The 138805-nt window shown below is 57.0% G+C and overlaps 3 protein-coding genes across 3 annotated transcripts in view; 2 read left to right on the forward strand and 1 right to left on the reverse strand.

Annotated features, from left to right (window-relative positions):
* Positions 1-3718: 3718 nt before the first annotated feature.
* ZC3H3 (zinc finger CCCH-type containing 3) lies at positions 3719-83511 on the forward strand. Its single transcript, XM_012752886.3, has 12 exons — positions 3719-4023; positions 5478-6795; positions 8116-8312; positions 35923-36073; positions 61401-61588; positions 67124-67166; positions 67241-67399; positions 67478-67547; positions 69943-70074; positions 80127-80311; positions 80852-81219; positions 82967-83511. The coding sequence occupies exons 1-12, from the start codon at positions 3936-3938 to the stop codon at positions 82996-82998; spliced, it is 2931 nt and encodes a 976-aa protein (XP_012608340.2). The 5' UTR covers positions 3719-3935; the 3' UTR covers positions 82999-83511.
* A 7521-nt stretch (positions 83512-91032) lies between these two features.
* Positions 91033-93725, forward strand: MAFA (MAF bZIP transcription factor A). Its single transcript, XM_012752916.2, has one exon. The coding sequence runs from the start codon at positions 91317-91319 to the stop codon at positions 92361-92363; it is 1047 nt and encodes a 348-aa protein (XP_012608370.1). The 5' UTR covers positions 91033-91316; the 3' UTR covers positions 92364-93725.
* Positions 93726-129784: 36059 nt separating this feature from the next.
* The window catches only part of RHPN1 (rhophilin Rho GTPase binding protein 1), a 15829-nt gene continuing 6808 nt past the window's right edge, over positions 129785-138805 (reverse strand). The window contains exons 2-15 of the mRNA XM_012752901.3: positions 137376-137491; positions 136520-136648; positions 136240-136315; positions 135368-135445; positions 134840-134964; positions 134592-134758; positions 134206-134399; positions 133639-133795; positions 133446-133559; positions 132834-133028; positions 132335-132411; positions 131960-132106; positions 131715-131876; positions 129785-131273 (exon numbers count right to left, since the gene is read on the reverse strand). Of these exons, the coding sequence (XP_012608355.2) occupies positions 131034-131273; positions 131715-131876; positions 131960-132106; positions 132335-132411; positions 132834-133028; positions 133446-133559; positions 133639-133795; positions 134206-134399; positions 134592-134758; positions 134840-134964; positions 135368-135445; positions 136240-136315; positions 136520-136648; positions 137376-137491 (1977 nt within the window). The 3' untranslated portion in view covers positions 129785-131033. The remainder of the gene's footprint in view (positions 131274-131714; positions 131877-131959; positions 132107-132334; positions 132412-132833; positions 133029-133445; positions 133560-133638; positions 133796-134205; positions 134400-134591; positions 134759-134839; positions 134965-135367; positions 135446-136239; positions 136316-136519; positions 136649-137375; positions 137492-138805) is intronic.

The raw sequence follows: 138805 nt of genomic DNA on the forward strand, positions 1-138805 counted from the left end.
AGCAAGCCCAGATCACTGGGGGAGAGATGGCCATGAAATGCTTGGCCCAGAATGTGCAGCAAATTGCCCTTCAGAAAGGCTACGCCAGCGTCCAAGGCAAGTAGTGTAAGCAAGATTCTACTCCCCTTGCTAGCACTGAAGGTAGATTGTTTTCATCTTTGCTCACTTGACAGGCATCGAAGTTTTAAGTGCAACCAGCAAGATCAGTTTTAGCAAGTTAACTCTGAGTGCTCACATCCCATTTATAGTTTCCCAACCCGGGGAGACAGAGCCACAAACCCTGCCCCGTCTCAGCAAGTGGCTGGGCCTCTCCTACCACCCCAGTACTACAAAATTGGAGAATGCACCTATTACAAAAGAGAATAGGCTTTACTGCTAAACCCAGTAATCCAGCAGTTTTTTTGTTTGTTTTTGAGACAGAGTTTCACTTTGTTGCCCAGGCTAGAATGAGTGCCATGGTGTCAGCCTAGCTCACAGCAACCTCAAACTCCTGGGCTCTAGTGATCCTACTGCCTCAGCCTCCCAAGTAGCTGGGACTATAGGCACCACCATGCCCGGCTGATTTTTTCTATATATATTAGTTGGCCAATTAATTTCTTTCTATTTATAGTAGAGATGAGGTCTTACTCTTGCTCAGGCTGGTTTCGAACTCCTGACCTTGAGCAATCCGCCCACCTTGGCCTCCCAGAGTGCTAGGATTACAGGCGTGAGCCACCGCGCCCGGCCAATCCAGCAGTTTTTGTTGTATAACAAATCATCCCAGAATTTAGTGGCTTAAAGCAACATCCACTGATTTGTCCATAATTATGGGAGTTGGTAATTTAGGCTGAGCTCAGCTGAGGTGGCTCATCTCTGCTCTGCTGGGTATCCTCTGGGTTCACTGACTAAATTTATGGTCAGCTTCCAATCAATGGCCTCACACGTTTGGCAGATTACTGCTTGTCAGGGAGGGTCAGTGGTGTTAAACTGGGTGTCTTAGCCTGGGCTGCTATAACAGATCATCATAGAATGAGCAGCTTAGGCAACAAATATTTCTCATAGTTCTGGAGGCTGAAAGTCCCAGATCAGGGTGCCAGCATGGTTGGGTTCTCAGTGAGGGTCCACTTCCTGGTTTACAGATATCCACCTTTTTTTTTTTTTTTTTTTTTTTTTTTTTTTTTTTTTTGAGACAGAGTCTCGCTTTGTTGTCCAGGCTAGAGTGAGTGCCATGGCGTCAGCCTAGCTCACAGCAACCTCAAACTCCTGGGCTTGAGTGATCCTTCTGCCTCAGCCTCCCGAGTAGCTGGGACTACAGGCATGCGCCACCATGCCCGGCTAATTTTATATATATATATATCAGTTGGCCAATTAATTTCTTTCTATTTATAGTAGAGACGGGGGTCTCGCTCTTGCTCAGGCTGGTTTTGAACTCCTGACCTTGAGCAATCCGCCCGCCTCGGCCTCCCAAGAGCTAGGATTACAGGCATGAGCCACAGCGCCCGGCCAGATATCCACCTTTTTGCTGTGTCCTCACATAGTGGAGAAAAAGAGAGCTCGCTCTCTGGCCTTATAGGGCACTAGTTCCATTCATGAGGGCTCACCTTCATGACCTAATCACCTCTCAAAGACCCCACTCCCTAACACCATCACTTTGGAGGTTAGGATCTCAACATATGAATGTGGAGCAGGGAACAAATCATTCAGTCTGTAGCATTGGGAATGTGCCAATCGTCCTCCAGCAGGCCAGCCCTGGCTCATACACAGGTGGTGGTCACAGGAGTCTTAAGGGAAGCAAAGACAGGTCTAGTACAATGCATAAGTGCTTTTCAAGGCTCCTGGTGGGAAATTCCATCCCACTTGTTCTTGGAGATGTCCCCTCCCTTCCCCTGTGAATTGGGCCAAGGCCTAAAGATTTTACAGTGTCCAGGTATTGGGGCAGGGTCCATGGTCACCCTTGAGCCACTTACAGGCCTGTCCCCTGGCCACTCCCTGGGGTGCCTCTGGCTGCCTTGTGGAGAATTCCTGGAAGGAGAGAGGCAGAAACTCCAGCTAAAGGTTCAGATAGGATTGGCACTGGGGGAGGAAGATAGATAGGACTGGGTGAAACTTGGAATGGGGTCAGTACAGGAGCTGGGGGCAAAGAGGGCTTTGGATAGAGTTCACCTCTCCCCAAAGTCTTCTGGGCTGGGAGGGATTCCTAGCTGGGGCTCTGCCCCACAAGCAATTTTCAGTCTGAGTCAGCCTGTTCTATTGCCTGGCCTTCCCAGCCTCCACTTGTCCTGCTCTGGGAGCTGGCCCTCTCCAGACTGGCATGCCCTTCACCACCACCACCATCAGAGGAGAAGCCCTTGCAGTGCCTGTCGTTTATATGAAGTGGAATAACACTAGCCACTTGGGGTGGGGTTCAGGTGCTGACCCCAGAGGGAGACAGAGGCAGGCTGGGAGCCATGTCCTTCACTGCATGAGCAGATGCTTCTTCAGAGGCATAATGCATGTGAATCCTTTCACCATTGTTGTCATACACTTTACTTCTACATGTTATAAACCCCAATACCATTTTTTTTTTTTTGAGACACAGTCTCACTTTGTTGCCCAGGCTAGAGTGAATGCTGTGGCGTCAGCCTAGCTCACAGCAACCTCAATCTCCTGGACTCAAGCAATCCTCCTGCCTCAGCCTCCCAAATAGCTGGGACTATAGGCATGTGCCACCATGCCCGGCTAATTTTTTTTCTATATATATTAGTTGGCCAATTAATTTCTTTCTATTTATAGTAGAGACGGGGTCTCGCTCTTGCTCAGGCTGGTTTCAAACTCCTGACCTTAAGTAATCTGCCCGCCTCGGCCTTTGAGAGTGCTAGGACTATAGGTGTGAGCCACCGCGCCCGGCCCCCAATACCATTTTTTAAAAAAATTTGAGACAGGGTCTTGCTCTGCTGCCTGGACTAGAGTGCAGTGGTGTCATCATAGCTCACAGTAACCTCAAACTCCTGGGCTCAAGTGATCCTCCTGCCTCAGCCTCCTAAGTAGCTGGTACTACAGGCCGCACCTGGCTAATTTTTTCTATTTTTAATAAAGATGGGGTCTAGCTTTTGCTCAGCCTGGTCTCGAACTCCTGAGCTCAAGCAATCCTCCCGCCTCAGCCTCCCAGAGTGCTACGATTACAGGTGTGAGCTACCACAATCGGCCACCCCATTTTGTTTATCCACTCATCCACTGATGGACACTCAAGTTGTTTCCACCTTTGGCTATCGTGAATATGGCAATGACCATGGTTATATATGTTTCAGTCCTTGATTTCCATTCTTATGGATCATATAGTACTTTTACTTTTAACTTTCCGAGGAACCTTCATAGTTTTCTGTACTGCTGCACTATCTACATTCCCACCAACGGTGCACAAGAGTTTCCACAAGTTTCCGCTGACAAACCACAATCTGTTATGTTTCCACAAACTCAACCTGTCTATCCCGGGAACCTTGTTCTCCGACTGTTTTCTTCTCCTCTGGCCACAAAAAGAACGTTAAGAGAGACTCCTGGATCAAGAGTATTAACTGGCCCTTCTCCTGCTCGGCCTGCCCCATGGAGTTCCCAGCGCGTAATTCGAGGCAGAGACTGTGAAGGAACCGCAGTACCGGCTGGGAGGGGCCCAGATGCTGGCCCCGCGCCCAGTACCACTGGGGCACACAAGCCCTGGGAGCCGCCCAGTCCTCCTCACCAGGACCTGATCACTTCCCGGCGCTCCCCATCACTTCCCGGCGCTCTTCAGTGACGTCTACACCCCTCGCTCTGAGCGTGCGTGGCCCCGCCTTCCCGCAGGCGTTGCCGCGGTGACGGCGGCTTCCTGGTGTGTCCGGCCGCCACCAGGGCCGGCCGCCGAGCGCAGTCTCGGTTCTCCCCAGCGGCTCCGGGGTTTCGGCTCCGCCCCGCCCCGCCCGCAGGGAGACGGTCGCGCAGCGATGACGTCGCGGGGGCCTAGCCGGGCGTCGCGGACTCCGGAGATGGAGGAAAAGGAGCAATTACGGCGGCAGATCCGCCTCCTGCAGGGTGGGTCGGGCTAGGGGCCAGGGTGCGCGTCCCCTTGTTTACCCTCACCTCGCGGCGGGCCCCGCCCCCCTCCCCGAAGGGCGTAGCTATCTGCCCCTGGCCTTCTGACAGTCGGCTGGGGTTGGGCCCCCAAGGGGCTTGCAGGCCGGCTTGAATGTGTCCCCTACCCGGCCTTCGTTGGGGGAAGGCTGCTGGCCCTCCTGGGGCTGCGGCGGTGGAGGTGGGGCCGTCGCTTAGTAACCGGCGAGTGGCGCCCCCCCCCAGGCGGTCGCGTACCCCGGCGCCTATCCTCGCTCCCCGCGCCTGGCGGCGGGGCGCAAGACTGGCCTCCTGCTCCAGCGCCCCAAAGCCGGCTACAGCGCGCGCGTTTCTCCCCGACGCCAAGTTTTGATTCTCTTTCTCTCCCTACGTTACACTTCCTTGGCATTCCAGGTCCAGACTCCCCAGGCCTCAGTTTCCATACTTAAAAAAATTTTAAAGCCAAGTTGGTCTTTCTAAACGTAAAAAAAAAAAAATCCACTTTGCTTTGCTTTTATTCTCATGAGAAGATGTAAGGATTTGGAAGGTGTGTGTGGAGGAGAGGGTAGGCTGCCTTCCACTTTGGGCCACTTCTTGGGCTTCCATTACACTTGCCCTAAGGTTTTCCAGGTCTGGACATAGGTTTCTGTGCGTTGAGGGGGAGGATATGTGGTGGGAGGAGTGTTGATAACTGGGAGGCTGGCTGTTGATTGGCTGGTTAAGTCCTAGAGCATCCTTGGTTGTTCCAGCTCATGCCTTGTGTTCCTGCCCTCCTGCACTAGGACAGCTATGTAGGGGCTTATTTGGAAAGTCCTTGTGGTTATGTCAGTCCCCTACATTAGGACTCCAGCCCATCAGTTCTCTCCCCTTCTGTAGGGAGAATGGCCTGCCATCTAGCAGGTCAATGCCCTATGTTCCTAGTATTTTTTTTTCCTCATGTCCAGCACCAAGTGGCCAGGTGTGTCAGTTCTGTTACACCTCGTGGAGATTTTTAGGTGCAGTCCTAATAATCCCTCTGTGAGCAAGCCAGAGGGCCTCTGTGGCTAACTTGTTCCCTCTGGTCCAATCATTACAGCATGGTCTCTTCATATTGAGTGATGCTTTCCTTCAAAGGATAGTGGACCCAGTAGAATGGCAAATAGAGCCTGTTCTGCCACAGGGGTACTTTTTCTGGATGAGCAGGCAGAAGAAGTATTGAAGTAGAACTGAGGGGAATGGGCTCATGGAAGCTACAGGCTGAGGGGACTTGGGCTGAACTATCAGTGGTTCCCAAGTAATGGGGGCTATCCCTCCTGAAACTGGCAGAGGCTCAGGAGTGAGATGGGGCCTGGGACTGGGAGCATCTTGCCAGCTGATGCCTATCCAGGGTAGTCATGATTATTGGTGATTTTACTCACACCCTCTGGTTAACTGAACCTATGATTCTGTCTTCTCAGGTCTCATTGATGACTACAAAAACCTCCATGGCAATGCCCCTGCCCCGGGTACCTCAGCTGCTTCCCGGTGGCAGCCACCTCCTTACCAGAGTGGCAGGACCTTCAGTGTCCGCTATGCCCGTCCAAGCCGGAGGGGCTTCTCCTCACACCAGGGGCCTGCATGGCGCAAGAAATACTCTCTCGTGAATCGGCCCCCAGGGTCCTCAGACCCACCCGGTGACCATGCTGTGCAACTCCCTGTTGGGGCTGGGAGCAGCCAGAGTCCAGACACCCAGCAGTATGTTCTTGAGAGACAGGTCCAGCTCAGTCCAGATCAGAACATGGTCATCAAAATTAAACCACCACCTAAGTCTGGCAATGCCAGTGCTTCAGGGGCCCAGCGGGGTTCTTTGGAAGAATATGAGGGCAATCCTTGGAATGGCCAAAGACCACAGGAAGGCGAGGGTGACCCTCCTGTCAGGCAGCTACAGCCCTTGAGGCCAGGAAGAGCCAGGGGTAACTGCAGTGCAGAGGACCCCCTTCTGGTCTGCCAGAAGGAGCCCGGCAAGCCCAGGGTGGTGAAGTCTGTGGGCAGTGCGGGTGACAGCCCCCTGGAGCCCCGACGGACAGTCAGTGAGAGTGCGATTGCTGTCAAGAAGTGCTTCCCCTCTTCTGTCCTGCCACCACGCTCCAGCATGGCCCTGAGCCGGAAGGTGGGCCCTCATTCTGCGACCAGCTGTGCTACACAGCTCCTTGGGGAGGGGAGAGTGAATGCCAGCCACCCAGATCAGCCAGCTCCCTCTGGCTCGGTGGTAAGCCCAGCCAGACCTGCCTCAGGACCCAGGCAGGCCCGGGAGTCTGCACTGCTTATGTCCTGTAGAGCCAACAAGTTCCGGAAAAACAACTACAAATGGGTGGCCGCCTCAGCAAAGAGCCCTCGGGGTGCTCGGAGGGCCCTCAGCCCCAGAGCAGCTGCAGAGAACGTGTGCGGGGACCCCTTTGGTACAGCAGACAAGATGGAGAAGCCACAGCTTAGAGCTGAACCAGAGGCCAAGCCCAGGAAGCCGGCCACATCCTCCAAGCCAGGGCCGGCCCCCAGCAAGTATAAGTGGAAAGCCTCCAGTCCCTCAGCCTCGTCCTCTTCTTCCTTCCGTTGGCAGTCAGAGGCTGGTAGCAAGGACCATATGTCCCAGCTCTCCCCAGTCCTCTCCAGGTCCCCCCCAGGGGACAAACCAGCAGTGGGATCTAGCAGCTTGAAACCTCTCTTTGGTGAGAGCTCACTCTCAGCTTACAAAGTGAGGAGCCGCACCAAAATCATCCGGAGGCGGGGAAGTACCAGGTAGGAGTCTCCACCTGCTGCCACCACAGCATCCTGTCTGGGCAGGTCCAGGCAGGGCTGGGGACAGTAAGAACCTCATGTCACCTGAGCTGTGGAATTATGAGCAGTTGGGGATCTTTGAGCCTGTGTTCCCTTCTTGATCTGTGTCTACAGGCCCTGTGTCTGGGCTTGGAAGTGGACTGGGCACTGCTTGGGGGTGTATGGTCTTTCTTACTCTGCCCTGGGCTCAGGGCTTTGGGCTCCAGGAGGCCTTGCCTTTGGTGGGTGCTCTCATTGGGCCCAGGCTGGGGGTTGCTCTAATTGGGCTGCAGCAGTCAGGCCCAGGTGTGGGCTGGTGGGCTATAGCTTCCTAGGCTCTCCCAGCTTTGGGCTCTGGACACCTTTGTAGAGTGCTGAGGCTGCAGATAGCCTTTGCCTCCAGAGGGAGCAGATTGGTATTACATTCCAGCTGCCCCCTTGGTGGCCAGGTGACCAAGCCAAGTCATTACCTTGAATGCACATCACTTTCCTAGCCACCCCACCCCCCGAAATTATGACGAGACCCTAAGATGCTGTCATAGCCCAGAGTGCTTGGCCTGGGGTCAGGGACTTCATCAGGGCAGCAGGTAACAGTGGGGATGGTGGCTGACAGAGGGCTTGCCTTTGTCATCAGACACGGTGGCATATGCCATTGTGGAAGGAACTTCCTTGCGAATGCCCCTCAGGGAGTTCTTCCTGAGGTCTGGCCTTGGTCTTTGGCTCTGGGTAAGCTCATTCCCTCTGGTTCTGGTCACCCAGACAGGTGCTGTCTTGAATTATGTGGGCTTCCCCCTGCATGCCTACCTGTTTCTGGGTGGAGGCTTTGCTCTAAACCATGCTGGTGGCTTCCTCTGTTCCAGGAAGTGTGGAGGGGAACCTGGAGAAGCTGCCCCTCTTACGGAGAGGGCTGGGGAAGCCCATGTAGGGCTGGTGGCAGCCCTTCATTGGGGTCATTGTCCTTCTCTGTCACCGCCTCCCCTGGTCCCATGTGGGTCCTCATCTGGCCTGGGGAGCTGGGAGGTGGGCACACTGGGCAGGGGTCAGGGGCCAAGGCCCCTCCTGCTCTCCCTGGGGAGAGGCAGCCTGCCTTAGTGCCAGGGTCTTCTGGGATTGTGGATCTGGAAGGAAGGGAGCAGAGCAGCAGTTAGTTGGCTGTGTCTGATGGGGAAGGCAGGGCCTCAGAAAGAGCTCAGCCTGCCCCTGGGGCTGTTCCCACACCTGTTGGGATGTGGGTAAGGAAGGGTGGGTGGGCAGAACCACCTGGGGAGCCTGTTGGGAGCTGCCTGCATTTTGTCTCCACAGCCTTCCTGGGGACAAGAAGAGCAGCCCCTCACCTGCCACCACTGTCAAGAGCCACCTTAGCCTCCGGCGGAAACAAGCCCTCCGGGGGAAGAGCAGCCCTGTTCTGAAGAAGGCCCCCACCAAGGGCCTGGTGCAGGTCACCAGGCACCGGCTATGCCGCCTGCCACCAAGCCGGGCCCACCTCCCTACCAAGGAAGGTATGTCCAGGAGGAGGGGCTGGGCATGGAGCTGGGCAGAAGCTGTGGGTCACACCCCCTTTGGAGCCCCACGTGCCCCTCCAGCACATTGTGCTGTCAGAGGGCCTTGGCCCCAGAGGGCTCTGACTGGCAGACAGTGGGTGGTAGGCTGGTGGGCAGAGTAGAGGGTCCAGGCTGATGTGCCCTGCAGTCTAGGTGGTGGACATGCTGCTGGGCAGGTGAGTAGTGCCCTTTTCTGTGCATCCCTTGGTGTGGACCCAGCTGCATCTCTCCTGATGGAGGAGAGGGCAGTGGCCACTCAGACCAGAGGGGTGGTGGAGGCCCTGGCTTGTGCTGGTCTGGGAGGGTTCAGCATCATTCACTTTCTGAGTCACATGTGCTTTATGAGCAGCTGAAAAGAACTGTCTGATCTATAGCCATGGCACTCTGAATATACCCAATCTTGTATGAAAAAAACTGGTCTGAGCCCCTGAGAGCCCCTCGTGGTGGCCTGGGTGGGCCCCAGCTTGCAGGTTGTGGAGCATGGCCCCTTTGAGGACCACCCTGCCCCCGTTGTGAGGTCATGGCTCCAGGACACACTGCAGAAGCTGTCTGCAGGCTGGAGTGTTCTTGGGGATCTTTGGTGAACTATCTGGAGCCCTTGGGGATGGTGCTCACCCGAGACAACATCACATGTTGGCGTGGGGAGCCAGGATTTGTCTGGGTGCATTTGGTCCCGTGGCTCTCCTTTGAGCATTTGGGACACATGAGGGTGGTTGGATTCCCCAGCTCCTGTGTGAGACAGCTGAAGAAGATGGGGTGTTTGGGGAAGAGCTTGGCCCTGGGCAGTGGTGCTTGTCACCACGGCTCTGTGTGGCAGTTGGTGTCTCCAGCAGAGGGCACTGTCCCTGGCTGTCTAGGAAGGCTTTGAGGAGATTCCAGAAGAGTGGTGCTGAGCAGAGCGGAGAGCTGGTGTGAGGGCTGCCATGGGAGGGCCGGGCTCAGATGGAGTTTGAAGGGGGCCATGCAGCTGGGGGTTGGGGCCTGGGAGACATGAGCAAGTGTGGCTGCGGGCATGGGCTGGCAGGCCGTCCTGAGTTGGCTGGCACTTGCTGCATGCCAGGGCAAGTGTGGACTTCATCCTGGGTGATGAGGTAGGAGCAGAACCTGATGCGGTCTTTAGTGGCTGCATTGAGGTAGCTGGGTGGGGTTTGGGCTACAGGACTGACTGGGAGTAGGGGAGGGCTGGACAATGGGCAGCTGCTCCATGGCCAGTTGGGGAAAAGGGGTTGGGGGGCCTCCAGCTTTGATCCCCCAGGACAGGGGTCCTCAAACTTTTTAAACGGGACCAGTTCACTGTCCCGAAGACCGTTGGAGGGCCGTTGAAGAATGTGGCGCACATTCCACACATACGCACTGTGGGGCTGGGCCGAGTCGGCTGCTAAGCAGGACAGGCAGCGGTGGCAAAAACACCAGCGGGCCAGATAAATGTCCTCGGTGGGCCGCAGTTTGAGGACCCTTGCCCCAGGAGGTGGAGGGCCTGCAGACTTTACAGCCAGGCTAGGTGAGAGGAAGGGCTGCATGGGGTCCTTACCAGGAGTTACCGTCTGCAGGGGCAGCCCTGTCTGCTTGTGTTGGACTGGCCTGTTCCTTCTTGAGACCTCAAGCAGAGAGTGTGCAGGCTGGGATGCCAGAGGCTGCCTCCTGCTGATGTGGGCCCATGTAGCACTGCCCCCTACCCCCAGGGAGCAGCCAGGCAGAGAGTTGTGTGGATTCAGAAGTTACCAGCTCCATCTGCCAAGCAGTGGGTGGCTCAGGGGCTGCCTCAGTATGCTGAGCACCTTTGTGCCCAGTGGTGTGCTAGCCCCAGGGACACAGCAGTGGGAGGATAATTATGCTGGAGACTCCAGCTGGAGATCCACTGGGCCACCTGAGTACTCGTAAACAGCTGGCAAGATCTTCCAGGTGGTGTGAGCGTTCTGAGGAATAGGAAGCAGGGTAGCACAGGCAAGCTGCAGGGAGGGTGCTCAGCATTGGCCAGGCAGTTGGGAAGACTTCTCTGAGGAGGGGACCCAAGCCAGGGGAGGACCAAAGAGCTCTGCAGGCTCAGGGTGGAGGTGGGTATGAACTTAATGTATTCCAGGAACAGAAGGAAGCCCGAGGGGCTGGTGCACCACCCAGGAGTGCAGGGTAGAGGGAAGGAAGCCAGTGGGGGAGGGGACCAGATCAAGAGGAAGGGTCTTAGTCACAGTAAGGAAAGGGGGCTTGGTTCTGGTTACATTGGGAAGCCAGGGAGAGCCAGAAGAGGGACCTGGGATTTGCGTCACTGTACTCAGGGATATGTGGTAGTAGTGTCAGGGGCCTCGGGTGTCCAGCTGGTTTGGAACAGGCAATGAGTCAGGAGTCTGTGGATGCCAGGCCAAGGAGGGGGTCCTTCTCCTCTCATTGGAGGAGGGGCAGAGAGCCCATGGAAGATATATGCTAAGCGGTGAGCTGCTCAGCCTGCGTCCTGGTATGGCCACTCAGGCAGATAGCTCCAGAGACAGCCATGGCAGCACCCCAAGCAGGCAGAGATGGCTGTGTTGGGCAGGCTGCAGCAGGTGATCAGCCTGGCCAGGGTGTGTGCTGCAGGGATTGGGTGAGGACAGGCATCCTGGGCTGGGCCCAATGGATCCTGGGTGGCCCCTGGAAGTTGGTGTGTGGCTTCCCCAGACTCCTTCCTGCAAGGCCTGCCATCTCCCTCCCTGCCTGCCCAAGAACTGAGACCTGCCTGTCCTGAGCCCCACCAGGGCTTCCTTGGTCCCTGGGCAGGAAAGACCTCTCTGGGTGGCCTCCACCACACCTTCTTCCATTTAATGGTATAGATGCTTTGGTGAGTTAATGAGCCCTTCCGGCACTTTCCTTGGCCCTTACTAGGCGGCCAAGGGCTCCAGTGGCTGGGGGTCTTGCCATCTTGTCAAGATGGTGCTTTCTGGCTTCCAGGAAGGTGTGGTTGCTGGACAGGAGGGCCTCCCATGGGTGGGATCAGGGTTGAGGCCGCCCCTTCATCTGGGCCAAAGTCTTCTCTTTCCCCATTTCTCTCCCAGCAAGTGCTTAGCTCAGCTCCTGGTCTCCTCTTTGAGGAGGCAGCAGTGTCCAGGGAGGGACCTGACCATCTATATGGGCTTCTGGGCCAGGGACAAGGGGAGAAGCTTCCGGAAATGCCTGTGGCTGTGGCCAGCAGAGGGCGTGCCTGCACCTTCTATCCCTTCAGTGTGCCTTTTTTTGGGTAATTGATCGCCTAATTTCCTCTTTATGTGAAAGAAAGCAGATATCAAGTAATTTGCAGCAATAACCTGCTAATGCTGGGCCAGTATCGAAACTCCCCTGTTCATTTCAAGTGGCAGATAAAACGCTAATACATAATTATCCTTGCAAATTGGATTGTTTTAAATAACCAAAAGGCTACGGCCAGGAGAAAGCGATCCCATCTCCCTTGAGTTACTATTGCAGCGTAATTGCTGCGTTCAATCAATTTCCTTGGCATTAGAAATTCCATCACAATCAACATTAAGCTTTATTCATTGTGATGGCTAAGAGCCGGGCCATTTCTCCTCTTTTTCTTAACTGGCAAAATTAATCAGGGAAAAGATTTTAAACATTTACCCGTGCGAAAGAGGTCAGCCCTGCCACTATATTGCTCAGCAGATAAGGGGGCTAATAAAAAGAAAATTGAATTACTAATGATCACCAGGAACAGAGTATATAAAACCTGGCAATCGCCAGTTCAGGAAAAGGGAGAATCAATTTTCTTGGGACAAGGTGTGCTCATTTTTTATTTTGGCGCATATTATCAGCAATTTAATTTGAGAGCGCATAAACAGGAGGAAACAGTTAGGGAATAATGAGCCCAGAGGTGTAAAGTGCTGCAGGATATATGCTGTACACAATTTATTTGGCACAACAGATAATCGCTTTAATTGAATTCAAAACTGCATTGTTCAGCAGGCTAGTGGCCGCTGAGGACTGAGAGTGTTAGGGAGGTTCCCACCTGACTCCTTCATGTCTCCCTCCCCTCCCTGCCACCCCTGGCCCTCCTCAGAGTTCTCTGAGCCTGCAGGTGGTTGGGCCTGGAGTCAGACTTTGACTAGGAGTTGGGTAGGGGGCTCCTGGAGTCTTCCCCTCTGCTGTCACTGTGCCCCTCACCTCCCATCTCTTCTCTCCCTTTACTCCTGGGGATGAGTCTGTTGGCAGCTGTGGGATTGAGATAAGAGACACTCCCCAAAAGGACCCTGAGGGCCTGGGGAAGCAGAAGGTGCTGGGAGCTGCAGCAGAGACCTGACCTGATCTGTCTCCAGTGGGCTAATGCTAGAAAAGGCACTTAGGCAGAAGAGAGGAAAACCTTTTGGGATCTCAAAAATGATGTCCACTTTGCCACCCATGTAATCACCTCAGTCAGTGATCACACTGTGGCTGACAGCCACTCATGGTGGGACCCTTACTCTGGTGTGGGGGGAAGTGGGAACCTGGAGGTTCAGGGCCACCTCCTCTGGCTGTCCATCGCTGTGGCTCAGCTGCCCTGAAGTGACCACTTGAGGCTGCTCAGCCTGGCTGGCCATGTGCAGAGGCGGTGCTTGGGTAGGTACCCAGCCTGTAGGTACCCAGGCCAGATCGGGAGGGAGGGCCCTCTCTCCCACCTATCACACTGTGCCTCTGGTCGGGGAGCTTCTTGCTGGCAGTAAGTCACAGGATTTCTACCTGCCACTTGGATACATTTGCTGCTGTGTGCCAAGGAAGGGCAGGGTGGGCAGAGGTATCCTTATCTCCCTGAAGTCTGCTGGGGTAGGAGGGGGCCCCTGCTTCCTCCATCCAGGATGGTGGACACTGGCAAGGTGATAGTCTACCCTCTTTCCCTCCACTACCTGCTTTTAGCCCAGGGCCCTGCCCAGGAAGTGGCAGTCTTCCTGGATGAGTTGCCAGCGTGAGGCCTGGGCAGGGCTGGGGTGTTCCCCCAGGCATACCTGTGGTGGATAGGAAAGGTCTGGCTTCCACAGTGGTCTCATGTGTGGACAGCTGGTGGCTGTGACCTGCAGGCTGCGCAGGCTTTTAAGTGAGCAGGGCCACCCTGCCCTGGGTGAGTCTGTGGGGACTGAGATGTCCATTCTCCAAGTCCTGGGCCCTTCACTGCCCACTGGGTAGCTGTCTCATCCTTCCCCAGCCCTAGAATGGGACCTATGCGGGCTGGGGGCCCCTCAGGTACACCCAGAGTGCCTCTGGGCACTGGGTTCTACCTGTAGCTCCAGCCAACCTAAAGGCAGCCTCCCCAGAGTCCTGGCTGGCTCCTCCAGGCCCTGGCGGGGGTCTGTCTCTGACTGCAGGGGCGTGGAAGTGGTGCTCAGGCCTCTCTGTCCTGCTGGGTCTCTCAGGCTTGAGTAAGGCGTGGCTCCTCACAGCCTTGGGGGAGGGCAGTTTACCCACACCGGCACTGGAGTCCGTGGCTTTGGACACTCATATGGCTCTCAGTGAACAGGTACTAGCTTGGGAACGTGCTGGCCCCTCCTGGATCCTTTAAAGCAGCCTCATTTCTCCTTGTTCTCTAAAGTCGTATGGGTTCCTGATGCACGGGGAGTCCCACCGCCCCTGCCCAGGTCCGCATTCTCATGGCCTGCTCCTTCTCCAGTGTGCCTTCCTTTGCACGTACTGTTCCTCCACCGGATCGCTCTTCCCTCACATGTCTATGGCATGTCCACTTAGTCACAGTGTCTGCTAGGTTCCCTGTGGCCTTGTCAGCCCATCTCCTCTGAGATGCCCCTGCTGCTGGGCTATCTCCTCCTCCTGCCTCATTTTCCATATCGCGTGAATTGCTTGTTGTCCATGCTGCCCGTTAGGAAAGTGCTACAGGCGAGTGCTCTGTCCTGCTCACAGCTTCCCCTCAACGCCATGTGCACATGAGCTGCTTGGGTCTCTGCAGCTCCTGATGTGGGGTGAGATGCTCACCCAGAAAACAGGATTGAAGAAGAAAGGAGGGCTTCAGTCCATCACAGGAGCCCCATAAGAGCAGGAGATGGGCAGGACGGCTGCCCTCACAGGGACTGGGAATGCTGGGGTGGCATCACCTTCACCTGTCAGGAGAGAAGCCGCAGGGTGCTCTGATAATGCTGCTCCTGGCCCTATGAGGTGTGGAGGTGGGAAGGGGCCAGCAGCAGCATGTCCAGGAGGTTCAGTGGGCAAAAGGAGCAGAGCATCAGCACCAGCCTCACACCTTGACCTCCACACGGAGAGTGGATCACTCATGCTCAATGAGGGCATTTGGGACACTGAGGAGCAGAGGGGTCACCAGCAGTGAGTGGCCACCGGGTAGTTGTCTATATGACCCACCCGAGCTTTAACCTCCTGTGCTGGGCTGCCAGAAGGGTCCTCTGAGCTGGGTAGTCGCCCTGGGAGGCTGGCTGATTATTGGAACGTAGAGTGTTGTTGGTGCCAGACTTGCTGCACAGAGCCTCAGGAGCAGAGGCCTTGCCGTGAGGGTGTCTGCCACCGCTTGGCCCAGGCACATGTGCTGGCCCAACAGCCTCTCAGCAGTGCTGGCCAGTTTCCTGTCCTGAGTTGAGTAGGCATGGGCCCTGGTGTTATGGGTAAGCAGGAGAGCTGCAATCTGGAACCCAGGGTGCCTCTTCCCGCCCCCACGCCCCCATGCAAGGATACGTGGCTGTTCCCGCCCAGACCCAGCTGAGGAGCAGATTTGGTGGGAAGAGTACCTGGGGCCCCCAAGGTGCCAGCTCAGGGTGGGTGGTCAGGAAGAGAGGGCTTGCTGCATTTCACCAGGTGAGCGCATTAAGGCCAGAGAAGCTGGGTGACCCTTTGATGGCCTTAGTGCTAGTGACAGGCTGAGTGCCCTGTCTTTTGCCACTGGTGCTGGGAAGCAGCCCTGCATCTTGTGCTCACGTCCTGGACATTTGATGAGACACCAGGGAGCATCGTCGTTATGAGGCCAGGCTCAGTGCTGGCATTGCCTCTCCTGGAGATTTGGGCCCCCTGTGTTCTTGTTGTGGCATTTATTTCCCTATGTATAAACGGGACTAAGGGTTGTTTCTCCTTGGGGGGCACTGTTTGGATTAAGGGAGTGGACCTGTAGGTGCTTCCGCCTGGCCTGGTAGTTCTTCTGTGCTGTGCTGGTGGCCAGCATTGCCCATCTGGGAGGCCCTACCCATTGCCTCTGGGGTCTGCGATCCATCATTGCTCACTGATGTGCAGCTGGGCTGTTCGATTTTCTTATGGCAAACCCCATGAAAGGGTGTGAGAGCAGTTAAATCTGGAGTCCTGCTTTCATAAGGGAAAAAGAAAGTGCTGAATTAGTCTCTGGGAAAGGCAGCCACAGCGATCCTTGAATCTTGCATAAATTATCAGGCACGCCGGAGGCCTCCAATTTTACGTTTGTCGTGGCTGTGCTAATTAATTATTCCACAAGAATTGGCATGGGAGTCCATGTAGGCCATGGTGGTGTTCTCGAGGTGATGCAGGCTGCAAAGCCGAAGACCTGGGCTTGCCCAGCCCAACTCCTGGCCCAGGAAGGGTGGCGTTGTCAGGATGGCTGGAACCCGTGTCTTGAAGTAGGCTGTGGGTCCTCAGGCTGGACACAGCTTGGATGCTCCTTTGTTGAATGGGTCAAGGCAGTCCTCTTGTCACTGTCTTCCCAGCTGCCCAGCACAGACCAGAGCCGGCCGTCCTGGACACTGGGCTCACAGCGGGGCAGCCATAAGGAGGGCAGGAGGCAAAGCACGTTTGCTGAGCGACTACTGCTGCAGACACCACTCTTGTTGAGTCCACTCCACAGAGGAGGAGACTGAGGATTGGGAGAGTACGTGCCTGTCCAGGCCCAGCCTGCTGGGAGCCACAGGACTGGGCTTCTGGAGCCCTGTTCCTTCCCTTGAACTGGGAAGGAAGGGCAGCAGTCTGCACCCCAGAATGGGACTCTGTGCTATCTTGGTGTGGATTTGAACCATGGTGGCCTGTGGGGCTCTTCAGGCCCCACATACCTCCAGTGGGTGTGCCAACCTGCTGGGCTCTATGCCAACTGCAGGCAGATGCCACTGAAGTGGGCCAGTCTCTGCCAGAGGATAGGATTTGGGTTGTGTGATAGACAGACTCCAGACGAAGGGAGGTAGTCCAGGAGAGGCCTGGAAGCGGTGGGCACAGGCACCTCCTGTCCCGAGCCTGCCCACTTCTCTCATCCTTGGTAAGCATCTGGTGCAGCTGATGCCCCTGGCTGCTGCGTCTGCATCCTGAGTGACAGTCCCAGCAGGCCTCCTGGTAGTGTCCCCGGTTGGCAGAGGTACAGGGGCCAGGACACAGGGTCCCTGAGTGCCTGCTTCAGTGTGGGAGCCCCTGACACTGGGCAGGCCCTGACACTGGGCAGCCCTACAGGAGCCTCACACTGCTGGCCCGTCCCTCAGCTGTGCTCAGGGGCCCGGGCGTCCTTAGTTAATGGCTAGTTGCCTCTGTATGATGGAGCAGGTGACAGCCCTCTGCTGAGAGACTCTGGGGTGTGTGCCTGGCTGTGGGAGGGCTGGGAGCCCTGGAGAGGAGGCTGCCTCCTCTCTGCCACTGCCCCATGAGTTCCTGTGCTGCTCCTTTGGGCCCTGGCCCTTCTGTATGCAAAGGCCTTGCTCCGTTTGCTGCCTGCCACTTCCCATGGCACTTGGGGCTGGACAAGTTTTCCCTGTAGGCCTGGCAGACCAGGCTGGGGGATCCAGCTGACCCCTGTATACTTCCTGTTCTGAACATTTCACATGACTAGGAGTGCGGACAGAATGCTGGGTGCCAGGCAGCCTGGGGCCACTGATCAGTGACTTTGCCTTCTCCTCAGAGCCACAAGCTATTGGTGCTCAGGGACATGAGCCCTACCAAGCAAACACTGGGAGCTTCCTGGCCTGGGAGGTTGTTCTCGTGATAGTCCTGAGCATTCCAGGTGAATTCTTTTCCTCTGAAGACAGCTGGGCAGAGGAGAAAGAACAGCCGGCTGGTGGGGACGTTGTGTTCCAGGGCAGGGCAGGCTTCCTCCTGCACCCTTGCCAGGGACTGCCTCTTCTGGGGAGTTGCTGTGTGGCAGCAGGGCCTGGCCTAGTCCCGTTGAGTCCAGGACACTAATGGAAGGGGTGTTGGGGTCCCCTCAGAATCCTCCTGCAGGCTCCAGGGCTCAGCGTGGCAGACAGGAATGTGGGGGCCAGGAGGTGCCTGCAGATGACTCTAGAGAGGGCAGTAGTTGAGGTGGGGAGGCCTGTCCCTCTGCTCTGGTGGGCTCAGCTTGCATGAGGAGCTGCTCAGAGAAGTCTCTCAGGTTGGATCTTGGGTGTTCCAGCCCTGTGGGGAAGAGCAGGGTAAGGCCGTTTGGCTGTGGAGCCCAGTTCTGCCATTGCCCCTGAGGGGTATGCACAGAGAGGACCCCCCCCTACCCTCTACATGCTCAGGGCCTATCCCTGTGCTTGGATAGTGGGCCCGGGGCTTAGCGAGGATGGGGTGTGCAACTGTGCTTGGGCCAGGCACTGTTTGAAAAGGAACTCAGGGAACATGTTCTTAGGAGTTCTCCTTTTTAGCCTGAGTGTCCTGACTCCTTTCGTTTTTAAAGGGAAAATGTGCCTGGGTACGGTTGGTTGTCTGGTTCTGGCTCAGGCCACTTCCCCAGCCCTGTTCCACGCAGCTGTGTTGTCACCTTGGCTTGTGCAGCACAGAGGAAGGGTCTGGGTGTCAGAGCTAGGGTGGTGCTTAGAGGAAGGGGCTGCAGAACCACACTACCTTTCCGTGCCAGGTCCCTCTGGGTTTCACTGGGAATGGGGATTGGTTGGGGTGACAGTACCCAAAGGGGAAGCTGGCTGGGGCAGGAGATGAGAGGGGCTCCTGTTCAGGGTCCCAGCTGCCAGATAAGCCAGTCAGCCTGAGCACCCAAGTAAGGGCTAAGCAGGACCAGAGGGTTGACCTTTGATCATCAGACTCTCTTTTTTCTAAAATATGCAATTTAAGGTTATAAATTTCTCTCTGAGTGTAGCTTTAGCTGTATTTTGTAAGTTAGTTATTTTTGTTTTCCCCCAAAATATTTTGTAATTTTCATTGCAGTTTTTTTTTTTTTGAGACAGGGTCTCACTTTGTTGCCCAGGCTAGAGTGAGTGCCGTGGTGTCAGCCTAGCTCACAGCAACCTCAAACTCCTGGGCTCAAGCAGTCCTCCTGCCTCAGCCTCCCGAGTAGCTGGGACTACAGGCATGCGCCACCATACCCGGCTAATTTTTTCTATATATATTAGTTGGCCAATTAATTTCTTTCTATTTATAGTAGAGACAGGGTCTTGCTCTTGCTCAGGCTGGTTTCGAACTCCTGACCTCGAGCAATCCGCCTGCCTCGGCCTCCCAGAGTGCTAGGATTACAGGCGTGAGCCACCGCGCCCGGCCTTCATTGCAGTTTTTTTCTTTGACCCCTGGGTTATTTAGAAGAGCATTGGCTTAATTTCCAAACATATGAGAATTTTGAAGTTATTTTTAATTATTTATTTCTAGCTTAATTCCACTGTTTAGGCACTTTATGATTTCAGTACTTTGAAGTTTGCTTAGATTTGTTATATGGCTTAGCTTATGGTCAGTTTTGGTAAATCTTTCGTGTGCATTTGAAAAGAATGTGATTTCCAGTTGTTGGGTGTAGGGTGCTATAGAGGAAATTATATTCACCATATTGTTTAAATCTTCTGTGTACTTACTGATTTTTGGTGGGGAGGGAGTCTATTTTTTCCACAGTTACTTATAGAGAAGTATGTTCAAATCTTCCACTGTGCTTGTGAATTTGTTCATTTCTCTAGTTTTCAATTTGGCAAAAAATATTTCAAGATCACTTTACTGGGTGCAAACCAATTAACAATTGTTATATTATATCTCCCTGGTGGATTTTTACCTTTAATTAAAATAAATAAATAAAATTTAAATTGTCTTTATTTATTTATTTGTTTATTTTAGAGACAAGGTCTCACTCTAGTCACCCAGGCTGGAGAGCAGTGGCACAATCATAGCTTACTGCAGCCTTGAACTCCTGGACTCAAGTGATCCTCTTACCTCCACCTCCCAGGTAGCTAGGGCTACAGGTGTGTGCCAAACACACCTGGCTGATCTTTAAATATTTTTGTAGAGATGAAATCTTGCTATGTTGCTCAGACTGGTCTTAAACTCCTGGCCTCAAGCAATCTTCCCTCCGTGGGCCCTCCCAAAGTACTAGTATTGCAGACATGAGCTCCTATGCAGGGGCGTATTTTTATTTGAACTTTAATTTCTGAAGAGTGTTTTTGCTGAGTAAAGAATTTCAGGCAGTTATTTTCTTTCTGCTCCTTGAAGATGTCATTCCATTGCCTTCTGATGTCAGCAGTTGCTACTGAGAAATCAGTTGTTATTCTTTGGAAGATAATATGTCTTTCTTCCCCCTCTGGTTGCTATTAAGATTTTTCTGTTTTGGGGTTTGTTTTTTTTTTTAGCAATTTTGCTATGATGCATTTTATTTATCTTGCCTAGGATTTGCATAATCATATTTCCTGAATCTGTATCTTTTTTTTTTTTTTTGAGACAGTCTCACTCTGTTGCCCAGGCTAGAGTACTGTGGCATCAGCCTAGTCCACAGCAACTCAAACTCCTGGGCTCAAGCAATCCTGCCTTAGACTCCCCAGTAGCTGGGACTACAGGCATGTGCCACCATGCCCAGCTAATGTTTTCTATGTATTTTTAGTTGATCAATTTATTTCTTTCTATTTTTAGTAGAGATGGGGTCTCGCTCTTGTTTAGGCTGGTTTCGAACTTATGACCTTGAGCGATCCTCCCACCTCAGCCTCCCAGAGTGCTAGGATTATAGGTGTGAGCCACCACATCCATTCTGAATCTGTATCTTGATGGTTTTCATCAATTTTAGAAAATTATCAGCCAGAATATCTTTAAATATTGCTTCTGCAGCATTGTCACCTCTCCTTCTGGGATCTTGGCTATATGTCTATCAAAGCTTTTCACCATATTGTATATGTTTTACATATTCTTTACTTTCTATAATTCTTTTCTCTCCATGCTTAAATCTGTATATTTTCTTCTAACTTATTTTCTGGTTCATTCTCTATTCAGCTTTGTATAATCTTCTAGTTTATTTATTTTCTATTCAGCTTTGTATAATTTGCTAATAAACCCATCATTGAGGTTATAATTTTTGAACTCCTGACCTTGAACTATCCTCCCATCTCGGCCTCCCAGAGTGCTAGGATTACAGGCGTGAGCCACTGCGCCTGGCCTGAGGTTGTAATTTTAGTTATTGTTTTTTAAATTCTAAAATTTCCATTTGTCTTTCTAAATAGTTTCTAGGTCTCTGCCAAAATTTATAATGTTTTTTTTTTTTTTTTTTTTTTTTTTTACTGAAACTATGGTGCTCAAAAATTTATAATGTTTTAAACCCTTGAACACAGTAGTCATTTTTTAAAAGTCTATATCTGCAAAAAAAACCCCACATATTAATCCTTTTTTTTAAGTCGACTCAATTATCTTGTCAATTCGTTTTTTTGGAGTTTTTTTCCTCTAGTTTTGGGTCAGATCTGATTTGCTTATCTCTCTGGTTATTATATATTAAGTGGCAGATATTGTATATGAAGAGTTTTGAGATACTTTGCAACTAGATGATGTCATCTTCATCCAGACAGGGGAGACAGGGCCTGCAGCTGTGTGGGGAACGTGTTTCCAGAGTGACAATTCCCAGCAGGCTGCCTGGGGACCTGGCCTGAGCACAACCTCTTGGGCCCGTGGGTGGTGTCCTGCCCAGAGAATGGCTGGGTGGGCTTAGCTGGCTTGTGGCCCCGTGTGCCCCGGGTGGCTTGTGGGGAACTCAGGGGACTTGTTCTTGTAGGTCCTAAAGGGCCACACTGGGCACAAGGCTCCCTCAGCAGCCTCTGGTTCTGCCTCTGGGGCTATCTATGCCGTATAGGCCAGCCTGGCAGAGTGAGGTCTGTGCCAGGGTGTGGTCGGAGCTTGGCCAAAAGCCCTGTGTCTCATGGCCCACTTTCCCACCCAAGGGATGGGTATGCTGGAATACCTTGCTCATGCTGTCCATGATTGGTGGGAGAGGAAGGGCTTTCTGAGTGTCCTGGTGACCTGTGTATGGACAGGCAGCTCGCTGACCTGTGGCCTCTGACAAGTTTCTAGGGCATAGTGGTGAGAGGGCTACTTGGTGGACAGGGTCCTTTGGGGCAGCTTCTGGACAGTGACTTTTCTCCTCCAGACTTCTCTCTGCTCTAGCCTCAGGCCCTGGGAGAGGCCTTGGGCTGCCATGCCCAGTCAGGATGCAGAGTCTGCCTTAGCCAAGCTGAGCAAGCCTGCGGTGGAGTGTAGGGCAGTAGAGGCTGGGGCTGGGGGGTGGCAGCTGCAGCTGGCCACTTCTGAGTGAGGAACCTCTGGCATGTGGACCCAGCCCAGGGAGGTGGGTTGCTGAGTGGGGTTGAGTGACAGCTGGGGTGGCAGTGCTGGCAGACCCCTCAGGGAATCTCAGGGAGAGCCTGATTTTGGAATGGGCACAGGGCAGTGGTGCTTAGGGCTATTCGAGGGAGTGAGATGTGGTTTCTAGACAAGAACAGACTGTCATGGGGATGCCCCTCCTGGCCCGGGACGTTGGGGCCTGCCTGGTTGTAAAGAGGGCTCTGTGGGTGCTGAGTGATCTGGGAAAGGGTGGGGAGGATTGGCCATATGCCCATTCTCCCCCACGGGTGTGGGAGGACAGGCCAGGGTGGGTCTCAGGCCTCTTTAGTAGCTCACTCCTGGCTCTTGCAGCCCGGGGTGGGCTAGTACTGCTGTCAGCCCAGCAGCCAGAGGAAGAGCTGGGTCCCCCTCTAGCGCCCAAGGCCCTACTGTGCTTACTGCCTGGGCACCTTCTGGCTGGTGGTGCCCTCACTTAGAGTGTCTCTTCCCTAGGGCTGAGTTCCTTTGGCTGGTCTTCCTGGTGACTGCAGCCCCCTGGTCTCTCTCTTCTTGGAGGCATGTTGATGTGGATGGAGCCCCTCAGGATGGGCCCCAAGGATAGGCCTCCCCTCTGGGCTCCAAGCTTCCATTTCTGTGCTCTGGGGTTCCTCACCTGAGGTCTGTGGGCACAGCTGTTTTAAAAAGGACCAGGCTGTGTGTCTCTCTTCAGCTGTCAGAGCTTCTGGACAGGTCGTGGGGATCCAGAGAAGGAGCCTGTGTCCACTGTGACCTTCTGCTCCATGGTCCTCCTATTTTCCTCTTGTGTCCACAGAGAAGGTAGCGGCTCTCTAGGACGATTAATGATGACTCCTCTGCCGTCAGGGGCACCGGCTCCCAGCAGGAGGCCCCTTAACCAGCTCCTGAGGAGCCATGCCAGGCTGAGCCCTGGTGGGAGGCTGGAGCTGCCCCGGTGTCGCCCTGCCTAGCTCAGGCTACTTGAGGCTCACAGCCTTCCAATTTCAAGATTTGGTTGAAATGCACAGAATAGATGAGATTTGTGTAGGAAATCCATAAATTGTGGTTCTCATATCAGAGCAGTTTCTGATGATTAAGTGTCCAGTTATTTGTTGGTTTTCTTAAGTGTCTGTCCCCAGCCCTGACGGGAAGGAGCCCTAGCCTTGGAGGCTCCAGGCCTTCCTGGCCTTGGAGTCAAGCCCCAAGCTTCCTTCTGGTGCCCTTGATCAAGGGGTCCACACTGAGGCCACCTGTGGTCCACAGGCTTGCTGGCTGGTCGGTGCAGTGTTGGCACAAGGAGTCCAGCTCAGGCAGGCTGGAAGGCCACCTTGCTAGGGGAGTCTTGTGGGTGGGCGTAAGCTACTGCTCTATCATTGCTTCCTATTCCCCTGGGGGGCTGGACAGCAGGGCCACGCAGCCACTAGTGCAGAGAGCACAGCTCACTCCCCTTCGCCCCAAGGGGTTGCCCCTGTGGAGGTGTCAAGTGTGCCTGGAACTCAAGGGCCAGTCTTCTCTTCTGGGCCTGGTGGATAGGCTGCTGCCGGTCCCTGGATTCACCTTTGCTCTGTGGCCTGTTGTGTCTCTTCACAGCACATTCCGACCCACACAGATCCATGATGGAATCCTGGCAGCTTTGTGCTGATCGCCCTCCCCTCATCTGTTAAGTGGTGGGTTGGGGCAGCCAGTGGAGAATATGTTCCTGGTGGTGCCAAGTGGGACAGTGGCCACTTCCCTGGAGCCCAGTTGGCTAAGCAGGCTTTGGGAACAGCTGGGGCTGCCCCCGCAGCTAGCAGACAGGGCCTGCCTGAGCAGGGCAGGGCAAGACTCGGAATTCTGAACTGTGGCCTCCCTCAGCCCTGTGAGCTCACCAGGCGGGTGCCTGTGGGATGGCCGCAGGTGGTCCTGAGGTAGTTCTTCATCTCTAAGTAGGAAAGGGGGAGAGTCTTCATGAGTCTCTCATGAGCGGGAGAGTCTTCAGTGGCCACCCTCCCCACTGGGTCTTCTACCAGGATGTCTGTGAAAGGTGAAAGTCCTTGAAATTACCTTCCAGACACCACTGGGAAAGACATGAGCTGTAGGGGCGCAGCAGGGAGTTCTCTGAAGCTGTCCCGTGTGGGATGTGTGCCTGGTTCTGAGCCACTGGCACTGCAAGCAGGCTCCCTCACATTGTATGTCTGCCTTTCCCTCAGCCCCCGGGGGCCCAGAGTGGATGTGGGCTGTTGTGTGTAGCAGGCTGGGTGGTTGGCCCGGTTACTGCCCACCAGCATGTTCCTCCGAGAAGCAGAGGCTCCATCTGGGCTATCACTGCCCACTCCACTGTCAGCACCCTGGACTCTAAGGATGAGGGTCCTGTCTCCAGCACCTTTGTGGCTGGTGACCTGGAGGAGGCTCAAGTCCAGTGACTGCTCAGTTGCTGGGGACAGGGCTCTTGCTGAAATCAAAGGGCAATACCTTTTTAATGAGCCAAAGAAAATAGGCCTTTAGTCAGAGAGAGCCACCTGTGCCATGCAGCGCTTGCCATCCCTAGCAGGTACTATGCATGGCATGTTTAAAGGCCTGTTATGAGTGTTAGTGACTGCTGCAGCCATCCAGGTTCTGCCAAGAGCGGGGATGTGACGTTCTATTTCAGGAGTAAACTTAGACCCCAAGGGAAGGCCAGCCAAGGGCTAGGTGGGAGTGGGGGGGGCACTGCAGTGCTGGGCCCTACACTTAAAGTGGGGCTTGAGGCCTCTCACATGGCCAGCAGTGAATGACCACAGACTCTTGTTTGGGCAGGCACCTCCTTTCCAGCCTGAGTCCCTTCATAGAGACCACTTCAGGGGGGTTTCAGGTTTCCAGACACCCCAGCAGAAAGAACTCTCCCCATGAATCTCATCAACTGACACTGGTTTGGCCCCCTTTCAATATGGGGGTCCCTTTGTGGCCAGGAGCTGGAGCCATAGCAGGGCATAACAGGAAATCTCTTGCTCCCATTCCAGTGAGAGAGATACATGACATCCCCAAAAGATGCACTGTGCTCAGCCTGCCATCTTCCTGGGGATCCTTTCTGGGGGATGCAGGCCCCTAGAGCCCCAGAAAGGTACAGGCCAGGAAGCTGCTCACTCCACCTTAGCAGGCATTGGTAGAGATGTGCGTCCTGGCCTCACTGCCTCCTGGCCTGGCCACTTTGGGATGTGAGAATAAAGTGAGGCAGTGAGGGAGGGTTCTTGGGTAGGACTGGCTTCCCAGGAAGTCTTTATACTCTTCACCATCAATAAGGCTGTTCCAGCTCTGGTGGGGTGGGCAGTGCCTCTGTGGGGTTGCATGTGTGGCTTGTTCCTGGGCCCTTTGAAAACAAACAATAGATGCTGTCCAGTTGCAGGAGGTATGCAGCTGCTGCAACCAGCCTTAGCTTCCTGCCCATGTACAGCCAGTCCCTTTGGCCCACTAGGAGCTCCCCAGAGGGCGGACACAGCTGGGGGCAGGGCCTTTGGTGGTCCCATTGTGCCAGGTGGGGCATGAGAACTTCTGAGGAGCTCTTGAGGCATGGGGGGGGGGAGGGTCCCACTGAGTGGAGAGTGGGGTCAGTCCCTGCAGACCCTGAGGCTCCATGTGCCCCATGCACGGCCTGGGTCTCGGTGCACTCAATGGCCCTGTGACTCAGGGCCAACACTCCCCTCTGTGTCTCAGCTTCCTTGCCAAGAAAAGGGAACAATAGTGGACAGATTGTTGTTAGGTACTTGAGTCAGTGTATTGTCCAGAGGCTGACACCTTGAGAGCATGCCACCTCCCCTGCCACCATTCCCCACCATAGTGGCCACACTCCTGATGTGCTCTGTAGCCCTGCCACAGCACTGAGCCTGGCTGAGGATCGAGTCTACCATTCCTCTCATGTGTGACACACCAAGGCTTTAGGCAGCATCCAGGCTGGAGGGCCCCTGCAGGCCAGGAGCTGTGAGTCAGAGCAGAGAGACCTATCCCAGATGCCCTTGGGGCCTGAGGCCAGACAGGGCAGAGGGTGAGCAGCCTCATTCCTAGGCTCACAGGCTGCACTTAAGGGGAGTTCACCAAGCATGTGTCCTGGGCCTTACTCCCTTTTTCTGTGAAGCAGGGTCACAGGGGGCAGGGGACATGAGGTTGGGTGCATACCTGGCCAAGCACATCTAGCAGGGCCCATGTATAGCTACCATGTGCTGCAGTCTGCACAGCCCAGGGCCTGGGCCATGTGTTTGGGCTTGTCCTAGGGGTGTAGGCCCTGCCAGCCCAGCTTCCTCCTATTCCCATGCGCCCCATAGGCATATACTCACATGGTAGCCTCCCTTTGCTGCCCACTGCACTGTCCCCTCCAACCTGTGGAGGCAGCAGGCCTCCTCAGGCAGCCTTCCTAGAGTGTGCTGGCCCCCGAAAGCCTGCTCTTCACCCTTCTGCTCTAGTGGGCAGCACTGGCTTCCCCTTCCCTCCTCTGATTCTGGGGCTGGGGAGAGCAGTGGTTAAGAGGGGAGGAGGAAGACCCACCCTTCATAATCTATAGCAACTGTCACGGAGCAAACTACTCCCATTTCATACAGACGGGTCAGGTGTCGGCGTGCGATCGATGGCTCTCGCACAATAATTACAGGAACTAGCGGCTTGTGTTGCTTGAGTGACTTTAAGAAGAGTAGGGTCTCAATCTTCCCTCTAATAGGGCTCTGACAGTTGAGGCGGCGGCAGCTTCGGTGCTGCTGTGTCTCGGGCTAGCGCTGTTGTCATTAAACACCAGGTAGTGTGGAACAACAGAGAACACGGATCCTGCGCAGGGGGACAGGGTGGCTGACAGCTGTTATTTGTCATCACTGAGTTGCCCAAACTCCTCAGACTGTACTGCAGCCGGCTGCTTAGTGTGACTTATGGCCTTGCCTGGGGCTGCCGTTGTGATTTGGTAATCCATAAATGTTTGTCAAAGATGGATCCCTGATTTCAACGGTGCTGCACGGAAGGCTGATGACAAGCCCGCTGCAGGCTGAGGGGCAGGGGCCAGGGCAGGAAAGCCAGAGGTCATCCCCCAGCAGGCAATCACTCCCCCACAACCACCTATCCACCTGGAGGTGCTGGGTGGTTGCAGCTTCCAGCTCCCCAGAACAGCTCCAAGGTCTGCCTGGTAATGACACCAATGGGGGCATTTCTCTCCTGGGGTCTGGGGGTTAGCATGTTCATGTGTGTGTGTTTGAACATTCGTGTCTACTGTCCCCTGCGCTCATTCTGACTGGGAGCCAGAAGACCTGCCCCTATGGCTGCCCATAGAGCTTCCATGCTGACAAGGCTTGAGGCAGGTGTTTCTGCTGATGTGGGATTCCAGCAGGGTTTCTAGCCACCAGTGAGTCTACCATCTGCACTCCACTGTGCTGAGAAGCCTGCCACTGTTCCCAAGGGGCCTGCTGGACGTGCTGCCCTCTGGTGGCCCCCAGGTACAGAGCCAGCTTGTTCGAGGGTGCCTAGCAGAGCCTCTGGCTGCCCTCTCACCAGACACAAGGGCTCCTGCCGTATGTTTGAGGTGCTGAGAACCATCAAGCCCAAGAAAAGTGAAGTGATTTATTAGCTCATAAAAATTCATACTTTGTGACTCCAGTCATCGCACATCTGAGCTTGTTAGAATGCAGTCCTTGGCAGCTCCTGCCGTGCCAGCGTGGGGGCGGGGCATCACCAGCCACCCCCTGCCTTTGCTGCCATCCTGGCTCATTTAGAGAAATGGAGGGGCCCCTGGAAGCACAACTATTCATGGGGGAGGGTGCGTGGGCAGGGGGCTTTGTTATAATGAGACGGCTGTGTCCTTGTGGGTGGGAGCAGGAGGGCCCAGTGACATCACCTGCATGCTCCCTGCACCTGTGGGGCCTGCCAGCACCAGCTCAGTGCCAGGGCACTGAGTATGGGTACCCCTGGAGCTGGCTTCAGGTGGGCAGTGTACCTGTGTGCAAGCACAGGCAGGGGTCTGCCCACACAGATAGTGGAGGTGTGGGCATAGGTGGAAGTCTGTAGGTACAGGTGGAGGTACAGGTGCAGGTGGAGATGCAGACACAGGTGGAGGTGCAGGCACAGCAGCTACAGGCATAGGTGGAAGTGGGCAGATGCAGGTGGAGGTGCAGGCTCTGCAGGCATAGGTGGAGGGGGCAGATTAAGGTGGAGGCGCAGGCACAGGAACTGCAGTCACAGGGGGAGGTGAGCAGACGCAGGTGGAAGTGCAGGCACAGGTGGAGGTCTGCGGGCACAAGTGGAGGTGCAGGTGAAGGTGGGCAGGTGTGTTTCCGACAATCTTCATGGGTAGAGTGTTGAGTGCTTCTGCAGGTGTTTCTAGGCTGGTGACAGTGGAAGTAGAGCCCTCTTTCATCCCTCCTGAGGGGCCCTTGGCAAAGGCTCCTCAGCCCATCACCTACCTGGCCCAGCTGGGCATAGTGGGCAGGCTATGCTCCTCTAGGCCTCAGCCACCTTCCCATCTGTGGGCTGAGGGGCTGACGTGCCCTTCATCTCTGCCATGCAGCTGGCATTGTGGGTTCTGTGTGGAGCACTGGAGGGAAATAGAGCTTCTTCCTTCTTGTGCTGGGGAACGTTCTACCTGAGCTGGCCAGAGCCAGCAGGAGCAGCCCTCCCTGGATCCTCTTCCAAATGGGTGAGGGGCCTGGGGAGAGGCTGAGCCTCCCATGGTGCCCACTTTGATTCCGCTTCTCCACGAAACTACAGGTCCCCACAGCTTGCCATTGCTGCCTGCAGCAATCCAAGTGTCATGCATGAGCAGCCTGGGTCGCCGTGCTCATCAGGACTAATCACCACAGCTCCTTGCTGCACCCCACAGGCCCTGCTGTGTAGCCATTGGCAGCCATGATGGAGGCTGGGAGGTAGGAGGTGGTGCAAGCACATTCCAGCCCACTGTTCTTGGTGTCTGGGAAAGAAAGGCAGTCAGGAACTGCCCAGCGTGGGGGTCAGGGAGCAGAAAACCAGAGACTGGGCTTCTGGATGGGGCGGGGTGGCCCCACAGAAGGCCTGCACCCCAGGCCCAAGGACTGACCGTATTGCCTGGGAACACAGTGGTGGGAACTGGTAAGTCTGGAGCAGTGGTGACCAGGGTGGGTCCCTTGAGTTCCCCATGGTCCAGGGGAGGGGGAGTGTGTCTGCAGGATGGCATAGCATGGTCCTGGCCCACACCTCATCTCACAGGAGCAGATGCCAAGTACTGCAATTGATCCCGAGACTGAGCCTGGCTGCAAACAGCCGAGCGAGCTGGAGGGGACTGAGGAGGCCAGAGCGATGAGGCAGACTAATGGCGAAGGAGCCCTTCTTGCTCCTTCCCTTCTTCACCTGATGTCAGTAGTACCTAGGCCATTGGTGCTGTACACAGCTTTCCCCAGGCACACGCCCAGGCAGTGAGTGCAGGGGCTTCCAGGCTGTGTTGCATTGGAGCTGCTCTCCCTGAGTGCAAGGCCAGTGAGCCTAACCCTAGTGCCACACAGCCTGGCTCAGCACAGGATCAGAAGGCCTGAGGGGAGCCAGGGTGTGGAATCTTGGAGTTGTGAGGTGAGCAGCCTGGCCATGTCCTTGCATGGGAGCTGCCTGGAGAGCTGGCAGCTCAGCCACCAGAGCAGGAGGTGATTACCTGTGGTGCATGTGCTTGTGCATGTGTGCACACACCTGTGAGCGTGCATGTCTGCCTGTGCATGGGGGGGGGGGGACAGGCAAACTGAGGGTCCTGCCAGGAGAGCAGTCTCCTGTGGCCCCCATTATGGCCCACAAGGGCCACAGCCCCCCTTCCTCCTGGTGCCTCCTGTGGATCGCTCCTGGGGTCTTCCTGCCCCTCCTTGGAGGCCATAGCCCTTTTCACACCCAAATGCAGCCCCAGCCTCACCACCTGCAAGACCTGGTACACGGCAAGTGCTGGGGGTTAGTCCAAGGCTGTCAGGGTAGTGTCAGGGTAGGGTGGGGGTCAGCCACCCTACAGACTACTTGGCCTGGGTGTACTCAGAAATTACCCTGATGGAGCGGCTCTTGCTACACAGGGTGTCATGCTTGTGCTGAGCAGAGCCTCTCCTGCTCCAGGACCAGCACTTTGCCTGTGCCACCCCCAACGAGAGACAGAATCCTTTGATGCTGCTTCTGGCCTGGCTGCAGTCGTGGGCACTGCTCCCATCAGGCCCGGGAGCTCTGCAGACAGCTCAGATGTATGTCACGGTTTGAAACATGAGATGAGAGCAGAGGCCTCTCAGAATTGTATGCCGCACGTTCTGTTTCGGTTTTCATGTCCATTTTTTCAAGAGTGCAATTCAGCAGTTGTTGGGGAAGAGGCTGCCTGACAGGGTTCTGCGTGGGCTGGCGCTACGTGGTGCTCACTCAGTGGAGACGGTCCTGAGCATTTTCCTGCACATTCGCCTGGTATTCAGTGTGCAGCCCATCTGCACGGTCTTGGGGCAGGGCGGTTGGGAAGAGCCCTTCGGATACTTGCTGTCTGCAGCAGGGAGATTGGGCTCCTGGGCCGACCAGGCAGGCAGTTGGACGGAGTGGCTAGAAGGCTGAGGGGTAAGGAAGGGTTGTGGCTGGTTCTGAGCTGAGGGTGCTAGGAGCCCCTCCCCAGCTCACACTCTGGGCCTGCTAAGGGTCTGCCAGAGGCCTGAGCTCAGGCTCTTCCTTGCTCCCTCCCACTGTCTGGACTGGGCCCTCCCCCTGCTCCTCCCTGCTGTCTGGCCTTTGCCCCTCCCCCTGCTCCTTCCTGCTGTCTGGCCTTTGCCCCTCAGCACTGTCTTTGCTTGACTGGGAGGGAGATTGAGAAGGACAGGATGGTGTGCCCACAGGAGGTGGCCTTTGAGCTGCTGAGGGACTAGCGTGGCACAGAGGCTGGGGTATATGTCAGTGTGGGTGTGAGTGTGGCGCCTGCCACAAGGCAGTGCGGGGTTGGCCCAGGCCCCAGCTCCTGGCTCCCTCAGCTGCCCCCTACAGCTCCCTGCAGTGCTAGGGCACCCCTGCCTAGAGCTATCCTGTTTCTTGCAGCCTTCCCCAGTACTGGACCTGTGTCCCTGCCATCTCCTCTATCCAGGTCCTACCTCCTTCCAGCCAGGCTCAGTCACTCCTAGAGGATGCTTCCAGGGTCTCGCCTGCCTCATGTACCTCACTGCACCACTGAGTACTTTCTATTGTAATCACAGCTGTAATTAGGCAATTAATTACGAGAAGTTTGCTCTCCTGGGAGAAGGTGTCGCCTCGTCCCTGGCGCCCTCTTGCGGCCATGGGGATGGAGGCACAGTCATGGGAGCTGGCAGTAGGGTGGTAGGATGGAGGGAGGCCTTGCCAGTGCGGTCAGCAGCCAGGTGGGTAGGAGGAGGGGAAGGGGGCCAGTACCTTTCCCAGTGGACCAAGGTGGACTTGAGCCTCTAGGGACTTGCACAGGGCCTCCTGCCCTCCCTCCAGGTGGTGTCCACTTGCCTAACAGGGGCCCAGCAGCCCTGCAGGGAGGTACTGTCGCCTGTCCATGCCAGTGGAGGGGCCAGACTGGAGCCTGCTGCCTGTCCCCCTCCCTGCTGCTGTGCTCAGGACTGCCCTTCCCAGTGCCGTGGGCTCCAGCACCAGAGACCTGGGCTGGTACAGAGTTGGCACCTCCTCAAAAAAGTGCAGTAAGACTGGGGGAAAAAAGACCTTTAGGAGCACTGACACTAGAAAAGTGAGCTTGGATGTGTAAAAACTGCCTTTATTTGGGGGCTCTGTGAGCTGGCCAGAGGCTGCCTATACCAGAGCCTCAGGTGGGAGTGTCCCCAGGGTGCTCTCAGGTGGGGGCACCTATGCCTGCCAGTGTTGGGGCGTGGGAGGCCTGAGGGAGGCAGGTGTTGGGGAGCGGGTGCTGGGAAGGGAGGCTGGTCCACAGGGCAGAGGAACAGAGATCTGTGTGGCTTCTGAAAGTGCCAAGACACAGTGGCCTTGGGCCATCTTCAGCCAATGAAGGGCACAGTTTGGACATATCGAAGAAATGTCAGGGCAGCTGTTGATAAAAAGCAGATTAGGCGATATACGGAGAAAGTCAAATCATGCTGCATTACGGACAGAAAGCCTGGCAGGATAGAATGCCCACAGCCTGCAGCTGGCCCACAGCTGGTTTCCCCAAGACTGGCCACACCCGCCGCAACACTGCAGCAGCCTGAGCCGTTCCTGCCTGCTCCCTTTGCATGCAGTGTGAGGGTGTCCCAGGCCTGTCTTGTGGGCTGGGCCACTCCCTTGGGCCTCTCCTGTCAGGAACTTGGCTTGGTTTCTAGGATGTTTGTCAGGCGGATTGTATTCTCCCTTCATGCAGCCATGCCCCATCCTGTTACACTGGCATGGGTGTCTTTTGTAGCTGATTCTGGCAAATTCCATGCTCAGGTACCAGTCTCTGGCCTCCTGCCTAGCTGTCCCCAACTACCAGCTGGGGTGAAGGGCCCAAGGAAGCTTGGGGAAAGGGTTTCTAGAACCAGAGTACGTTCTCAAGGGCCAGAGCCTAGCTGGGAGGTTTTGCTGTCTTTGTGCTATGCCTCAGCCTGGAGGCTTGCTGCTTTCTGCGTGTCTCTGTAGCCCACTGCTGGTAAGGCTGGGGGCTGGTGGACATTGGCCTGGGACATGGTCCCTCTGGTCCCTCAGAGGCCCTGGGACTCTATCCTTGTTGATGGGGCAAGGCCTGCTTCAGTATGTCATCCAGGACTTCTCTGGTGGAGCTGGGAGCTAGACAGACAGCTGGATGGCTGCCCAGGACACTTACCTGGGCCCCACTGGGCTGGATGGTGGAATGGCAGGAGCAGCCTTATCTTTCCTGATTGGCAGCCGTAAGGCAGTCTTTGTACAAAGTAGTTCTAGTTTCATCTTCTTACTCATTAACCAATTGTGAAATTAGCAACTCATTTTCTTCCTAGTTATTTCCCTTTGAAGTTCCATAAAAATCTGAACTCTCTCTCAACTCCTGCTCCACAATAAAACAGAGTGAGAGCTGTGACCTCTGCCTGATCGGTTCTGCCATCTGTGGTGGAATCGTCCGATGAAGGGAAACCAGGGTGAGCCAGGCTCTGCAGGCAGAGCAGCTCCTGCTGTGGTGGGGGCTGCTGGGCCCGGCCTCTCTGGCCTCGTGGCTGCCCTCCTGACTGTATGCAGGGGTATGTGATACTCAGTACACGGCAGGGCTCTGGGGGTGGCTGAGGGCGCGGGCTCTGAGCAAGAGCTCCAGCCGTGCTGATTGATGGGCTCATAGCCCATTCACATATGATGCCAGCAGTTTTTTGTAGTTTGTCTTCCATTGCGGTAGTAAAGTTTTTAATTAGGAAAGCTAATGAGATCGATTAGTCATTAGAAGTGACCTCTGGATGGCGGGCGGAGAGGGTGTGTGTGTGGGGCTGATAACACGGCCAGGGCATCGCAGGCAATAAAGGCACGAGGGGCTTGATTTGAGCGAAGCGTGCCATGGGGAATACATCATGCAGAGAAAAAAAATTACAACCCCGGGAGTCTGTAATGAAGGGAATTAAACCAACATCCTATCTAAATAACATGATTATCTACACAAAACCCCTCAGCCAGCAAGGAGGAGTGGGAGTCAAGGCCTGTGTCCTCCGGGAGGAGGGTGGGCCCTTGAGGTTGGCCACAGAGCAGTGTCATGCAGCCCCATGCCCTCCCCATCTCTGCACACACTGGGAAGCAGGGACCCTTCCTCCCTCCCACCCTGACTTTCTGGGTCTCTGTGTGCCAGACAGTCTTAGCAGACCTTGCTCCTGCTCACATTCTGGGACCCAGCCCAGAATGTGTCCCCCACCACCCGTCTGTCCAACTGTGTGCCTGTCAATGCACTGAGTGCATCTGAACTGCCCATCCAGGAAAGTCAGGGACTGTGAGTGGCCTTCGGGCCAGGCTGTGGGGGGCACAGCCCCACCATGGGGACAGGACTTGAGCTAGAGCCTGGCTTGGGCACTCACCACACCCTCCCCTCTGTGAGCCACTTAAAGAGTCCCCTCCCGCTCAGGGACCATAGGGAGTGGGGAGAAGCTGTCGAGGTGCTGTGCGCAGGAAGTGCCCACCCACCGGAGTGGGCAGTGAGGAGTGCTGACCTTCTAAAAGGGCATCTACTTCATTACCTTGTGTGATCAGGAGTGATAATTGGGCACTAATAGGTAAAAGGTAGTAACTTAATGAAGAGATTTGACTTAATGTGTTAATACTGATACTCACTGACAGATGGGAAGGAGGGGCTAGATCTGACGGGGCCAGAAGTGAGCCAGCCGAGGCCTCTGTGTCACCTGGTGCTCTGGGCTGGGGTGGGCACATGGCAGCCCAAGCCCTGGCACTGAGGCCATGTTCTGGTGGGTACCCTGCCTGTCCAGACGCACTTCCAAGGTGGACAGGAGCAGGCTGGCAGCCAGCGCTCTTGTTAGGCACAAGCAGGGAGCTGGTTTTGGAGGCCATGAAGTCAGCTCGGAGTTATTGATGAGGAATTCCTGTGTTGGAACAAGCTATTGTTGATGTTCGTTGGTCTCTCCTTGCTTATGAAACCTTAACAATTCACTTCAATGTTTATTTATTAGTACCTACCATATGCCAGGCTCTGCCCTGGCTTCCAGGCATGTTGGGTAGGTGGGGTGCTCAGAGTGCAAGACCCCTTTACTTTGGTTACTCAGCAGGAAACAGGGTACTTCATATCTGTTTCCCTGAGCTCCTATATTCTCCTCAGCCCTCCTAAGCTGCTGCCCTCAGAGGCTCCAAGAGAGACTGGGAGGGGACCAGGTGGTTGGGGTGCTGGAAGGTATGGGGAACTAACTGGGGTGGTCCTGGCCTCACCTGGATGTTGCTGTGGCCTCCCCTCGCAGGTGGCTGCTGCAGGTCCCTGCCTTCAGTCCCAGGGACTGGAGGTGGCCCTCGTGCTCACCACTCCCGGAGTCTTCTGGCCCCACCGTCCACCCTGTTGAGGGCCGGCAGCATGGCAGCCCTCTGGTGTGGGCTTTGGGGGCCTCTCAGGAGGGCTCTGACCCCGTTTTGGGTCCAGGTGCCCTTGACCTGCCCACACGTGGGCTGATGGTTGCCCTGGTAGAGGCTGCAGCCCCAACTGTGGGTAGAGGGACACCTGAGGGAAGGGCTCTTTGCTGACTTCTGAATTAGGTGGTGCAGTTGGCCTCCCTGAGGTCTCTGCAGCGGCTCCCTAGGGTGTTTTCAGTGGGCTGGGCGAGGCTGCAAGGAAGTTGGCCAGGGCACGGCCTCAGGAGGGGCCTGGGCTATGGGAAGTCTGTTGGGTTTAGGGCTCTGGAAGAGCGCTTTCAGGATTAGTAAGAGTTGCCAGTCCTGTATAGAGAGCAGAGGGGGCTAGGAAGGTGCTTCCTGGAGTCTAGGGGCAGGCTGGGGTCCTGGGTTGTGGGGGAAGCTGGGCACAGCCTGGAAGGGTGCCAAGGCCACCTGGTGGGGTTGGGCTGGATGGAGGTCTCCTGTTTGGAGCCCTGCGCCCATGGCCTTGAGGGGTGCAGCTGTGAGGGACGGGTGCCTACGTCCAGTGCTGTGTTAGCTTTAATTATTTGAGCAGTTAGAGCTGTACATTATGAAAGCCAGGCAATTAGAAGCATTCCTTGAAGCTATGGAGAAATTGCCAGCTATCAAGTAGAAGGGAACTCAGGCAAAACAGATCCCTGTTAATTGCATGAAACGTTCAGCAAAAAAAAAAAAAAAAAAACGCTGTTGTGTATATCACCCGCAAAATATTGCAAAAACAGAGGGATTAAATATATAAATCTGTCAGGGCATGGCGGTAGGGAGGTGCCCCGGAGAAAGAGGGGAGCTTTCCAGACCCTGTGTGTGGCGGGGGCACAGGGCAGGAGCTCCCAGGAGTCCGTAGGGTTCCTGTGCGGACACTTGCCGCAGCCCATCAGCTGGGCCCTGGCTGGCTTGGCACCTGCTTCCCCTGTGGGCAGTCACGCAGCATCCCTGGTCCCCTACTGCACAGCACAGCTGTGAGGACATGCAGGGCCCACCTCTCTGGAGAACTCACTGGCCAGCTCCTGAAGCCTTGGCTGCCAGGCATCCTGGCACGTTAGTGTGCCAAATGGGGTGGGGGCTGGATCCAGCTTGATGGAAAGTCCTCCAGCCTCAGAGTGGGTGGTGGGATAGGCAGTTTTGAGTGCAACCTCTGGCCCCTGGGGCCTCTCTGCCCCTGGCCTGGCCCACCTTTGCTGACCCCTGCCTGTGCCCTGGGTTTTCTCTGCAGCATCCAGCCTGTACACCCTGCGGACTCCACCCACCGGCAAGGTGATCAAGACCCGCTACCGCATTGTCAAGAAGACCCCGGCTTCTCTCAGCACCCCACCCTTCCCCTTGTCTCTGCCCTCCTGGAGGGCCCGGCGGCTCCCACTGTCCAGGTAGGAGGACCTTGTCCAGGCTCCCACAGGCCTGGGGACTGGGCTGTTTGGGCACCAAGAGCTGTAGGTGGGAGCCTGTGGGCTTTGGGAACTGTGCTCACCCTGGGAACTGCTTGGTGTACAGCTCATAGGCTGGGAAACAGCCTAATTTTGCTGTTTGTTTAGCAATTTCTACACCAGATATACAGCCAACCTATGTGTACCACATGCACTCGAAGGCATACATACACGCCACACTCTTTTGCCCACATGTCCTCTGCAGTTATTAGCAAGCCCGCTAGCTGCTGGGGCTTCACGTGCTATGGAAATAGCCACTACCCAGACATGAGGAGCTGACGAGCTGCCCCTGGGTGTCTTGCAGGGAGAAACTTCTGGGGAGAGAGGCCAAGCCCTGAGCAGCCTGCCTGGGAACTGTCAAGGGCATGAGGAGGGCTCCTCCTCACCCTTCCCTAAGCTACCTGCCCCTGGGCTGGCCTGCACCATGCTCTGGCCTTGCTCCAGCCTGCTGTGCCTGAGACCAGGCGAGGTAGAAGCAGCTCTATCTAGAGGAGCAGCCTGTACCTGCCTTCCTGCGGGCCTCTCTGGGGGCCCCTTGCCACCTGCTGAGTTGAGGTTGCTCAGCCTCTGATCTCAGGAGGCCGGGCTGTGAGGGGCATGGTCCTTCCTTTGCTGAGGTAGGAGTATCCTGTCTCTAGGCTGGGATGGGGGCAAATAGGAAGCACGTAGTGGCAGACCGCTTTCCTCTGTCTCCTGGCCCTGCCACGGTTGCCTGCCTATTGGGAATGATGTGGGTTAGAGGCTAGGTCAGGGCCATAGGGCAGAGCAGTCGTAGTCCAGTTGCCCAGTGGGTCCCTGCTGTTGCCCAGAGGTTTCCATGCCTGAGGCAACCCCAGGGGACCCTCTGGCTCTGGGGCCTGTGGCAGGTAAGCCAGATGATTGTCCAGGCCTCTGCCCTCCTCCCTTACTGCTAGGCTGCTCTGAGCATGGCCTTCCTGCCAACTTTACTAGAGGCAATAGCTGGAAGTATATTTTAAATTAATTTTATTGCACTTTTTGTAATATTTTTGTTTTAAATAGATTTATAAGCATCTTGGGGGCTATTTCTACAAATTTATGAAGATAATTTTTATTCTCTCGATAAGGTTAAATTTATACCTGCTATTTCCATATTAATTCACAGTGCTAAGTGGATCTAATTTTCTTCCGTTGCTCTATCTAGTGAGCATGGCCTTTCCTAATGCAATTTCCCCCTCACTAAATCACTGTGGTTGGGAGTCATGATCGAGCTAAATTAACTTAAATTAATTTACTTAATAAGCGCCCCAGATCATCGTGAATGAGGCGCAGATTTATTGATTCTCTACCCTGCTCCCCGACTAGGTAGATGCTCCCCCATGTTGAGGCCCCACTCCCAGGGCATGGCTAGGGTTGGGGACACTCTTCTCAGGGTTGTGCCCAGCAGGGCCTCTCCCTTTGGGTTCCGAGGGCCAAAGAGGCCCCAGATGTGGGTCCAGCTGGTCTGGGTTCTGAGGCTGGGCCGTCAGGGGTCTCTGATGGGATCACTAAGCAGAAGCAGGTACCCAGGCCCTGGAGCAAGGACTCCCAGAACAGGGTGGTGGCCTGGGGCAGCCCTGAGGCCTGAGGGAACAGCCACCTTGCACCTTCAGCCAGCATGTGGAGTGGTGTCCTATTGACACCAAGTGGCTGAGCACAGACAGGTTGGCTGTGCTGTTCTGTCTATGTTTCCTGCTCCTCAAGGATGGAGCTTCGGCCCCTGCCCTGCAGGGAGCAGCCCCGGCACAGGGCCAGACCACAAGCATGGGTCGGCAGCAGGTGGGGAGGGCACTGCACCTTGACAGGAGCTGTAATTCAGCCACCCCTGAGGGTCCTGGCTTTGCTTGGTAGCCATGGGCCCCAGGCCTGGGCACCCTTCCTGCGTATGGAGGCCAGGCCCACTCCAGGATGGACGTGGTAACCAAGGGGTGTGTGAGGGGCCCTTCTGTTTCTTGACCACCTCAGCCCAATCCTTTCCAGGCAGTTGGAATCCTTGAGGGCTTGACCCGTGGGCTAGGGGATAGGAAGTAGAGGTGGGGGAAGGGAGGGTGCTGAGCTGAGGGGCACTGGATTTAGGAGGCCCTGGGAAGAGTGGTGCCAGTGGTTAGACCTCCCTTGCCCAAGGTCACCCATGCCCTGTGTGGCTGCCTTTTCAGCAGAGTAGCCGCCAGCCAGCTGCTCAGCCCACTATCAGCTGCACGCACCTGGACTCAGGCTTGTTGAGACAGCAGAAAGGGCCAGTCTCCCAGGTCAGCGTCTGACCTGGTGCCTGCCTGTGTGCCACCTGTGGGGCTCCATCAGTCGGGGTGCCTGCATGTGGCTGGCAGGCTCACCTGGCTGTGGCCTGGTCCTCAGGCTCTTTAGCTCTCCCTAGGCAGAGGGAGGGGTTGGACAGGCTGTCCTGCCAGGTGGCTGGCCCGAGCCTGGGACCTAGGCCCTCTCCCTGGGCCCCCAGCTCTGTGCCCTGCCTGGGAGGGAAGAGGCCCTGGGATGGACTGGGAGGCAGGCCGGCCCCAGCAGCCCTTAACACCTCAGTGGGCAGAGGTAGGGGCTCAGGCACCCACCTGGGACATGAGGTGGGGTAAGTATTGGTGTGGGTGCCTCTTGCCCAGCCTTTGCAGCCACACTCAATGTGACTAGAGATTTGATCACCTCAGAGAGGGAGTTGTGTGAGAGGATGGAGGGTTGCCGTACCTGGGAAGCCCCAGCAGGCTGGGTGACCCTGGCAGCCTCTTCCCACTCAGAACCTTGGCCTCTCGTTCTGTCGTTGAAGCAGAATCTGTTCCTTCCAAGGGCGATACTGGGCCTGCTCCATGCATAGCATGGGGCAATGAACCAAACGAAACAGCCTCTGCGCTGGGAGCAGAGAAAGCAAGTCCAAGACAGAGGCAGCTGTGGGCAGAGGCCTGGGAGAGGGCAGTGGGCCAGAAGACTCAGGCAGCTCCGAGTGTTGAGGGGAGGTCCTGGGGGTCTGAGCGGGCTCTCCGACTGCCTAGAACATCCTGAGTATGGTGTGCTCGGGCCTGGGCTCAGCATGGCCGCACCTGACAGCTAGCTGCCTGGGTACAGCCCTAACCTCTTGACGCTGGGGGTGTGGGTACGGTCTACAGGCTCGATGCTGGAGGTGGGTACAGGACGGGGTGCACCTTAAGGGGCCTGCACTTGCAACGACTGAGGAGGGCAGGGCGCCTGCCAGCCCCGTACTAAGAGGAGTGGGGATGGGAAACAGGGACCAGTCTGGCGCCTGAGACCTAGGCGGGGGGCCTCCAGGAGAGCCCCCTTCTGCTGTTGACTCAGCCCTGGTCCTTGCCCAGGGCCTCCCTCCTGCAGCTCTCGCCCCACTACCTGCCTTGGTCACTTTCAGGTACCATCCCCCTCCTGCCAGCGGCTCACAGGCATCTGCCTGCTCTCTCTCTGAGCTGGGTGAGGCAGGGCTCCTCTGCCCATTCAATGCATGTGTGGCATATGGCTGGGCCTCCATAATCCAGAGGAGGCCTGGGAGGAGGCCCTGCTCCTGGCCAACCATCCATTGCCCTAGGACCCCATTGTGGCTCCTCGCTGCTTTGCTGGGAAGGCCGGAGGTCCCTGGCACCCTGACTTTTTGGCAGTGGCATCTGTTCTGGGGAGAGGGGGGAGTACAGGTTAATTAGGCCTGTTCCGCTTTCTGGGAAGCTCCGGAAACTTGCTCTGGAAACTCATTTTCTCTAGCCCATAGATAGATAGTACCAGGGCCTAAGATGGCCACAATGTGGCCACTGCTGCAGTCATTGTCCTGAGCCATGCTTCTGTCCCCAGCAGTGACTTTGTTCTCTTTCTCTCTCCTGAGTTAAGTGGAAACTCACCCTCAGCCGGTGGTCAGGCTTGGCCCGTGTGGGAAGCTGGAAGGCATCAGGGCCCTTTTGACAGCCTCATTCTTGGTTGGGGACCCGGTGTCTCCTGCCTGTCACAAGCTCTCTCTGGGCCTGGATGTGGAGGCCATGGGTGAGGAGAGTCCATTGGAAGTCCGCCAGTGGCCTCAGGCTCTCTTGGCCAGACAACACTTGTCCTTGCCCAGACAGGGGTTGGAGGCCTTTGAGCACCAGCTCTCGGGACCTTTGAGCAGCAGCTCTCGGGTCTTTCTTTTGGGTGCCAGCCACAGTCTCTGAGGACACGTTTGCCCATTGAGGCCATAGGCTGGACAAGGCCACTTGCTGCCATGGCCAGGAGAGCAGGGGTGGGGAGTGGGAGGACAGCAGCCCTTTTCGGGAGAGAGGGCAGCATGATGGGCAGCAGGCAGGACAGGACTCTTGCTCTTGAAAGGCAGCATCCATGGTGCCATCCCTGTACTGCTGGTCAGTGGCCACATTGCCCTGGCCTGCCGACGCCTGGTGTGGTGCTGCCTGGGTGCAGGGGCGGGTGCTGGTGGGGCCCATGCTGGCTGTGTGCTATCTAGCCCCAGGGGCTGCAGTGTGGGATCGGGCTGCTCTGCTGAACATGTTGCCAGTCTCCTGCCTGGGGAAGTAGACAGGACTGGGCTGCCACTCAGGCCCAGTGCCCCTGGGAATCCCCTGCACAGGCTGTCTTGCCATGGGGGGCCCACACCACTGCCATCCTGGAGCTAGTGGGGGCTTCGGCCCAGGGGCTCAGAGGGCCTCCAGCACCAGCCCAGGGGCTCAGAGGGCCTCCCTATGGGCCCAGGGTTCTGGGGTGCAGGGGCAGCAGGTCAGCAGAGGGTCTGAGGAGCGGTGTCCAAGGCCTGAGCCTCACATTGAGTGAGGATTTAATTTTTTTATTGTTCTAAGATTTGTGGATTTGCCTGTGTCCTCGCTGGTTTCCAGCAAGTTCATTAATCTGAACTGAAGCTGAAATGTGACTTATATCCCTAAACTGCCTGTCACTTTTTTCCTCTTTTCAAATTCGTTTGACATGAAAGTGCGAAATAAACAGAAGCTGCTGTGCTTAAGCAGATGAATCGGAGGCTTTTCCATCCCGACTACAAATGGTCCTGTCACAGGGCTGCTGCTTGCTGGGCTGCCTTATTTTATTTTATTTTGTGTCTGTGCGGTAAATCTTAAGTAATCTCTGTGCAGTTTTGACGAGGTTTAGGCCAAGGTTTTGAAGGGCTATGAAACGCTTCTCCAAAGTGACGTCTCATTAAAGAGGAATCAGCCTGGGGATGGAAGACATCCTCCCCGTGGTTCCCATGCGCTCCCCTTGCCCAGAGCCGAGTGTCTCCTTAATGAGCAGTTATGCCCATGCAGCCCCCGAGCCACTGTGCCACCCTGCTCTACCTCCTGCCTGCTGTCTGGTTTGGGGACTGCTCTTGTCGGTTCAGGCTGCCATGACAAAGTACCTCAGACAGGGCAGCTTAAACAGAAGTTTATTTTCTCACAGTTCTGGAGACTTAAGTTTGAGATCAGGGTACCAGCAAACTGGGTGTCTGGTGAGGGCCCTCTGCCTGGTTTAGAGAGAGGGAGAGAGGGAGGGGGAGGGGGAGGAGAGAGGGAGGGGAGAGAGAGAGGAGAGAGAGAGAGAGAGAACTGGTATCTCTTCTTATCAGGGTGCTAATCCCATCATGAGGGCCACCCCAGGACTCCATCTAACCCTTAATCACCTCCCATAAACCCCACCTCTTGGTACTGTCCCATTGGGGGTTACAGAATGAGTTCACCCTGATTTCCTCTAATTTCCTCAGTCTTGCTTGTCCTTCCACCAGGAGAAGACCCTTGCCAGACTCCAGAACCGTGACCCAAATAAACTTATTTTCTTTATAAATTACCCAGTCGGTTGTTATGGCAACAGAGAATGGACTAAGACATCAGACCTTGCTCTGCCTCTGGTGATGGTGTTGGAAAAGCCCTGCCAACCCTAATCCCACTCAGCTTGGCCTGAGGCTGGCAGGGGACAGGCCCACACACCAATGGGGCTTTGGCATGCAGGGTCAGTGTTAGGTGTCGAGTGGGCAAAGGCCCATCCGTAGCACTTTCCTCCAGGGATAAGGAAGCAGGCAGGCAAAGAAGCCAAGAGTTTCATGGGTGGCTGCTGCTGGGACACACTGATACCTACCCATCATGGGTGTTCATGGTGGGGCTCAGAGAAGAGCCCTCTAATGCAGGGGCCTGTGTGAGGGGCAAGATGGAATGGTCAGCATGGGCCACATGGTACAGGGCCTTGCCATGGGCCTGGGGAAGGGTCTGGAATGTCTGCTGAGAAGATGAAGGCCAGGCAGGTGGGAAGGGGGACCAACCAACCCTGCTGGATAGGTGGGGTGTGGGGGACATCAGGACAGGGGCTGTAACCAGGGAGGAGCAGGCCTGCTGAGGTAGCAGCACTGCTGTGGGCTCCTCAAGCACCTGGGCTGTGACAGCTTCGTGCATCTTCAGGGCATATTCCCAGGCATCCACCTGCTTCCTGCCTTCTGTCTGTTGAGGCAGGTGAGACCAGAGGGCGAGAGTGCCAAAGCCCCATTGCCTGCGGAGAGCTGAGCTGTACATTGAGCAGCTCATACAAACAACCTCAAGAGGCCCCAAGGCCAAGAACAGCTCTGAATGCCTGTGAAAATGCTTAAGAATAATGGAATTGTCAGTTTTGATTTTGGTTAATGGACTAGCTGAGTTTTGAATTGATTGTATTAAAAACAAGAGGGAGATGTTCCGGCTGCCTTTGTGTTGCTGGCTGGGTGCTGGTCCAGGATGCGCCTTCAGGTCCAGCTTGCTGTGGCCTGGACACTCTGTCCATGGTGGCCTGGCCTAGGCTGTCTGGCATTCTGCCCTGAGTGCTGCTGCTGTGGGGTGAGAGTAGGTGGCGGTTCTGCCTGGCTTGCTGCCCCTGTGTTTGTCCTGAGTGGGGCTCTCCTCGCACTGTGGCTTGTATGGTGTGTGGCTGCTCAGGCTTCATGTGTGCAACTCCCACCCCCAAGGCCAGTACCACTTTCCAGGAACCCTGCAGAGGACTGAAGCTGGCCGTTCCCAAGGACGAGGCTGGCCCTGAATGGCCTCCCAGCCCATAGGCTGGCCTTGGATGACCAGTGTGAGACCTAGGAGCCCGTGGAGTGGTCCTACACTTGGCAGTGCCGGCCTGTAGTGATGGCTCTGGGCCAGCTGCTGCTGTGGGCCTGGCCGGCCAGTAGGTGAACATCTGTGTCTAGGCTTGACCTGGCCACAGGCTGCCCAGGGCCATGCTGACCGCAGCACAGCACCTGTGCTCTGCCCGGCCCAGGCCTAGTCAGGCCTCAGCCTGCATATGGCTATAGGCAGGTCCAAAAGACCACAGCAGCTGGGTCTGGGTAGGAGTGGCTGGCCCAGGTGATCCCAGGCTCCCCACTTCTCAGGGTATGTCACCAGGCTGGGGCAGGGGCTATCTCAGCAAGTCTCCCTGTCCTGGCTGTTCCTGCACCCCTGAGAGGGAGGAGGGAGGCACTTTATGATTTCTGGGCTCACTCACCTCCCCGCTCCTAATGAGTTTTTTGCATTTATGTATTTATTTTTGATATACTTTTCTACTTGGAGAAAAGTTGCAAAAATAGCACACAGAACTCCTTTCCCTAAACTTATCAGTTATTTACATTTCATCTCATTAGCTATATTATTTTCTCTGCTTCTGTACGAGCTTTTGGATGGAAGTTGGAGCTTTTGTGCCCCTCAAGCAGGATACTTTGGGGCTGTCTCTTGTGATGCTGATATGTTTGGAGGGCTGAGGTAGGTGTTTTGAACAGTGCCCGCCATGGGGCTTATCTCATGTCTACTTGGGATGAGATTTGGATTTGCTGTCTGGGCAAGAAGCTCGGGCTGCCTGGCCCAGCGGCGTTAGCTGGTTTCTCTGTGGGGCAGATTACTTCGAGTGATTGTGGAGGAGCTAGGTGAGGACTAGGCAAGCACCCTATTTCTTATGGAAGCTTCACCCACTTGTTCTAGATCCTGCAATGATGCCCCAGGCCCTTCTTTCTTTTGCATCGGTTGGTGGGTTTCCAGTAAGCAGCGTTTTCCTCTGACCCCTGTTGCTTTATATATTTGTTTATTTACTTGAAATGATGTGGACTCAGGATTCTCATTCCATTTGATAGGTTAGCATCTATTACACTGTTACTTAGTTTGGTTCTTTGTTTGTTTGTTTGTTTGTTTGTTTTTGGAGGCAGGGTCTCTGTCGCCCAGGCTGGAGTGTAGTGGCATCATCACAGTTCACTGCAGCCTCCAACTCCTAGGCTCCAACAGTCCTCCTGCCTTAGCCTCCCGAGTTGCTAGGACTACAGGTACCACCACGCTCAGCTAATTAAAACAATTTTTTTGAGATGCCTCACTATGTTGCCCAGGCTGGTCTTGAACTCCTGGGCTGAGGCAATCCTCCCACCTCAGCCTCTCAGAATACTGAGATTACAGGAGGAGCTACGGCACCCGGCTCTGGCCTGGATCCTTTCAACATGGGCCCCCGATTTCCTGGGCAGTTTCTCACTTTCTATACAAGGAGATGCTCCAGGCTCACCTTGAACTTTCCCTCTCGCAGCTCTGGAGCCAGCCTTTTCTCTACAGAATCCTGGCTCCTTGTGCAGTGTCTCTTGGCCTGGTCTCTGCAGTGCACAGGACCCTCTCGTCTCCCCTGAGGGCCCCCCAAGTCATGTGGCCCTGAGCATCAGTAGTGCTGAGGTCCTGGCCTGGGGGTACCACAGTAACAAATACATGTGTCTCTGTCATGGACTCCTCTGTCAAGATACGGAATACTTCCACACCCTGGAGCGCTCTGGAATGCTCCTTCCCAGGCTGGGCGTCTGTCCTCTGAGGTGGCCACTGTTCTGATTTTTTTCACTGAAAATGAGCTTTCTTGTTCTAGAACATCCTTTAAGTGGAGTCAGACGTTCTGTTTCCTGCCGCCCGCTTGCTCAGCAGTAAGCCTGATTCTTGCTCATGTTGCAGGTCCCTGTTGCCAGGCAGTGTTCCCTTATTTCTCTTGATGGGCAGGTGAACTGTTTCCAGTTTAGGGTAATTATGAGTAAAGGCTGCTAAACATTCTTGTACGACTCTTCACATAGACCTGCTTGTACATTTTCCTTCAGAGTAGAATTGCTGGGATGTGGGGAAGAAGTATGTTTAACTTTATATGAAGCCACCAAACCTCTCCCAAGTGGCTGGACCCTTTCTGTTCCCATTATACTTGGTGTTATCTTCTTTTTAATTTTCACATTCTCAGTGTGTGGGGGCATCTTGCTATGGTTTTAATTTGCATTTCCCTGATGACCAATGATGAACACTAATTCATGGGCCAATTTAAGGCCATTTATTGTCTTCGTTAGTGAAAGATCTGTTCAAGTCTTTTTTTTTTTTTTTTTTTTTTTTTGACAAGAGTATCACCTCAAATCTGTTCAAGTCTTTTGCCCAGTTTTTAAATTAGTGGTTTGTCTTTTTATTCTTGAGCTATGGCATGTGCTTAATGTTTTTAAGCCTCTGCGCCGTCTTCCTTCTCCTGCTGAGTCAGCATCACCTGTTGGCATGAGGGCTTTGTTTCTCACCCAGGATCTAATGGTGGGTGCAGGGGAATTCTGGCTCTCTGAGGGGCTTGCGTTCCTGTGGCTTCCACCCCCTGCTTGTGTCTGCCTGTGACAGTACCCCACAGCCATCAGCTTCTGTGTGCAGCATCCCTCTGGGGCCACCACTTCCCTCGTTCCGACTCTCACTTAGCTCTGATCTCGGCCGGCATCACTGCGCTCTGAAGCCCTGGCCATTATAGGCTTTCTGAGGGCCTTGCAATTCAGGGGCCGTTTGCTGGAGCCTGTGTTCTGTATCCTGGCACACGTTAGTCCCTCTCCTGCCCTGGGCTCAGAAACTGGTGAGACATTCAGGGCTACCACCTGCATTTCTGGATCTCCTCATTCATGCTCCAGCTGATGCTCTGGAATTTGAGAAAACAGGTGAAGAAATCAAAGTAGGAAGTTTGGCCTGAGAGTATCAGAGAGTGTCTCTGCTGGAGGTGGGCCCAGTTCACTTGGAGAGGGAGGGGCTCTCCTAGAGCTTGTGCCAGTCATGGTCAGCCTGCAGGCAGGGGTCTCAGGCCCTCCCTGGCTTTGGGGAAGGCCTGTGGAGATGGCCCCAAAGCTCGCCTTCCTGCCTGCCCCCTCAAGCTTCCCACATGGTGCTGAGGCAGGTCTCCTCCAGCAGGTTTTTTAGAATTTTATTTTATGAGAAGAGGCGGTTACGGCTCCCCAAGTGCCGTAAAAGTTAATGTGATGGCCTCCCTGTGCCTGTGCTCATTTTTATAATTTTTTATTTTATGAAACAGGACAGGGAGCTTAGTGACTTATTACTATTCATTTCGTTTCAATGCAGTAAATATTGATTCAGTTGGGGGTTTTCAATTTAAACCACTCGGCGATTATATAAAATATTACTGGCCTCTGAAATTATGCTTACCGATCCCTTCGGCTGCTCATTAAGGAAGGAGTGCAATTTTTAGATCCCTTTGCCTTCATCATTCTAATAAATGGGCTGAGATACGTTTTTGCACGGAAGGTGCCACAGAAGCTGCTAGCAGGGGCTTGACAGCATGGATGCAACTCTTAATTTGGAAGTCGTTTCAAAGCGCGCCATGGTTATTTATTTATTTCTGTTTGTCTGAGGCAGGCAAGCCTTTCAGCGCTCGCTCCTCTGCAGTGCCCGTGGCGGCTGGGCTGAGCCAGTGTCCTCCCGAGCCGAGCCAGAACGCCTGCTGCCCACTGTGAGTGGGGGCCTGATGCTCCCACTGCCTGCCTCGGTGGTTTCTCGAAGGGAGAGGGAGGAGAGCCAGTCCTGCTGGGACTTCAGCTGGCCCTGCGGCACTGAGGCTGGGATGTTCCTGAGGTGTCCTCTGATTCTCCAGGACTTTGTCTGGAAGAAGGGAGGGGGACTTTTTCCTGGAGATTTTAGAACCCAACCCTTGCTGACAGGTGTGGCAGGGCCAGGCAGGGATGCAGGACTTAGAGGAGGAAGCCCCATTAGGAAGTGCACACTGTCAAGCACTGCACCTGGGTGCAAGGGGCATCGGCCTCTCAGGAGCCAGGCCTCTGAGTCCAGGTCTGTGGATTGCTCAGTCTCTGTCCTCACCTGGGTGGGCAGCACCTGGTGGCCCTGTGGCCAGCACTGCTGAGGGTCGGGACCAGCATGCCTGACACTCAGGACCCAGAGCCCCTGGAGGCCCATGTGGTGGCCCTGTGCTCCCAGGCGGGGCAAAGCCAGAGCTGCCCTCTCTTCAGCCTCCTGGCCTAAGTGGGGCACAGAGCGGGGTACAAGTGACAGGTTCATCCTCTGCAGGGTCACGCCATGCCCCCTGTGACAGTTGGCCCCCAATGCACTGTCTGTGCTATTGTTCCTCAGTGGGCTGTGGAGACTATTGGGGAGGGTTCAGAAAGCACAGTGATAGAGTTCTTGTGGCAGGACCTTGTGAGGGGCAGCAGGGCCATGGGCACAAGCGAGGGGGGTAGGTAGGTGGGGGTGAGGAGGGGCCCTGCATGGGGATGGTGCTAGGGACTTTGTGGGAGGAAAGAAGGGGAAGGCCCTGGACTCCTGTGCTGGACCAGCCCTGGGCTGTGTCCCCTCTGTGTGGTGCTGTCTGTAGGCAGCCAGTGATGTGGCAGGCAGTGGGGCAGTTGAGGCTGCACATGTTCCTCCTCCCAGCCCTGGGCTCTGCTGCCACATCCCTCCACTCTGCAGCACAGCCCTCTGCCTCCCCCAACCCCAGCAGGTCAGCTCTGGCCCAGTCCACCCTTGCCACACGTGGACAGCCCTGCTGGGCAAGGGGAGTGGTAGAGGAATGAGAATTGAGGAGAGGGGTCTTTTTTGTCCCCACTGTGACATCTGTATGGCTAAATGATGTCTAAGTGCCACCTAAGTGCCATGGCTGGCTGCCACTGCCAGCCCCACTCCTGAGCCCTTGTATAAAACACTGAGCCTTGGTCCCTGGGGCTGAGAGGGCTTCTTTACTCTCAGGCGGGCTTGTGTGCAGCTGAGGCCCTGCCTATTGGCCTTCAGGGGTCAGGGGGTGAATCTTACCCTGTCCCTGCTGTGGGGATACAGTAGGGCCCTGGTAAGATGCTGCTGTGGCCATAGCAGGACCCAGGCCTTTTGTGGGCCAGCAGTAGTGCCACGGGGCACAGCTATGCAGAGTATTTGGTGACAAATCTGGAGGGACCTTCCTTCAGTTTGCCCAGGGACCGTTGGGGACGAGGATGCAGAATCCATCAGGTTTCTCCTGTGGAATCCATGGAAATCGCCCTCAGCCTGGGGGTGAGCCCCCTGTACCCAGGCCCTCCCTCGATCGGCCAGCACGTGGGTACATGTGTCTCACGCATGTATCTCAGTTGGTTCCTCGGGCTCTGTGGGGAAGGGGCAAGTGTGGCTGTTCCTGAAAAGGAGCAGAGGAAACTGAAAATACCACCCTGACAGGAAGAAATAAAACGTCCTTGTCACCCAGTGCTACCTGGGTGCCTTACATAATTAAACACCATTTTAAATACCACTTTTACCTTGGTTTTAGAGGTGGTAGTAAAGTGTCACTCAAATAATCAATATTATACTTAACTCCTCAAATAGATCAACTGTCCAGCCAGATCTTACCCCAAAACTTGAGCTACCTCTCATGGCCGAGCTGGGTACCTGATGGAGGGATAGGGCAGCCTTGCACTGGGGGCCTGGGAGCCTAACAGCACTGAGAGCCCCATGCACAAGTGCTCACTCAGGTCACTAGTGGGCTCACCCTGGTTCCTCCTTATCTTGGTCAGGAGGGTGCCCGGTGAATTCTCTGGGCTGGGCCCCTGTGCCCGGTGACCACTGTGGGCAGTGTGTGCACAGTGCTGGCCCACCCCTTCTCACCTCCCTGCCTTCCCTCTGCACCTGCCCCACTGCACTGCCATGAGGGTCCTCAGAAGTGGCACATGGGTAAGATCTTACCACCATCCCATCCCATGGGTGCAGCCCAGCCCCTACCAGGGAGGTAAGGCCTCTTCCTCAGCATCCCCTCTTTTCAGCCCCCAGCTGCCACTAAGGCTGTCAGAGGGTCCAACGTTTTCACACAACCACTTGGGCAGTGCTTACGAAGCATGGGATTTCTGAGAGTGCTTCGTATGAAATGTTTGGCCTGGACTTCAGATGGGGACTGCAGTTCCAGAGACCTGTGGCCAGGACAGGCCCAGGGACCCCAGCAGGTTAGCGAGGCCTGGGCCCTGCTGAGTCCTGTGTGGGGCCTGTGGTTCCCTGACTGCCTTCCGAGTCAGCAGGGTTTTCGCAGCTGTCCCGCCCACTCCCCAGAGCCAGGAGCAGGGTTTAATTTGCGGTTGGATGTCTGTTAAGATTGCGTCCACTTCCCAAGTCAGCACTTAATTGGCAAGGCGCTTGATTTAACAGCGTGGGAGCCTCCACCGGAAAAATGGCTTGAATAAATCACTGCCTGACGCCAGAAAATAGATATAATCTCAGCATTAACTACATTAATAGTAGCAGGAGCCGAATTAAGAAAGCCATAAAGCATAGGCGAGCAGGCATAAATTATGGCCCTGCTTGGTCCCCTCACACTGGGCTGGTGGGGGGCGGTTCTGGGTGGGGCAGGGGGAGAGGTGTCCCCCACACACGCCAGGGCTGGAGCCATGGCCCTGGTCTTGTTTGTTCCTGTGGGGGCTCCTCCCTGGCAGGTACGGTAGATGTGCAGGGCCTGGTAGGCTAATGGGCAGGCTAGGTGCCCTAGCTGTGGCAGGAGGGTGCACCCCCCAGGGGCTGGCTGTGGGGCTCAGCCCTTCCTCCCTGTTGGCCATGCCTCTTCCAGGACTCTTCCTACCCTTCCCCACCCACTTCTAGCTTCTGCTTGGGGCTGAGCCTTGGCTGAGTGCTTCCTACCCCCTGGGGTATCCTCTGCCCAGTGAGTACCAGAATGTGCTAGAATGGTCCCTGCATGTTATGAACCGAAGTGGCAGAGCAGAGAGTGGATTTAGCCAGGGCTGGTTCCATACATAACTCTGGCCCTTCTCTGGTGTCTGCAGGCCAGAAGGTTTTTTGCAGGAGGTAACATTTGGCTTGCTGGTTAGGTAGACACAGTTTGATCACTCCCTGGGTCCCTCGTCAGGCCTGGCACTGAAATCATTCCTCTCCATTATTGGTCTCACATCTACCCCATGAGGTTCCTTGATCCAGATGACACTGGCCTGTGCCACAGCACAGTCCTGGTGGTTGGGGCTGTCACTGGTTTAGGGAGAACCCAGGTGGGGCACGTACCACTGGCCTTATACCCTAGTCAGCATCAGCACCCATTGCCAGAAACTCGGACTGAGGGGAAGGGTTGCTGCCCAGTCTTCATTTTAATGTGGTTCGTATTCTTTGTCAAGTTCGACATTGTTTACACCCACTATTCGTTTGTCTCTGGAGTGCCTGTTTCTTAGGGATTCATAGGACCCTTTAAGTATTCAGGGTGTCATCTTTTTGTCATTTTCCTCAGTTTCAATTTTGCCTTTCAGTTTTGTGAAAAATTTTAACAAAAGTTTTTCCATTTCTGTGCACTTAAATCTGTGAGTCTCTTAAAACATCATACATTGATTTGCTTAGAACAGCCTTCCCTGCCCCAACATTCTATGAGTTCTGGTGGGGTTCTATGAGTTCTCTTGTTCACATTTCCACCCATAGGCACCTACTCCTCTTGTCTCTGTTGGTCTGGATTGGTTTTGTCTGTTCCCGAGTTTCACTGTCATGGACTCACACAGTGGGTGCTGCTTTGTGTCTAACTTCTTTTATTTACCACTTGTTATGGACTGAACTGTGTCTCCCCAAAGTTCACAGATTGAAATTAACCCCCAGCGTGACTGTGTTTGGAGATGGAGTCTTTAAGGAGGCAATTGAGGTTAACTCAGCAGGACTGGTGTCCTTATAAGAGGAAGAGGGCTGGGTGCAGTGTCTCATGCCTGTCATCTCAGCACTTTTGAGGCTGAGGCAGGAGGATCACTTGAGCCCAGAAGTTTGAGGTTTCAGTAAGCTACGATTGAGCCATTGCATTCCAGCCTGGGAGTTGTTTTATTTAAAAAATAAATCATTTAAAAAATTTAAAAAGAAGAGGAAGAGACACTGGGGCACACGCACAGAAAAGAAGCCACATGAGGACAGCAAGAATGTGGCCATCCACAAGCCAGGAAGAGAGGCCTCACTAGAAACACCTTGATCTGGTATGTCCAACCTGGGGAGGAAATACATTTCTGTTGCGGAAGCTGCCCAGTGTGTGGTGTTCTGCTAGAGCATCTGGAGCAGACTTGTGCACCAGTGTTTGTTAGACTTTTCTGTGATGCTGTATATGATAGCAAGTCATTCTTTCTCCAAGCCGTGTGATATTCCATGATGCAGATATGCCAGAATTGATCGTTTTGTTGTTGATGGGTATCTGGGTTATTTCCCATCATTGCTAGTTATACATAGAGCTGCTCTCAGTCTTACTGGACTTGTCTCTGGGGGACTAGGAACCATCCTGTCTATGGAGGGAACACCCTCAGGGGGTGTGGATGCTGAGTGTTAGTAGCTGAGCCCAAACTGTTTCCTGTGGTAGTGATCCCAGCCCGAGGTCTGCAGCAGCTAAGAAACGTTCCAGTTGCCCCATGGCCTTGGACTGCTGGGTCCAGACTTTCCTGCTCTAGCCATGCTGGTAGTGGGTGAGGGTATCACACTGAGATCTTACTTTGTACATCCCAACAACTAATGATGCCGAACATCTTTTTCTTCACTTTATGTCCCTTGGCTGTGCTCTTTTGTGAGGTGAGTCTTCATGTTTTGCCTGCTTTCTTATTAGTTTGCCTTTTTATTCATGGGTTGGAGTTATTTATATATTAATATTATGGATACATTCCTCTCCTAATGTCTTCTTTCAGTCTTGGGCTTGCTTTTTCACGAAGTCTGGCTTATCAGTCTTTTCTTTTATGAGTAGTGCTCTTTGTAAACTATTTAAGAAACGTTTGCCTACCCCAAGGTCATGTTTTCTTCTAGAAGCTTGACTATTTTAGCTTTTACCTTTAAGTTTATGGTCCTTCTTGAGTTAATTTTTACTTGTGGTTCGAGGTCGGGGTCAAGGTTCTTTGTCTCCCTACAGAGACACATTTATGAGCCCCCTGACCCACCCACGTGCAAGAACATTTGCTGTCACTCAGGTGACCAGACGGATATGTGGACTATTTCTGGACTCTTCATTCTTACCATTGACCTATTGGTCTATTTTCTTAGTTATTCCTGAATGTTTCTTCTCCCAGATGAACTTCAGAAACATTGGGATAGGTTCTCAGCTTCCCCAAGTAACCCTCCAAATCAACAAAGTGGCATTTTATTTTTCTTGTAATTCCACCCACTTAACATGGCACTGAGCGCAGGGGGTTGGGAGAGCAAGGCCAGGTTTCCAGGTTCTTATGTTTCTCTGAACCTTCCACTTGCTGGCCGCACACCCCTGCTGTGGAGTTTTTTCCTAAATTGTTTTAGAGTTTCTGTGGCTTTTCTTTGTATGTTGCAACTAGTTTTTGCTGGTGTCTTGGAAGGCTGTTGGTTTTCACACATATTTGCTTCACCATCAGCCTCCTGTTCATCCCTCTACAGATACTTGGGTTTTTGTGTTAAGGCTCCTGGGTCTTTCCCAGGTATTTTCTGGGATGCCACCATACTCTCAAGGCTCCCAGGCTATGCAAAGCTTGCTGAGGTGACCACCCCTATCCGGTGGAGTCAGACTGGATCTGCTTTGGGATCCTGGGGGGATGCCGTTCCACCAGGGTCTAGAGTAGGGGGAGGATCTGCTTAGATAACAGTCCCTTAGATAGCAGTGACCAGAAGAGGGGTCCCTGAGGGCCCAAGCAGGTTTTGGGCCAGCCCTGCCCCTCACCAGCCTGCAGGGACAGAGTGGGTCCTGGGCTGATGACTCAGCCTGAGGCATGGCACTGAGTGCAGAGCATCACTCCAGCAAGGCCCTCCAAGAGCAGCTTCACCTGGCCACCCAGCCCGGTCCTTCTGCCTGATGAGCTGAACTCTGCACTCCAGAGTGGGGCCATTAAGTCCCAGTAATACCTGTTTTTTGCGGCTAACGTACAAAACACCAATAGCTTCAGCTGAAATGGATTTTTAAAAGTGTCATTTTATGGAGAATTTTACTTTCCATCTTGTTGTTTATTAGGCTCTTAAAGGGAAAGCTTGTAATGCATCCATTGATCGAAATACCAATTGAATAGATGTGAGCACATAAAATACATAAAATAGTCCCAGCCCCTCATAATGGAGCAGCAGCGTTTGTAATGGAGGCAGCGCAATTAGTATGGTCCAGTACCACGCGGGCTGATCTGGCAAGGGGTGCCCTGAATCATTTTTCTTCATTGCTGGGGAGAAATAGGGCAGGGGTGTTCCTTGGGGAGGAGCAGTGCCCAGCCCTAAAGTCCTCAGGTGATGCAACAGAGCCCTGCCTTTGGTCAGCCCCAGGACCTGGTGGAGGCCAGCTGTATCCTGCCTCCCTCATATACAGCTTCCTGCCTGCACCCCTCCCCACCCTATTCAGGCCATGTCCACCCTCACTGCGACCTGGTGAGGCTGCCAGCAGCTGTGCAGGTGATGGCTCACAGTACCCACTGGCCTGCAGTGCAGAGGCCTCGGCTACCACCCAGGCCCATAGCCCCCTTGCCTGCCTGCCAGTGTGTCCTGGAGAGCTAAGCTGCTGGTCTGGTGCACACACACGTGCCAGAGGTAGATGCTGCAGCAGAGCCACGGCTGGAGGCTGGACAGCCCCATCCAGTCATGCCATGGCCTCTGCCGAGCAGAGCTGCTACCTGGGGGCCTTGGAAGCCTGAGGAGCCTAAGGGGCTTGGGAGCCGAGCTTTGGGGGGGGGGGTGAGCCAGGCTCAAGAGGAGTGAGTTGTGTGGGTGGAGAAAGGTCCTTCCTGGGAGTCAGGTGGCCCCAGCCACTGTAAGACCTGTGTGTCCGCACGTCTGACTATTCAGAAGGCAGTCCTGGGTTCCAGCACATAGCAGTCTGAGACAAGGGTCTGGGGTCATGGGCCTACCCAGCCACCCACCTCACCCCCCAACCCTGTAGGCCCAGCTTCAGGCCCTGCCTCTCAGGGACTCTGTCTTCCTCCCCCAGAAGCAGAACTCTCTGCTGGTCCATGTTGTCTGGGCCGGGCCTTGAGTGACTGAGTCTGGCCACTTCTGCTCTGGGTGCTGGAACTGCTTCCCACTTGCAGAGGCTGGGGCTTAGGCCTCGTGGTAGGTGCTCCAAGAAGCCGGGAGGGAGGAAGGCTTCCAAATGGCCGCGCCCGTGCCTTTACCCACACGTGTGCACACGTGCACACTCACTCTCCGTGTGGCCGAGATGGGGGCCGTCAGCGTTTCCGGTGGAAAGCCCCGCTTAAGCAGTTTCGTGCTTGTCGCGGCAGCTCCGCCTGACCTACTTGGGGATTCGCTGCGCGCGCCGCCTCCCCAGGCCCCTCTTCTGCTGACTGCGCACTCCCGCCCAGGCTCTAAGCTTCGAAAAATTGTGCTCCATTTCCTGAAAAATGCTTCCGCAGTTGTTTTCCCTGCTCCCCAGCTGGCCTGCCCACCTACTACACATCTCTGCTGGCCTGAGTGGCCTGGCCAGTGGGCTGCTAGGTCCCGGACCAGCACACTGACCCTGCTACCACTGGCAGGGGTCGGAGGTTGTGTCCCAGCCCCTGTGCTGCAGTGACTTGGCACCTGCTCCTGCAGTCCTTCCTGTCCAGCTGCCAGGGCCAAGCCCAGACGCCCCTCAGCCCTGCTCCTTTCCTCTAGCCCTTGGCCCCTCCTGCCTCATGAGGGTCCTTCAAAGCATACATGTCCATGCCCCACCCACCCCAGCGGCCCAGAGCCCTTGGAGCCTGTATTCTCCCCCTGCTCCCTTTGTCCTCAGAAAGCCCATCTTGCCAGCACCTGGCTCTTGCTGCCCCACACTGGTGCTCTGCCTCTGCAGAGCATGCAGGCCCCTTTGTGCCCTCTTTCAGTTGCTGGGCACCTTGGCTGAGGTACCCCCCACCACAGGTCTCCTTCCTGCATGTCTCTGACTGACCAGGGCCCCCTGAGCCTTCCTAAGAGGTCCTGGGAGCCCTAGGGCAGCACCATGTGGGTGTGCAGTTGGTGCATAAGCAGAGCTAATGCTGCCTGTTCCAAGGCCGATAGGGTCCCACCCTCATCAGGGATCAGAAAGGCTTCCCCAAGGGTGTGACACTGGAGCTTGGGCTCAGGCATACCCAGAGGTCCAGGCATAGGGTTGGCATGTACCAAGACCCAGTGCCAGGAGGGGGCATGGTGCTTTCTAGGAACTGGAACTTTCCAGGGTGACTGATGTTCTGGGCTAGAATGAAGGTGCATGAAGGTCATAGCCCATAAGGATGAGAGAACCTGGCCCCATAGGGCCTTATGACTTGGTTGTTACAAGAACAAGGGAACCGGCTGCAGGGTTTTGGGGCACATGATCAAATGTGCAGTTTTCAAATGAACTGGTAGAGCCCCAACCTTCCCTGTGTAGGACCAGGCCAGGTCAGCAGAGACCACAGCAGGAGGCCCATGCAGCTGGCAGGGAGGCCTGGGCCTGGGGCTCTGCCAGGCTGGACACTGGGGGCCGTCTGCAGAGGGGTGCAGTCAGAGGTAGGGCTGGATGGGAAGTCCAGGGTGTCAGTGTTGAGAGGAGTGCCGAGCTGCTGTGGTGGGAGAAGAGTCCTCAGTTGCTGCCAGCAGTTCTTCTCAGATGAGGGGTCTCTGGTGTGAACTCTGGTCTGTGCCAGCCTTTGTGCCACCCCTGGTTGCATCTCTGGGCCTGGGGGGCCAGGTAAGGGGGATGCTCCAGAGAGGCCTGACCTCGCCAGAGCTGTCTGCGATCCGCCCTGGCCTCACCCCCTGGCCCATGTGACCCATGTCGAGAGAGACCTTGAAAGACCCTCTGTTGAACAAGCCGTGGGCCCACAGGGTGGGCTGCCCAATCTGGCCTGAGGCAGTATTTGTTTAAAGGTGCCATTGAATCTGGTGAACAGTGGACATTTCTGAGTTTGAAAGTTGCCTGGCTGTGGCCTGGGTCCCTCCGGTCCCACCTGTGTATGCATTGCTGAGGGCATCCTGGTGGGCCAGGCTGTTTCCAGGGTCTCTAGGATGGAGGATACCTCCCCCACCTCCCCTCGCCACCTGTGCCTGAGTCAGAGAGAGCCTCTCTGGGCCTTCCTCCTGATGTGGTCTAGTCAGGCTGGTGTCCTGGCCCAGTGGGCCCTGGGGCGTGGAGGGCCGGTGCCTCGCTCTCTCTGGTCAGTCCCATGGCTAGTTCCCATGGCATAGAGACACCACAGGGCTCAGGAGTGCCCCTGCTCACAAGCAGGCGGTGGCACCCAGAGTCTGGGGATGCACTGGGGCCAGGCTGCCCCAAGGGCTGCACTTGCCCTGGGTGGGGGGCCTTCAGGAGGAGGCATGTGCATTTGTCAGGTATGTTTCTGGTAAGCCTCAGGCTTTCTGCCGCTGATAACACAGGTGTGGTGGCTGTCACCCTGGGGACAGGCCCAGGAGCCTATTTGCTCACCTGTGCGTACACACCCACATGCCTGGCTGAGGGGCCACAGGGCTAGTCTTGCACGAGTGTGGGCATCAGTGCCTGGGAGGTGGTATAGCGGCCCTGGGCAAGGCTCCATTTCAGCCATGGGCTGCACTGACCTGCCACAGGCAGTGCTCTCAGGGAGCAGGCGGACCACAGGTGTCCAAAGTCAGTCCTCAGACCTCTCACATTGAGGGCCAGTTGGCAGCAGCGGCCCAGGCCAAGGCCTTGGAGGGCGTGGGAGCCTGAAGGCTGGCTCTCTGCCTGTGGACGTGCCTTGCAGATGCAGGCAGGGGACACATCTTACCCAGCCCTGAGCTCTCAGGGAAACCAGACAGGTATCAGGGGGAGCCTCCCTTCTGTCTTACCCAGATCCCAACAACGCCTCCACCCCAGATGTGCCCCTTTCACTTGGTTCTTCCTTTCTGCTCCTGGACACAGGTGGAAAGGAATCCCTGGTGGTTGGAGCCAGTGTCTGTCCCTCTTACCCAGCAGAGCTGGGCTGTACTCAGGCTAGTCTCCCGTCCTGCCTTGCTCAGGCACAACAGGGAGAAGGGCCAAAGAGGGGCCCGGGCCCACGGCAGACAGGTTGCCTTAGGAGGTAGAAAGAGCTGGGCTCAGCGACCTGAGTGCCCACCATGGCCCCTCGGTTGGCCTGAGCAGTGTCTGGCCTGGAAACCTTCAGCTATTTCCAAGGCGTGGGTGCACAGACAGCTTTTTTTTTTTTATATATAAACCTACTTTTGTGGTGTGTGTGTCTTTCTCCCCATTACTACTGCTTTTCATTTAAAATGTTATCTCCCCCTTCCTGTCCTTCATGCCCCCCCAGGGGGAAGAGGGGAGGCCCAGCCTCACCCTAGTGTAGTCAAGGTTATGGTGATAAATCCTGGGGCATTGTCACTTCTATTCGGAGTAAATTGGCTGGCCGCTTTCGGGCTGAAGGAAAGATAATTTGCTGTAGTATTTCAAATGGATTAGAAATGGATTTGAAGGGAAAGTTCATGCCTCCCATTACAAAGGCGAGAAGGAAGACTATCTTAAGGCACTGTTCCCTCCCTGGCCTTCATTATCCACGCTTAATACCTTTCCTATTTTCCGGCGTTAATGAAATTTCCTGGCGGCGTGGGCCTGCCGGACGGATGGGAGAAGCCTTTAGATCTGCGGGCTCCCGTTGCAGAAAAGGAATTACAGAGCTTGCCGTGAGGGCAGGCGCGTTCTCCGGGTCCTTGGCCCTGCTATTATCTCATTAATTTTATCCTCTCTTCTCAATACAGTTCGTTTCCAAAGGCTGTCCTCTCTGTAAGGGTCACAATTTACTGGAGTACTGTGACACCCATGGCCATGAAAAGCTACAAGGCCCCACCCCATGCCCTCCCAGTGCCCTCCTAGCTGCAGCTTCCAAAGCCAGGTGGGCCCTGCCCCTGGCCTACTTTAGCCCTAAGGTTCTGGCCAGGCCTCCCCAGGTCCCCCTACATTATCATCCTGGAATGCAGCTTCTCTGCACGGGCCTCCCAGGCCCCTAGGGATGCCAAGCAGCAGATAGCGTCTGTCCCCCTTCATTGGAGGCCTGGGAGCATATATGTGCATGGAAAGTGAGCAGTGCCTGGGACAGTCTGGCAGAGGGGCCACCATGTTTCCATTCTGCCAAATGGACCCACAAACGTCCTATAGTTGCTGTCAAATTCCAGCGAGTTGTGTTTTTGGAAGGGGAGAGAAATGAACAAATGGATTGTTCATGTTCACCTGTGAGAATAAACATGGGAAGAAAAGTCACCCAAGATGTGCCTTTCAGCTGTGAAAACAAGTCATGAAAAGTGGCCACTAACGAGGTGGCTCGCTCCACATGCAGTTGCAGGCAAGGTGAGTGTGGCCATAGCACCTGACCCTGAACCCATGGCTGGCTCCTGGCTCCTGGGATGGGCCCATTAGCAGCACCAGACTGAGGCTCCTCTGTGCGGAGCCAAGGGGCTGCTGGACCTCATGGGATAGAAATGATGACCTTGTGCCTGAAACTCAGACATTATGGAAGCTTCCCGCATCTCCTGCCCCCCGGAGGCCATACAGGTCTCTGCCTCCACTGGGCCCTTCCCTGGGCCTGGCCAACTCTTTCCACAGCTGCATGATGCCGCTTTAGGCTTTAGTCCTGTGGCTTTGTCCTCTGGGCTATCCCAGGGGAGGGAGCAGGTGCTGCAGCTCTCACTGCTCGGCCATGACACTGCTCATGTCAGCCCCCCGGGGCTCCTAGGGAAAAGGGCATAGGTGAGGGGCTAGTAGGCTGTCCCCATTTGAACGTCAGTCAGGGGCATGTTCCCAAAAGGTGAGTTCTCACGGGGCTGGGCTGCTGGCATGTACCTCCCTCCCACCTTCCCAAGGCATCCTGAAGCCAAGTCTAGGAGGGGAGTTGGGCATGGGTCCGGTTGCCTGCCTGTCCCTCCTGCTTCATGGTGGCCTGTGCTGTGGCTGGAGGGTAGGACATGCGGGAGTGGTACCACCCTTACTGCTGGAGGCAGTGCCTGCATGGGCCCCACGTGGGGGCTCCCAGAGGCAAGGATTCCTCCCCAGTGGTATTATGGGCAGAGGCTCAGCAAGTGGCCTGTGCTGTGATATGGGGGTGTCCCCCAGCCCCCTCACTCTCCCAACAGTGCTCCAGCCCTGGCTGATGGAGGAAGGGGCAACTCAACTGCCCTGTGGGTGGTGAGGGTCCAGAGGTAGGCAGTCATAGGACCCTGTCCCTCACACCTGGACTGGCCCCAGTGCACACTGAAGGTACAGGGCAGGTACTCTGAGGCCAGGGCAGGCCACACCAGGATCCTAAGGTCTGACAAGAGCCTGGAGGTCCGAGTCTGGCTGGCCACCCCCTCCTGCCCAGATGATGCCTTGTGGTGGGGGCAACTGAGCCTGCGGGACACAGCCAGGATGGGCAGGAGGTGTGGGCCAGGCAGACCTCGTAGCACAGTGAGGCCCCTCGGTGGGCTCTTTCTCTCCAAGATTGGTGTTTGTGGACTTGAATTTTAATTAAGGGAAACTGGGTTAAGTGCTTCCCGAGTCATGTTTGTACTTACACCGCAGCTTCAGTCTCGAGCGCCTGGCTGGCTCTGCTCCCATTATCTCTCTAATGGGTCCTCGGAGGCCATGGGCTGGTGAGAACGGCCCCAGCTTGCAAATGAAGAGACCAAGGCCCACAGGGGCCACGATGCCAAGTGGTAGGGATGGCAGCTGAGCCCAGGGCAAGACTGCTTGACCCCCAGCACCTCCTTTCCTGGTGACTGCACCCCAGTGGTACCTGTGGGCTGCCCCAGCCAACCAGCCAGGCAAGCCAGCCAGCTGGCCAGCCACTAGCCACCAGCTTGCCAGCCAGCCACCTCTATGAATTTAGCAGACCTGAGTCTGAGGAACACACACCCCAGTTGGGAAATGATCTCCTGCAGCTACAGGCAGGCTCGGGTACCATGTGCTCCCAGGGAATGGGCCTGTGTCTCGAGCTTAGATGGGCTGTAGGCCATGGCACAATAGAGGACCCGGGAAGGAGGGGCACAGCCCTGGCCGGCCAACCTCACCTTCCATTTGAACTGCTCCCTCTGCCAGCCCACAAACTGCTGCTGGTGGTGAGGGCTGCCCCCACTGTATCCTTGGGGTTCTGCTGAGACATGGCCCCAGGGTGGACTGAAGCTCATCTGCCCAGATGTGCCCTTGGGCACATTGTGCCCACTCAGTGGTCATAGCAGTGTGAGCAGAGTCTAAACTAAAGAATTAAGCTCAATTTGATAAGCAAATCACTGCTCAAATGTGCCCTGGCAGGGGAGACCCACCCCCTATGGAGGTCTGAGGGCAGCCTGCCCAGGCGGCAGTAGGGGAGTGACAGGGAGCTGTTGGGTGGCAGGTGGCTCAGGGCCTGTTCCCTACTCACTCGGCCCTTGGGTTTCCCTGGGGCCTGTGAGTGTCTGGCTGGATGGGGCCCAGGACCTACCTGGGGGGGTGGGGGGTAAGGGAAGGGGGATAGGAGGGGTCAGGTGGCCACCTGGGCCCAAGGCCCATCAGCCCAGATATGCTTTTCTAGCCAAGGTCTAATAATCCCAGGGACTCTCTCAGGCCTCTTTGACCCCGGACCTTGATGCTACTATGGCGTTTCCCTAGCAGCTGGCTGGTTAGGGGTCTGAGTGGCTGTCCCCTGCCTGCTGTCAGTGCAGGGCTCTCTGAGCAGTAGATAATCAGGATAGGCTGCACAGCCTGATGACCCCATGTCATCCACTGTTGATGGTGGCATGTGTTGTAGCTGCCAGCCTTGGCATAGATTCAAGGGCTGCCTTAAGGCAGTTGCCAAGGGCCAGGGCCCTACCCTGAGCTTCTCATCAAAATGTAGACTTCTTGGTGGCCCCTCCACCCCAGGGTTCCCTGGGCAGCCCCAGGGTTCCCTGGGCAGCCCCAAGGAACCCTGCCCAGCCGTGTCCAGCCAGGTAGGCTGAGTCCAGGGATGATGATGCCCAAGGCAGGGGGATGTGTGCATATTGGAGGAGGAAGCTGTCCCCTCCCTGGGGCACTCTAGGGACTTGCAAGCCTCCAGCCTGGTTGGAAGGGTTCTGCATTCCCTGGTGAATGCCACGGAACTGTCCCTAGGGTCAGGGAGGAGCAGGGAACAGAGGTCTCTGGGCAGCTGGGCTGATGGCCTGTGGTCTCCCTGCTGCAGGGTATATCAGACAGTGACTGCCAGAGCTTCAGTCCACCCTGGGGCCATGTCTGATGGCATTTCCTGTCTCTGCAGGTCCCTGGTGCTGAACCGCCTGCGTCCAGCTTCCACTGGGGGAGGAAAAGCACAGCCAGGCTCCCCTCGATGGTTGAACAAAGGCTACCGCTGCATTGGAGGGGTCCTCTACAAGGTGTCTGCCAACAAGCTCTCCAAGACCTGCGGCCGGCCCAGCGATGGGGGCAGCAGGCCCCTCCTTCGCACAGGTAAAGGGCAATGAGCACCACAGACTGGGCCCCTCCAATTCCTGACATCTCATGGCTCCTCCAGGCCAGGTGCTCCCAGGGAGCTGATCCACACAAGCGTTTCCCAAGTGGGTCACGTCCCAGCCTGGGAATTAATTTTACTCTTCGCTACATTTGGAGCCTTGGTAGCTGTCCTCCCAAGGCCCACCGGGGCCGCCAGAGCAGGGAGGGCCCCAGGAGGCCCTACAGCCTCTGCCATCCCCTGGGAAGGGCCTCGCAGAGTCACCTGCCTCTCGCTAGGCTGAGAGGCCCCTGACTTTCAGTGGGGGGCTGTGCATGGTATCTGTATTTTGCTCTTGAACAAAGGATGAGCCAAGTATGGCAAACACGCCCGGGTGAGTGAACACCTGGGGCCACAGCACCCTGTAATCACATTGGTGACGCCTCACCAACTGCGTCTGGAGGCAGCCGCCACCGCCACCTCGTGTCCTCGCAGCCCAGGGAAACAGGCTGAGGAGAAGGAAATGCTTTGGATTCGCTTATTGTACAAATTAACTAGAAAAATATTTTGGTTTCAGTCCGATTTTACCACCTTCCTTGTCCATCAAAAAAAGGCAAGATTGCAAGCTGTGTGGGGTTGCAGGGGCCCGCTATGCCAGCCCCCACCTACCAGAGGGCCCAAGGGAGAGGCCCAGCCCTGCAGGAGGTGGACACCAATGGCTGGGTCTGCAATGTTAGAGGAGGTGAGACGCGCCCCCCTAGAAACCAGTCCTACTGGCTGCCCTTCCCACTGTGCTTCCAGGCCCTGTCTTTGGGATCAAGGTACTTCTGAGCTGCCATTTTTCAGGCAGGACACACAGGGAACATGGTTCCCAAGGAGAGGCACCCCTAGTCGGCCTGGCCCTATGTGCCTCAGTTTCCCATCCATGCCTCAAGAGATTAACTGCTTAATCTCCTGTGGCTGGGGCTATGGTCCCCAACTTCCAGGCCGAAGACCAATAATGGTTCACAGTCTGTTCGGAACCAGGACACAAAGCTCTGCCACCCCCCACCCCCAGTCCATGGAAAAATTTGTCTTCCATGAAACTCAATGGGGGCGGCTGGGGGGCACACAGTAGGAGGTGAGCGACAGGCCAGCAAGCAAAGCTTTATCTGTATTTACAGCCACTCTCCATCTCTGGCATCACTGCCTGAGCCCCCCTCCCCACGCCCACACCCTACCTCCCACTGCCACAGTCCATGGAACTATTATCTTCCATGAAACCAGTCCCTGGTGCCAAAAATGTTGGGGACCACTGGGCTGGGGAATAGGTCCTCCCCACCCAGTAGGACTCATGCTGGTCACTTCTGAGCCCAGAGCTTGGAGCTTGGTAGTCCATGGGGCCCCACACACAGCTGTTGGCACTGCAAAGGGTGGGGGTCTTGGGCAAGGGTCTCCCCTCTCCCAGCCTGTGGCCCGCTGCTGAGCCTGATCCCTGGCAGGGCAGGCCCCAGGCTGGGCAGCTATGTGGGAGTAGACCAGGCCACAGGGCATGGTGTGCAGACGAGTGGGCTTGCAGAGAGCCAGCAGCAGCAGCTCTGCAGGGACATCAGGTTTGGACCCTGTGAGGAGGCCATGAGGTGGCCTCTTTGTGGGTTATACCTACTGGTCCCACCTTCCCCTGGCCTCCTTGGCATAGGGCAAGCCCAGCCTTGTCCTGAGTGTGCCCCCAGCCTAGGCTGACCCCACAGACAGGACCTGAGACCTGGGGAGGCCTTGGCTTCTCAGCTCTAGCCTTCTTCTCTGGCCCCAGAGGCAGCGGGCTGAGCAGCGAGGCAGAGCCCTGGGGCCCAGTGAGGGTTCCCAGCCCACAACTGCCCATCCTGGCATACAGGCAGCCTGTGCAGTCCCAATACAGGGAGGCGTTGGGCTGAGAGCCAGCGATGATCCCCGGGGCCACAGGTAACCAGTAGGGAGCTTGTGTCAGTCGGGGTATTTCACTGCCCATAGGCAGTGGCCACCTGCTCCCTGCCCCAGCTCCTGCAGGGTGTGTCCTGAGTGCTGGACCCTGATGTCCTGGAGACATGGCTGTGATGCCAGCTGGAGGGTGGTTGTCCTCAGATGGTGCCCTCCACTGGGATGGCCCTGGTCTGAGCTCCAGGGTGCCCGGGCTGCTGCCTAGAAGATGGCAGAGTGTAGGAGGAGGGGTGGGGTGGTCACACTCCTCCCTGAGAGGCTTCCATGCCCCTCCCTGCTCCCCTCTGTGCCAAGTGCTGAGCCCTGCAGAATCTGGCCTTCCCATTTGCACACAGCAGAGCCAGGCGGGCACAGAGCCCCTGACGTCACTGTACTGTGGACAGTCCGTCCCAGTCCTTCCCTTGCCCCAGAGCTGGCTGAGAGTCAGTCCCACTCCCCCACTGCCCTTCTGGGGCATGTCATATCCCTGTCCTGGCAGCAACCCAGAGCCCCCTCATTTTAGCCTCAGCTGTGCAAATGAGGAGGACCCAGTGCCCAAAGGTGCCAGGGCAGGTGGGGAGGCCAGCCTGCTACCAAGCAGGGCTACAGCTGCCCATCTTCACCAGCTGGCCTTGGTGGTGACTGTGAGACAGTCCTGGGGCTCCACTCTCTCCTCCTTAGGCAGGGCCGTGGGGGCTGCACCCACCCACCCACCCAGTGAGTTGCCAGGTGAGGGCCTCACTGCCTGGCCCCCTGTGGCCCTGCCTTTCAATGAAGAAGGTAGATTGCTCCCAGCTGTGGATGCCGCTGACCAGCCCACTTCGATGAATAATAATTAAAGAAATAAATCTCCTCCCCCAGTATCAGCGGAAATTTGACTTCATCAAGAAAGTGCAACCCTCCTTGGGAGGGGCAGGGACTTTACCTCCTCTCCTTGCTTCTCTCCCGGAGCCCTCAGGGACAGCAGCATTAGCCCTTAGCTTTCCTGGTTCCTTGAAACTGAGCCCCTCCCTCACAAAGGGCCCAACCCTAGGATCCCTCTCTACCTACCTCCCTGGGCCTGGGTGCTGAGCTGAGCCTAGCCCATGCTGTGGCCACAAAAAGCCTAGCAGTGCCTGCAATGGGGCTGTGCCTGAGCCTACCAGAGCCGGCTCCAGGCAGGCCCCAAAGCCCCCGGCCCACGTGAGGCAGACATGGGCTGTGGCCTCCTTGCTGTACTGACCAGCCGTGTTCCTGACCAAGAGGGGCCTCCTATGCCTCTTCTTCCTGTCTGTGGCCTGCCCACCCCTCCCTGGGTGCTGTAGGGGAGGCCTCTTCCTGGGGTGCTGCTTCAGTCTTCCAAAGGGCCCAGCTTCCGTGTGCCTGGCATGGCCTGGATGGCTGGTGGGCTTTCAGCTGAGCATGTCAAGTCTCGGCACAGCCTCTCCTCCTACAGCCTGGGAAAGGGCCAGCCCGGCCCTACATGGTGGGGTTGGGGTTGGGCTGCCTGAGCTTATCCCTTGCTCATCTTAGACACAGTCCAGTCCGGGGGTCAGGTGGCTCCTGTCCAGTGGACTCTGGCCAGAGCAAGAGCTGGGGTGCTAAGGAAGCTGTGACCCCAGAGGCTTCCCCTCCCGCCCCAGCCGGCCCATACTCAGTGGGTGTATGGCTGGAGGGAGCCAGCATCTATTTTGGGAAGATCCCGGGAAGTGAAAGTTCACTAGAATGCTCAGCACCTTCTGCTCTCAAGGTTGCCTAGGGTTATGGAGTTGAACTTTTTAGCACCTCTCAGCAGCCCTTGCCTCTTTTCAAGCCAGCTACTTTATGTGCATTTTTTAACACCGCAAAGCATTTGAAAAGGTGCCTCCTGTTCTTGTCAAAACTCCTACTGTGAGCCCCACACTGGCATTTTTTCTAAAGAACAAACAGTGGAAGGGAGTAGACCCCCCCCCCCCCCCCCCCCCCCCCGTTCCTGACAGGCAGGCAGTGACGTCAGCGTGTCCCTGGCTGGGAGCAGATGGTGCCACAGTGTCACGGCAGCCTGGGTGACAGCCTGAGACCAGTGCTCATTGACAGGCTGCGTGTTTCATCCTTGCCATGCAGGCTGGCAGGTGTGAGGGTGCGACCCTGGACAGGTCTCCACTGGCACCCTGCCGACAGGTGTCCCAGCCTGGGGACAGAGACTGCCCTAAGCACCTTGCCGCCTCTGCACCCTGAGCCCTCTCCCTGTGCCCTTAGCCCCCTTGCTACCCTCCCTTTGCCTTTATCCCCCATTTCCAGCACCTGCTTATGCCCTGGCCACCAGCCTGGGCTGCCTGGTCACAGAGGTCTCTCCCACTGGGGGTCCTGCCACCCAACAGGAGACTGAGAGTAGAGGACAGCCATTGGAGCCGCATGTGGCTCCAGCAGGCCAGTGTCCTAGCCCCCACTCCGCAGCTCAGGGTCTCCAGCATCCCTGAAGGCCAAGGGCACAGCTGGCACCCCCCACACAGCTGAGCCCAGGGAGCTGGAGGCAGAGGGAGGAGGTTCCAGCCTGTGGGGCACAAAGGGCACAAAAGGCAGGGCCTAGGTCGCATCCTTGAGAGAGGGGGCCAGGCAGGAGATGGGCTTGGGGAACCACTGGTCTGTCTCTGGTAAAGGCTGCCCTGGGGGGTGAGGAAGGGCTGCTCCTGGAGGCCAAGGAGCAGGGAACAGCTATTTGGATCCAGCAACTTGGGAACATCCCTTTTTAAACCTGGATGGCTTTGTCACCACCTCAGGTCCCCAGAATTTCTGAGTGATGTCACTTCTGCCTCTTGCCATGTATCTGTTTCAGCAGTTGCCCACAGGAAATCGGATCTGTTCTGGGAAGGGTCATGTGTGCACTTGAGGAACCTGGGAAAGGCGTCCTCAGTAGGCTCACACCCAGCCCTTTCACCCGTGACTCCGGGGGTGACTTTGGGTCTATAAAAGGCAGGTGGGGGCTGTGTAATTGGACCTGCCCTCCTCCTGCAAGTGGCCCCCTCCCTCCCCTACCCCAGCCTCACCTTGGCTCTCAGGGTTCTCACTAGCCTGGCCACTCCTAGCTCAGCATCCCTCTCCCCTCTTCCCCATCCTCTCGTAGGCCATAGTTTGTGATCACAGAATATCAGGGGTGGTCTCCATGTTTGGAGTTTTGAGGAATGTCTGATGAGGGACTTTCAAAAGTTTAAGCAACAAGTACCAGCCAGGATCCACCAGGGGTGGCCCAGGGCCTTGAGGCTGCCTCCCCCTCATCCCAGGACACAGCCTGAGGCCTAAGGTCATAGTGTGCAGATGCCCCCACAAGATCTGCCTTTAAAAATGTAAAAACCATTCTTGTTCCCATAAGGTCAGGCCACATGTGTGGGTTGTGAACCATCTAAGCAACCCTTCAGGTCCTGTGCCTGGCTATGCCAGCTCTGAGGGCACCCACAGGAGCCCTGCCCTCAAGAGGAGTCAGACACAGGGCCTAGCACTCCCCACCTTCAGTGCTGTGTCTGAAGAGGGGCCTGGCAGGGCCAAGAAGGGCATCTGACTCACCTTGGTGGGGGGGGGGGGCTCTAGGCAGTTTCCTGGAGGTGTGGGCAGGGAACGTGGGCCTGGCTGTGGCCTGATGTGATCTGGGCCTTTCTCCCCAACAGGCCGGTTGGACCCTGCAAGCAGCTGTAGCCGTTCCCTGGCCAGGTACTTCCTCGGGTGGGGCAGTTGGGGGGCTCCCTGCTCCCCCTCGGGCTCACACACTTCTGCCCTGTCCTCAGCCGGGCTGTCCAGCGCAGCCTGGCCATCATCCGGCAGGCGCGGCAGAAAAAGGAGAAGAAGAAGGAATATTGCATGTACTACAACCGCTTTGGCAGGTGCAACCGTGGCGAGCACTGCCCCTACATCCATGACCCTGAGAAGGTGGCCGTGTGTACCAGGTGAGGACCTGGGAGTCTGCACAGGGCTAGCCCTGGGTCCCCCACCAGCCCCACTGAAACCCTCTTCTGGTGCCCCAGGTTCCTCCGGGGCACGTGCAAGAAGACAGACGGGACCTGCCCCTTTTCCCACCACGTGTCCAAGGAGAAGGTGAGTGTGCCCCGCTCCCCAGGCCCACTTCCCTGAGCCTCAGTCGCCTGTCTCCAGGCAGATAGTGCCCTCAGTTCTTCCTGGGCTTGGGACCCACAGACCTTTGCCCCTGGCATAAGCAGCTGGCATAACACTGTTGTCCCCATGGTAGTGTGCCTGCTCAGCCACCTTCTACTCCAGCTGGAAGTAGCACCAACAGCACCACACACTGCATACAAGGTCCTCTTCCCTGTCCTCCCGGCAGCAGGCAGCACCTAGCCTTGCCAGATTCCGCCCCCCCACACAATGAAACCAGACTCCCTCCCTCCCCACCATGACATGCCCAGGGCCAGGGCCTTAGCTGCCTCTGAAGGCTGGAATTGGCAAGGGGGGCTGTGTGAGGGTGATGGGTGAGGGTCCCCTGGGAGGAGGAAGGGTCAGGAGGAGAGCCATGGCAGGGCTTATGGCCACAGCATTGCCAACCTCACCCCTAAGACCAGCACTGGAAGTGGGCAGAGCCGCGGGCCGGGGGCAGTCCTGTAAAGGGAAGAGAGTGCCTGCCACCAGAGCCCATGTTTTCCTACTGTGAGAACTCTGAGGTCAGCGGTCAGTGCCGGCTGGGGCACATGGAGCCTAGGGGCTGGAGACCCCACGTGGTGTCCCATGCCCAAGGCCTACCCACTAGCCCATGGGAATGTCCAGACCCTGTTGACTGGGTGTGGCCACAGCACCTGGGCTGGGGAGGGGCCCAGGCAAGGCGAGCGGGTGAGGGGCTTCCAAGGTGAGGGAGGCAGCATGGGGAGCCGCACGCTGCTGCTACAACAGCTTTTCCCCTTGAGGAACTTGAAAAGAATCAGCATTTTTCTCCCTAATAGAGCTTCGAAACTCTGTTGTGAGCAATTTGGAAATTCACGTCGAGTTTCGGGTTCATTAGCTCCCAGCTCCAAAGCCGGTGCACATTCCAAGCTGTCTAATGTGGACGCCCCGCACCAGTGCCCTGAATTAATGTTATTGTTATTTGTGTGGACGTGGTGGGGTGCAAACAAGGTTAATTGAAATGAGAATGCAGTTTTCTCTTGATAACGGCCCACTCTGGCAGCCAGGAGGGGCTGCGTTTGGTGTAAGAGTTGGCTTTATTATCCCTTTTTATTAGAGCTAATTTGGGCTCTATATCAAAAACCACATTAAGGGAATTGTCTACAGCCCACCACCGCCAGCCCCAAACGGGCCCCCAGCCCCTCTCCCCTCTGCGGCTGCAGTTAAAAGACAATTAAAAATAAACTCTTGCTCGTTAAATCACCCTTTGTTTCTTTGCTTTCTCCCTCCTTCCCTGTCTCAGCTCATGGCTCACCTGGGCTGGATCTCTGGGTTTCTTTCTTCTCCTCAGCCCCAGACAGGTTCCTCTCCCCTCCCCATGGAAAGTGACGTTTTAAAGCCTCTGCTGCCCAGGACCACCCAGGGCTCCTCTAGCAGTGTAGGGGGTAAGGTGGGCAGACTCGGCCACAGCGGCTTCCCTGGATGTCTGACCCAGCATGAGGAGGGGCTCTGTGTGGGCTCCAGGCTGAGACAGGACAGTGACACTGCCCCAGTCCCAGCCTCTGCCCCCCAGGCCTTGGTTACCCCCAACTGGGAGGAGGTGAGTTATATTTCCCTCTCCCAGCCCAGATAGTGATAACAAGTAGTGACCGTGGCCAGCAGCCACCAGGGCTGCTGGGCCACACAGCCCTACCCAGACCTGCCCACCCGCACCAGCTAGGGTGTGCCCCAAACTGCCTGCTCTCTGTCCTCAGCCAGGCCTGCCCTGGGCCCTCCCGCTACTGGTCCTTCATGTTGCCAGCCCAGGCCTGCTCCAAGACGACTCCCTGCCCACCCAGAGCCCACGAGTAAGGTCTGCAGAGCCCTCTGCTGGATGTCCAGGCCCACAGACTGCCCTCCACCCAGGACACAGAGCCCTAGAGGGGTTCTGAGGGCAGCCTAGGCCACAGACTAGTAGTGGGGACCCTAGCTACCATCTTGTCCACTCTCAGCCCTGGACCCTGGGCAGGCTCAGAGCAGGAAAGAGATTTGGCGGACAGCACACTTGAGCCTGGGCACAGAAGCCCCAAATGCTCACCTGGACAGAGCAAGGGCAGATGTGCTGGTCACCTGGGCAAGCTGGGCTCCGACCTCTGAGCAGGCAGCCCCCTGGCCCTCAGCTCCTGCTGGCCAGCACCCTGTGTCCATTTACCCCCGGGAAGGGCCGAATAAGTGTCTCCAGCCCCAGTCTGTGTACTAGCACGTGGCCACGGGACCTTGATTGGCCGTTGAGTCCTGGTGGTCTTCCTTATAAACTGGGGTGTGGACCCAGAAGGTGGGCTGGAGAGTGCGGGCGTGGGGGCAGGTCTGCTCACCCTTACCACCCACCCCCCGCCCCCAGATGCCTGTGTGCTCCTACTTCCTGAAGGGGATCTGCAGCAACAGTAACTGTCCCTACAGCCACGTCTATGTGTCCCGGAAGGCCGAGGTCTGCAATGATTTCCTCAAAGGCTACTGCCCCCTGGGCGCAAAGGTGAGAGGGCTGAGGCTGGGTATGGGTGGGCTAAGTACTTCCTCAGCCTGGTTGTCCTTTTAAACACTGCTCAGCACCTTCCATGGTGGCCTGTGTGAGTTGGTCACAGTCATCATATCCACCTCACAGATGACTCAGAGGTTCAGTGACTCGCCCAGGGTCACACAGCACCAGGGCAAGGTGGAGTCTGAGCCTCAGGAAAGTGAGGCCCAGAGGACCCAGGTCCCCCAGGTGCAGCAGGACCAGGCCCTACGTGGTGGGGGGCGGCTGTTGCTGAGGGAGGCAGTAGGGTGAAAGGATGTAGGAGGCTAGGGCCACAGGTAGGAGGGGCCAGCAGCATCCCCAGAAAGGCAAGTGGTAAATGGGGTGCTCCCACCTGCCTGGGTCAGAGGTCAGAGCCACAGGGCATCTTGAGCAGTGGCAGATAGGCTGGGGTGAGCTGGGGCTGGAGTTTACTGCGGGGCACCCAGTGGGGACTGGGGAGCTGGTTGGGGGAGTCACCCCCAGGCTCACTGGGTGACTGGATTTCCTCCTCCCTGCATGGCATTGCTGCCTGTCTCACTGAGGTGCTCATAGCTGGGAGGGCTGTCATGGGGAATTCCTGATAGCTGGCCAGACAGGGTTTCCCTTTTAGTCAGCCACCCTCCTGGCCCCGGCCCCCGCAGTGCAGGCTGGCAGGAGAAGCTGCTCTGGAGATCCCAGGGCCTCTCATCCCTACTCCCCACCCACCCTGAGGCTCCTGGCATGGGCTATTGGAGGCTTCAAGGGGGAGTGTGGCCCTGGGCTGGGGGCTCTGGAGAGCTCTCTTTAGTCCCTGGCACAATGAACAGTCCCCTTCACCCCCCACAAGATTCAGGCAGGTGGGCTTGTGGTCTGGATGGGCCTCCCTCCTAGTGCACAGTCCTCTACAGTTGGTTGAGCCTTTCTAACATTTCCCCTCCCTGGGCCTGTCCACCCCACCGGTGTGGCCCATACCCACTTCCAGGGAGGACACAAGACAGTAGGTACCTGGAACTAGCTCCCAGCTCCTCCTGTCCAAGGGCTGGACAGGTGGACTCAGCACCCAGGAGCTTGGCAGGGGTGGGGGGCTACAGAGGCCATGGCCAATTATTGTAAAATGTTCCAATTTCAATGAAAATATCAAAGTGATATTTAAGTCCTGCTTCTATTAGTGGAAGTGCTTACTGCGTGCCTTTGGTGTGTCCGCGCTGCGGCTCCGCGTGATGGATAGCAGCTTGTAATTATATATGGGAAAGCGCTGAGCCGGCCAGATCCAGCGGGAGGAGAGGCAGCAGCCTGGGCCTGTGAGGGTTAATTTTATTCTCTAAATAATATAAAAAGTGCTGAGTCGTCACCTTGCGCCTGAAGTAGAAGTCCTCAAATGGGCCCCAGAGAGTTTATAATATTCCACTGAATCAAGTGAAATTGTTAACCTTGCTTCATAAGGCGATGGCTTGTTAAAGAGGCGCGTTCCCTTTTCTTGTGAATAATTTAGGCTGAGAGTAAATCTCCGCTCCTTTCCCTTTTGGGGGCTCAGAGGTCAGCCTCTCCTGGACAGCCTAGCCCCGTTGCCTCAGGAGCAGCCCTCCAGTCCCTCCTGGACTCCAAGACAGATTGAGGCATACAGGTCCTTGTTTGTGCGGTGCCCCTCACCTTGGGGGCTCTGCTGTGTCCTCACAGGTCGAGAAGAATGTCACGGGCCTGGTGCTGTGTTTTTCCTCTTGTACTCAGGGTGCTGACTGGGCGCCTGCTCTCTTGGTGAAGCCAATGTCAGCTCAGCTTCTCCATTGGTCTGATCCTCTTCCCCGTGGACATGTGTTTTTGGGGATATTCTTTGAGACTCTGGAAAGCCTCACCTTCACCCATGAGTCCTGACAGCCACCCATGCTGCTTATGTGCCTAATTCAGGGTCCACTGTGGCTCCTGCCTCTGCAAGCCATTCTGCCGTGTATCCGCCCCCATGTGTTTCTGCCAGTGTGCACTTGGAGCCTATTTATCTCATGGGCTGTCATCCACTACTACTGCTTTTTAGTTTAATGCTCACGTTGCCCCCAGATGTGGCCAGCAGGAGGCCCTTACAGCTGGCTTCTGTTCCTTGTGATGCACCTCAACATTTTTTTAGCACTTTGTCACTTTTTAGTACAACAGGATGCTCCAGCTCTGGAACAGCCTCTCTTCCAGGGAGCCCTGGTTCCTTTGGAGCATATTTAAAACTCAGGGTCTGGGCACTGCATGTGCTTAGGGCAGCTGAGGTGTCACTACTGCCAGCCCCCATACACAGAGCTGGGGAACATCTGTGTGTGCATGCACATGTGCGTGTGCAGGTGGCACTTACTGCTCAACACACTCCATCCCCAGCTCTACTGCAGCCCCTGTGCCATGGGCCTCTGCTGACTGCTTTGCTGGGCAGTGCCCCATCCTAGCCAGCCTGCCCCACCCGCCTGCACATGTCACTGCCCGAGAGAGAGGATCCTGGTTGAGTCTTAGGTTTCAGCTCCCAGTGTGAGCTGAGTCACCAGGGATTCCCCCTTGTGGTGGCTGACTCTGCCCCTGCTTTCACCCGTGGCTGGCGGAAGCTGCTTGTGTCCTGTGGACAGCACCTTTCTTGGTTTTAGTCACAAATAGTATCTGCCTGTCCATCTCCCTCTCCTTATTCCAAATCCTTCATCTCTTATGGGTAGAGTCCTTCCATTTTTCACCCTGTGGGTCTTGTTTAGGATCAGTCTTCATTCACAGTCACAGATAGCATCTGCGTCCACTGCTGATGGCTCAAGTGGCAGCTGTGGGTGAGGGGACTGACCGCAGTCCAACCTGTCCCTGCCACCTACAGCTGCAACCCTACACAGGTGACTTCATCCTCTGTGCCTCAGTTTCCTTTTACATAAAATTGGGATAATGTCACTACTTACCTCATAGGGGGATGGCAGTGATTAAAAGAGTCAGTGTGGGAATTCGCAGCTGTGGAGAAGGCTCCCTAAGTATTAGCAGAGTTAGCTGTTATTTACCTGAAAGTTATTTGAGGTAGGACCTCACTTAATTTTTCTTTCTGTAGTGTCCCTCCCTAACTACATTCTAACCCTCTGATTTGTGATGCCATTTAAAACGAAATAAATAGACTGGGCGTCATGGCTCATACCTGTAGTCCCAGCACTGTATGAAGTGGAGGCAGGAGGATGGCTCAGGCCCAGGAGTTGAAGGCTGTACTTCCCTTGGGTAAATACCTAGGAGTGAAATTGCTGGATTATATGGTAATTCTATATTTAGTTTTTTGAGGAACAACTAAATTATTATCTGTAGTAGCTGCACCATTTTATAATATATTCCACCAGCAGTGCACAGGGTTCCAGTTTCCTATATCCTCCCCACCACTTGTTGTTTAATTCATGTATTCACTCTAACAAATTTTTTGTGGCTTCTTGAGGGTTTTCTACATATAAGATCATGCCATCTGCAAACAGAGATAGTTTTACTTCTTCCTTTTCAATTTGGATGCCTTTTTTCCTTTTTCTTGCCTAACTGCTCTGGCTAGAACTTCTAGTACTATGTTGAATGGAAGTGGCAAAAGTGAGCACTCTTGTCTTGTTCCTCATCTTAGAGGAAAATGCTTTCATTTTTCATCATCAAATACAATGATGGCTGTGAGGTTTTCGTGTATGGTGTTTATCATGTTGAGGAAATTCCCTTCTATCTCTAGTTTATTGGGTATTATCATGAAAGGGTATTGAATTTTGTCAAATTTTTTTCTACATCAGTTGTGATGGTCTTAAAGTTTTTTTCCTTTGTTCTATTTAAGGTGGTCAACTAATGACATTGACCATATTGAATCACAATCAGTTGCATTGATTGATTTTTATATGTTAAACCATCTTTGCATTCTGGGAATAAATTCGATTTGGTTGTGATGTATAATCCTTTTCATATGCCACTGAATTTGTTTTTCAAGTATTTTGTTGAGAATGTTTACATCTGTATTCATAAAGGATATTGATCTGTAGTTTCCTTTTCTTGTAGTATCTTTCTCTGCTTTTGCTATCAAGGTAATGCTGGCCTCATATACTGAGGAATTGTTTCCCTCTCTTCAATTTTTTCAAAGAATTTGAGAAGAATTGGTATTCTTCTTTAAATATTTTAGCAGAATTCACCAGTGAAGCTATCTGGTCTTGGGCTTTTCAAATTTCTTGGGAGGTTTTTTTTTTTTTTTTTTTTTTTGTGTGTGTGTGTGTGTGTGTGTGTGTGTGTTTTTGAGACAGAGTCTCGCGTTGTTGCCCAGGCTAGAGTGAGTGCCATGGCGTCAGCCTACCTCACAGCAACCTCAAACTTCTGGCTCAAGCAATCCTCCTGCCTCAGCCTCCCAAGTAGCTGGGACTACAGGCATTCGCCACCATGCCCGGCTAATTTTTTGTACATATATTAGTTGGCCAATTAATTTCTTTCTATTTATAGTAGAGACGGGGTCTCGCTCTTGCTCAGGCTGGTTTTGAACTCCTGACCTCGAGCAATCCGCCCGCCTCAGCCTCCCAGAGAGCTAGGATTACAGGCGTGAGCCACCGCGCCCGGCCTCTTGAGAGGTTTTTGATTACTGATTCAGTCTCCTTAATATGTATAGGTCTAGTCAGATTCTCTATTCTTCTTCAGTCAGTTTTGGTGAATTGCGTATTTCTAGGAATTGGTCCATTTCATCTAAGTTGTCAAATTTATGTGTGTAGAATTGTTTGAAGTATTTCTTTTTTTTTTTTTTTTTTTTTGAGACAGAGTCTCGCTTTCTTGCCTAGGCTAGAGTGAGTGCCATGGCGTCAGCCTAGCTCACAGCAACCTCAAACTCCTGGGCTCAAGCAATCCTCCTGCCTCAGCCTCCCGAGTAGCTGGGACTACAGGCACGAGCCACCATGCCCGGCTGATTTTTATATTATATATATTAGTTGGCCAATTAATTTCTTTCTATTTTTATGGTAGAGACGGGGTCTCGCTCAGGCTGGTTTTGAACTCCTGACCTTGAGCAGTCCGCCCGCCTCGGCCTCCCAGAGTGCTAGGATTACAGGCGTGAGCCACCGCGCCCGGCCTGAAGTATTTCTTAATTATCCTTTTGATGTCTTCAGGATCTGTAGTGATATAGACATTTCATTCCTGTTCTTGGAAATTTGTGACTTTTCATTCATTATCTGTTTTGCTAGATTTTGTTGATCTTTTCAAAGAACCAATTTTTTGTTTCATTGATTTTTTCTCTGTTGTTTTTCTGTATTCAGTTTCATTGCTTTCTGCTCTTATTCTTTTTTTCTTTCTGCTTGCTTTGGATTTCTTTTGTTCTTTTTTCCCCTCTAGGTTCTTGAAGTGGGAGCTTAGATTGTTGATTTGAAAATTTTCCTTTTTTATAATGTATGAATTTAGTTAGCTTTGTCCCACAAAATTTGAGATGTCATACTTTCACTCAATTCTGGTTTTTAAATAGGTAAAAGAAAAAGTCTCCAGGGAAATTTAAAAGTGTGTTGTTTTAGCTTCCAGTGTGTGGAGATTTTCCTGTTATCTTTCTGTCATTGATTTCTAATTTGACCCTATCATAGTAAACGATATACTCTGTATGATTTTAATTCTTTAAGTTTCTTGAGGTTTAAAGTTTTATGGCCCAGGATATGGGCTATCTTGGTATATGTTCCATGGGTACTTGGAAAGAATGTATATTACACTGTTGTTACATAGGATGTTCTATAAATATCTGATAAATTTTACTAGTTAAAGTTTTGGGAGTTCTTTATCCTTTGTTTAGTTTTCAGTTGTTGAGAGAGGTGTGTTGAAGTCTATAACTGTAATTGTAGATTTGTCTGTTTCTCATTTCATGTCTGTTAGTTTTATTTCACACATTTTACAGCTCCTCTGTTTGGTGCATATACATTTAGAATTGCTATATCTTCTTGATAGATTGACCCTTTTATTATTATTTAATGTCCCTGTCTGTCTCTAATAATGTTCTTTGCTCTGATGTCTTCTTTGTCTGATGTTAATATAGCTACTCCTGTTTTCTTTGGGTCAAGTTTGCATGACATATCTTTTTTCTCTCTTTTTACTTTTAATTTACCTATGCATCATATCAGAAGTGACTTTCTTGTAGATAGCAGATAATTCAGCAGATAGACAGCCAATCTCTGTCTTTTAATTAGTGTATTTAGGCCATTTACATTTAGTGTAGTAATTGATATACTAGAGCTTACATCTGCCATTTGATTTTTTGTTTTCTGTTAGTTCTTTCTGGTCTTTTTTCCCTTTAGTTTTTCTTTTTTATTTTCTTGCCTTCCTGTGGGTTACTTGAACATTTTTTAGAATTTTATTTTGATTTATTTATAGTATCCTTCAGTATAGATCTTTATACAGTAGTCCCCTTTATGTGCAGGGGATACATTCCAGGACTCCCAGTGGATGCCTGAAACTATGGATAGTTTGGAACCCATTTGCTATCAATTGGAACATTTTTCTGTTTGTGTGTTCTACCTACAAGTTTAGAGGTTACCCTAGGTATTACATTATATGTTCACAACTTGCCAGAAGAGCTGGCATGTTCTTTTACCCTGTGAGAAAGCATAGGAAGCTTCCCTGCCTTTACCCTCCCATTTATACCTGTCTTGAAGGTTTCCTCTACACACTTTACAAGCACAGCAGACACGGGTATGATTTTTCCTTCAACTCTCAAAAAACATGATTTAGAAAACTCAAGAAGAGAAGGAAAGTCTAGTGTATTTTTCCACATTTTTGCTTATCTTATTCTTTACTCCTTCCTATTGTTCCAAGGGTTTTTCTTTTATTATTTCTTTTCTGTTTAGAGAACTTCTTTTAACCACTTTTTGGGATAGGTCTTTTGATGACAAATTCTTTTAGTTTCTCTTAATCTGAGGATGTCTTAATTTTGCCTTTATTCCTCAATGATATTTCCTAAATATAGGATTCCAGGTTGATAGTTCTTTCCTTTCAGCATGAAAAATATGCCACTTTCTGTCCTCCGTGGTGTCTAGTCAGAAACCCACTGTCATTTGGATGCTTCCCATGTAGGTGAAATGTTATTTCTCTCTGGCTGCTTTAAGGATTATCTCTTTGTCTTTAACTTTCACCAGTTTGACTGTGATGTATGCTGGGGTGGATTTCTGTGGTCTGTCCTATTTGGGGTTTGCTCAACTTCTTGAATCTGTAGACTTATGATTTTTGCCAAATTCAAGAAGTTTTCATGATTTTTTCAAGTTTAACCTTAGAAAATTGTTCTGGGAGGCTGAGGCAGGCGGACCTCTTAAGGCCAGGAGTTCAAGACCAACCTGGGCAACCTAGCAAGACCCATCTCTACAAAAAAACTTTTAAAAAGCCAGGCATGGTGGTGCATGCTTGTTAGTCCCAAGTACTTGAGAGGGAGAGACCGAGGTGGGGGGATTGCTTGAGCCCAGGAGTTTGAGGCTGCCATGAGCTATGATGATATCACTGCACTCCAGTGTGGGTGACAGAGCCAGACCCTGTCTCTTAAAAAAACAAAAAAGTGGCCAGGCGCGGTGGCTCACGCCTGTAATCCTAGCACTCTGGGAGGCCAGAGGCAGGCAGATCACTCAAGGTCAGGAGTTCGAGACTAGCCTGAGCAAGAGCAAGACCCCATCTCTACTAAAAATAGAAATAAATTAATTGGCCAACTAAAAATATTTAGAAAAAATTAGTCGGGCAGGGTGGTGCATGCCTGTAGTCCCAGCTACTCGGGAGGCTGAGGCAGCAGGATTGCTTAAGCCCAGGAGTTTGAGGTTGCTGTGAACGAGGCTGATGCCATGGCACTCTAGTCCGGGCAACAGATTGAGACTCTGTCTCAAAAAACAAACAAACAAACAAAAAACCTTTTAGGGCCATGTATTTCTCTCTAAGCACTGCCTTAGCTGTATTCCACAAATGTTGATATATTTCCAGATCATTGGAGGGTTTTCTGGGGTTTTTGTTTGGCTGATTTTGGTTTTTCGTCAGTGAACATTGAAGGCAAAATGAACATGAGATGAAAATCAGATTTGCTTCATATCCATGTACTTCCTAGCATATTCTCCTCCATCATTTTACTTTCTTCATAACTCTTGCATGATTTTAGTAAATTCTTTAAATTTGATCCTAGAATTTTGACTGTTTTCGAGAGGAAGATTAATTCAGACCAGCCCTGTCAGGTAGAAATGTGTGTAAACCACATGTGTAACTTCAATTTTTCTGGTAGCCACCTTTAAAAAGTAAAAGAAAACAAAAATAAGTGAAATAACATATTTTATTTAACCCAGTCTAGCAAAAATTTCAACACATAATCAAGGAAAAAAATAGAAATTCAATATTTCACACTCTTCCTACTAAGTCTGAATTTCGGCATGTGGCTTACACTTACAGAGCCACCTCAGTTGACATCAGTTGCATTTCAGGCGCTCAGTGGCCACTGTGTGATAGGCACAGGTGCAGGCTGCCCTCTGGGGCATCTCTCACCCAGGCATTCTGTGTCCACTCTTGTCTGGGGCTGTTGTTGGATCTGAGGCCCATGCAACGCCTGCAGTCCTGCCCCATTCATAAACCTTGAGCCCTCGTGCACCCAGTTTGCTCGCAGGGCTCCATGCAGACACGCTGGCAGCAGGTCTCTTCTTGTCTGGTATGGCTGTGGCCATGTGTCTCCTGTCCCCTCTACCTGCATAAACAGCCCTTGCTTTCTAGGAGGCCTCGCCTGCCGGGTCCCTGAAGCAGGCACCTGTAGCCTGGCTCTACCATAGGACCACCATATCTCTCCCAGCTGTGGTCTCCTTGAGGATGGGCCCCTGGGTCACGGCCCTGTGTCACTGGCCAGACCTGATGCAGAGAGACTCAGCTCCATGTGGAAAGAAGAAATGAGTGAATGAGTGAGGTAGGGAGCACTGGCCTGAGGCTGCCTTCAGCTTGGCAGCCAGAGTGGGCATGGTGTGCAGGGCTCTGAGCAGATGCACAGCATGGCCCCCCAACATGCTGACAAGGGTGGGCATGTGCTCCAGTGAGGTCCTCCTGCCAGGCTAAGTCCTAGGTGCTGAGAGCAGGGCTGAGACCCCAGACTGAGGACAGAATTCCGGGCAGGGAGGTTATGGAGTCTGGGAAGAAGTGGTTTTAAGGCTGTTGACGCATATTTCCATTGGTTTGTGCTAGTCCACGCCACACACGCAGGCAGGACTGTAGCCGCTTCTGCACCAGGGGTGGTTTTGAGTTTGACTCTTGGTGGGTTCGGCAGGGAATTTGTCCTGGCTCACCTTAGGGCTGCCTTGTCCCATGAGGAGCAGTTGGAACGCCCCATGCAGCTGCCTCTCCTCTCCAAGTTGTGTCCACCTGAGCCAGCTGCACAGGGGTGGCAGGGGGGAAGGGGACACCCAGAAAGGCCTCAAGCATGAGGTGGGCACACTGCAGGGCTGCAGAGTTGAGCCCAGGAAGGGGTAGAGAGGGCTGAGAAAGGCAGATCCCGAGCACCCCATTCCCTGGGCCTTCTGAGGCCAGGCTGGGCCACTGGGTCTAGGCAGAGGCTTCGTGTTTCCCTGTGGGCCAAGTGGGCAAAGCTGAGCCTGCACCGTTGCCCAGAGCACCTGCCGGCTGGCGTTGCCCCACCCCCAATGGGTATAATTAGCGCCGTGACAGGTGCTGTGGATCCGGTGGCCAGCGTAGCCCTGGCCCAGTATGGCCTGGCCTTGGCCGACCTGCCCCATCCCCCGGCCCAGCTCAAAGCCTCAACCCTGCCTGTGAGCCACCCAACCAAGCCTCAACCCCTACCCACCTCTCCCAGAGCTCCCTCCATGCCTGCCAGGACAGGCAGCCGGGGTCTGGCAGAGGCAGCAGGCAGGCAGAGCGCTGGGCAGTGGCCTGGCCCCAAGCTCCAGGAATGCCTGGGTTGGCCCAGTCCCTGCCCTCAGTCCGTGCCCAGGGCCATGGATCACTGAGGGCATCTTGTGGGTGGGTGGGGATGTGGAGGCCCTGGTGGAGCCCCTATGGCCTGGTGATCTTAGCCTTCCAACAGGAAGCCCCCACCTGGCCCACCCAGCTATAACCCCGTTTCTCCCCAGTGCAAGAAGAAGCACACACTACTGTGTCCTGACTTTGCCCGCAGGGGCACATGTCCCCGTGGTGCCCAGTGCCAGCTGCTCCACCGCAACCAGAAACGCCACGGCCAGCAGGCAGCTGTTCCTTCCACCCCAGAGCCCAGCAACGCCCCGCTCAAGAGCAGGGCCTCAGCCGGCCACGGGCCCAGGTAACAGGGCAGCCTATGCTGTGTTTGTGAGCCTGGGGGTGGCCCCTCCCTGCCTTGGGGGACATTCAGGACCCTCTACGGTAAGCCCCCACCCCAGCTCTTTGGGCTTCCGGCCTGAAAAGGAATCTGGCCCAAGTCTTTGGGCCAGGTGACCTTCAAAGATGTCCCCAGCCCAGATCCTCAGGCATCCCTGGAGGAAGGTGGGGGCTTCTCAGAGGGGAAGGAGCACAGCTCCCAGGAGAGGCAGGGGCTTCCCCCAGCTCACCTGCTGTGTGGGCCTGGGAGCCCACAAGGAAAGGAAGCTGAGTTCCTGGGAGGTGTGAAGGGGGCTCAGGGCTCTCTTGACCCCAGCTCCTCATGTGGGAGGCCTGTAACTAGCCTGTCCTCAGGCTGAGAGCCTAGCTTGGACCTGGAGCCTCAAGTTTTGCCCCAGATGGTGATAGCTGGGGCAGGATGTAGGGGGGAGGGGCCAGGCATCTGACAGTGCCCTGCCTGAGCAGCCAGCTCCCCTCACATATCTGCTCCCTTCCTTCTCTGCAGGAAGCCCTCAGCCCAGCAGCCCACCAGACAGACGCCCAGCTCCCCCCACTCTGTGGCTGCTGCCCCAGCCTCCTGCCGCCCCTCCTCCCCAGGGGTGTCCGTATCAGCCTCAGCCTCAGCCTCTCCCTTGTCATCAAAGGCATCCCCCTCCCCCTCCCCCTCCTGCCCCTCCTCCTCCTCCTCCTCCTCCTCGGACCAGGAGGAGCCATCTCTCCAGGAGGAGGCCCCCTCAGCAGCATCAGTAGCGGTGGTGACAGGCTCCAGCAGCCTCTGCAAGCTGCCTTCCTTCATCTCCCTGCAGTCCTCGCCGAGCCCAGGAGGCCAGACCAGGGCCAGGACCCCTAGGAACCCCCCGACTAAGGACTCAGGTAGGCAGCCTAGCCCGGCTTGGGCACAGGGGTCGTTTTAAATGCACACCTCAGACCCATCTGGTCAGAGTCTCCGGGTGGGGCCCAGATGAGTGCAGCTGCGCTGTGTGTGCACCTACCGGCCCATGGGGCAGGGCCAGCCGAGGTCCGAGCCTGGCAGTGGCCGCCCAAGCAGACCACCCCAGCCGAGGGCTGATTTAATTAGAAAGCACCCATTTCTGTTAATTTGTTCTGGAAGATCACTGCACACTCCTGGAGAGAACAGATGTTCCCTCTCCCTTGATGAACATTTGGGGCTTGGTAAATGGCTCCACTCAGCCTTGTTTAGGAGAGAAAAGAGGATTTTATGGCTGCAAACGACCCTTTCTGTAAACATTTTACAGCTCTCCGCGCGTTTGAGTGACGATAAACCCCACGCAGCTCGGCGGGCTGCACATTTGCGACCATACGGCTATCATTTTATTGTCATATTTCACGGTCGTAACGTTAATGGAAGATGCTTGCTGCAGCCTTCTCTAACAGCTCCGCTGAGCACGCTCAAACGCTTGCCTCAGAGGGGCCGCCTCCTGCTTACAGCCTCCACGTGGAGGTTGCGAAGCTGTGGCCAGACCTCTGTCCCCTGGGACCGAGCAGCTCCCTCCCTCTGGGGGGGCCGTCTCTGGTGGTGAGAGCAGGTGGGGCCTGAGGCAGCTACTTCCCACCTGTTTTTTTTTAAATCAGGAACCTGGCAGCCAATTCCAGAGCCAGAGGAGCTGGGCAGGGTGCCGAGGGGCCCTGTGTGCAGGTGCCTGAGGCTCAGGAAAGGCTCCAGAGGCCTCCTGTGGCCCAGCCAGGACTGGGAGCTGGAGAGACAGGTGGAGGTGGGCCTGGCACAGCCTCTAGACAGGGAGTGTGGCTGCACCTGCTGAAGTGGCCACTGTGGGTGGAGAATGACAGGGCAGAGGCCAGTGCAGTCTATAGTCCTGGGCCCCTGCTGGACCCGAGCCCCATCCCTCAGTAAGTGAACAGCATCAGCAGCCCTGTGTGCAGGGGGCACACAGACAGTGCCATGTCATGGGCAGCCATGCAAAGTCATGTGTAGTCAGTGGGATGTGGGGTGCCCATGAGGATGGTCTGGAGCATTCTTGGGGAGGGAGTGAAGCACTGGCACCCAACCAGTGTGCACTCCCCAGGCAGGAGCCCCCAACAGGATCCTCTTCCTCTCACGCCTCCTGCTTCCAGGCAGGCCCTGCCAGCCTCACCCTACATGGGGGCCTCTCCTCAGCTCCCACCCCAACCCAGCCAGCTGCTCACACACACCCTGGCTTTTCACGTTGAACACGCAGCGTGGTACGGCATGGCCACCTTGTGTGTGGCTGGCAGCCTTGCTCCCAGGCATGAGCATGCCGTGTGTCTGCGTGCCTACATGCACCTGGTATCTATAGCTCGGCCTACCAACTGCTGTGGCTCCCACCAGGGACCCAGGCCCTAGCCCGCCCAGCTGCTGCCCAGGAAGGCCTTGGACTCTGGCCCCTTCCCCTCAACACTGAGGTCCAAGCCTGCCATGGCTAAGCGGCACAGAGGCCAGAGCTGATGGCCTTTCAGGAGCTGCTCTCCCCTCTTTCTGACTCATGGATGTCTTTGTAGCCCACTGTGCAGGCCTGGGCTAATGGAGTCTTCCCATCCTGAGCCCCAGACCAGCTTTGGGGTGGGGAGGCTCCCCTGGGCTGTGGTCGCCTGGCACCTGACTTTCGCCCTCTCTGTGCAGGGAAGCCTCTGCACATCAAACCACGTCTGTGAGGGTCCCGGGGACCAGCCTGCACCTACCTCAGACCCTCGTCCCTGGAGAGGAAGGAGGCTCTGCCCACCACTCCGCCCCAGAGGAGGGGCCACCTGCCACCTAGCCTGCCCAGGGCCACAGGGGCTCTGCTCTGCCCACCTGGCTCTCAGCTTTCCGTGACCAGTGTGTTCCCGGAGCCTTGTCCTTCCCCCTTGGGCTGGACAGCTGTCCAGCCACCCCCTGCACCCCTCTCCTCCCTGGCCCTGGGCCCTCGGGCTCCCACCCAGGACCTGCCCCCATCCCCCACCCCCACCCCTCAGAGTGTCGGGCAGGGCTCACACCCCCCCCCACCCCACCCCCCCCACCCCACCCCCCCCCACCCCCGGGCCTGCCCCCTGCTGTGGGGGGTGTGGTGGCTGTGTGATACATCTCACTTAGTCCTCTCCACCTAGGACTTCTGCCTGGGGAAGAGGCCGCCAGCCAGGCCTCCCTGGTGGGCTTTTTATGTTCAGCAATAAAGGTTCTGTCCTGTGTCTTATTGTCCTGTCCTGACCACCACACTGGGCCCTAGACCTAAACCAGAGACAGCCGGGCAGAAGGCACAGCTGCTCTGGGCAGAAGTATCAGGCCCCACTTTCCCACCTCCCTGGGATGGTTCAGAAGGTCTGAGGTAGCCTCTCCACATGGCTGAGCCAGCGTGACCTGGGTGGGGGAAAGTGTGAGAGGGGGCACTCTGGACACGGATGCCACAGGCTGGGGCAAGATGACAGCAAGCCAACACACAGCTTGAAGGAACGGGCAGTGCATCCAGACTCCCAGCTTCCCCCAGAGGGATGCCCAGTCCCAGAGGGCCCAATTGGGAGGCCTGGCTGAGGATCATGTCTGTTGGCAAGGCCTGGAGAGGCACAGGGTCACTCAAAGGGTCCATCTTCTCCATCCCCTTCACCTCCAGAGAAATGAGGGGTGGCCCCTAGGTGAAATGGGCCAGCACTCCTCCTGGGGCCTCCCTGCACCTCCATCTTTATGCCAGTCATTCTCGCATGTGTTGCCATTTAACAAGCTGCTTGTTCTCTGCCGACCTGTTCTGGGCCCAGGGTGAAGGGGTGGTGCTGGCCAGAGCACCACCTAGTATGTGTTCAGTTCAGGCCTCTGCACCCTCCACATCCCAAAGCAAGCCCCATGACCTTAGCCACACCCAGACAGAGATGCCCTGCTCTGTATAAGGCCCCAGCCAGCTTGGGTTTAGGGTCCAGCCCTCTATCCCAGGAGAGGCTCCTGATCCACATGAGGGGCATCTGGGACAGACGCTCAGGCCTTGGTGGTTTGTGGTCATTTCCACAATGATCATCCCTGTTACACTGCCCTGGGGCCCTAGGACCCAGTGTGTGGCCCCTGCTACAGCCGGCTTGGTAGAATGACGGATTCTAGAAGTTGGATCTGGCTGGAAGAAAAGCCCTACCCCAACCCAGTCAATAAATGGAGTGACCCCTGCAGCCAGGCCCCTTGGGGGGCAGCTTGCGTCTGCTGGGCCTATCCCCTGACCTGTAGTGTCCAGGCACACCTAGGGCCAAATATTTGTAGGACCTCGTGGACCTGGACACCTTGCTGGGGGCCTTTCCATGCCAGCCATGGTGTGGGCCCTCAGCTGCCCCTCAGCCCCACCTCCTCTCTCCTAGAGAGCTGCCCAAGGTAGCCATGGGTCCTGCGGTCATGGAGGGGGCTGCGGAAACGGGCTGCAGCCTGCAGGGCAGACATCCCAGAGCTGAGGCCAGCTACCTATGGATAGGCTGCTGGTGCCACTTCCCCCTGTGGCCACTGGTCCCCACTCAGGCTCTCACTTCCTCACCCAGGCTCCCAGGATGCCCCTCCAGGCCCTCCACAAAGGGCTGGGGGATAAATTCTCCCTCCTCTTGATCCAGGTGGCCTCTAATTGCTTACCTCCTGGCCTCCCACCGGGGCCTCCATAGTAAATGAGGGGATGTGCCCACACCTCAGGCCAGGCTCTCTGGGAACCTAGGCTTTGAGGGTGGGCAGTGGTGGACTCAAAGTGGGCAGATCCTCGTGCTTCTTGTCCATCCACTGGCAGTGTCCACTGCAGGTGGGGCTCCCAGGAAGCCCAGTGCCAGCTGGCCTCACCCATGGGTGGACTGCCCTCGGCCATCCTGGTGCTGACACATAGCACCTGAAACGTCCACAGTGGGTGGGCAGCCAGTGAGCAGGGTTCTGTTTTTTTGACCCCAGCCTCACAGGGGAGACAGTTCTGCCCCCAGCCACATGGAGTGCCTGACAGCCAAACAGCCCACCGGGCCCCAGACACTGTTCAGGGGCATAGGGCATGTGACAGGAGCCCAGGATAAGGCCCCACTGTCCCCCAATGCAGCAGCTGGCAAGAAGGCTCAAGAAGGGCTGGGCATTGCCCTCTAGGAGGCCACCATGCAGCCCTGGACTCTGCCATGGTGCCTGGCACCATCTGAGCTGAGTGCACCCACAGCCACTCCAGGCTCCTCAGGCCAAGGGAACACGGCAGCAGACAAGTCACTGCTCTGCCAGGGAAACTGACTGAGGTCCTTGCAGTGACCATGAGCCAACCTGAAGAGCAATCTGGAGCTAGTGCATCCCCTTGGGCATGAAGGTGAGCCAGCCCCAGGCATCAGCCCAGACGTGGGGGTGGCAAGTTTCAGGCAGGTCTGGAGCTGTTCCTTTAGGCCTCTTTTGTCTTGGGTCTCTCTAGAGAGCATGGCTGCCCCAGCCCTCCCTTCTCAGGGCAGGACATGCACACATCTTGGGCCCAGGGGAGACACTGGGGACCTGCTGGCACCCACACAAAGTTTTGGTGGGGACAGAGCCCTTTCCACCCTCCCATGGGCTGTCCTTGTGGGGCAGGTCGTGTGGCTCCTCAGATGACAGCTCAATGTCAAGCAGTGGGTTGTGCCTCACAGGAGGATGACCAGGACCAAGGTGGTGATGTGACTCTCACGGGCTTCCCCTGCTGGGTGCTCAGAACAGGGCAGGCCCCCAAAGAGGGAGATCTGAGCTGAGACCACAAGTCCACATGAGCAGCAAGTGGTGTGGGACCAGACGAATGGAGTCCCAACAGCAGGGATGGATGACACTCTTCACAGTCCCTCCATCCTCAGAGCCCCGGCAGGCATGGCTAGGTCCCAAGCTCTGAGCTGACAAGTCTTCTGGCTGCTGTTTAGAGGCTGGGGGCTGTTGCCTCGCCTAAGGGACTCATGACAGCCAAAGAAGGGGGGCCCTGGGCAAAGTTGGGGGCCACTGAGGAGGGTGGATGGGCCTGGGGGGCACAAAATGATGACTTATGGTTGAGGTTGTGTGCCCCTGGGTGCGGGGAGGAGGTGTGGGTGGGCAACAGGATGCCTGGACCTCTGGGCTGGGAGGCAACAGAAAGGAGAGTGGCCTGGCAGGACAGCTGGGAGCCTGCCACCTTCCTAGTGTGGGCCCTGCTCCCCATCCTGCCTCCGACTAAGTAACACCACTAACACCATGTCGTGTCACTCGGTGCCCGACAGAATGGGAGCTCCAGGAGGGCAGGGGCTTATGTGTTCATGGCTGAGTGTGCACCCCCAGTAGTGTCTGGTATACAGCAGATGCTCCATAAGTGCTGGGGAGGAGGACAGAGGACAAGGAGGACAAGGAAGGCACAGAGCAGCAGACTGCTAAGAACTCACTCCCTGGAGTCCTGGGCTTTGTTTGGTTTGATGTTTGCTTTTTAAATGCAAATGAGACCCCGCTTGGGGAAGGGGCCGCCCACGTGGTGAGAGGCGGGGAAGAAGGGCGTTTCAGCGCAGCTCCACCTGAGCTCAGTGGCCCATAGCCCAGAAAACACGGAGCCTCTACCTGTGGAACAGAAGTTTTCCATTCTCTTGATAACTTCCACCCAGCAAACCCTGGCCCATCGCCCAAGCTCAGTGGCCACTTTCCTGCTGCAATAAGTACGGTGAAAGTGACACATCCAGATTTCACATGCTTTTGCTCAGTACAGAGCACTTACTTACTGACTGCACTAATGGTAAGATTCAAAAAAGGGCCACAGTGTCATGAACTGCAGAGAACCTGGCCTGCCTGGGATGCCTCATTCTGGGCAGGGCACCCTGCCAGGACCGTTCCGTGGGGGTCTTTTAGCCACTGGGGAATCCCAGAGGAAAAATGCGCTGAGCTCAGGGCTGGTGGGGGGCATTGCAACTTCCCTGTCCTTCCTCACATCAGACAGCTTCCTTCAACCAGCCATCCTGGAGGGCACCACCCCCACCCCGCCAACAGGGGCTTCCTCACCAGCCAGCCTCTCGCCTGCCACAGACTTATGGGGGGACCAGTCCAAGGTGGCCTCATGGCCCCACCTGATGTTCATGCCAAGTGTGACACTTTGCAACTTCCCACGGACAGTCCAACAGTCCACCAGTCCACCAAAGGTGACAGAGGTGACAGGACCCCTGCTCTGACGTGAGACTCACCAGAGCCTCTGCTTGCTGGCCTGATGGGCCAGAGCCAGGGCTGGGGACCCCGTGTGGCAAGGGGCCCAGGGTGGCCTCCAGCTTTCAGCCAGCAAGAAGCCAGGCCCTCGGTTCTACAGATCAGGGAAATAATTCTGCTGACGACCTGAAGCAGATCTTTCCCTGCCCCAAATGTGGCTGCAGCCACCTGGGAGGCCCTGAGCAGGGGCCCCAGCTAGGCCCCGCCTAGGCTCCTGACCCTCAGAAACTGTGTGACAATAAATATGTGTTGTTTTAAGTTGCTAAGCTCATGGTAATTTGACACAGCAGTAGGAAATGAATACACCATCATTTTTGTGGCTTATTTTCTGTTCTCTCATGCCCACTCTGGCAGGCTGTATTTTCCATAAATACTGCAGCAGTGTCCCAGCCCACGTGCTCTTCCTCAGCACGACCTGCACCAGGTCATGTCTCTGCCCCTGCCCTGGAGGGTGCAGCACAGTGGGGATAGGTTCTGATGCACCTCATTCTGCCTCATTTTCAATGCTCACACTGGGAACCAGCCGCCATGTTGTGAAGAAGCCCAACCAGCCACAAGTGGCAACCAAGACAACCATGTAGAGATGCCACAGGCTGCTGTTCCAGTCAATAGCTGCCACTGTCTGCCAGCCCTGGGTGTAAAAATGCTGCCTGATGGTGTCCTCAGTCAGCTGTCCCATCACCCCAGCCTCTGAGTCCTCCCAGTGTTGGGACAGAGACAGTTGTGCCCACACTCCCAGGACACATCTCCCTCTACTGAACCCATGGCCGAGATGATAATGCTGTATTGTGCTATGAGTTTTCAGGGGACTTCTCAAAAAGGGGTCCCTAGTGACCTGATGGAATGTGCCCCTAGGGCAGGCAGCTTGGCCTACAGTAGGTGCTCAGTAAATATTTGTGGGGTGCATTTAATAACCAAGCCACACAGGCAGTCTCTGTGGAATTCTGTGAGGACAGAATGGTGACAGCTCAGAGGGTGTGAGAAGCTCTAGGAATAGGGGTGACCTGGGCAGCATGGAACTGGCTGTTCCAGGAACCAAGGGAACAGCCTTGCACTGGTGGATTCTGGGGGGCTGTCCTGGCTTGGTGGTGGCTGAGTACCAGGAGGGCGCGGAGTGGGCTTGAGGTAGGCCAGTCAGGGGTGATCTTTGAGACCACCCAGTTTTTACTACCTTCTTGAACCTCTCAGGACTAGGTAAGGTGCTTGGGTTTCCTGTGGGCGCTAGGCTTTGTGTCACTTCACCCAAGCATGGCCATAGGATCAGTGTCCCTCTGCCTGAAGTCAGAAGCTGTGGCCCCTGGGAGGTTCCCATCTGTAACAGCCTGGGGTCAGGCTTCTCTTTTATTCACACAAAATTCCCCAGCACCCTCCTGGGCTTGTGACTGAACCCCCTCTACTGGTCCCCTTGGCCTGGCTGGAGCCACAGTGTGAGGAGGCAGGAGGCAAGTAGGGTGGTGGGGCAGTCCCTTGCAATTGCCCTCTCTTTCCTCTTCGACTCCTTTCTAGCGTGCCCAGGAGCCATCAGGATTAGGTGCCCGGAAATACTACTGAGCTTTTGGAGGGACAGTGTCAGGGTCCCTTGGCCAGCACCTCTTGCCTGAGCTGCAGGCAGGCCAATGTACCACCAGCTCACACCACATAGCACCGTCCTCTGATCTGCGGGCCTCCCTTTGAACACAGGGTGCTATAGGGGAAATTCCACATCCCTGGCTGTCTGACAACCCATGTGGTCCCACGTCCAAGTACCTGGTGTGGCCTTGGCTCTGCCACATTCTGAGGGTGTCATTTTTCTGAGCCTCCATGTCCTTATCTGCAGAATGGACAGGATGATATGGGGAGGGTGGTTATAAGGCAACTGGCTTAGAAAACAGGCTGCCGCATTGAGTCCTGACATCTGTTCAGCAGAAGAGAGGACAGGGCAGAGGGGGCTGGGCCTCACAGGGAGGAAGGCCTGGCCCTCCCAAATCCCCAGGCCCAGTTCCACCAGAGGAGTAGGAAGGCATGGGGGAAGGGGCAAGGGACCCCCATGACATCTGAGGTAGTAGGGTGTTCACTCCTAATTGTATGACATTTTTCTTTTTTTGGCTTAGTTTTTTTTTTTTTGGTTTTATGTTTTTTGTTTTTTTCTACCCTCAAACCCTCTCTCTTATATAACATTTTTCTTATTATAAATTAATAGACATTTATAGAGGGAATGAGGCAGGAGCCCTGGTGAATAAAATCTCCCAGCACCACGACTAGGCCATACTTGGTGACTTTTTGTCATTCCCTTCTAGTGTGTTTTTCCCCTGCATAGGTGGTTATATTTAAAACGTTTTTTCTTTTAGGGAGGTCTGGCTCTGTTGCCCAGGCTGGAGTGCAGTGGCATGATCACAGCTCACTGCAACCTTGAACTCCTGGGCTCAAGGGATCCTCCTATCTTGGTCTCCCAAAGTGCTGAGGCTACAGGTGCATGCCACCACACCCAACCCTTAAGACTTCGTTTTTTAATTGTCAAAGTCATATAGCAGCAATACAAAGAATTTAGACAAAAAAACCAAACCGGCTCCGGGTCATCCCACAGCCGTAACTCCTGAGTGCCCCCTCCATCACCCTCCTTGCTAGGGTCAGAGACCTGGGGTCAACAGGTCCCACGGCCCCACCATCACCTTCCTTTTCCCAATGCACCCAATGCTGGCCAGGGGTTTCTCCTGTGCACAGGAGGTGTATCCCAGCAGGGGTGAGGCTCTGGAGGTGGAAATCCCCAGCTCCCATCTCAGTCACCCACAATCCCACTCCTGGCCCAGCCAGGCGCCTTGAACCCCGCCCAGCAGCCAAAGTGGGCTGTGGGTAGCTGGGGGCCTGAGATTCCTAATACCACGGAGGGGCCTGGCAGTACGCCGCCGGCCCACGCCCCTTACACCACCCGCCCTCGTCCTCCCGCGCCCCCTAACTTTGCTCCCCGCGCCCCCTCTGCACCCGCGCCGCGCATTCTTAACGCCCGGCCGTCGGTCCAGCGGTGGATCCCGCTGCCTCGAGGTGCCAGCAACTTTGTTGACTAAATTCCTGAACCCGCCTGAACTGCGGGGCTAAAAATAACCGGTGTTCTGCGTTCAGCGTTCGCTCGGCTGCGCTGCGTGGTGTCACCCGTGTCAGGATGCCCGGAATGTCCCCCCTCTGTTCCCCTGGACTCTGCGGCCGCCCCGTCGCGGACGTGAGGCCCCCGGAGCCACACCCGGGCGCAGCGCCCCACGCCCCCCACACGCCCTCTGCCCGTGCAGTCCCGGCCAGCGGCCACCAGAGGGCCCTGCCCCCTCCTCTCGCCGGCGGCCCATCCCCACCCCTTCCCACAGCTGTTTCCCGCAGGAGATTGACAACTGGGCTCTGGGTTGCCATGGGGATAGGCAAATGCAGGCGGCGGGACTGGCGCTCCGATTGGCCCGGGAGCGCGCGCCCCTCCCGGGGAGGCGGGCCCGGGCTGTCGTCTCTATAAAGGGGCGCGCGCGGCCGGGCGCTCAGCCGTGGGAGGCGGGGCCGGCCGGCGGCGCGGGCGGGGCGCGGGAGCCGGGGGAGGGGCAGCCCTAGGCGGTGGCCGCACTGCTACCCGCCCCGGCGCCCGACAGCGGGGAGGAGAAGGAGGCACGGGTCCCGAGCCGCCCGACAGACCCGGCTGGCTGCGTCCCCAGCGCGCCTTCCCGGAGTTGGCTGCGCGAAACTTTTCCCTGCGTCTCTTGGAGCCGGCGCCCCCCGCGCCCGCCCAGACCGCCGCCCGTGGGGAGCAAGGGGGGGGAGAGGCCCGCGGCTCCCCCCCCTTCCGCGGCCCGTGGGGGCGCGGCCGGGCGCGGCGGCAGTGCTAGGGCCCCGGGCGATGGCCGCGGAGCTGGCGATGGGCGCCGAGCTGCCCAGCAGCCCGCTGGCCATCGAGTACGTCAACGACTTCGACCTGATGAAGTTCGAGGTGAAGAAGGAGCCGCCCGAGGCCGAGCGCTTCTGCCACCGCTTGCCGCCGGGTTCGCTATCCTCGACGCCACTCAGCACGCCCTGCTCCTCCGTGCCCTCCTCGCCCAGCTTCTGCGCGCCCAGCCCGGGCACCGGCGGCAGCAGCGGCGCGGCTCAGGCCGGGGGCACCCCAGGGCCTCCGAGCGGGGGCCCCGGCGCCGTCGGGGCCACCTCGGGGAAGCCGGCACTGGAGGATCTATACTGGATGAGCGGCTACCAGCACCACCTCAACCCCGAGGCGCTCAACTTGACGCCCGAGGACGCGGTGGAGGCGCTTATTGGCAGTGGCCACCACGCCGGGCACCACGGTGCGCACCACCCAGCGGCTGCCGCGGCCTACGAAGCCTTCCGGGGCCAGGGCTTTGCCGGCGGCGGCGGCGGCGCGGACGACATGGGCACTGGCCACCACCACGGCGCCCACCACACTGCCCACCACCACCACGCCGCCCACCACCATCACCACCACCACCACCACGGTGGCGCGGGCCACGGCGGCGGCGGTGTGGGCCACCACGTGCGCCTGGAGGAGCGCTTCTCCGACGACCAGCTGGTGTCCATGTCGGTGCGGGAGCTGAACCGGCAGCTCCGCGGCTTCAGCAAGGAGGAGGTCATCCGGCTGAAGCAGAAGCGGCGCACGCTCAAGAACCGCGGCTACGCGCAGTCCTGCCGCTTCAAGCGGGTGCAGCAGAGGCACATTCTGGAGAGCGAGAAGTGCCAGCTCCAGAGCCAGGTGGAGCAGCTGAAGCTGGAGGTGGGGCGCCTGGCCAAGGAGCGGGACCTGTACAAGGAGAAATACGAGAAGCTGGCGGGCCGGGGCGGTCCCGGGGCCGCGGGCGGGGCCGCCTTTCCGCGGGAGCCTTCGCCGCCGCAGGCCGGCCCCGGTGGGGCCAAGGGCGCGCCCGACTTCTTCCTGTGAGCGCAGGACCCCGAGCCCGCGCCGCGCCGCAGCCCGGGACAAGTTCGGGCGGCCCGGAGCCTCGCTCGGACTCCGCGGCCCGGGCCGCGGACCCAAGGCCCAAGTCTGCCGGCCTGGACCGGGGGCCCTTCCCGCGGCGCGGCCACTTGCCCCCAGCCCGGTTCCCGCGCACCTTGCCAGTCGCCATCCTGACATCGCTGCGATTTCTCTGCGCGCCGAGAAAGGCGACTTCCAAGGAAACTTGAGCCGGGTTTCACTCCAGAGCGTCCACTTGTACATATGTCAAACATGTTCTCTGTCCGGTCTCCGCCCCTGCCCGGGAGAGGCGAGAGCGGCCGCGCTGCGGTCCCTAGCCGCAGACTCGGCGTGCCTCGCCCCGCGCTCCCTTTCGTTTTCTTTCTTTCTGCCTCCCTCTCGTCTTTTTTTTTTTTTGTTTTGTTTTTTTGGTTTTTTTTATTCCCCTCTCCCTTTTTAAAGCGATGTTATTTGCGAAGTATTTCTATTTATTTTGCTTGGTAATTAGAAAAGAAAACCTTAGGGGGAGCCCCCTTCCTTCCCCGGCCGGGTCCGCCCTCGGACGGCGAGTCCAGCATGCGTCGCTCGCTCGGAGCGCCCGGCCCTGCCTGCCCTCTGCCCGCTTGCCCCCCGCCCCATCCCGGCGTTCCCTGGAGATTGAAGCTGGGATGTCGTCTGTGCTCGTCCAGCCTGCTGCCCTGCTGTACCCGACTACTCGACGGGGGGGAGGGGGGGTCGCCGTGCTCAGCCGGGTGGGGGCTGGCCCGGACTCCCGTGCTGCTGTTTCTCTATGCACCAGAACGTATCTATGACTCCTGGGGAAATATATCTTATTTTAACCTTCAAGAGAAGTGAAAAAAAAAGTAATGCACAGTATTTCTAGCAAATTTTTTTTTTAAATAGGAGGCTTCAGCCTGAACCTCCTGGCATGGGGCGGGTGGAAAGTGTTTTTATTTTAATTTAAATTGTATTTCGTTTTGTTTGTGAATATTTTTTTAAAGCTTGATCGCTTTTGGATTATCCGCATTTGGGATTATCCACTTTTTGGACTATCCTAGAGTGAGGGCAAGGAGGCAGGTGCTCCCGGCCCTCTACTCAGGGCAAGGCTCTGCCGGGGACTGGGGATCGCTGCTTTTCCAGGGCTCCTAGGGCCAGAGCTGGGACCCCAGCGCTCAGAGGAGAAGACACACCAGCTCAGCTCGCTGAAAGTTTTGTTGCGTTGTTGGTTTTTGTTGTGTTCTTTTTCATTTGCTACAAAACTGAGGAAAGGAAAAAATACATAAACAAAATAAATACGTTTAGATCCAAAAGTCACTGGAGCCTGGCTGGTTTATCCTGTGGCTTTCGATTTTGCCATGTTTCTCCCCTAATAGCAAGAAATGAGGGCCCTGAATTGGGTTTGCTTTAGCTCTGGGTGGTCGGGCCTGGGCAGGACTGGGGAGAAACTGCGGTGGTGGCCGTGGTGGTGGCAGCTATTCAGCTTTCCACTAGCTCTGCACCCGACAGGCCCAGTGCCCCCTGGGGCTGCCCCTTGGGGAAGAGGCCAGGAAGCCGGTGGCAAGAGCCACCAAGCAGGCTGGGATGCAGGGCCTGGGGCATCCTTTGTGGTGACACAAGTGCAGAACTGCTGCATCCTGGTGGCAAGAACTATCCCCAGCCCTTCTTTGCCCACTGGCCTCCCACCTGCCGGTGCAGCTTGGCCTCCGTCTTCTGAATGGCCGAGGCATAGACTGGGGATGGCAAGATGAGCCAGCGCCCCTGGAAATGTCCCCCTATGAGGACCCAAGTCAGCTGTGGGGCTTGTAGGAGTCCCTCCTGGGGCTGTGGGAAGGGAGTCAGGTGAGGGCCGGCTGTGCTTTGCAAATTTGGAGAGTGTGCTGCTGCCTAATGGGGCCTCCCAAATGCCTCCTCTATGGGGAGGGTTGTGCCGACTTTCCGTTTGGGGAAAGCAGGGATTCTTACTCAGACGGGCAGGTGGCGGCAGTGGAGTTGCCTGAGTTGGTTTTATTGCTTTTTTTTTTTTTTTTTTTGAGACAGGGTCTTACTCTGTCTCAGGGCTGGAGTACAGTGTCTCAATCATAGCTCACTACAGCCTCCAACTCCTGGGCTCGAGGGATCCTCCTGCTTCAGCCTGCCGAGTGGCTGGGACTACAGGTGTGTGCAACACCACGCTCGGCTAATTTCTGTTTTTTGTAGAAACGGGGTCTCGTTCTTCCTCAGGCTGGTCTGTTTTATTGTCTTAATTGGAGAGCCAGAGAAAAGACAAGTCCTATCTCAGTCCCTGCTGCTGCCTCCCACTCTCCTTTAGGCTAAGGCTTATAGCAAGAAATTTGGGACTGGGGGTGGAGGGTGAGCAAAATCCCAGGAGGGGAGCCTGGCTGTGCCTGTGTCTCTTGGGGAGAAAGACTGGTGGTGAGAGAAGGAATGGGGGGGTTGGGTTAAAGGGACTAATTCGGAGAGGGCTGTGGTTTGATGGGAACCACTCTGGGAGGTATAAGCAGGTTCCAGCCAACCTCAGAACAGCTCAGACATGAGGGTCACCTGGTGTGGGTTCACAGGGCTCCTTTCTCCCCAAAGAGAGGCCAAGACCCGTGGGCACATTCACCATTCACGGACTGGGGCGCTGGCTCGCTTGTGGAAGGTTGAAGTTATAGTCAAGAGCAGAGGACACCGGATACCTTAGCACTCCATGCCACCGCCCTGAGGAGCCATTTGCACAGAGCTTCCTCCCGGCTGACCTCTGGGGGGGAGTGGCTGACAGGGGGCTGCACTCCCCCGCCCTGACCTACCCAGGCCCCCCAGAGCCCCACACTCAGGTCCTTGACTGGCCTCATGAAACTTACTGGGTTGGGGGCTCAGGGAAGCCGCATCTCCACATCAGCATCCCGTCTGCAGCGATCTTAGTTTTCTCCGAAACTGGGTGAGAGCCCTGGGCCCCAGGCGGCAGCAGCTGGGTTTGATTCGCTTTCCTTTTCCATTTCCCTCCCTCCCTCTCTCTTCCTCTCTCTCATCTCCCCCCACAAACCAAGGTGGAGCCAACAAATGGACGAATGGACTTGGCCAGCAGTGGAAATCACTGGGGCAGGAGGAGTGCTTATTCTTGCGTTCAGAGACAGATCTTTTCTAAAAACCATTTTGTGGGCGTGAACCCTGCAGGAAGACAGACTTTGAGGAAAGCATCTTTAGCCCTGGCCTCCTGCACCTGCCGCCATGGGGACAGCAGTGCCAGGTCTGCTCCCCCAGCCCCGCATGAGCCTCCCTACGGACAGTGTCCATTTGGGACGGCTGCTGCGGCCAGGCCTGGCTGGGGATGTGGGGTGGAGGACAGGTGAGGGCTTCAGGCAGCAATGGGCAGAGAGCTGCTCCTAGTCCCCTGGCCAGGAAAAATTGGTGGGCTGGTTAGGACTGTGGGGGTAGAGGCCTTAGAACTTGCCTCACTGGGCCTGGGGCCACCAGGCTGGGAGTCCTTGGGAAGGCTGCAGAGCTGGGATGTATGCAAAAGGACGCTCAGCCTGTGCCTGTGTTTGTGAGTGTCTCTGTAGGTGTGCGGGGCAGCGGCAGCCTCAAGGTACCAGGACTGGCGGGAGCCACCTGGACAGCAGGTCTGAAGGGAGCTGGAGGGTGGCTGGACCCCCTCTCTGCCCCTCCACGTCCCAAGAGGGCAGTGAGAGCACCTGGCCTGGGTGTCCCCTGCCTCAGCACCTGGACCCAAAGCAGGCAAACTTCCCTTTTGCTAGGAGCCATTGTCTGCCTCTTGCAGGAGGCCCCCTGGGGGCCCAGGGCAGGGTCCTCTGCCACCTGCCTCCTCGGGGTCTGCAGTAGGGATGGACTAAAATGACAGCCCTGGGCCTGGAGCTCTGAGGGAGACAGACAAGAAAACCTACATGAGTGGGCCCGTGGTGGGAAAGCCCTGGGGGAGAGGAGGAGGTTGGGGTTTGGGTGACTGGGTGGCCACAAATGCCTCTCTGAGCACAGGTGGGGCAGCCAAGGATGGGGGAACCTCATGTTCCTGGGTGAGCTGGGGGTGTGGCCCCAGGAGGCTCCCACCTCCCACCAGCTGTGAGCAGCTGTCTTTTCGCAGATGCAGAAGGGAGGGAGAGGCTAAAGGGGCATGCAGCCCCGTGCCTGGGTGGGTAGGCCTGAGGGAGGGCAGGGACAGCACAGCCACACACACACACACACACACACACACACACACACACACACACACACACACACACACACACACATTATCTCAAAACACACATGTCAGACACTTGTGCATGCTGCATGCTGCACGCTGGACACACATTGCTAGATGGGGGTGGACCCCCACACCCTCACACCTGAGCCACAGCAGGCCGGCTGCGGGTGCTTGCATAGGTGCTTGGATAGGACGTGCCTGCTCTTGCCTCCTTCCGCTGGAATTCCCAGGTGGTGGCCGACCAGCCCCAGCTCCCAGCCCAGGAAAGCTGCCTATGTTGAGCCCACTCTACCCCATAACCCCCTACCCGTTCCACCCCTGCCTAGGGCTCCTCCAGGTCTGCAAGCTCCTCCACCCGGCCAAAATGGCACAGCTGCCCAGCCGGCTCCCGGCTCCCTCGTTGGTCCTCACTGGGTTAAGGGACTCCAGGAAAAAGCCCCGCCCCACCCTGCCCTGCTGCTGCCAGTCTTTAGGGCTGCTCCGTGTGTGTGTGTGTGTGTGTGTGTGTGTGTGTGTGTGTGTGTTTGGGGGAACCCACACTTCTGTCTGCAGCCTGTAGTCCCCCAATCTGTTGCCTTTCTCCTCCACCGTCCTCCCTTAGCGCTGCACAGCTTGGCTGTCAGCAGGGCCCCTCCCGCCTCCTGTTCATAGCTGCCTCTGAGGTTGGGGCCAGGCAAAGCTGAGGTGTCCTCTTCCTGGCTCCCCCAGGAGGATGGGCACACACAGTATCAACCCGGCACTCCCATGCACACAGACGGCCAAACGTGTGGGTGCAGGCACACACATGTGTACAGATGCCATCGCCCAGACACACAGAACCAGCCCCCAGCAAGCACGCGCGCGTGTGCACACACACACGCACACCACACTACACATGCCTGTGGGCCCCACACACGTGGCCCTGTGTAACAGACGCACAGGGACCTCCACACACACTCAGAGCCCATGGGTTTTGTCTATGCCAGTCCTGTCCATGTGGCCACCCCAGTGAAGTGCCGTCCTCAGGCCCCTGCCAGGGCTGAGGGGTCTGAGCCTGACTGCAGCCCTGCCCCTGCCGCTCTGGTCTCTCCTTGCCACCTCTCTCCCAGCCTCGATCCTGGATCCTGGATCCTCGCTGTCACCAGGATGGAAGCCTCATTCCCCTCTGCAGGCTCAGAGTGAAGGCCCTTACTGAGGCCATGCCCTCTTGCAGGGCTGACATGGGGTACAAGAACAGACCCCCGCCTTGTGTGGAACCATCATGAACCAGCCCAGAGAATCGTGCTGGGGCCTGGACTCCTGCTACAGCAGCTCCTTTGCTCAGTAGGGACCTGGGACAGTCCCAGCAGTCTCACCAAGGGTCTGAGCCTGGGAACAGGGCTGTGTGATTTGCCACTGGGTAAAGAAGGGAGCCTGGAGACCCCACACCCTGCCCTGGGCCCCGAAAGAGGCTGAAGCCATCAGGATGGCCTGGGTCTCCTCACCTGCTAGCTGCTCAGAATTGGACAAGTGGGAGTTTTGATTGGGCTGTGGAGGTGACAGACTGACATTTGGAGGACAGGGAAGGGCCACCATCCTGTGGGGTCTACAGCTCTCCCCCTTGCCCAGCCCCCACCGCTCTCTCTGATTGCAGGACCAGCCCTGCCCCGCCCCCATCCCCGCTGGATGCCTGGTCAGCAATTCCGGTCAGAGTTGGCCATAAGCCAGGGAGGGTGCAGGGAAGGGGACTGGAGTGCTCCAGGTGAGCAGGCAGAGGGAGTGCCCAGCTGACTCAGTAAGAACTCCAGGGGCAGGCTTGGGGAGGAACTTTCCAGATAGAGAGAACTTGCAGGGACAGTAGTGGAAACTTCAAGGAGGGGCTGCGGGCTATGGGGGTCTCAGAGGAGCAGCTGAGGGCAGGGCTCCACCTTGATAGTATAACGCCCAGTTGGCCCAAGTGGTCACGGAGGGGCGGGCGCAGCGTGTGAGTGTCCACTGAGAGGAGGTGTCCAAGGGCAACCAGGAGGAGCGGGCCCTGAATGCGGTGCAGAGAGAGGCGGGAGCCAGCTGGCGAGGGGGCGTGGGACCTCAGCTCGTCCAGCCAGGAAGGCATTTTTGGGTGGAGGCTGGACGGGACAGGGAGCTAGCACTTTCCCAGCCTGGGGGCAGGTGGGGGAGGTGGGGGTAGGGATGCACTTCCTCAGGGTCAAATTATTGGGGGAGGAGATGCCCGGGGACAGCGACACTCCCGGATCCCCATGCTCTCTCTCCCTGGCTCCTGCACAGCGGAGCAGTGACAGAGTAATTTGCGGCTGGCAGGCTCAGCGCCTGCCTAATTCTCAGTGACACCGCTCAGCTGCCGAGGACTCGAGCTGTCACAGCCAATTAGCCGGAGGCCGGGAGGCGGGGCGAGCACGGCTGGAGGCGGTGGAGGCAGAGGCAGGCCAGGGGTGGGGGCTGGGGGGTGGCCTTTCCCACCTAAGGCCCAGCCTCCTAGAGGGGATGGTAGTGAGTGAGCCCAGCTGCGTCCTCGTGCTGTCTCTCTGTGCCCTGCCGCTAAGATCCAAGGTTGGGTGTCCAGAGGCAGTTCCTGCCATTGCTGGCCCCACCGGCAGGCTCCCAGCCTCTCTGGCCCTGGGCTCCCCCATCCCAACTGTACCTCCACTCCACCACCCCGCTGGGGCCCTTCTCAGCCTGGCCCCAGCTCCCAGCGGACAGTTCTCCTTCCCTCCCTCCTGTGGGCCCATTCTTTGCTGCACCCCCCCCTACACACACACAGAAGGCAAGGACTCTACTCAAGGCCACTCGGCAGGGCCAGCTGGACTCTGGAGGCCCTGGTTCCTCTGCTAGGGAGGGTCCTGAAGCCCCTTCTCCTACAGTGTCTGTGTCTGCCCCCCTCATCTGGGACCCAGATATGTCCTGGTTACCTCTTCCTGGGCAGGTGGGCAGCCCTGCCCTCTGAGAATCTGGACTAGACACCTGGGGAGAGGGTCGCTCTTCAGCCCACAGCCTCTTGCCCAGTTCTTGGCACAGAAGCTCCAAAGGAGCAGCTGGTGTCCTGGGGGAGGAGTGTAGCCCACCACTCCCCTGAGGCATGGGGGGCCCCCACCCAGGTCCCAAGGCTACAGCCAGAACTAGCCTCTCTCCTCTTCAACCAGGGCTGCTCTCTCTAGACAAAAGCCACCTGTAGTTCCCCATGGCCACAAGCCCTCACCCTGAGGCTTTAGCACTCTCTGTTCCCTCTCCCAGGTCTGTTCTGTGTCCTTCCTTAGGGAAGCCCTTGCTGACCCCACAGCTCCCTCCCAATCTGCCCTCCTGATCGATAGTGCTTCGCGCAGGCACAGGGCTGGCCGTCTGCCCCAAAGCTTTCAGCAGTGCAGGGGCCTCACGCCGCCTGCCCACCCGGGCACAGCACAGCAGTTACAACCTGACTGCCTGGGGGGCAGGGGTGGGGGGGATGGCGGAGGGTGGGGTGCCGTTTAGGAGGCAACAGCCAGGGAGGGGAGCTGTGAGCTGCCCCTCACCCCTGTGCCCTCAGGCTGAGAGCCCCCTGCCCATTTGCTACAGTCGGGGGAGGGCTGCGCTTTGCCAGGGTGGGGAACAGGATTGTGCAGCGGAGGGTGTCAAGAGGTGGCACTTCCAGAGACGTGTCACAGTGTGTGAGACGAACTAGCTGGGGCAAGAGCCAAGAAGAGGAGAGGGGCTGGGCCCTGTTACTCCACTGCAGGTGGGTGTGAGCTCCGCACACTGCGGGAGGGTGGCGCACACTGCGGGAGGGTGGCGGCTGGGCTGGAGGAGGAGAGACTGACTGCAAGATAAATAAGTAGTGCTGACACAGTGAGCTGGAGGGTGACCAGTGACACAGGGGAAGGGGGAGGGGTATGAGAGGGAGGGGGAGGGAGGGTGGGGGAGGGAAGGGAGTGCAGGGCATGGGGTCTCCCCAGCAGAGACAAAGCAGGTGCTAGGGGCCATGCTGGGCCTGTGTGGGGAAAAATGGGGCTCTAGCAGCTGCAGGACTGGAGGGTAGGAAATGGGGGCACATTTTCAGGGGTGGCAGCTATCAGCAGGGCCCCTGCTTCTGTGGGGACAGATTATGGAGACAAACGCTGGAGCCCGGAGGCCACTGCCTGGTCCAAGGTAGCCAGCCCTCTGAGGTCCACAGTCTCCCCCTCCCTCTTCTGCCCTGAAGTTTCAGACAAACTCTGTGTTCTCAACTGTAAAATGGGAATTATAGTAATAGAACCTTCCTCCCTGCACTTTCTTGGAGATTGCTGGGCCAGGGGTACAGTCTTGATGGGGGCAAGACACACAGCCCCCTTGGGCCTGGCCCCTCACTCTTCTGCTTCTGCCAAGGCCCTCTGGGCTCTGGGACTGTCATGTGAGGGGCAGGGCACCCTATCAGCCTCCTGCTCTGCCAGGGCCCAGTGGCTGCATGGGCTGGGGCTGCCGCAGTGGGGTAAGACCAGGGCCCAAGGCTGCCCGTTGGTCCTCAGTTTCCTCATCTGTGACCTGAAGGGGGGTCAACAAAACCTGCCTCGGGGTGGTAGTCAGGAGGTTGCATATGGCCCCCATCCCACCAGCCCCCCAGTCTGGAGGAAAGCCGGAAGCAGGAGGCTGGCCTGGTGCCCCTGAAGGGCAGCCCTGGGGGTGCTGGGGCCCTGCCAGCACCATGGCTTTAGAGGGCTCAGACTCCTGGGACACGCAGATGGCTCTCACTGCGCGGGTGGGGAGCCAGGAAAGGCCTTGATCACCAGTGTCCCTTCTCTGGAGCTGAGTGTGAGCTCTCCGTTGCCTTGGAGGTGGTCCATGCGGAGGTGGGGCGGCCTAGGCCCTTGTCACAGCCCGCTAGGTTGGGCAGGCACCCCTCCCCGCCCCGTCACTACCCACCCACGCAAGGCAGTGGGCAGTGGGCAGATGGAGCATCTTGGTGGCCGGAGTCAGCCTGTCCCCACTGCCTGCTTTGGCCCTCAGTGGCTGGCGGTGGGCCTTTAACCTCTCTGGGCTCAACCATCTGATCTGTGAAGACTGTAGGCCTCCCCATCACCCACCCACACAGGGTTCTTGTGAGGGACAAAGAGAGAGGTCCTTTGTCCATCTGGGAAAACTACCTGGAAGAGGAGGCTGTGCAGAGAGATAGCATGGAGTGGGACGTGCCTCTCCAGGCGTGCTGGGGCAGGGTTGTGGGGGTGCCCTGCAACTCACGGCCAGAGACATCTTGGCCATGTTTGTGGGGCTTGGAGGGGCAGGGGAGAGGAGCTTGGCTCTTGGTGGCAGGTGAGCAGCCTCACTTCCTCCTATGGCAGCAGCTGCCAGTGCTGCTCCTCTTCAAATCACCTCACTGGGTCTGCCCCGACCGGCAGACAGAGTGTACACAGCCCATCCTGCCCTGTGCACCAGGGGCTGCTCTTGAGAACAGACCAGCTCCAACCCCCACCACTTTCTACCGAATTTGAACAGCTGAATTAGGCTGAGTTCAGAGGCTCCAGGGCTCTGGACAGGGCACTTAGGGCCATGTTGAAATTATGACCCAGGAAGGGCAACACTTAGCACCCAAAGAGAATTATTTCTGCAACAATTCATGTGAAAAGTATTCCTAGACCCCACTGTGCAGCACTTTTTAGCCATTCAATCTGTCCCCCCCACATTGAATAACATTTAAAATGTATTACATAATAACAAATAAATAAAAAAGACATTGTCTAATAATTCTTACCTGGAAAAACCTTTATGGTAGATTCCAGGGGGAGGCTGAGCTGCTGCTGACAGGCTACTGGGATCCAAAAGGAGAGCAGAGGGGCCACACTCCCCCTCCTCTCCTTGCCCCTGGTCCTTCCCTGGAGATGGGAGCAGGAGTGAGATAAGGATGTTTCTCCACCTGAGCCTCTGCACCGAGAACCGTGCCCTCACCCACCTTTGGAAGCCATGGCCCAAGTCACCTTGAGGCTCAACAATACCTTAACTGCAAAACCCTACAACTCACAGAGAAATGAGAAATACATAGGTAACAGAGACCTAAAAGAACAGTGACTCAAAGAATTTAAATGGAAATTTAATTTCTGTCTTGTAGAAGTCAAGAAGTGACAGTCAGTGTCAGGCATGGTAACTGCTTCACAAGTGTTCTTGGATTCAGGCTCTGTCTATCTTGGCCTATACTTTATCATGGTCCAAAAGGGCTCCTTCAGCTCCAGCCATCACATCTGCATTCCAGGAAAAAGGAAGGTGAAAGTTGTGCCTAAGGCCAGACCACACCCCATCTCCTGACATCACAGATAGGCCACTGAGGGATGACAGCAGGAGCCTGGGGATGAGGGCTGTCTACCCAGAGTTAGCAGAAGACAATAAGTATGTGGAGACCACCTGGATGGACAGACAGAACACCCAGTAAGTGGATAGGAAGATGGAAGGTATAGTGGCTGGATAAAAGGATATATGCATGGTTCATGGTGGGGGATGGGAGAATGGGGTTGGGGATGGGAGGGTGAGTGGGTGGGAGGGTGGGTGCTGGAAGAAGCTGTGAACAACTTTAAAAGTGGGGTGAGGGAGTCCAGTTTATATACCGGTACCTCCTTGCATCTCTCACCTACTCCCCCTTCCCTCTCTTTTCTCCAGAGCCCTCCTTCAATCCTAAGGCTCCATTTTGCAGAAACCGGTGTCCCCACCCAGAGCCCCTAAAGCTCTCCCCTTGCGTGCTCACTCTCCCTCGACTTCTGTCACTGTCTGGGACACTTGTTGATTCACTTCACCTTCCCTCCTGACCACCAGAACCATCCATGATCCCCGTTACCTTGACTATGTAAATATTGCTCTTCCCTGAGCAACTTATTTGTTCTTCCTGGAGTCAATAATTGCCTCCTGGTTCTCCTTTGCTCAGTTTTCCATGTGTCAATCACAAATTCTTCCTAAATGCTTCAGTCATTCCAGAAATCTCTCTTGCCATGGTTTCCACACAGAAACTTGCAACACTCACCTGGTAAGTCCATCTCCCTCCTGCTGGGAGCGCCCTCCCCGCCTCACCACTTCCCAGGGCACTGCTGCTCCTTCTCTTTTTTGGTTGACTCTTCCTTTTCCGGAAGCATCCTTCAGGTTCTCCTTGAGAACACATGCATGGGAGGTAAGTGTTGTCATTGTCATTTCCTCATACCAGATGGCTGGGTATAGACGTGTCCTTTGGCAGTTCCTTTCCTTCAGCACCTCAGAGGTGCTCTGTCTTCCGCTTCTGCGTGACTTCTGGAAGTCCAGTTCTGTCCTTACTGATGATCCTTGGTATGTAACTAATTTTTTCCTCTCTGGAAGTTTTTTGGGCTATTCCTTGGCATCAGTGGCCTAAAATTCCAGTGACAGGGTGTGTTGGCCTGGGGCGAGCCTCTCTGCCCTGAGCTCTCTCCTCTGGGCAAGGGTCTTTGTTTAGTTCTTTGACCAGCTATTCCCACTTTTTTTCTCCCTTCACTTTCTGACTCCTGTTAAAAGTCGGACCTCCTGGATCCATTCTACATTTTTCCAATATTTATTTCCTGTTTTCTGTCCCTGTATTTATTGTTTATCTTCTAATCCAGCTGGTGAATACATTTTCTCATTGAGCTTTCTCTACTTGGACTGCGGGATCTCTCTGTCTGACCTCAGCCTGTTGTGGTTTCACTTGTAGCGATGAGATAGGAAGTGTGGCCTCTGGGGCCAACCTGCCTGGCAGAATCCCCACGCTGCCATTCCTCGCTGTCGGCTTTGGGGAGGCTGATGTGACCTCGCTGTGCCTCAGTTCTCTCATACGCATGGCACCGACCTCTTGGACGTCTTGGGGTTATCTTGCGGATGACATGAGCCGCTGCACACCCGAGTACCAGCCACGGCCCTGCTCACGGGACGGTGAGTCCGCGTGAGCTGCTGCTCCCGTGGTGTGACCATTCTCTCCGACTCCTCCATGTCTCCCTTTCTCTGGCTTTTGTGTGTTTGTTTTATTTTTGTTCTCAGTCTGGTCCACATTGTGGGCTTTTCTCACCCGCCTGCCAGTGCTTAGCTGTCCTGTTTTGGGTGAGACGGCACTCTAGCTCCCCGGTGGACAGTGGGGGCCTTGTCCACAGACAGACCTCTCTCTGGGCACGAGGCAACAGTCTGGTAGCCTCCTGGGGAACCCACTTTTCTGTGGCTGGTCTTTTCCCTGTGGCCACTGAGTTTTTCAGAGAAGGCTCCTCCTGCCCTGTGGCGGGGTTGGGGGGGCGGTGTTCAGGCTGCTGGTGTCATTGCTGAGAAGAGGGACTGAGAGGCCTATGGCTTAGTTTGTGCTGGTCACTTAATCCCGTGCGTTCAGTGAGAGCCTTGTGCCCACCCTCCAGTGAACCTGGTCCCAGGTCTGTTTCCCCAGGGTCCCTGGGGCTGGGAGACGGCTAGTGGCTCTGAACACAGACATTGACCAGGCCCCCAGGTGAGCCTCTGGGTTCTGTCCTCAGGCCCCTGGCTCACTGTCCCCTCTGCTCTGTCAAGACAGGCATACTGGCCACCGAGCACTGTGCCACTTCTTCCCTCCTGGCCACTGCTGGCTCTGTTCCTATTCTCTCTGTTTGCCTGATGGCACGTCTTTCTTCCTCTTCTGTCATTTCGCTGGCATTTGGGAGACTCCAAGGACTGTGCACCAGAGGCCATGTCTAGTGGACTCTGGGTTCCTGGTACTTAAAGGATCTCCCGGCTGAGACCCCTTCCCACTCCAAGGCTTTCCCAGGGGGCCCTGTGAGGCTGGGGAGGGGAGGGAACAAAGGGGGGGGAGATAATGGCTACCTGAGGGAGGCCTGAGCCACTGGATGGACCGGAGCCAGGTTTGGGGGGAGCATGGAGCCTGGTGGCCACTGCTCAGGTAATAGGACCTGGCCTTGGCTCTGGGCCTGCCGGGGCCCTCATGGCTCCAGGCAGTGGGCAGGGGTCTGTGTCAATGGCGGGCACTGCCTCTCCACAACCTCCTACCCATTAAGGGGACAATGGGAGAATAAGCACTTTTCTTTCTTCATTTCCCTCACTGTCTGCTAATATCATATTGATGATAATTTCTCTTTAATGGGCTATTTGCAGTAATTATGATACACTGAGTGAGTAATTGTCTCTGACTCCCAGCGCCCACCTCGGCTGGGGGAGGCACGCTGCCTTATGCCCTCTCAGCCCAGACAGCTCTGCCCTTTGCCCGAGGCCGACCCTAGCACAGGGCACCCCCACCCTGAGCGGGTCCTCCTTGGCTTTGCTGTCTGGGAAACGCAGCCCTCAGCCCAGACTCCAGCTCTCAGCTTCCTGCAGCTGATGGGGCCTGGAAGCACCCTCAGCCTCAGCCTCCCAGCATACTGGGACCACAGGCATGGCATGAACCCAGGCCTGCAGCTCAGTCACAGCAGGAGTTATGCAGGGCAGTCACCTGGAGGGACTTACTCCCCTGGCCTCACTTGTGAGGGAGTTGCTGCACCTCTTAGCCACCTGGGGGCTTGGACTTGGCAACCCTTGGGCCCCACCCGGGGCTCATTCTGCTTCCCAGGCCCTCCCTAGTCCTGCCGTTCTCTCTTTGCACCCTGGGCTTGCTCCCAGGCCCTCATCATCTCCAGGCCCTGACACACATGGGCAGAACACACTGGGGTCTCCAACAGCACTTGAGCCCCCCTGTGTTCCTGGGACATGCCAGCCCAGGTAGAGGTCAGAGGCCAGACAGAACCCTGCTCCGAAGTTCCTCATCCAGAGGGTGATGCCAGGCCCAGGAGACCCCACTGAGTATCCTCCCAGGCCTTTGGGGCCTCTGAAGCCCTGCCTTGGCCTGGCTGGACCAGGAGGACTTCCTTCAGACACGTGCCAAGCTGTGTTCAGGACAGATGCTGCCTAGAGCCTGTGAGGTGGTCCCCAGATAGAGCCCTTATGGCAGGGTGGGCTGCACCTCCACCATTCTCAGTCCTAGCCACAGGTCCCAAGAATACTTGGCCTTTTGTACTAGTCCATTTGCACTGCTGTAAAGGAATGCCTGAGGCTGGGTAATTTATAAAGAAAAGAGGTGTATTTGGCTCACGATTCTGTAGGCTGTACAAGAAGCCTCGTGCCAGCATCTGCTTCTGGTGAGGGCCTCAGGGAGCTTCCAATCAAGGAAGAAAGCAAAGGGGGAGCAGGCATGTCACATGGCAGGAGAAAGAGCAAGAGAGGGAGGAGGTGGTGCCAGGCTCCTTTAAACAACCAGCTCTTATGTGAACTAATAAAGCAAGAACTCACACATTATTGGCGTGCAGGGAGGGCATCAAGCCATTCATAAGGGATCCACCCTCATGATCCAAACATGTCCCACCAGGCATCATGTTCAACACTGGGGATCAAATTTCAACCTGAGATTTAGAGGGGCCAGACATCTAAACCATATCACCTCTATAACCACCACCACTACCGTCTGTACTGCATAGTTTGTCATGAGTGCCCACTGTGGATCAGGGCCTTGCTAGTTTCATGATCTAGTTGGGAGATAAGACACAACTTCTTGAAATTCTGAGGAAAACTAAGAGTCGAATGGACTATTTTTGTCCACAGAGTAGCAAACAGGGAGGTATCTCTGGGGCTACGGTTACCCAAGAGGGACTTACACCTGGCCACCACGGCTGGTGGTCAGAAAGAACATTTGATAAATTGACCAGTGTGGCCAAGAGGTCTGGGGCAAATGGGAGGGCAGCGCTGCTGGTATCACCCTGAGCAGAAGTCAGGCTGCAGGGAGGAGCTGACTTGGACACACCTGTTCTAGGCCCCAACAGGAAAGGTCTGGGCTGAGGCCCTGGCCATGAACCCAGCCCTGCCTTGGATACCTCTGGTGACCGCAGTCTGAGGGCAAGAGGCAGGTACAGATAGACTCCGAGGCCAGAGGTGTGGTGTGGGGAGGACTCACTGCAGGGCCCTGGGGGAGCTGGCTAAAGATGTGGGAAGCCCCCATACACGCTCAGGTTGAGGGTCTCCTTGGCCACCTCTCTACCCCTCCACTCACCCCCACCCCGGCTGCAGGCACAGGGCTTCCGATGGCCGTGGTGGTCTCCTCATATGTCTTTTCTGGTCAATAAACCCCAGCTCCTGGTGGGGGCTGATGGTGCTGCCCCACCCCCGCTGACATACTCTGTCATAATTAAGAACGTGCAGCCTAACTAATTGAGTGGTCAGGATGCTAATTAGTGGCTTTATTGAGACTGGAGGAGGGTGAAGGGCAACCTTGGCACTGAGCACCTTCCCCCGCCTGGGTGGGCTCTGCTCTCTGCACTCCAGAGCTGGGCCCCATCCTGGCCCCAGCCCCCAACACAACTCAACTTCCCCCTCGCCCCCTTGCTCTCACCACCCCTGCCCCCTCCAGCCCTCCACCCCCATCTGCCCCCAGCCCTGACCTGGGCTCCCCCTACTTTATGGTCTGATCTCCCTGGTCTGGCCCTCAGCCCTTGGCCTCTCTTGTCTCTGTCTGACGCCAGGCCTAGTCACCCCTCCCTGTGCTGGCCCAAGACAGTGGAACAAGACTTGAGCTTGTTCAGTGATGGAGGCCTCACTCCCTCTCCAGGCAGCTTCGTGGTAGCTGTTGCCCAGGGCCATAAGCACAGCAAGCTCACTCCTGAGGACAGGATCTTGTCACCCATCTGTGACCCCCAGGGCTCTCCCTCCCCTACTCCAAGCAGTCACAGATCCCTTGAGGGACCTAAGTTCATGGCAGGGGAAGGGCAGGTGCTCAAGGCCAGACCCATACCTTGGGAGTCCTCCCCTGGGTGGCCTCACCCCAGGCTCATGAGAGGAGGAGTGGGGCTGGAGGGGGTAGAAAGGCCGATGAGAGGGGGCAGAGAGGGAAGGCTGGGGGTAGGTGGGCAGCCCAGGGGTTGGGGACTGTCCCAGAGACCTCTTGCCATTCTTGTCCAGCCTGCCAGCCTTGGGCTACATCCCAGCCCTGCTGGAGTCACAGGAGGTGGGTGAGGGGCCCTACTGAGCCTCAGTGTCCCTATCCCTTTAGTGGGAGGATCAGGTGCCTCGGCTCCATTCTGCCAAGCTGCTTGGAGAGGTGGGGAGGAGGTGGGAGAGCCCTGAGAGCAGCCCTGGCCCCAGGAGGAGAAATGCCCCTTAGTCTCCCTGCGGGGAAGATGGCAAGAGGCTCCAGGGGCCGGGACCAACCTGAGGGGCTTGATGGGGCTCGTGAGGGCGGCAGCTCTGGGACGGGCGTGGGGGGGGGGGTCCAAGTGCTGAGGCGGCCAGGTGGGCAAGCTAGTGCTTGAACAGATCTCAGCAGCTCCGAGAAGGCCCCAGAGGAGGAGACTCTGGGAGGACCCCAGTGAGTGAGCTCCTTGCAGAGGTCAAGGTGACCCCTCTCTGCTCCTCAACCCCTCCCCTGAATTCCTGGGCCCAGAGACATCGCAGGCTGAGGAGGAGCTGAGCCCGGATTTGAGGACATTGGGACATGGGGTGGGGGGGCTCCTGGCACGGCTCCACAACCAACAGATGGCAGCAGGCGTAGGGGGCTGGGGGCGCAGCGGGTTGGGGGAGTCAGATGGCGCCTACCCGGGCCGCCCACCGCTGAGGAAGTGAGCTGGGGCCCAGGGCTCTGCGCATCTGGAAGGGCCAAGTGCCTGCTGCACAGCATGGGTGTTGGGGGAGGTGACACTCCAAGCTGCCACCACCAGTGCCCCCGGCAGTCTGAAGCTGGTGGGCGGGGCCAGGTGAAGACGGTGCAGGCACAGCTGACTCCCCAAAGCGTAGTGCCCTTTGTGAGGCCTGTCCCTGCGGGGAGGGGCAAAGGGTAGGGGGAAAGGAGGAGGAGGGGAGGGGGGTGCAGGTCTCAGCCTGGGGACCAGAGGAGTCAATGTCCCCCTTATAGGCTCACATGGATCCTGCACCAGCCCCACCTGAGACACACACCTTCTCTTGGGGGCTCATTGCCACAGAGACCCTAACTCTGAGCACCCAGCTCTAGGCACCTGCAGGGAAACAGAATGCCTGTGAGCAGATCTGGTTCCTGACAGCAGAGGGCACTGCTCAGCGTGTGTGGGGGTGGGTGGTCTCCCCACAGGCCAGGTGGAAGCTTCCTGAAGGTTGGGCTTGGCCCAGCAGGGAGTTCCTGCTGAGAGAGGTCCCTGGGGGGGGTTGGTGGGACAGCTTGGTAGATTGGGCTCCCAGCCAGGTCTGAGCCAGCAGCCCTGTTGGGACCCCCCTAACCCAGGGAGGGGGCGAGGCACTCAGGTTGGACCTGTGGGCTGGGGGCTGGTGCCTGCCTCAGGACGCCCTGCCCCCTGCCCGCTCCAGAGGCTGAGCCCAGGAGTGGCGTTGGGGGCACACAGCCCAAGGTTTAGGGGCACAAGCAGCAAGTGCATAGCTGCAGGGGGTGGGGCCGTGGGGACAAGGGTGGGAGACCCAGGATAGTGGCTTTGCCCCTCGGGTGATCGCTCTAGGGGCTGAGGGGCACAGGTTCCTGGACTCTTGGAGCCAGCTGAGCACGTCCACCAGGCCCAGGCAGAGGTGGGGCAGGCAGTGGCATTGAGGGAGCTGGGCTTGAGGGTGTTGCCGCCAGGCGGTGCAGGAGGGGGAGGCCTCCGGGGTCTGGCTTTCTCCTAAAAACCACTCAGCGGGTACACTTGTATCGAAACAAAGATAATTTAATTCCAAGCAGCATTCAGTGTGTTTTCTTAGAGCAATGAAATTCAGCTCAATATGTTTTCCCAATCAAACCTATTTGACCAAATGGAATATATTTAGCATAGATTTTGGGGGGTTTGGGGGTACTCAGGGCTGAGAAGGGGCAGCAGGGGAATGGGGGAGGGAGGGATGGAGGGTCCTCAGCGGCAGGTCCCAGGCTGTCCTGGAGGCTCTGACTCTGTGTTGGTCCCAGTGAAGGGTCAGGGTGGAGTCCAGTGGACAGGCTCCTTCCAGTCAGGGGCAGTGGGGCACCAGGAGCTACCCCAGTGCACATTCCCAGGGCAGGCCTGCGGACCTGTATTTTTACAAACACTCCAGCCACGCTGCCACCTCCAAGGAGACACTTGGCATCAGGCCGGGTGTGCGGGAGGGAGGGGCAGGGCTGGGGAGGAAAGGCCCCAGGCGTGGAGATCTTGCTGGGGAAGGTGTGGGGAGCTCCACCAGTGATGGGGGCTTCCTAGGCAGGGGCAGCAGGTTGGGGAGGGAGGTGGGACAGCCCAGAGGCCAGAGACCTGCCTGGAATTTGCCCACAGGATGACCACAGGGCTGTGGCTGGATCACCAGGGCCTCAGGAAGGCAGGGAGAAAGGGTTTCCTGGAGGAGGCGGCACTGAACATGACCCCAGAGGAGAGCCCACAGCTACACAGAGAGGCTGGGGCCAACTGAGCCCCGGGTGCAGGGCCTGGAGAGGCAGGGCCCTGGCTGGGTGGGGGGCAGTCCTGCCCCTCAGGTTGCCTCTGACCTGCACACCCCTCCACCACCTCTACATGGCCACACACAGGCTCTGAGGGAGTCTGGGAAGGCATGTCCAGCCAGAGGGCACTGGAGCCTTGGGGTTGGGTTTCAGGCCACTCTGCTGGGCCATGAACAATGCAGCTGAGGTTAGAAGGTGACCTCAGCCCAGGGGGCACCCCCAGGGCCTCCCGCCTGCCCCAGCCTTTCCCCACTGCCAGGACACAAGGTGGGGGATGGTCCAGTCAGGACCCTGCCTGGCCATCCAGCTGGCTGCCACATGTGCCCTCAGCCGCTAAGTCAGTCCTTCAGAAGGCTGTCGGGGGGAGCAGCTGGGGGTGAGGCCAGCCCAGCACAGGTGGGGTGGCTTGGGAAGGGGCTCTCTGGGGATGGGGGCACTGCAGAGGGATGTGGGAGCTTCCTTGGGAGGGTCCAGGGTTCAGATAGCTGTCCCCAGAGCCCCAAGGATTGCACAGGACCAGCCTGGCCCTGCCAATGGCTGTGATGAGCCCCACCTCTGGGCCATGGGCCCTGCCTTGACATTTGGTGGAAAGAGACACACACATCAGCATGGAACGTCACCACCCGAGGACAATCATAGAATAAGGCTTGGCAGTTTCCTCCCTGAGGGAGCCAGTGGGTAATGTGCTCCACAAATGGGAGAGAAACCAGGAAGGAAGAAGACGTAGGTTCCAGGAAAACTGGGGAAGCAGCCACAGGACAGTGACTGGGCATCCCAGGGTGGCGGCTCCCTGGAGAGGGCAGGTCCTGACCTTGTGCTGCTGACAGTCTGCAGACAGGCCACATGTAGGCCAGGACAACCTGGTGAGTGAGCATGAGACAGACAAGGGGACAAAGGCAGAGGGACAGTGAGAGAGAGACAGAGACAGAGAGAAACAGGGAGACAGAGACAGAGAAATAGGGAGAGAGATGGAGAGAGAGAGAGACAGAGAAATAGGGAGAGAGATGGAGAGAGAGAGGGCGAAGGGGAGAGAAGGTGACAGAGGGAGAGGGAGGGAACCTGACTCCAGGAGCATGTAAACCTGGGGTGCCAGAGCTGTGGGCAGTATCTACACTGTCCAATAGGACCAGCCAGACCTGGTGCTCTGACCCCGGAGGTGATAATGAGGCAGGGGCAACCAGGTCACGGTGAGGGGGGCTAGCAAGGCGCGTTGCACAGAAGGAAGGACAGGCGGTGGGGAGAGGGCGCCGTGGAGCAGGAGGGCAGCCACGTGGCTCACAACACTGTGCACAGCTCACCAGCCAACCCGGCACCTGCACTCGGCAGTATTTACCCAGATGAGGGAAAACTTGTGTGCACACCACAACATGCACTCAGTGTTGACAGCAGCTTTATTCAGAATTGCAAAAACTTGGAAGCAGCCAAGATGTCCTTCAGTAGGTGGATGGAAAAATAAACTGTGGGACATGCAGACAGTGGAATATTACTCAGCACTAGAAGGAAATGGCTGGCAGGCAAGACAAGAGGTGTAGGCACCTCAGTGCATATGACTACATGAAAGACGCCCATCCAGAAATGCCACATACTGTAGGATTCCCACTGTATGACATCCTAGAAAAGACAAAACTGTGGGGACAGCAAAAAGATCAGTGGCTGCCGGGTGTCAGGGCGGGGAGGGATGAATGGGTGGAGCACAGAGGACTTTAGGGCGGTGACGCTGCTCTGTGTGATGCTGTCATGTCATTTACACATGTCCCTGTGCAGCAGTTAGGGCGAAGCCCCGTGCGAACGGTGGACTTTGGGTGATGACACCGTGTCACTGTAGAGTGGCAAACGGACCATTCTGGTATGAGATGCTAATAGGGGAAATCAGGGAGGGCTGAGGGGATATGGGAACCCTGCACTTTTTGCTCATTTTTCTGTAAATCTGAAACTGCATACAAAAAATTATGTATATAAAAGGAACAACAAAAAGGTACAGGGACCTGGGATGGCCTCACCGCTAACAGAAAGGACTCAGGGTGAGGGGAAGGTCTGAGGGCTTGGGACCACCTGTCCCAGAGGCACCCACCCTCCCCCATGTTTGGTCACAGGCTGCAGCGCTGTGGCAACAGGGAGCCCTGGGTATGTTCGCCTCCCCCCATTTCCCCCCATCCCTGTCTCTTGTGATCTTTCCCTCCCTTCCCCTCCCTGCCCTCCCCTCCCCTCTCTGGCCCTGCTCCCCTGACAATTTGATCAATGTCTCATCACTGCTCAAAGGAGGTTCTAACTCAAATGTGGCATCTTAATCAGTGCCTCGGCTGTCCCAGGCCCATCGACTGCCCGCCCTGGCCAACAAATGAGCCCACTGACTAGGCCCCCTGCCTCCCCCAGGGCCTCGGTGGCTGCCCAGGGTCTGCACGCCGCCTGGTGGCCGCAGGGCGCAGCACAGCCCAGAGAGCTGAAGGGGTGATGGGGAGGGGTGGTGAGGTCCAGGCGCTGGACAGTCTAGAGGCCTCGCACAAGCCCCATCTCAGGCTCCTCTCTTTGACCTTCTCACCCCCTCACCCCTGCACAGCCTCCTCAGGGCCCTGTGAGCACCCGTGCCCATTGCCCAACCCCTGGACAGACCCCTCCTGCCTCAGGACATTTGCACTTGCAGGTCTCCACAGGGTCTGTAAGCCCCTCCACCTTGGGAACTGCCACTGCCCAGCCCACACCCTGGCCCTGGGCAGCTCCGAGAGGGCAGGGGGCTTTGTCTGCTGGGCCTTGGCTGTTCCTCAGGGCTGGCACACAGAGGATGTGCTGTGAATGTGAGTGGATATAGGAAGGAGCCAGGAGCTGAGGGCAGGGGCAGGACAGCTGGGGCGGGGACCTCAGCACCCCTCCTCCTCCAGCGACCTTGAGCAGGGTGAGCTGCTCACCTGAGGAGCTTCTGGTCCCTGGGCATGTCTGCTGAGGTTGGGAGGGTTCCTGGGAGTTGGGGGCCGGGGTCCTTCCTGGAGCAGGTGCTGAGTGGCGCCTGAGGCACCGAGGGATTTTGGCAGACAGGGACAGCAGGCCAGCCTTGACACCGTGGGGTCCTGGCAAGTCCCGAACTGTGGGACAGCTCCAACCTCAGGGCCCTCCCAGCCCTAGCCAGGCTGTGGGGCTGCCTGGAGGCACAAGTGTCCCGAGGCCTATGTCCACGGAAACACAGTTCCTCAATGTTCCTCTGCCCAGCTGACACAGCTAGTGGCCCTGGAGGAGCTGACAGCTCCCAGGCTTGTACCCTCAGGCTCCTCTGCCCCTCCCTCCTTCAGATCCTCCCTCTGGGGTCCCTGTGTCTGGGGCACAGTGTCTCCAAGGGGGCCTGGGACCCCAGAGGCTCCCTCCCTCAGAGCCATTGGTAATTACATGTGGGTTCCTGGTCCTCTGATGACGCTGCCTGGCCCTCAGACCGGCAGCGGGGCTGGCCCTTAACAAGTGCCCAGTGGGCTGCTGTCTCCCAGGACTCCATCTTCTAGGGCTCTGACTCCCCTTGCCTGGGTCAGCCCCCCAGCCTGTGTCAGTGCCACCCCTGAGCCACTTGCGGAGCCACAGCCATGTGGCGTACAGGGTGGGCCCATTGTCCCCTCCCCTCCCCTGCACAGCAGCCTCCCCAGGGAGGTCCGCAGCCCCCCTGCAGAGACGTCAGGCCCAAGGTCAGCAGCTTTGGCTGCGGATTGACAGCGTCCACCCAGCCAGGGCTGGCAGGGAGGGAGGCCTGCACTCAGCTCGATGCAGCCCGTCTTTCGAGACAATAAATTCGGCCATTGACCGGTAAGCAGATGTCGATAAATGAATGGCTAATATAAACATTGTCCTTCCCAAATTAATCTGGGCCTCAGGGCGGGGGCACAGGGCAAGTGGGAAGTTGAAATATGGCAGGAAACAGGGCAGGGACAGCAACGTGCCAGCACCTCCCAGCCTTCAGGACCCCTCTGGGCTGGAATGAGGGCTTCTTTCCTTCTGTCCTCTGCGGCCTACCGGCACGTGTTTGTCCAACTAGGAGGACAGCCAGACTCAGCGAATAGAAACTAGAGAGGCCTGACTGCATTTAGGGTTCAGATAAAAACAGCAAAATCATTTTAGTATAAGTATGTGCCATGCAGTGTTTGGGATATACTTATACCAAAAATGATTCATTGCTTACCCTCAAATACTCAAGTGCTTGACGTCCTGTGTTCTATCTGGAGACCCTGGTGTGAAGGGCAGGAGGGGAGTCTGGTGGCCACAGAGCTGGGTCCCCTCAGCCCTGCCCAGCCCTGTGCCCCAGACACCTACCACCTTCCTGAAGCACAAATTAGCAGGTCCACAAAGAGCACACGAAGCGGACCCAGGCCTGGTGCTGGGTGAACATGGTCACATAAGTCTGTTGTTGTCACCATAGTCCCACACCATGACTGGACGCCCTCTGTTGACCTCACCTCTGTGGCCTCCACTTCCCTGCCAGGGAGGAGGCCAGGGCAGGGGCAACTGAGGACAGCTTCCAGAGGGCTGGTGGCATTGGTCGAAGACCGGGGGGCCTCTTTGCCCCTTGCAGTGGGCTTGAGCATCTCCAGGGCTCAGGCCAAGGCCAGCACCTCCCATCAAGAGCCCTATAAATAAGTATGCTGCATTGTATAAATAAACCACGGCCTGCCGGGCAGTCCTGACCCGGGGCAGCTGCAGTGTCCGACCAGACTGTCTCCTGCTCCCAGGGCCTGCCCACAGCCTCCGGGAAGAGCAAAGGAACCTCTGGACATTTCCCATGGGCCCAGAAGAGGCTCCTTGAAGCCCTGGACCCTGGCAAGCAGAGGCCCAGAGGAGCCACTGGATCCCCTCTCCCTGGGGATACCCATGGCCAGCAGCTCAGTCCCACGAGGCCAGTGGCTGGACCCTGTCTGGACTACCTGGGCTCGAGCCCCAGCTGGGTGGGCTATGAGGGGCAAGGGGGCTGACAAACCAGGCCCCGGCTCCCAGGCAGGTGTTTTGGGGCTCTGGACACCCACTAGGGATGGGCTGTGGTGGGTGCTGGGCACAGGTGGCCTCTGCCCCTTCTGGCCTGGCCCCCAAGCTCTGGGTCCCTCCTCCACGTTCCTCCCAGATGGACAATCCCTTGGGAGGCTGCCCTTGGAGGCCGCCAGCCCAGCCAGCGAGAAGCAGCTGCAGACCCCAGGGTCCGTGCCTGGCGGGTGCGGGCCCTGTCTCAAGCTGGGCAGATGGGGAGCAGTGGCCAGCTAACGGGCCTGTGACACATAGGGTGGGGGCATGGGGGGGCTTCTGATCTGACCCTGCTCCACCCCAGCAGAGGGCAGGGCAGTCCCAGCCCAGCACTGAAGGTCTGAAGGGAGCCTGGGGACCCACAGGGAAGGGCTGTCCTGCCTCCTTGCTCCCCACAAGATCTTGATGGAGTTTGGGGCCCTGTTGGGGAAGGAGGAGGCAGGGCAGGCGTTGGGGTCCCAGGTGGGCTTCAGGGCTGGCCACGCCCCTCCCAGCCTCATCGGGAGGATGCTGAGCTCAGCGCTGGCTCACCCGGGCTTTAGGGGCCATTAGAAACACTCCCAGCCACTGGTCTCTTCCAAACGTCAATTTGCTGCTGGACTGTGGTTACTGCTCCCCTCCTCCCCCCCTCCCTCCTCCCCTCCCCTGCGCTTCCTCCATCAAACCCTCAACCTTCTACTCTTCTTCTACTCTCTCTGCTCCCCCACCCCTTCCTGGGCAAGGCCCTGGGCTCTGACCTGACTGGCCTGGGCAGTACACCCACCCCTCCTCCAGAGCCTCATGGACATGCGCCATGGCACTGACACACCTGGAGGACACCACGCTGAGGGAAGGAAGCCAGGTGCAGGACCAGTGCCACTGACGGGAGGTTCCTGGGTGGGCAAATTCCTAGAGACCAGAGTGGAATGGTGGCTCCAGGGCCGGGGCACAGGGCGTCAGTGTTCCCGGGGACAGTGTCAGTTTGGGAAGGTGAGGAAGTTCTGGAGATGGACAGTGGTGGTACCTGCACAACAGTGTGAACACACTTAAATCCACTGAAGTACACACTCAAACACGGTTAAAATCTTACCTTTGATGTTATGTATATTTTACAACAAAACTTTTTACAAAAATCTAGCTGACGGCCCGGCATGGTGGCTCGCGTCTGTAATCCTAACATTCTGGGAGGCCAAGGCAGGAGGATCTTTTGAGCACCAGAGTTCGAGACCAGCCTGAGCAAGAGTGAGATCCTGTTTCTACCACAAATAGAAACAATTAGCTGGGCATCATGATGTACACCTGTAGTCCCAGCTATTTGGCAGGCAGAGGCAGGAGGATTCTTGAGCCCAGGAGTTTGAGGCTGCAGTGAGCTATGATGATGCCACAGCACTCTAGCCCCGGTGACAGAGTGAGGCTCTGTCTCAAAAAAAAAAAAAAAAAAAAAAATCTGGCTGTCCAGCCTGCGCTCTGTGGAACTACCTCAGGCATCACTTCCGCACACTGTGGCCCAGGACTCCAGGGCTCTCGACACCAGCCAGGCTCTTCTTCAAGGGCTCTTGGGGCACCATAGTCAGCTGGGGACCAGCCACTGGGATGGGCAGACACAGTAGGGTGCAGGGGGTGGGTCTGCTGCAGGAGGGGCATTTGCTGCTGGTGGTTTGGGATTCCAGGACTTGTTACCAGAGTCTGCCTCTGCCCTTGGCACCCCACTGGAGAGAGCCTAGGACACCCGCTGGGGCAGGCTCTGGATGGGGCAGGCTCTGGATGGGGCAGGGTGGGAGCGCCAGACCAGCCCTGTGGTTGCTCCTCACTTGATCCCTGAGCCAATATGCATGGGACTCTGGGGGGCACAGTGGAAGGTGCTCAGGCCTGGGCCTCATCTTGGCAGGCGGCTTTGGGCTGAACTGAGGGAGCTGTGCTGTCCCAGGTGAGTCCCCTCCCCGAGGGGTCTCAGCTCCCTGCTTGGAGTCCTGGGGCAGCTGGGGCTGCTGAGCTGGCGTGGGGGCAGAGCCCAGGGACCAGATGGAAGGCTGCCCATGGTCACTGGGGGCGGCCACTAGCTCCAGAGAGGATCCAGAAGGCAGCTTGCTTGGCCATTGATCGGCCCTGGGAGGCTCTTCCGAGGTGTATAAAACTGCTTGTTCTCCCAGTTAGAAAAATGGCCATGCTCTAGGATAATTGATTGACTTTCCTCTTTAGGAATATTCACAAACCAGTTCCAAGAACAGATAAATCCCAGCCCCTACACCAAGTCAGTGGAAGGGGGCAGCTGGAGGAGCCCCAACATAGCAGGGATCACCCCCTACCTTCTTCCATGCTCACTGTGCATGCCTGGGACACCTGGCAGGGCAGGGGAGGGATGAGGGCTCCCAAATTCCAACAAACCACCCTGAACAGGCCAGGAGGTGAGAGTCTAGGCCTCACTAAAAGCTATGTGACCTGGACGGATCTCTGGACCTCTCTTGCCACTAAAACAGGAGCTCAAGCCCAATCTCATGAACCTGAGGGTCCCAGGGCATCTCCTAGCTGCCCTTCCAACACATTCCCCACAGTGGTCAAGCAGCCTTCTGTTCACAGTCCCAGCCCTGCTGAAGCGCCCTCGGCAGCCCCATGATCAGTCTACCCTACATTCTCTCCCTCCTCCCCACATCCAGTCAGCCTGGAGAACTCCTATTTATTCTTCAAAATCCTTTGTAGTTGCCCCTTCCCAGGCAGAACTGCGGTCTCCCCTTTGGATAGTTCTATCCTGGCACTTACGCTCCGAGTACCAGATGCCATCCTCATCCCTGGGCAGCTCCCCTTGCCCCCCACCTCGACCCCCGCAGGGATGGAGCTTGCCTCAGTGACAAGCAAAGACACAGGTTCTACAGAGTGGGTCGGTGAACCAGTCTGAAGTTTTTCTTATTTGCACATTTAAGTATTTATCTATTCAACTGAACTTATATTAATATATTACGTACATTATAAAACATGCAAACCTAGAAACACACAAACTTATTTAAGAATTTACCTGTTCAACTGAACTTATAGATCATGCACATCATAAAACACACAACGAGGTGTAAGCAGGTGTGAATGCAAGTTCTCCCACTCCCACTCCCACACTCCTCTGCCTTGGAGTTAGCCAGAACTGTCACTGGTCAGGAAACGAAGGTCACATGTGCTTGGCCTGGCATTGAGGCATCTCCATTGGAAACACCCTCTGCCCAGTCATCCCACAGAGTGAGCCAGGAACTGGGAACATCTGGGGCTGGGGCTCTGACCTCCGGACTGCTGGGGATGGGCTGGAGGTGCCGCCTTCATTTCTTCCCTCACAAGCCCGGTCCCCAACCCCGTGGCCCTTCCCTGGGAAGCTGCCCCTGACCTGTCCGTCCACAGCCCTCACCCAGCGGGATGGACACACTCCCACTCGCTGCCCCTGGTGGGCCTGCAGGAAGGCCTGCAGAGAGGCCGAGGAGCTGGGGCACCACCCGCAGGCTGCCTTAACCCTAGAGGGATTAACCTCTTTTCTGTTCTACCTCTGTGTGGTCCGCGCCTCAGTGTCCCTGTGTAAATTGTCATCAGGGCTGTTCAGAGGGAGTGGCAAGGGTGGGCAGGCTTGGTGAGCAGCCCTGATCCCTCTTCTTGGGGATAGAGAGCTATAGGCCCTCTGACCAAGCAGGGCCACTTGGCCTTTCCCTATATACCGTTGTGATGGGGGCTTCCCCCTTCCCTGGCCCACACTGTCTGGGTCAGTCCTGCATGTTAGAAAGTTCTACAAAATGAGTGATCTGGCCCAAGAGTTCCTCCAGGGACCCTGGCTGGATTCTGAGGCTGGCCTGGCCTCAGAGGTCAGTGTCCCAAGTGCTTGTGCAGCAGTCCTGGTGGCGAGGCCCCCAGGAAGCCTTGGGGGGTCCACACTGCTAGCTTGGGAGCCCACTGGGGAGATGGGCAGGGTGTCAATGCTGGGTGCCACCAGATGACCCCCTGGCCTCTGCCTCAGGACGGCGCCACTGTCCTGCCACGACTCCCCAGGGGGCTGAGGACAGCACACACCGGATGATCCGCTATTGATGAGGTGGGGATGGGGTGGGCCGGGGGCCTGGGTCAGCAGATCCGCTCCAGGCTCAGGATGTGCCTGGCCATCGATTAGATGGATGCTGGCCCGTCTGGGCGGGAGGCGGGGACAGAGCTGTGCTGGGTTGACCCTGAGGCACATGGGGTCTTGATACTGCCCTGGGGCAGAGGGCAGAGCTGAGGCTTGGCCCCCACCCTGCTCCCTGAGCTCACTGCCCCGTTGGGCGGTTCATCCCTGCTGTCGGGCGGTTCATTCTCACTCAGCACTGCCCAGGCCTGGGCAGGGGGACCCCATCCCCATGCCAAGGGTGGGAGGGGCGGGGACCTCCAGTCCCTGGCAGGCAACTGCAAGCTGTTCCCAGGGGTCTGCGGCCTTGAAGACCTGGCTCCTCGCTTCATTGGCAGGCCAGACCTGGGCACTGCAGACCCCCCAGGTGCAAGGAGACAAGGATGGATGGGAGACCACTGGGGGCAGGGGGCAGCAATGCGGGGAGGGCCACAGAGGCAGTGTCTGAGACATGGAGGCCAGGAGGGGTAGGCAGGCTTGGACTCAGAGAGACGAAGAGGGAGAGGGACCCCAAAACACCCAGCTGAGACCCAGAGACAGAGACATTGGGAACCACAGAGGTAGAGACAGACACCATCGAGGGGCAGCATGGGTGACCCCCTGCAGGAGGGCTGGGGAGGAAGCAATGGGCCAGTTACGACTTGGGGCCCCCTCTGGCCCTGGGCACCCCTCAGAGGTGGGATCAGGACTGGGATGCCTTGGGGTGGCCCTGCCCTGGACCGTGCAGCCTGAGGGATTCAGGGCATCGTCCTCCCGCTTATGGAGAAGCAGGGCTGTGGGGACTCCAGGAGGCTCCAGAGCTAGCCGCCAGGCCACCCGGACAGCCGCAGACAGGCCTCGGGCAGCCACAGCCTCCCCTCCCGCTCAGCTCCACCACTAATGAATTGGGATTTGACCTATGAGACCACGGCGGGCCTGCTTGGCTCCAGCGGGGCTGGTGAGGGTGACGGGCAGCAGGCGCCGTGCTCGGAGCCCCCAAGTGAGCTGCCCACAGCTGGGTGCTGCCCACCACCCACAGGCTTGTGATCTCTGGCAATGTCCCCCCTTGTGGGCTGTGGCTCCCCACCTGGATATAGGTGGGGGGACCCCTGAGTGTCCCCTCCTCCCGGCTGCAGCATTGTCCCTCCCTGGCTGCAGCCACCAGGGCTCCGTGACGGCTGCGTCTTACAGCAGACCAGGCCAGGCAGCTGGGGTGTGGGCGTAGGGCCTGGATTCCCAGATCCCCCCACACTGTCCCAAACCCACCCCACTGCACCCCCCTTCAGCCCACCCACTCCTTGAGGGCAGGAGTTGGACTGAGTTCAACTCCTGAGGGGCAGTTCCCTGCCCCTTCTGGGCATCCGTACCTGGCAGGACATGATTCTGAGGGGGTCCAGGGACTCTTTGATGAATGAGTGAAGGGATGGATGGATAGATGAATAAATGAGGTGGGGAGAGAATAAGAGAATTTGGGAGCGTGGCACCCCTTGGGAGTGAACAGTTTCAGGGAAGTGAACCTACCTGCAAAATGAGGTTTGGGTGGGCCCAGGGCAGGGGGACCAGAGGCCACCGTGACCTTGGCTGGACCAGGGTCCAGAGCTCCAGACCATACCACCTCTGACCAAGGCCAGCTCCAGGAAGACCCCTGCGGGAAGGTGAGGGCAGGAGAGGTGCTGGTCCTGCCTCCCTGCAAGGGGTCAGAGGGACAAGGCCGCCGACTGACGCCGATGTCAGGGTGGCAGAGAGAGTTTTAGGGCAGGGTTCCAGGAGACATGGAGAAGAGAGATTTTTGCCAGCTCTCCTGCTGTCCTGCCTGGCCCCTTCCGCCTCCCTGGGCTGTGGCCTCCCTGGGCTGTGGCACGGGGCCTGGGAACAGGGCAAAGGGCTGCCAGTCCTGACCTTCCCAGGGGCCCTGGGTCCCAGCTGCCCTCCCATGTGGTGAGAGGGAGGGACAGACATGTCACCTGGCTTTGTAGGGAGTCTGTTCCCAAGAGAGCTGCCCATATCCTGTTCAGGGTGCTCAGACAACTGGCGGTCACTGCTAAGGCTGAATGATCACCTCCCACCAATGTAGTAGAGCACTGTCACCAGAGTCACCAGCCCCAGAACTCAGCCTCCCATATCACCTTCCCTGGTTCCATGTAGCCACACAGTCAGAGCAAGACTGCCCCAGTCACTCACCCCAGGGTCACTCATCCCAGGGTCAATCACCCTGGATTTACTCAGTCAAAGGTCACTCACCCAAAGGTCATTCACCTTAGGGTCAATCACCTCATGGTCACTCACCCAAGGGTCACTCACTCCAGGGTCACTCATCCAAAGGTCACTCACCCCAGGGTCACCCATCCAGGGTCACTCACTCCAAGGTCACTCACCCCAGGGTCACTCATCTCAGGTCACCCACCCCAGGGTCACCCATCCAGGGTCACTCACTCCAGGGTCACTTACCCCATGGTCACTCACCTCAAGGAAATCACCCCATGGTCACTTACCCCACCCAGGGTCACTCCCCCCAGGGTCACTCACCCAAAGGTCACTGACCCAAGGGTCACTTACCCAAAGGTCACTCACCTCAGGGTCAATCACCTCATGGTCACTCACCCCAGGGTCACTCACCCAAAGGTCACTCACCAAAAGTTCACTCACTCCAGGGTCACTCATCCAAAGGTCACTCACCCCAGGATCACTCATCTCAGGTCACCCACTCCAGGGTCACTCATCCCAGGGTCACCCATCCCATCCCTATTAGCTGCCCTCACCAGCACGATACCCGGCCCTCTGCCACCATGGCAATGACACCATGGTGCTGGTTACCATGGCCACCACCCAAACCAGCAGCCTATCTCCCTGTCTACACCACCATCTGCCTGAGTGTACGCTCCCTCAACCCTGGGCCTCCCTACCTCCCTGGGCCACAGCTCGGCCCTGCTGATCTGTGTGTGTGCTGGGGGTGCCGATGGCTATGCCCTGCACGGTGGGCCAGGGCTGGGCCCCAGGGGCTCTGGCATGGGGGCAGGTGTCACTCTCAGAAGTAAACACTGTCCAGTAATGAAGGGCGGGCAGCGGGGGAGCCACCACGGTATTTAACAGCCAATATCGGATTGTGCGGCTCAGCCTGGAACCAGTGCATTATGAAGGCTAATGGATTTTTGAGGCCAGATTGATTTTTCATTAATTTGGTAAAAATCTTTTTCCTCTCCCCTATAATTCTGTCTTAAAACCTCCCCCTGACAGCTCGATAAGTCACTGCCGCCTTAATGCACGTCTGGCTCACTGTCTGGGGGCCGAGGGGGGAGCCGGAGCCGCGGGGGCTGCCAATCATCCCCCAGGTGAGTGCTGCATCTCCGTGGAGCCCAGGCCGCCCTGGGGTGGGCACCCTGAGAGCCTCCTGGCCTGCGTTGAGCAGGGCCTCTCCCTGGTGTGGGTCTCGGACACCTGACCCCGCAGGCCACTGGCTCTTGAGAAGACACCACAACCTCTGGGGCTGGGGGCCTACTCCCAGAAGGGTGGCTGAGGCCAGGTGAGAGCCCTGACCCTAGAAGGGCCAACCTTGAGTGGGGACCTGCCAGGCCTCTCGTCTGCCCTCTCCCACCAGCTCAGGGCTCCTTGGACCCCATAGGGGCCAACTCCCAGCCTGGCCTGGGCTACTGAACTTGCAGGCCCAGGCCACTGCCCTCCTCTGGGGCGTCAGGGACTGTACTTCCCAGGCCCTGCAGTGCCAGCCCCACCGGCCCCAGAGGGTAAGCTCGCTATCCCTCGCCCCTGCCCTCACAGCCCCCCTCTGCTCTCCTCCACACTCTCCCCAGACTTCTTTCCCACTGTGGCCCAGCTGTCCTCCCCTCCCCTGCAATCCCCACTCCTCTCCAACGGTTTCTGGGGGCCACCCCCCAACCTCGCTCTCCCTCCAGCCACAGAGCATGCACCAATAGCTTCCCGGGTGCCATTCATCTGTGCCCACTGGCATCCCATGACCAGCAGGACCATGACAGCGGGTGACCCCTGCCCCTAACCTGCCCCTCATCCTGCTGGAGTCATAGCCTTGCCACTGGCCAAGCCCAGCTGGGATGTCTCCCCCACCCCAACACCCTACCCAGTGCCTTTGCAAGCCACACTTCCAGGACAGTGCCCCCTGGTCTTCAGGGTGTAGGGCACCAGGGGCACCTCCAGGTGTGGGGTGCAGTTCTCCAGGTGCCCTCCATGGTGGCCAGCCCTCTTCCCTGTCCCTGCCTGGGCCCCACCTTTGCCTCTCCACCATGCTGGCTACTCCTCCCTCTGAGACCTCCTCGCCCCACTACCCGGGAGGCCCAACCTGAACAAGCCCCTCAGGACCCCCAGAGCTTCCTCCCTGCCTGGGGATGCCCACCTCAGCCCCCAGATGTGGCTCAGGGCCAGGGCCTGTCTCAACCTCTAGTGCCCAGAGCCCACCCCGGCTGGGAGGGTTCCTGGTGGCTCTCCTGAGTGGATCCTGCCCCCAAGCCCACACCTTGACTGCACTGCCCACCCCTGTCGGCTCCCAGCCCATCACCTACTGCCCACTGGAGGCTGTGGGCAGAACAAAGGTGTGGCTGAGGCTGGGTCTTGGTCCTCAGGAGTGTCAGGGACCTTGCCAATCCCCTGAATCTGCAAGGCTGCCTTAGCAGCTCCACCCTGCAGACGAAGAGCATGGGGCCCCAGTGGCAAAGCTATTAGGACCTAGTCTCCTGTCTCCTGGTGCAGCCCATTGTCCATCATGGTCGTTAGGTGGTACAGGAAGTAAAAAGAGTGAGCAGAGAGGGGCTAATGGCCAAGTTGTTCCCGAGGAGTGGGGGACCAGCAGCAGGAGCTCAGTAATTGCTGATGGGTGGTGATGGCCCTGGGGTAGGACAGGAAGGTGGAGGGATGTGCTGTGACTTCTGAGCCCACTCTTCAAGGTCCTGGGTGCCCCTTCCTCCCATTGACCTCTACTCACTTGGGAATATCAACTCAGCCCAATGTGAGCCCCCCTATCCTGTTCTGCCTTGCTCTGTTTAGCCAAAAAAAAGGGACAGTGGTGATAGTGAGGCTCATGAAGCAATGAAGCTGGAGGACCGAAGGCCCTGCAGGAGGGAGTGCCACAGTGACAGGACCAGTGTGTTGAGGAGTGAGGGGGGGTGGTGTATGGGGTGACACTGATACTGACGCCACCAGTGATGGGCTGATGCTGATCAGAGACAGCTGTGGTGATAGGTCATGCTGCAGCAGACACCACCATGGTGGGGATGGCGATGTGACAGCAGCGATGGTGGGACAGTGAGGGGTGATGTGACACCAGGAATGGGGGGACAATGATATGACATCAGGGAGGGGGACAGTGATGGGTTATGTGACATCAGGGATGGGGAACGGTGATGTGACATCAGGGAGGGAGGACAGTGATGGGCAAAGTGACACCAGGGATGGGGGACAGTGATGTGACATCAGGGAGGACAGTGATAGGTGATGTGACATCAGGAATGGGGATAGTGATGTGACATCAGGGGGACAGTGATAGGTGATGTGACATCAGGAATGGGGGATAGTGATGTGACATCAGGGGGGACAGTGTTGGGTGATGTGACATCAGGAATGGGGGATAGTGATGTGACATCGGGGGACAGTGATGGGTGATATGACATCAGGGATGTAGGGATGGTGATAGCTGATGTGACATCAAGGACGGGGACAGTGATGTGACATCAGGTGGGACAGTGAGGGTGATGTGATATCAGGGATGTGGGGATGGTGATAGGTGATGTGACATCAGGGATCAGGGACAGTGACGTGACATCGGGGGGACAGTGATGGGTGATGTGACATCAGGAATGGGGGATAGTGATGTGACATCAGGGGGACAGTGGTAGGTGATGTGACATCAGGAATGGGGGATAGTGATGTGACATCAGGGGGAACAGTGATGGGTGATGAGGCATCAGGGATGGAGAACTGTGGTGTGACATCAGGGAGGGGGGACAGTGATGGGTGAGGTGACATCAGGGATGGGGGACAGTAATGCAGTGGTCATGGTTCTTCGGACATCAGCAATGGCTCTTGTGAGGACTGAGGTGGCTGTCACCCATGGTAATGTTCAAGTTGACCCTAGTACTGTGATCTGAGGCGGGCAAGGTGATGGTGGGAAAGAGGACTCTCCCACTTAGGGAGAGGTGGCAGGTGGGTCAGGCTGACGGCCCCTCTGTGCCTCTGCAATAGGCCTCAGTGCCTGCCTGGCCTCGCCCAGAGCGCAAGGATGGGACAATCCAGTCAAGGGAAGGAGGCTGGTCCTGCTTCCCTGCGCTTGAGCCCCATCTCCTAGGACCATGTGCTGTCCTCTGTGCGTGTTCCCTTGTCTGTCTGTGTCTGTGTGTGCATGCACACATGTACCTGGCTGGGGGCGTGTCTGCATGGCCTATGGGTGTGCATGGTCGTCTCTGTGTTGAGCCACCTGACGCATGGGGTGCCCTTGGCCTGGGTGACTCACAATTGGCCTGCATGGAAGTGAGGAGGGGATCAATCCAGCAGGCACTTCTGCTCCTCAAAGGATCCACACTGTCCCCTCCAGCGGGGTTCTCAGACAGGCTCTGGACACAGCTTAAGCTTGCTGTTGGGGACCCTGAGGCAACTCACTTGGAGTTGCCCTCTCTGCAGGCTAGGAATGGAAGAATGCCCTCACCTGGCCTGGGTCCCCTGGGACAGCACCTTTGGCAGGGACCCTTGGCTTCAGCAGCCCTGTTCTTCCCTGTTCTCTCTGAGTCCACTTGCCTTTCTTCCAACACTCGACAGTCGCTCCACCCAGGGGCAGGTATCAGGGGCATGGACCCTCAGGAGGTGAGGTGGATTCAGACCCTGTCCAGGAGGTCCTCATGTCCCCTAGGGAGTTGGCCACCAGGCAGACAGGTGGTCAAGCTATGAAGAGAGCTACTAAACAGTGCAGGCTCCCGAGGAGGAGAGGGGAAAAGGAGAGGGGAGGAGAGAAGAGTTCCAGTAGGAAGGGAGGGGAGGGGAGGCTGTTCTCAGCAGAGGGGGCAGCATGGGAGCTGGGGGGAGTTGGGGAAGGGCTGGTGAACACAAGGTGCCCATGGTCCGAGGTGCTGCCCGGGAGGCCCTGCTCCTCTCTCCTCCAGCCTGCCGGAGGAGGCTGGTGATTTCCCAAGGGGTGTGGGGGAACGAGGCCCCAGAGGACCTTTCCTTGACCCCAGAGCAGAGCCCTGGGTGGGTCTGGTCAGTGTCCTCTCTGAGAAGGGACAAGGACCCCGCCTGCAGCCATGGAAAGTGGGCTGAGCATCACCCTCTCCTCCCCAGGAGACTCGCTGCCTCACCTGCCCAGGCAGAGCACTGGCCTGGGTCCTGCCAAGCGGTTCCCAGGGGGACTCATGGAAGAGGCCTGGCAGATGGCACGGAGGGAGGAGGCTCCTTCGGGCCTGGTCCCCACCCTCTGCCATGATTGCAGCTTCACAGGGGCCTGATGGTGGCTTTCTGGAGACCAACTCCCCCACTCACACCTGGAGGCAGGTGGCTACACACAGGCCAGGAGGCCACTTTGAGGTTGCTCAAGGAGGCTGCCATGGGCCTTCACCCCTCTTCTCCTTGTGCTGGGAAACTGAGGCAAAACTCAGCCCTTTCTAAATCTGTCCAATGCCTGTGCGCTGGCCTGGCCACCACTGTCTGTCACCTGGATGGCAGTGATTGCAGGTGGGTCCTGGGCCCCTGGTGCCACATCCCTTACCATCTGCCCTCTGCCCAGTGGCCACACTGACATGCTAATGCACTCACCTGCCCCTCCACCACCACCCCCTCTCCTCCTGGGGCCCCTCCACTCTGCCCACCCAAAGGTCTATGGTCTTCTGAGTTAGTTCCCAATTAGGGCCTCTACTCAGCCCCCAGCCCACCCCCTGCAGCTGGCTGTGCCCCAGGAAACTCTTCCCTCCACTGCCCGCTTTCAGGCTTGAGGATAACTCTGTCTGCAGCCACCTCCTTCCAGGTGGAGCATGCTGAGGCAGCTGCCAGGCAGAGGGAGAAAGGGCTGAATAAAATGCACAGCTGAGTCGGCCCAGGGTCCCTGTGTGTGTGGGGGGGGTGTGGGCTGGAAGGGGCGAGAGGACGAGTGCCATGCGGGATCCTCCCCACTACCACACCTGGCACCTGCCCTCTCTGGGCTCGCCTTGTCCACCTCCAGTCCCCACCCAAGCCTGTCCACGCCCCCGCCCATGGCCCCACTCCCAGCATTAATCCCTCACTGCTGACCCAAGCAAAACGCAGTTCGCCTTCTCCCCTCTCGGCAGTTTTCTGTTGGCAAAGCAAAAAGGACTGCAGTGCACACTCGCCCGACTTCCCTCAGCGGTGGGGGGTGGCACTCTGAAATTAAGTGTCCCCATGTAGGCCGGGGTACCTGGACGGGAGGCCCAGGCATCATGGCTCAGATGTTCCTGCACACACAGCCCCCATGCGTGACCAGCCCCGCCCTCTTCCATGTCCTCTGTGGGTCCTGGGGACAGGGCCCTATACTCCCACCTCAGCAGTCCCTGGCCCCTCCCCCTTGCCCACACAGGTGGGAACTGTCCACAGGTAATCATGGTGCTATTGGACAAGCTGGAGTGGCCCCTGCCACAGCCCAGGGGCCCGTCTGTGGCACACAGTGACAAATGGTGATGTGGCTAAAGCCCATGACACACGTATCCTCAGGCCAGACTGGAGAAGGTCCCAGCCAGGAAAGCCCAGGAATGAGCAAGCAGGACCCATGTGCAAGAATGTGCTCCATGGACAGGCAGGTAGGCACCCGTGCAGGCTGTGGCCCTCAGGGCAGCTGCTGCCCGCTGGGGAAGCCTTGGCCCCAGGCAGCTCTCAGGCATAGCTCCCTGGAGGGCTCCTGTGCAGCTGGCCCTGTGCATCCAGCCTGGATGCCAACACAGTGCAGCCCCAGGTCTCCTGCTCTGCTCCTAGCCTGGGCAGGGCAGAACCGACCCTGGACTCTGGACCCTGAGCTGCTGCCTGCTGAGAAGGCTTGTGGCGGGACTTACCACACATGCTGCCCTGGGGAGGGGATGTACAGCATTGACCCCATGTTGGGGCATAGGCCATGACTGGCTGCTGAGGCAAAGCTGAGGGTTCTGCCAGGCCTGGAGTCATGCCCTTGGCTGGTCCCCGAGGCCTTCTGGAGCCGGCCGGCGACTCCACCCACTGCCGATTCAGCTGTCTGGGTGGACTTGGGAGAGCCTGGGAGGCTGGACAGGACAATCCATCCCTGTGCACCCAGGAGGCAGGCGCCAGCTGCTGTGGTGTGAGGACAGGGTGGCGGCCCTCTCCTGCAGCAGGGTGGCTCTCCGGGAGGCCCTTGTAGTGGCCAGAGCTGTGCAGGCCAGGCCCAAGGAGCTCAGGTGGGTCTCAGCAGCTACCTTCCCTTCGGAAAGGAGGCCCTGCTGCCCTAGAAGGCATGCCAGGCTCTCTCCACTGCTCAGCCTTGCCTGGCCTAGAACTCTCCAGAGGCCCCTGACCCCATGAGGTCCCCCTGGACCTCAGGAACCCACCACTGATGGCTCGGGAAAACCCATGTACGCCAGGCTTCCTCATTACCCTTGGGAGAGCTTGGCGGTGACCCCCACTTCACAGCGACCAGGAGCCTAGCCCCAGTTGTGCTCAACTCCAGCTGTAAGGAGCCTGCCCCGTATCAGGAGCAGGAGACACGATGGCCTGAGAGGTGGGGGGCATGGCTGGTGGGGGCCAGGAGTGAAGGCCAGGCTTGGTCAGAGACCAGGAGAGGGGGCTGTGGAGCAGGACAGGGGGGCACCCAGGCTGCCCGCCCCAGGGAGGGCTGTGCTCTTGGGGGAAAGCCTCCTCCCTGCCAGCCTGTGGTGGCCCACAGCTGGGCAGTGCAGCAGGCAGGTGGCAGCTCCTGTCCCCTCCTACCCCCCCCATCTGGACAGGTCGAGGAGGCAGGGAGTCACCGTGCTCTCCTCGACAGGGCCTGCCACCCTGTCATCTCTGATTAGCAAGTAATAACCTCTTTGACACACAGTTTTATTAATCAAATTAATAAGTGCTCAGGAGACCCGTGACCTTGGCCGTTCTGCTGAGACAGGATTCTCCCGAGGAGGGAAGCACTCGGGCTGCCCCCAGACTTAGGCAGGCCTTTCCCCTGAGCCCCCCATAGCCCACACTCACATACCCCTGCCCCAAGACCGGCACTAATGCAGAAACACGCATGTGACAGACGCAGGACCCTGGACCCAGAGCTCTGATGCAGAGCAGGCTGCTCCCACCTGGGGACCCTTGGAAGGGACCGGATGAGAGCGCAGGGGTCTTAGACTGCAAGGGGGGCTGCTTGCTTTCCTGGGTGTGCTACCTGCCCCTTCCCAAACCTGCACCTGCCTGAAGAACCACCTCTTGCCTGCTGAGCAGGTAGCTGCTGCCCCCTTGTGGCCACTGGGGGCAACTCCTGGCCAACCCTGTTCTGGTCCAGGGCTGGGAGGAGGGTGATCCTGGGGCCCTCAGGGGAGAGCCCTCCCATGGTTTCTCCTGGGTGCAGCTCTGACCTGCCCACGTAGCCCTTGTCAGCACCCCCTGGAGCCCAGGTCCTCAGCCCACCCCCCTGGGGACCAGGAGCAGGGCAGGAAGGGAGGCCTGTAGGTGTGCAGCGGTGAGCCCTGTCTAGCTAGAATGGCGGGAGCTTGACTCAGGCCACGGGTGAGACTGGAGGGTCCATGCCCAGGGCATCATCAGGGTGGACAGGACCCTGTACGGTGGTCAGGGGATGGCCCAGCCGAGGGAGCCTGTGGCAGGGGCAGCATCAGTCCCGGCTCCCCAGGACAGCATCTTCGGGGACTCTGCAGGCAGAGACTGTGCTAAGCCCCTTCAGCCCACCCCTTGCTGCTCCAGATGGTGACTTGGGTGTGTGAGGACTGCCCAGAGGGGACTGGGATGCTCCTGTGTGGGTGAAATGGTCACAGCCCCCAGCACTGGGCCCAGACCCCGCTCTTCTCCTCCTGGTCTTTAATGGGCAGGCAGGCACACCCCACACAGCCTCAGGCAGTGGGCGGCTGAAGGTTCTCTGGATTGGGGAGGGCATGACGGCTGCTCCCAGATAGCTGGAGCCTGTACCTGGCAAGGTGTACAAGGAGCGGCCCCTCACGGCCACCCTGGGCTCTCAGGGGGTGAAGGCAGTGCCTGTGGGTCAGGGGAGGTTGCAGCAGCCCCCGCTAGGGTACAGGGCTGGGCACTGTCTCTGCTCTTGTCCTGCTTCGCCTTGCGGCTCCAGCCAAGAAGGGGCCGGGGGCTGGCCCGAGCAGGCGCTGGCGTCTTGCAACCTCGCTCCCTCTGGCTCCTCAGAAGTCCCCCGGGGCCCAGCAGGGCTGGCCAGCGGTCCCCCTGCAGCCAAGACAGACAGACTATGATCAGCTCTTGCTGACCTGCCCCTGCCTGTGGCCCATGTGGGAGGTGGCTGGCTTGTTGGGGGCCTGTCTGGGGGCTCCTGTCAGGGCAGCAATGTAGCAGGGGCCCCATGGGTTTTCACTGAGTCCCGTGTAGGCCATGCTGGGTGGTGAACCTCTGTGATGGAGCCTGTGGCCTGGAGGCCTCAAGTCTGGAGACACAGAGGCCCAGTGAAGAGTGGGTGGGGCTTTCTCTGACAGAACAGTGGCCCCCAAGTGGAGACAGCCACATAGGTGGCCACTGCCTATAAGGCCACCCCCAGGGAGAGTGTGCCCCGGCTGCCTTTTACTGAAGTCTCTGGAGCACCCAGGGCAAGGCCCAGGGCCAGGGTAGGCCAAGGAGGTTGAGGACCACCCTGCCATGGACCCAGGGGCTCACCGCGACAGGTGGCCCCGAGCCGGGCAGCAGTGACACCACCTGCAGGCTCACACCTGCCTCGCCCACGCCCTTCAGCTGGGCCACCACCTCAGTGTGCTTCCACCACTTGCATGGCTGCCCGTTCACCGACACAATGTAGTCACCCTCCTTCAGTCCGGCTGCCTGTGGGGAGCATGGATAGTAAGGTGGGGATAATATGGCTGGTGGCCCACGGGCTTGGGCTTAGGGGCTGGCAGAGCCCTTACCGCAGCCTGGCCTCCTGGAATGACAGCAGCAATGAGGACGGGTGAGTCTCCCCGAAGCGTGAAGCCGAAGCCATTCTCTCCTCGGGTCACATGGACAGGCCCCACCAGTCGCCACCGGTTCTTGGCTGAGAACACGGACAGGGGCCCCTGAGGGAGTCAGAGGTCAGAGACCTGACTGAGCTGCAGTCTGAAGAGCCCAGGTCTGTCCAGCACCCCCGCCCAACCGGTATTTCCCAGGGCAGGAACCAGCATGGTGCCATGGAGGGCTTGGCCCGGCCTCCCTCCCGTCAGTGAAAATGCAGTGCAGAGCCAGTGACCCAAGCCTGCTGGGAGGGGCAGCCTGAGAGAGATGCTGGCTGGCCCGGATGTGCTCACCAGCCGGTGGAAGATGTCAGCCACCTTCACCTGGGACAGGCAGGGTGTCCTGGCCTCTGGTTTGTGGTGGGTCTTAGCTGAAAGTGGAAAGGAGGAAGGGCAGCACTAAGCCGAGGCTTGCTGGACCGGACCCAGCCAGACTGCAGTGAGGGTGGCCTGCCTGTACACTGGCCCTTCCTTGGGCCTCCAGGCCTGGATGCCCCCAGTGGGGGGAGGAGCTGTCCCAGGTCCCCTGAAAACATGAACACCCCCCCCCCCACCTGCCACACGTGGCTCTCAGAGCCCTCCCTGAAGTCTCAGCTGAGGAACGGAAGAGCCTGTAGGGTCTTCCTTCAGGCTGCCGGCAGGCCTGACAGCTCCCGGACATTGAGATCGCAGCTGTTGAAAGTACAACTGCCCTTATTATTAATCATGGGCACTGCACCTTTAAGAGCAGCTGCCCATCTCCCACCCTCTGCCAGGACCCAGTTCCCACCCCATCCTGGCCCTGGCTGCTCACGCTGGATGTCGGGGGCCTCAGCAGCCTCGCAGAAGTCATCCTCACGGTCGAGCTCTGAGTACCTGGCCAGTGAGCGCCGCAGCGCCTGGGCCACTACAGCCTGCAGCAGGTCCACCTCGCGCAGGACGCGGCACACGGCGTGCAGCCGTAGCGCCTCCTCCTGCCCTAGGATGGCACGTTTCAGGTGGGCCTTGCCTGCAGGTGGGGCATAGCGCTGTCACACAGCGAGGGCCTCCAGGGCCCCCAGACCAGGCAGCCGTTCCAGGATGAGTCCCAGCTCCCCCACTCCAGGGTGCAGCACAAGGGGTGGGTAAGGCCAGGGTTTCTGGGTTCATCCTGAGGGTCTGCAGCCATGGTCAAAAGCAGGGTGTGGCTACAGGGGCTGACAAGGAGCAGGCTGGTCCAGGAGGGCCTCGCAAGTGTGCCCACCAGCCCAGAGGCTGCCTTGGGGCCCCTGCTCTTGGCCATCACCCACCAGACTAGAGGACAGGTCAGTGGCCCCACCCACCAGCATTGGGATACCAGGTGCTAAATGATGCAAGTGACAGAAGGGGCATCCTGTGCACCTGGCCTGCCACTGAGCCCAGTGCCCTCTGTCCGTGATTGCCTCACCAAGTCTCCTGCGCTTCTCGGGCTCCTGTGGCAGTGCAGGTCCTTGGGGTGCACAGAAGTCCGGAGGCTGGAGGAAGACCTGCTTGTGCGTGGGAAGCTCTCCCTTGGCCACCACTGGGGGTCAGAGAGGCTGTGAGCCCCAATGCTGGGGCCTCTGCAGCACATATGGGGCATACGGGAAGGGGGCACTCACGGGAGCCGTCGCAGAGGGCTACGGCAGCATGGTAGTGGGCCAGGGAGCGGAAGTACTCGGCCTTGACGCACACCAGGGCATTCCAGGAGACGGGCATGCAGTCACGGACAGGTGGCTGGGCCATGGTCTGGTGCACGAGCCTGTACTCGGCTGCCACCTGCCGTGGACACAGCGAGTACTCTGGGCCTCCCACTTTCCTCCTGGAGGTTCAGTGGGACGCAAGGGACAAGGCCAGCCTGGTCCCCCAGCCAGCCCTGGGCCCTGCCTTGATCTACCCTGACCGTGTACCAGGAGTGTCACCCAAGCTGAGCTAAGCTCAGGGGTCAGAGCCTGCTCCAATTCACACGGTGCCCCAGAGGAAGGAGCTCAGGACCCCAGAGGGACCAGGATGCAGCTGGCTTTGGAGCCGACACACAGAGGAGGTGGGCACTCCAGCCCTGCCTTCCCCGGGTTGACCCTAGCTCTGCCTTCACCTCCAACCCCGGTGCCCTGCCCCAGCTCCTGTCCACTGCCCAGTGCTGCTTGGCCAGGCTGTCTAGGGATCCAGGCAGGGCACCCTAAACTCACCTGGGCAGCCTCCTGAGCCAGACGCAGCTGGGCAGGGCCGTCACTGGGGGCCGCGGGGACAGGCAACAAGAGGCCCTCGAAGACGCACTCCTGGGCCTGGGCAGCCATGAGCTGCTCCAGTGCGCAGAGCAAGGCAGCACTCATATCCGGACTCGGCGCATGGGAGAAGTTCTCCCTCAGGAGGCTGAAGGCCCCTGCAGAGGGAGGGGGTGCTTGAGGGGGCAGTTCTGGTCCCACACAGCACCAAGGGAGGGCCGCTGCTTGCTCAGCCCCTCACACTGGGGGGACATCCTAACTTCCTCCCAGTTCCTGCCCCAGAGATGGGGCCCTGCAACACCTGCCCCCACGGGAAGGTGGGCCCCACTATGGGCCCGGGCTACCCTCACCAGCAGCCCTCTGGAAGGCCTCAACGGCGCGGCTGGTGCCCTCAGCGCAGGAGCGGTCCTGGCGTGCCCCGATCTGCGTGTGGAGGGCGCCAATGTTGAAGAGCACACTGCCCTTCTCGAAGGCCAGGGCACGCTGCTGGGCCGGGACCCCCGTGAGCGAGTCGTACCTGTGGGGTGGGTCAGGCTAGCAGAGTTCCCACAAAGCCTGCCCATCCCACCCAGGGCACCCCACCCGCCAAGCCTCCTACCAGTGGAAGAAGAGCCCCAGGCTCCTGGCGGGGGTGAGGAAGCGCGCGTCCAGGAAGCAGAGCTGGTTGTAGTAGGCTGCCAGCAGCTCCAGGCCTGCCTCGTTCCGGCTGGGGTTCCGTATGGCCTGCAGGGCAGGAGCTGCTGGGCCCACCACCCTGGCCCACCCCACTCACATGCACCCTGGGGTGGCCCTTTGAGCACCAGCCCCTGGGGGGTGGGGAGGTAAGGGGAGGGCAGTGTGGGGGAGGGGCAGGCAGGGCCCTGGGGAACTGCCATTCCCAAAGGCCAGCAGTCTGTGGCATGCACAGAGCCACCCATGAGACCCTCCTTGCATACTGGGAGGGTGTGTATATATGGGGAACCCTGGGAATGCCTGTATCCCCATTGTCTTCCAGCTTCCCCGAGATGTGGGGACTCTTGCCATGTGAGCGTCTACACTGAGCTCGATCTCACCCTCGCAGTTCCTGACTCAAGCCTCAGCCTTCTCATTTGTCTTCAGGACTGCAGTGGAGGAAGAGCCCACACACCTGCCGCAGGGCCTCCAGCTCCCTGATCTCTGCCTCGTAGGAGGTGCTGTCCTCTCCAAAGTGCCCCGAGATCAGCTCCTGTGGGGGGGGGGTAGGTGTTGGCCACCCCTGTGCCTGGCCACCTTCCCTGGGGTCTCCCAGCCTGCTGTGGAGGAAGACCCATAGTGGAGTAGGGTCCACGCCATGGGACAGGCTGGCTGCAGTGGTCAGAGATGCTGCCTGGGCCCAGCAGTGTATCCTTGAGGGCCTCTTGCTGTGGCACCCCAAGATCCCCTTGGCAGAAGCCCCAGAGAACAGCTGTGGGCCAGTGTGAACGGAGGGCCTGGTGGGCCCTGGGGCTGGGTACTGATGGGGATCCTGCCCCTTGGCCCTGGTATTTCCCTCACCTCCATCCTCATCACAGAAGTGGGGCCAGGAAACTCATTGGTGCTGTTTTTATGCATATTCCCTTATTAATCCCCATGGCAGCCCTGACAGGCAGGTGCCATCCTCTACCTGACAGGCACAGTGCAGGTCACTGTCCCATGGGCCCTGTTCTGGGGCCTGAGTCCTCTCCAGGGCACTTGTGAGCCAGCGATGGGCAGAGGCCCCAAGTCAGCATAACCCTCACTAGCAGGACAGGCCGGGACCCTGTGGCCATCCTGGGGTTCCCTGCAGGATGACCAGGCCCCATCAGGTGTCCCAACCCACCCTCACCCACTCAGATCACCCTACAGCTGGGACGTGGGCCACAGTGCAGGTCCTGAACACAGCAGGCTTGGCCAAGAGCAAGACATTCCTGTCACGTCCCTGGGAACCCCCAGGTCAGCTTTTCTTCCCTCTGGGCCTCGGTTTCTTCATCTGTCCCTCAGAGCCCACAGGCCAGAACTTACCTTTAGGGGTGTGGCCCAGTCCAGTTCCTTGGTCTCCTTTAGACCCAGGGGGATCATGGGGGCAGCAACACCTTCACTACAACCAAAAGAACCAACCGCAAATGCTCAGGCTGGGCCCTGCCACCCAGAGTGCCTGGACTCCACCCCACGGTTCCCACCATACGGATGCATCGCCTGCCCTAGTGGATGCCGAGTGTGTACGTGTCCTGGTGGCATCCTTGCTCAAACACACATGCACTGTCCTAAATCACCCCTTGCATACCCACACCCACACACACACCTCCCATGCCGGCACGTGTCCACGCTGCCATCAAGCTGCTCCAGCTCCTCCTTCAGCAGCTGCAGGTTGGCGTTGACATAGCTCAGCTCCAGGGCGACTGTCTCCCTGACCCGGTGGTTGCTGGTGGCTCTGGGGAAAGCCAGGTGAGATCAGAAGCCCAGCCCTGTGTGGCCACTGCAGCCTTCCCGTCCACTGACCTGTTGGTGCCCCAGAGCCCACTCCTCAGAGGGACAGGCACCGATAGGCAGCCCGATGGTGAGGCAGGAGCAACAGCTAGATTGAAGGCCACAGGGCACCCTCCCCTACAGTTCGGCACCCTGATCCTTCAGCAGTGCAGACCCTGACTCGGGCTCAGACTTGCCCCCCCCCCCCAGCACCAGGGGTCTGGCAGAGGGACGGGGGTCCCTGTGGAAAGCTGGGCTGGGGGCAGGGAGGCAGAAGTCACTATGGGAAAGTCCCCTCTCCAGGAGCTCGCAGCTATGGCTGAGACAGTTGGGGTCACCTCCCTGGGCCCAGTCCCTTGTACATGCGCAGCTCACAGTTCACATGCTCTAAGGAAGAGGCTGCCCCTAGGCCTGGAAGATCCTTTCCCAGGCCCTCAACCTTGGGACATCTAGCCACCTGCCACAGCTCAGCCTCCACAGTGCCTCTTCTAAGAAGTGCCTGCTGGCCACCACATACACTGTTGGAGGCTCCCAAATTCTGCACACCAGGAGGACACCAGTTTCCTGGCACCTCAGGGAGGACCACAGAGACCATGTGCTCACAGGGTAGACACTGGTGGGCTATGTGGCCCCATCACCACCCTCCAGAGGTGGGCGATGCTGCCCTGGCCAGGGTGGTGGCAGGTGCTCACCTGTAGAGGTTCTCGGCGCCTGTCCGCATCTGCAGCTCCTTGCTGATCTGCTGGTAGATCCGGGCCCTGCGGCTTTGCAGCCTGCCATGCTGCGTCTGCATCAGGGGGTCACAGCCCTGTGGGGAGGCCACAGGTGATCACAGCGCTGACCTCTTGGAGCCACCAGAGGCCATGCCTCTGTCAGTTGGCTCAGAGGAGCACAGCCCACCCTTGGGCAAGAGGGTTGATGTCTAGCATCAATCATAGTATGCGTATTGATTTCATTGCTTATGTCTTCTTAAATGGTGTACAACATGGCAGGAGCGTTAAATTTTCCTTTGGTGCAATGCAGGCTTGCGCCTTAGCCCACCCCTCACCCTCGAGTCAGGTTGGGGTGTTGTCCACACAATGCTCACATGCTCCCCCCAACCAGGGCCGCCTCTGCACTCTCCCCAGTGGTCACACAGGGGTCCCTGGCTCTTCTCCATCCTGCAGGATGCTGTTGGGAACACCCAACAAGGTTCTCTGTAGCCAAGTGTGGCTGTGCCCTGGGCAGGGTCCCAGGTGTGGGTTGGCCAGCCTCTGTGATGTCCACCCCTTCTGTGCTGTGAGAACCCTGGTCTTGTTCAGGACTCATGCTCAGGGACAGTGACCCCCACCCCAGCTCGGGGATGAACACTTTTGACTCTGAGTCAGGCGTGGCAACTCTGGTCCCTGCTAACAGGTGACCTATTTCTGCCCATCAGCTATAAGAGCAGGTCTCCTGGGAACAGTTTCCTTGCCCTTTTAAGATACAAGCAAGAACCAGGCCTCTTCTCTCCCAGAATACTGCTGTGTGAAGGTGAATCTTGTGACCATGAAGAGAGCCAACCTGAAACTGAGGCATCACCACATAAGGTTACGGGTTCATGGGAGGACAAACACTGCATGACACACCCTCTGTCCACACACTCGCACCTCTCAGGCCATTCCATTTTTTCCAGAAGGAGCTCGTGCATGTTTTCCTGGGGTTTCCCCCTAAATATGCCACATATGGTTCCTTTTGCTACGGTAAATGGGGTCTGCCTCTGCTTTTTAATTACCGCTGTTCACTACTGCAGGGGAATGATGCACCTTGTGTACAGCAGGCCTGCCGCCCCGCCCACACAGAGTGAGCACAGGGTGACCATCTATGACAGGCTGAACTATGTCCCCAGAAAGATATGTTCGAGCCATAACCCCCAGTACCTGTGAATGTGGTTTTATTTGGAAATAGGATCTTTGTAGATATAATTAGTTAAAAGGAAGTCATTCTGGAGTAGGGTGGGCCCTACTCACATTGACAAGTGGCTTTATCAGAAGTGGGGAATTTGGACACAGCCACACAGAGGAGGCCCTGTGAAGACAGAGGCATAGACTGGAGTGATGCAACCACGAGCCAAGAAACACAAGGAACCACCAGAAGGTGGAAA

Source organism: Microcebus murinus, chromosome 7 (assembly GCF_040939455.1).
Source record: "Microcebus murinus isolate Inina chromosome 7, M.murinus_Inina_mat1.0, whole genome shotgun sequence".
Lineage (NCBI taxonomy): Eukaryota > Metazoa > Chordata > Mammalia > Primates > Cheirogaleidae > Microcebus > Microcebus murinus.

Excerpts from the sequence above, each read along its gene's own strand:
- MAFA (XM_012752916.2), top strand. The coding sequence starts at position 91,317 with ATGGCCGCGGAGCTGGCGATGGGCGCCGAGCTGCCCAGCAGCCCGCTG.
- ZC3H3 (XM_012752886.3), top strand. The coding sequence starts at position 3,936 with ATGACGTCGCGGGGGCCTAGCCGGGCGTCGCGGACTCCGGAGATGGAG. Across the intron at positions 61,589-67,123 it reads CAGGCCCCTCCTTCGCACAG|GCCGGTTGGACCCTGCAAGC; the intron begins GTAAAGGGCAAT and ends TCTCCCCAACAG. Across the intron at positions 67,167-67,240 it reads TGTAGCCGTTCCCTGGCCAG|CCGGGCTGTCCAGCGCAGCC; the intron begins GTACTTCCTCGG and ends CCCTGTCCTCAG.